Source organism: Lytechinus pictus, chromosome 1, assembly GCF_037042905.1.
Source record: "Lytechinus pictus isolate F3 Inbred chromosome 1, Lp3.0, whole genome shotgun sequence".
Taxonomy (NCBI): domain Eukaryota; kingdom Metazoa; phylum Echinodermata; class Echinoidea; order Temnopleuroida; family Toxopneustidae; genus Lytechinus; species Lytechinus pictus.
In genome coordinates, this window is record NC_087245.1 from 781847 (window position 1) to 926025 (window position 144179).

The window sequence follows — 144179 nt, forward strand, 5'->3', positions numbered from 1 at the left end:
CTGGGGAAATTAAAACATAATGCCCATTATATTGTGTGCTAGAGACATATCGTTTGTGTAGAAGGAGTAAACAAAAGAAAAAACCCCGCAATTTCGACTAGTATTCAGACGTATACATGCTGTGTACATATCAACGCATGCGAAATGGTTTCAGTTGGAGAGGTCATCTGACCCATGGAACCACTTGCCAGTGATCCACCAATAATCCACATTAAATGCAATATCGATTCGATGGACTGTAATGATCTATATCTAAGCCTTAATTCAGTAAGTTTTTCCTCACTCAATATGTACTCGATTTGTTTGAAAAACCACTTTCTTATCCATGTCATAATCTATTGTGGGCCCTGCATTTCGAATATCTCCAGCCAGCTGTTATAGCTAGTAGAGGTTCGCCGCCGGCTCAGGGGGCATATACGATGATGACCAGACGTACACATGCATGAAAACGGGTGTCGCGTGAAAGAAATTTGCACACGAAAAGCAAATCTATAGGGCCTGTATCACAAAGCTTAGCAATGAATGTAGAACAGTTTTCTATGATTGATTCCATAGATTATAATCTACAATTACTCGTGAAAATCGAATGTACGATTAATCGTTAATTTTTGTGTTAGGGGACCCTAATCTTACCGTCCCTGAGGTTTGCGAAAGGTGGCTAATATGTCACGTACGACACGTAACATTAACCTCTAATTCATTCATTGATGAAATATTCTTGATTGTCACTTTTTACATGACTCCCCAGTAGTACTTTGATATAGCCACTAAACAAATTGAATTTCCTTGTTTGTTTGGACAGCAGCTTGAAAAATGTTGTGAAAATGGCTGATTTTTCTTGCATGGAATCGCCCTTTTGTCGTCAAAACAGCGAGGGTGCGAAGCGAGTACGTGATACGTTATACAATCTGGAAGAAAAAATCAAATGAAGCATAATTATGCTTGACATAAGCCTCCAGGGTCGTAGCTAGGGGATGTATGGGGGTGTGACACCCCTCCCCCAACATTTATGGCAGTCGGCAAATTCATATACCCTGCAGTTGGCAAAATGGAGGATATGAGAGTAAAAGAAAAAGAGAGAAAGAAAGGGGAGAGAGAAAACAGAGAAAGAAAGAAAGAAAGGAAGGAAGGAAGGAAGAAAGAAAAAAAGAAAGGAAGGAAGGGAGCAAGGAAGAAAGAAAGAAAGAAAGGAAGAAAGAAAGAAAGAAAGGAAGGAAGAAAGAAAGGAAGCAAGGAAGGAAGAAAGAAATGAGAATAAATAGATGTGATTCTCTGGGTGGGGTGCATTTTCAGCGCCTTCACCGCTTTAAAAAACTTTCCGCCCTTGATACAGTTTTTTTTAATAATGTTTTCCTTGTGGTTCCTACGTACTGTCCAGGTGAAATGAATGGGAAGAAATTCCTGGAATGCCAGAGCGCCTGTCAGTAGCAAGGCTAATAGCCGGGGTAATAATAGAAGTGAATTGTCAGGATTGTAGGCTTATCCTCTGGAAAAAAGCGCTTAAAAAATAATGGTCGCAATCAGGACAAAAGAAATCCTTAGCCAAGGTTTAGTTATATCCCCGTATGTCCTAAGCTATAAGTAAAGCTTTACACCTACTAGATTTACCGTATAAAGCCTTTTCATGTTTACTTTGGCTAAATATCCAAAGTTACTATCACATAATTAGAATTTCATTTCAAAAGGCCAAAATTTTATGTTGTGTTGCCTCAAAATAGTTCGTTTATTATCCGCAACCGCTTTGAAGCTATGTGTTGTGTATGTACCCGCGCTTCCTTAAAAAAAATGGCCATCTGCAATGTTTAAAAATATCTCGATGTTCCGGGGGATCCGCCCCGGACCAGTGATGGCACCGAGAGGGGGGGGGGGGACACGGGGCATTTGCCCCCCGAAATTTTGAAAAATAAAAAATATATGCATCCTACTCAGGCTGCAAAGTACTCAAAAACAGCTTTTTCGTTAATTCTTTAAATTCTGAAAATTTTCTCATCCATTCACTGTTAGCTCCCAGCAATTTTTGTCAACATAAATCTTTCAGGTCATTATATAAAACTAAAAATTTCGTTCTCGCTACGCCCTCGCAGTAACTGTTGACTGAGATAACTAAATTATCTGTTCACATGGGGCCTAAAAATCCCGGTGTAAAAGTCAATATGCTTCTCGCGATTAGAGTTTTCATCATTCGTTTTAGCGAGATACACATCCTGCGTATTCATAATTTTCATAAATCAAAAATTGCAGCTTGCGCATTTTGTTTAGTTAGATAGCTGTCCAGTTCATGATAACAAAAAATGCTTAGATAGTCCAATTATCATCTCAGGATATCAAAAAATTTCAGCTCGCGCTTCGCGCTCGCATTGTTTATTTGGTGAGATATCATCTTCATGATCCAATGCAAACAGCTAGTCCTTATAACAGGTCCCTTTTCAAGTCAGTAGTGCCTACATTAAAAACATTAAACTCACGCTTCTCGCTCGATTTTGTGAAATAGGCAAAAAAATTGTGTTGGCCACCAAAAAAAAATTATTTTGCCTCCCCTAGGTTAAAAATCCTGATGCCGACAGTGCCTCGGACTCAATCTGCATAGCACTGGCCCCCAAAAATACTACAACCTAGAACAAAAAAGAACAGATGAAAGGAAAGGAATTTAAGGAAGAAGTAAAAAATGATGTTATTTTCAGAATACCTTGTCAAAATCAATCTCAAAGTTATAGAATCTCTTGAAAAGGTGATTTTTTTTCTCGCTCGATTCGCTCGGTCGGGACTTATATTAAGCAACTTTTTGCCGCGCGCGCCATGCTGTGCCCCCTCTTATTTGTATATACTTATCACGCATTGAGCTTGGCTCTAATGCTCGGGCACAATCATAAAAAAAATCCTGTTCATACCATGATATGACCGGGAAATCTTTGGTTTTTGCCCCCCCCCCCCCCTGGCCACCGACCCCTGTTACGCCACTGATGGAGGATAACAGTTTATACAAAAAGACAACATATCAAAATCAAACTTTTCATGCAGAGATCAAATTAAAGGGATGGTCCGGGCTGATAATATTTATATCTAAATAGATAGAGTAAAATTCACAAAGCAAAATGCTTAAAATTTCATCGAAATTGGATAACAAATAACGAAGTTATTGAATTTTAAAGTTTATAAATATTTTGTCGACAGTTATGCGCACATCGTCATGAATATTCATCAGGTGGGATGATGATGTCACATCCTCACTTTCATTTTTCTTATGTTATTACATGAAATCATTAATGCTTCATTATTTCATATATGTGTAAATGATGTGACCCCATTATGATAAAATAAGTTGCGGCAATGAATAACTAATGCACTTACTCAGTTGTCAATCCAAATGTTTTAGTTCTTGGTATAATAAATTTTGAATAAACCTAATTTCATATAATAAAATACAAAAGAACAAGTGGGAATATGACATCATCAGCCCACCTAATGAATATTCATAAAGGCATGCCTAGAACTGTTTCACCGGAATACTGCAAATCTTTAAAATTCAATAAATTTGTTACTTTGTGAATTTAACTCTATTTATTGAGATAAATACCTCCAGCCTAGACTATCCCCTTAATACATCAGTCATACATTTGCTCTTAGGCGGTCGTACGGCCAGTTGAAAACAACCGTTTTAACATTTTTTTTGTAATATCGACATAAGGTGGTTTGAATATAAATGAATAAAACGGCTGTTTTCGACTAACAAAAGAATCATGCACATCAGGGCTGTCACCGAGGCCAATACTTCTAGTCATGAGGCCGCTGGATGAAACCTTTCCCATCATGAGACTTTGCACACGTTACTCGGCCTGAGACGGCCGGAAAAATAGCGGCAGCCCTGATGGGCACACCAATTGCCTCTTGCATACCAAGGATCCTACATGTTCATACTGAGCTCTGTACGTAAAACATGCATAAGAGCTACCAGGTCTCTCCTTAGACATGTTATTAGAGGGGGCTCATGTTGTTCAGCGTCAACTCCAACGTGTCCCCAACAACTGTGGATAACACTGAATGACTGATTTATTTCAAACCTACAACAATACAGTGATATGGTGATAGGGAACTTCTTGATACATGGCCCTCTCTAATATACAAGACGATATCACACTATAAACCATCACAAATATCAATGATAAAAAAGGAAGGCGTATTATATCACAAAGGTACATCTGGCAGCGAGAGAGAGAGAGGGGGCGGGTGAAGGGTGGAGATGGGGGGTAGTTATTTTTTGGACAAAGAAATAGGTTTTGTCAATTCTCATATCCTATATAGCTTATAAAAATATGAAGAGTTCGACTCGAAAATTGTAACTCCTAGATACAACGTATTTTACACACGACACTAAGACATAAGCCAATAATTTTGAACAATTAAGATAAAGGCTTCGTGCAAATCTTGCCCCACCTTATATCTACTCCACTATACAAGTCATATTCCATTATAGACAGAAACAAGGAATAGTAAGCAATACTATCTTCTTCCACTTATTCTTCTTGGAGTCAATTTTACATGTGGGCTCGTTGAAAGGTATATATTTTTCAAATATGGCAGAAACAAATGAAAACGGGTAAGTCCATTATAATGATGATTTTTTTCTTCCTTATTTTTCTGAATTCTTCAAATCTCTTTGTTTTAACAATTTTTAATGTCTTATTAATCTTGTCAATGAATAAAAGTTGTTCATGCATGTATGAAATTGATTTTAGATAACCTATGAAAAGAACAAGCAAGTGCATCATTCAGCACAACATTTTAAACTTTTTTTTCATTCTCGGAACCCTTTCTATAATACCTATGAAAAATACGTCACCCCAAAACCTATTAAAATACAGCAGTGTTATTATATGAGCAACATCGGGTTGGAGGTCGATAACATTTGGCTTCTACTTTATTAAAAAAATAATAATAATTGCTACTACTCAAATATGCAAAAAAAAAAGTACAATTAAGACAATAAAATACAAAAGAAATAATGATGAGTGACACCATCGAATCTCATATTTTCTTCATATAAGTGTTTGTGAAAATTATCTAAAAAAATAAAATATCATGAATTTCTTATTTTGCATCCGATTTCGATAAATATTTTTGCTTTATGCTTATTTGATTTATCTTTTTGTATTAGAATTAACTTTTTGTTGGGTTGGTCCAGGGGATCTAGATTTTGCCAATAGCGGGACCGAAAAAATGTTTTCATCCACATTTTCCCCAATTAGCCGTTGAAAGCTGATTTTTGTTGGTTTCTTTGAAGGGGTAGTCCTAATAGTTACTCCATAGCTTTATTCTTATAACAAGATAAATCTCATAACCCCTAATTCATTCATGCATTTGAATTTTGTATGAAAATTGAACATTTTGAGCAACGTTTGTGATCATGAAGAAGATTACTGTGATCGCGAAGCGCGAGCTAATTTTTTTTATTTCTGATCGAAAAGGGACCTGTAAAAGACTATTTGCAGTTACCCTTAAAGGCGAAACTTATTTCAACAATCAAACAACGCGAGCGCGAAGAGCGAGATGATTTTTTTTTATATCACGACCTGAAATTTATTGATATTCCGATCTGAACAAGAGTCATACTATTTCAGGCACTATATGTAGGAAAAATTGTGAAGAGGATACGGGTCTCACGTAATAAAGAATGTGAGCTCGAAGTGCGAGCTGATTTTTTTTTTTACCTAGTCATCAAATGAAAGTTATGACTATCTCACTATTCCTCTTTTCTAAGCGCGAGCTGAAATTGGGACAATCTAAAGATTAGGAATTTATTAAAAGGATATTTTCACATTTAATAATCTAATAGGCCTAATGAGAGCGCGAAATTTGTTAATATCAAGGCATGAAAACTGGTCATTTTAAGCACTTTCGTAAAATTATGAAAAAGATATATTTTCAAAATTAATGCAAGCGCAGGATATGTATCTCATTGCACAGGCAATACGAGCGAAAATTTTATATAGTGACATGAAATATTTTCCAAGTGTGCCCCTCACCTGATATCATTCACTCATCTTCCTCCTCTTTTTACTCTTTCTTTTTATATCTTCCCTCTTCTTCGTTATTCTTTTTGCGCCCACAATAGAGAAGGAGGGGGCGGGGTGCGGTCCCTGTAGCCCCCTGGATCCGCTTATTTGGTCAACTGAACTAACTTTATATTCTCGTGATTATTCCTCTGTTCAACCATGTATGAAGTCTCTCATTTCATTATTGCACATTTTACCAACCTTTTCCATACCAAATATAGCAGATCGAGTAATCTTTCTTTCACCTGGTTCGTGGTTTATCTTTCAATGTGATCAATCAGGTGTACGCGTTTGTTTTTGAGCCACACTTTATGAACTTTAATCTTACTATAATACAGGCGAGTGTTTCATAAAGCTGTTCGTAAGTTACGAGCGACTTTAAGAATGACTGGTATTTTTTTTTATTTTTTTTAATGACTGGTATTTTGATATTCAGATCAGAAAAATGATTTTTTAACGATTTTATGAATAGCACTCATATCTCACCAATCCACTTATGCGAACGTAAGCGGTCTGGAAATGTTTTATATTTAGACCTTGAAAGGGGCAATCATTTTTAGTAGTCATGAAAAAGAAGCACATGTCACGACAGAAATCAATAATACCTCGAAGTGCGAGGATATATATTTGGTGTATATTGACTTGAAAACGTGATTTTTGTAGTCCAGCATGATTATATATCTCATTGAACAGACAATGCGAACACCAGGAATGATGAACACATAGGCCCTAAGCAATAATGTTTTATAAAGTTATGAAAAACAATTCTGATGCAATATAATATAACACATCACTTGATATAATATAACATCATATAATATAATATCCAATAATTTCTTCGTCCCCCACTACGTTTCGCTTCCTTTTCCCCTCTTTTTTTCCTTTTCTCCCGTTTTTTCCCCCAGCCGATTGGGGGCACGTGCCCGCCCGTGCCCCCCGTAGTTACACCATTGCTGGAAAAGTACAAATAAATCCTGTATTAAAACCAGGGAATCACCATGGATTCTCATTTTTAAGTATCAATATTGTGTACTGCGTTTAGCATTGCCATGGACCTACTGGTCCATGGCATTGGGGATGAGTGATACAGCCAACTTTCATGGGAAAACTGACAATTGTAGTGGCAGAATTTGAACATGTTTTGGGCGATTCCATGCGTCTCGTACGGGACATTTCAACAACATTTTCTAATCTCTCAGCTGAATGCTTGAGCAATATATTTTTTTCAATAACAAAGTCATAGCGGGTATTCATGTGAAAAACTAGCCAACTAAACATGTTTGATTATGGGTTATTGAAAGGTGAAAATGTTGTGTGTCGTGCGGGAATCAGATGTCACGTACGACACGAAACATTTTCACCTCTAATTCATCCATGGATTAACTTTTGTTGATTGTCACTTTTTACTTGACTCCCCATGCAGCACTTTACCACTAAACAAATTGAATTTCCTTGTTTGTTTGGACAGCAGCTAGAAAAATGTTGTGAAAATGGCTGATTTTTCTTGCATGGAATCCCCATGGAATCGCCCCTTTGTCGTCATATTGGTGCGAAGCGAGTGCGTGAGACGTTATACAATCTGGAAGAAAAAAACAAATGAAGCATAATTATGCTTGACATAAGCCCACAGGGCCGTAGCTAGGGGTGTGGGGGTGTGACGCCACCCCCAACATTTATGGCAGTCGGTAAATTCATATACCAGTTGGCAAAATGGAGGATAGGAGAGAGAAAGAAAGAGAGAGAAAAAAAAGAGAAAGAAAGAAAGAAAGAAAAAAGGAAGGAAAATAAACAGCCTGATAGAAGTACTACCTTCGAAGGAAGGTTACACAATGTAGACTTATAGAGTAAAGACTACCAGTTGGCAAATCCAAGTCCATGTAGGCAGGCTTAGGGCCACACCAGTCAACAAAAGACAAAACAAATGGAGCTATAAAATAAAAAGTAAGCCAAAAAAGCTTATGAGTTTGCAAATTATACCACAGTTATTGACAATTTAACCGAAACACTAGTTTTGCAAAATGAGGAGAGACAAGACCAGGTAAAGAATATTGGGTGGGGTGAATTTCCAAAGTTCAAGTTAAATCATTGAAGCCATAGTATAGTTGGCAAGTTATGTAGTAGGCCCATTAAATTGGCAAAACACTATACACTGTGAGAAATATATACAGTGCGTCCCACAAAAAACGAAACCGAGATTTATTGATGATTTATCATAACTTAATCACAAATACAATAGACAAATGACCTACCATTGTAAAGCCTAGAATTTTGTCTTTCATCTGAAATTACCTAGATTATTTCTCATTCACGCATGAGTGAGTAAAAACAATTTGAAAAGGAGATACCAAAAAGTAAAAAAAAAATTATCTGCCCTGGTTCATTGTGAATAGTTACTGTTAATATTGTTTGACTGTGATCCTGAAAGGTGAAACAGGTTTGCAGGGGCGGTGGAACCGGGGGAGCAGGGGGTCACTTGCTCCCCAAAATTCCTCGTAGGAAAAATGCCTTTTCTAAATGGAAAGTGCATTTTTTTCAAAATGAAATGTGAACTTTTTAAGAATGAAATAAATAAATAATATAGGATTTCTATAGCGCATATATCCACCTTGCTAGGTGCTCAAGGCGCTCCTATATTACCCCGGCTAAGCTAGTCTACCGATCCTGGTGCGCACAGCTTTTTGAGGAAATACTTCCTGCCGGTACCCATTTACCTCACCTGGGTCGAATGCAGCACAGTGTGGATAAATTTCTTGCAAATTTTGACATATAAGTGTCTATATTGGGCTTAGCCTCCCCCCCCCCAAAAAAAAAAAAAGAGAAAACGAAAAGACATGCATTCTCGCCGCCCCCGTGAGTTTGAGCATTGTCAACAATGGATCAACCTGAGGAACCAACCTCAGGAATGGAAGCGGATCAAAATTCAATGTAAAGTTTGTGGAGCCATATCTTCTGACAACAACCCGCAAGTTAGCAACTAATAAGGCACAGTAGCCTTTCTATTTTGATCCAGAATATGTATTTTTTTACAGTGCAAATATATTTAAATCTTTGTAAAATTCACCTTAAAGTATTCATCAAAATCTGTTAGCATCTGAGGGGGGCACATCCCCCATCAGGCTCTATGATCAGGCTCCTGTTGCTTATGCCCTATAACCATCTGTTTTGAAATAATTACACAAATTCAATTTACTTTGTACATCGATCATTACCATTTATTGGAATTCTCATTCCTCTGACAAACTTTCATTGAAGAAACAGCTCGTTGTCGTCGTGTTGCTCCATTATCATAATCAGAGGCCTTCAATAAATATATATCAAGATCACAGGGTATAAATGTAAATCAATTTGGGCCTATGTAAAAAAAAAAAAAAATACCTTAATTCACTCCAAAACTGATTTTATAACCATAATTTTCCTGTAAATGATATAACTATTTCAACACGGTTATGGAAAAAATTAATCTAATTGAAGGTATTAGCAAAAATAGAAAGATGTAATAAAGTTTAAAAAATGAGAACACGTCGTTAAAAAATCGACAGAAATATGTTAAATGAATTTGAACGTTCATAGTGCAATTGTGGGTGCCTGCATGAAGATAAAATAAAAAACGGTATTTAGGGCGAAATTAAAGGACCAGTCCCTTGGCGCAAAATCAAATGAAAAGTTTGGGTCGTTCATCTGAATGAATTTTTCTCTAATTTGAATCTCTAAAAACATTCAAGGGAATTGGATGCAAAATAAATGAAAATTAACCATGAATGTAGAGAGTTGCAAAAACATATCGTTCGAATTTGAACTCCCATTCATTGATTTTTAATGACATTGGACTGGCAAACCAGTGACCTACTAGGTCCATGGGAAAACCAAATAATAATCCTGATGGTATCCTTCAGATCAAAGTCTTACAAAGGTGTGTTGGTCAGGTCAATAACTTCGATTAATAAATTCAGTCAGATTTGTTCTCTTTAAATTCAAAAGGATCGTCACGGTGTTGAGCACTTATTGCCCAGGTCGCTATAGGGGCCTCATATCATACTGTGATATGCGCTATACAAAATCTGCGTATTTTTATTATCTCTATTATCATTATTACTTTTTGATTTTATTTTTTAATACCAAAATAAGCCATTTGATAACAATTGATCTCACATTGGGGCTGCTAACTACACAAAATATTACAGCATAATAATATATTTCATAACAAACAAACTGTAGTATTCTGGATTTTTGGGGGAAGTTGTCAGGACACTCCAGAACACAAGACACGATACGACGAGAGTTGTAGGTTGTGAGCGGAATTTAATTTCCCACTTGAGCACAACAGTTGTTCAGTATATAACAAATTGGAAATAAAGCATTTACATGTCAAGACAGAATATATACTCTTAATATTACGAGTACACTTTTCGATCACTGAGCAGGTCACTACAATGTGTATATTTTTTTTAAAACTGATCTGCAATCATATGATTAGATATCAGTCTGCGCTCGATAATATGCGAAAAGTAATAATATTTATAACAAGTTATTAATACAACTATCGATAATTAAATAGTCACAAATATCATAGATATTATATGTTTCTAAGCTTAAATCGACCTCTTTTGCAATACTTTCTTTCATTGTAAAATATATGAATTCACAATTTATATAGCAAACTTTGGAAACATTCTTCCAAATATATCAATCTTTTATATATGTCAATAAATTCAAACTTTCGTAATCGATCACAAAACACCGTTAATATACAAAACATATTTAGCCCATCTCACAATTGTGCAGTCATGGCAGTTGAAAGCGATAATATTTTGATAGAAATTGCAAATAATTGGATGAGGTGTTTCAAATTATAAATTGTATTTGACCAACAAACGTAGAGGGCAGCAACACACGGTTTCTACGTTCGTTGCATCTGACCATAGAGATATTTATAGAGATATATATCTCTATGAAATACGTATATACTAATAATATATCTCTATGAATCTGACCGACTAGACGTCTAGTATGGTGACACATAAATATACGAAATTGGTAATCGACTCGTTGTACGAACGACTGCCAGTTTAATTGCCTCAGTAATGTTGTGTGAGGAGTATAAAGTCCGCAGTCAAAACCAAACGTGCATACATCTGTTTTGCAGACGTTGTAATTTAGAAGTCAAAACATTGGTAAGATTTTCCCCATAATACCCAAACCATAATCAATATGCGGCAATATAAGACCATTGTTAAGCATGATCAAAACCTTTCTGGGTAGATATTGTTTGATTTGTCGTAGAAATCCAATGGTCCTAGAAATTTCATTGCATGTTTTATCAATGTGTATGTGTTGCTTGATATTCCCACTGTGTTCAATAAACATGTATTTTTTAAAAGTTCCAAGGGCGGATCCAGAGGCTGCCCCTTTAAAAGTTGAGGAAAATTATAATTTGAGGAGCCCCCCCCCCCCCCCCCCCCACCACGACGCCCCACATAATAATAGAAACGAGTTTTAATATGATAAAAAGAGAGAAAAAATTCATGATAAAAACAGAAAAAAAGAAAATGGAGCATGACATCATCAACCATCTATTACATTACTCATGACAGCAAAAATAAAATTATTGCCAAAATTTAAAATTGAATAATTTCACTTTCTTTGTTAGATTCTCGTTAGCATTTTGCTCATTGAATTATATTCTCTTTAGATATTAATATTGTTTTCAGCCTGAAGTGTCCCTTTCATAATGCGGAGTCACTAAATAAAATCAATGAGAAAGGAGGGCTTTAATCTGTTTTAATTCGTTTGACCTAACTTAAATAATTTTTTTCGCATATATTTTTTTATTATTCTGCTCTAGATATCACAACGATTTTTCAGTATAAAAATTGGCAGATTAAAACAGATTCATCACAATCCACATATTTGATGATGAATTATGTTACCTCTGCAGGAATATGTTGATGTCTAGCTTGTCAGTTGATGGACATCAGAGAAGTTATGGAGCCTTGAAATCAGATGATACAAATAAGGAGAGTCCAATAAATCCTCAGAGACAGGTCATACTCGAAGGAGCTAAATTACGTCTCATTTTCGCTCTCTCGCTTTGTACGCTCATAGTGATCGCAGAAATAGTAGGTAAGGACCATTTTATATTTAACTGAATTCAATACGAAGCAAATCAGCAGTACAATGTGTAATATGCCGAGGTTAAAGTTTTATCCCCATTTAGCATGTTTAGCCAGAGTGATCCGAAATATCTCTGTCTGAAAGTCCTTTATTCCCTTCATACGGAGAGAGTTGGGGTGGAGTATACAATGTCTCATCTTGTGTATAAATGATAAATCTGAAATCATCTCAGAAATGCCTCAAGTAAAGGAGAAAAATCTGGTATGGGCTTTTCTTACATTTACATTAATATCATAGCGCCCTCTCTCATTACTTCTACTACTAGTACTTGCTACAGAAGTCTACTATGTCTATGAATGTAAGAATGGCCCAAGTCCACATGATTCTAAAAACGACCCAAGTCCACCAGACAAAAGGCCCCGCCCACAAGTAACGTGAACATTAATGTTCATAAAGATGTACACACACTTAAAATGTTGGGTAATGTATGTTGGTAAAAAATATATATGTATACTCTGGGCAATTATTGTCCAATAATTGAGCAAATTTATTACCCAGTTATTAGTTTTTATTACCCAATTTGGATAGATTTTAACCAATAGTTGTGTGGACAGTATGTTGCCCAGTGATGGTTAAAAATTTTGCCTTTTTTGCCCAACCTTTTTAAGAGTGCACTTAAATTTGTTTTATGATGTTCTCTGATGTCCTTTTGGCCAAATATACTTTAATTGCCCAAATTTAAGAAATATCAATTTTTTTATTTTCTCAAAATGACCTCTTATGGACTTGAGGCTTTTTATATTCAATTAATGATTGACAGTTATACTCAATTAATGATTAATAATTATATTTGCTTATTTAGTGCTACAACTCTATGTAGTACCCAGTAGCTGTTGGATGTTCATTACCAATGTGGGTGTTCTTTCTTTTTTCCTCTTGTTTCTCTCTTTGTTTGTTTCTTTCTTTCTCTTTCTTTTTCCCCTTTCTTTCTTTCTTTCTTTCCTTTCTTTTTTTATTTCTTTCTGTCTGTCTTTCTTTCCTTTCTTTCTTTCTTTCTTTCTTTCTTTCTCTCTCTCTCTCCAGGAAGTATTTTATCTGGAAGTTTAGCTATCCTGGCTGATGCAGGTCACCTTATCACCGATATAGTCACTTACATCATTAGTCTAACTTCTATCTGGCTTGCACAGAAACCTCCATCCAAAACCTACACCTATGGCTTGTTACGTGCTGGTCAGATATATTCCATGATTATTCATCCATTTCAAGTATATATATTTTGATAAAAGAAAATCTGCTGAACAGAAAAAGGGTTATTGTTGCCCAAGATGACTGGTCAAGGTCCGCCAACCTTAATGTTGCAGTGTGTAATATATTTGGAGAAATTGTAAACGTGAGGTAAATGCATGCTGATGCAGGCCTATATAGGAATCAATGGCCTGATCTTCTCTATATAGTCGTCTGTTTCCAAATCAATTGAACTAATATACCCGATTCTTTTTTTAACCATCGTTACTAAGATTTAATTACCTTTTTGTCTACTTGGATTAAAACAAATACTGTATTAAAATCATCCATACCCGTTACCATTTGAGCAAAAATAAGCTAAGAGCTAAATGTTACTCTCATCATTCGAATTCATAAAAGGCTATATTTATGCAATAATAGTGAAATAGCATGAAAATAGCAAACTCAGGGTTTGTAAAATGTCAGGCAGCATGTTCTCAGGAATATCCAATTAGAAAATTAATATGTTTGTTTATACTTGCTACACGATAGTAATTTTCACTGTATTTCTTTCAAGGTTAACTCAAATATGCTTGATTTTATATTTCACCGTAAAATTTGGCCTTCCTTAAAAATGCAATGTAAGTAGCAATGATATTTTCACGGATTCCCCGTAAAAATACGGTAATTTAATATACAATGAAAATCGTATATTATTGATATGATTATGCATTCTTATAGGTAAAGAGGCACTCATTAATTAACATTTGACATAAATTCTTGTTTATTTTGTATAGAGGTTGTTGGAGCTCTATTTTCGATCATCCTGTCAATCTGTCTTGCTATAGTCCTCTCATATTTTGCTACCATGAGGATTGTCAATCGCGACTTCGACATCGATGGCGAGGTTATGCTCATTATCAGCGTCGTCAACTTCATGGGGAATATCATGTAAGAAAAAGGGTTTTTACCCCATGTTATAATTTGATATTTGATTTCGTATCATGCATGCCAACGGGTTTTAGGTAAACAAAATGAATAAACAGATTAAATTGAAAAAAAAAACGCAAAAGATTTTAAAAATAAAAAAGAAACAGGATATTAAAAAAGGGACGAATGGAGCTTTGAGGGGTGTTGCAAAAATATTTGCGATCAATCGCAAATTTCTGCTGCTAATCTACAAGTGATAGATCAATTATAACTAAACCAAATTGATTTTTACCAATAGATGCAAGAAGCAGACTAGCAATCAAGAGTGGATTTGCAATTAATTGTCACACTTGTGACTGATTTTTGGCCTAAATTTTACTTCCAATTGATTGCAACTTTCTTGCAATGCCCTATTAGTTTGCTTTGAAGTTTGTTTTGAAGGAGATAGCTTGGTGTCAGTAAATCAATTCAGCAGTCGCCCCCCCCCCCAACTTCAATTATATATATATTTTTTTTTTTCCCTCGATAACCGCAAAAACTTCGGCAATAATTACAAATGTATAATCATATAGTCATAAAATTTTGTGAGTTGGCGACGGAGCATGATTGCTGTAAATACCTGCTATTGTGTTTTCTAATTATATTTTGTCAGCTCTTTTGAAAAAAAATATATCATTGATTAACACTACCAGTGTATCTGTTCATCATCATAGCCAGATATTTCAACTCCAATTCGGGTTTTGCTGTTGTACTAATCAATGTGGCGGTGCTGATGAGAGCTTGCTCCCCAGTGGTCATGGGCACAGTCATGGCTCACTACTCGGTGGTTCAGATGATAAAAGTGAGGGTGATATTACCAATCATATGAATGTACGAGCTGCATGTCTTCATATAATTGGAGACTCAATCTTTGGTTTTGGACTTTTTGTCGGGGCTTTAATCATCTTCTTCAAGGCAAGTACTATTTTAAAATCACTTCTTATTATAACAGTTTTATAAATGTAGTATATAGTGTTGGGCAATCATCGCATTAAAAACTTATACTTGAATGAAATCTGGGGGAAATATTTCGTTTGCAAAGAAAATCTAAAATAATTATTCATTATTTGCGGATCTTAGTTATAGGTTAACCCACCCCCCCCTCATCTTTTGCTCCCTAAAAGGGGGGTCAAACCCCAACATCATGCAGCTTCATTGCTCCCTTCCCTTCTTAACCAAAAAACTAGATCCGCCCCTGTTCATGTGATATCGTATTCATCTCTCAACCACGTGCCATAAACATTGTCATTTTTATATTCTCAACATATTAAGTTTAACCTGCAATTTGTTTCTCTGTATACAGAGGGGTAGTGAAAGTTTGAAAAATTTTGTTCTTATTAGAATTATCTCTTTATATAGCCGGAGTATAAAATCATTGACCCGATCCTCACTATCATCTTTGGTATACTCGTACTTCTCACTCTCTTCAATCTCTTCAGGGAAAGCATCCATATCCTCATGGCAGGTATATACAGCGAAGTTATTGGCGTGTCGGCGGGGGGGGGGGGGGGTAGACGCCTTTCATGAATTTCAGTATTGTTTAATAATTATACTGTATGTATTTGTATAAGAATCTAGAAAAGGTGTGAGCTCGAAAACCCATCCGATTGTCCACGTTTCATAACATTCAATTCATATTAATTTCGTGAAGGCCCGGTAACATTTATTCTAGATTAAAACAAATCAAGCAGATTGAGTCAGAATTAAGATATTTTCAAAGTTTTGGCAACATTAGAATGATTAGGAAGGGTATTCAAAATTCATACCTGACTCACAAATTGGACTTAATATTATTTTGAATGTCTCTAAATCTAAATGTATTCGCAGTATGCACTTTGAATAGACAGTAAAGAAACAATAATTCCGGCCGGATTGCGGCTCATCTGTGTGACTAAACTTTTAAACTATTTCCAGATTTCAGGAGCAATATTTTACTAACATTTAGGAATTTTGGACATTTTTTAAAATTTGGATTAAGGGATTATAAGAGGAAAGCAAACTTCACACTGCACTTTTTGTCCTAAATTGGTGGGGCTAAGGGGGAGGGTCTTAGCCCCACCAATTTCCCGGGGTTAAGCTTAGCCCACTTCGTTTTCACACTACGTTTTAGCAAAGTGGGCTAGCACGGTAAATAGTACGGTACTATCTGGCCCTGCAAAAAAGCAGGATTAGCCGGCATATTGCAGTGCTAGCACCACAATTGCGGTGCTAAGTGATGCAGTGTGAATCGAAACCGGGCTAATAAGAAAAGTGGGGCTATTAAAGCATTAGCCAATCACAGAAGTCGAAATTGCACGTTAATCGCGCTCTGTATGGTAAAATCATCAATATTAATGAACTGTGTGATTGCCCGGGGTTAAGGCGTTAACCCCGGCTAAGCAAATAGTAGGGGGTTAAGAAAGACAGTGTGAATCGAAAAAAAGATAGTATGGGGTTAAGGATAGTCCGGGGTTAAGGAAATGCAATGTGAAAAGCATACTGCTCCAATAACATTCACTTGATCATGGCTGTTGTGTAACGTTATTTCATTTTAATTATGTTTTTATAATATTCCAATGACTAGGTAAACCTGGAAGTTTAGATTATGATGAGGTTAAACGAAGATTGATTGAAATAAACGGAGTTGAGGGTGTACACTCGCTTAGAATATGGTCTCTGACTTCAGATGTTCATCTTATATGCGCTCATCTTGTTTTATGTGAGTATGTAATAACAGGTTTAGACTCATATACTTTCAATCTTTATCATTGTTTCTGTTTTACTTAATTAGTACGACTATTTTGAATGGTCTTAAAGTATCAAATCCCAGTGTATTTTATATAAAAGATATGTTCCGTCTCCACAACACGAGGCCTACAGCTTCATTATTTTATCTATTTAATTATCTTATCCTGTCACAAGAAATATATCGCATTCCTGCGAACTTCATGGGCCGCGGAATGACTCTGAAAGAGGTATAGGGGGCAGATCCAAATCACAATCTGATGGTAATTTTTACGTATTGTCCATATTTATTGGGGGAAAATTGGAGATGATCTGAAGCACCCCCACTCCCAGCCCCCCCCCCCCCCCCCCCGTCGTAGCCCCGTGCCGCCGGGCTAGCTGCATGCACGTTCCATAGGGATGCATACGCACTCATACGCAGGCGACCCGTTTCAAGGACCCCCGTTTTCACAAGCATTTTATTTTGTAGTTCCGAAGCCCGTTCCGAGGACCCTCCTTTTTTACAATAAGCCCGCTCCAAGGCCCCCGTTTTTTGTCTCGCCCGCGGCACATACCTACTACTTTTTCGGTCGAGTGCCCCCCCCCCCCCGGGCCCATGCATGGCCTGAATGAAGAATACATTTTTGTTTTGTTCTGTTTATCGTATATCCAGCACGGTTCTATGACGGGCGACCTGTAGATGTTCTCGTTGTACTACAAGAAGCTCGTCAAATCCTTGAGACTCACTTCCGAGTGGTTCATTCCACTATTCAAATAGAAACAGGTGTGGAAGAAGGCGTGCAATTTGTGTGTGCTAGAACTACTGGATGAAAACAACAATCAGCGAATGTCAAATATCCACGATTTATTCAGTAAATTGGGAATAAATGTAAAGTATTTTATAATTAAGCAAAATGTTGAACACATACAGGATTATTATTATTATCATTATTATTATTATTATTATTATCATTATTATTATTATCATTAGTAGTAGTAATAGTAGTAGTAGTAGTAGTAGTAGGATGATGAGGAGACTGCGTCCTACAAGCTCCGCTTTTTGGCAGTCTCCTCCATTCCCAATCTGTTTAATGATAATTTTTTGTACACAGAAATTTGCTATATGATTTCTTGTTTTAATTTGTATATCAAAATGTAACAAACAAATTAGGAATGTTGAACATTGAAATAAACGAAATGAAATGAAGAAATTTGAAAAAGGATGATCCGCAATAAGAAAACGTTCTTTCAGCAAGGCGCGAATACATCCAATGAGCATTGTTCAACGACTACCCCATCTACGGCTGTAGAACTTTTTTGGGTCCAAATCGGCAATCCAAATCAATTCTGTACTTTAGCCAAAACTATGCATTCGATGATCAAAATACACTCTAAATTCCAAGGACGTAGAAGAAATCCATATCAGCTGCGAATATAAAGATTTAGATATAAAGCTAATAGATTTGAATTTGATTTTTTTTAATCTAAAAGTTAATCCAAAGTGAATCGAATGTTTGGCCGGTCACTATTCACAGCCGATCTGGATTCATCTTAAATCCTTCAAATTTAGAGTTTTGCCTGGCCTGAAGGTTGAATAATTCATTTTTACAACATGTTGTAAAAAATGAATTATTCAACCTTCAGTCTAAAATGGATCAACATTAATAATATTATGCGATAATTTCATTATGTATTTGTAAAGAACTTGATTATGATGTGATAACAAGAATTACCAATGACTATCTGGTTGTACTTTGCAAATTTTGATATCTTGCCCCCCCCCCCCCGATGGATTTTTTTTAATTTTTATGTATATTTACTGTGAATCACGTTTTTGACAAGTTTACTATGTATTAGAGTGCATTTCGTTAACGGATCTTCACATTAATCTTGTCCATTCTTAGTTCGTGTCAGGTAGCCTATAGATCTGGATTGATGGTTAAATTGATTTCGTCAACACATCATGTCTCATAGATGATTCTAGGACATCTACCCCCTGGACATCCACCCCCCGGACATCTACCACCCGGACATCCACCCCCCGGACATCCACCCCCTTAGGACATCTACCCCCTAGGACAAGTACCCCCTAGGACATCTACCCCCCGGACATCTACCCCCCGGACATTTACCCCCCCCCCCCAGACAGGCTACCCCCGGGCATCTACTCACGGATATTTTGGATACGGGGGGGTAAATGTCCGGGGGGTAGATGTCCGGGGGGTAGATGTCCGGGGGGTAGATGTCCGGAGGGTAGATGTCCGGGGGGTAGATGTCCGGGGGTAGATGTCCGGGGGGTAGATGTCCGGGGGGTGGATGTCCGGGGGGTGGATGTCCGGGGGGTGGATGTCCGGGGGGTGGATGTCCGGGTGGTGGATGTCCGGGGGGTAAATGTCCGGGGGGTAGATGTCCTAGGGGGTACTTGTCCTAGGGGGTAGATGTCCTAAGGGGGTGGATGTCCGGGGGGTGGATGTCCGGGTGGTGGATGTCCGGGGGGTGGATGTCCAGGGGGTAGATGTCCGGATACGCTCATAGATCGATGTTATATGACTGAAATGAAGACCGTTATTACCAACAGCTCTCAGGATCATCCGGTTAGCATGGTTAGGGTCTATTTAATACACGATATATGCTATATCTCTATGGTACGAGGAGAAAAACAAACGTTATCTGTTCTTTAAAAAATGGTCTTTATATAAGTGTTATTTGTGATGTATATACCCACATTCATATAAATAAGTTTTATTTGATGTCATTTAATATCGTTTGTATTTCAGATGTTGCCTTTGTATGGTTTGTATATTGTAGGATCCGACCTGTATAAAGGTTATATTAACTGTTTGATCCACCCATACATATCATAATTTCATGATTTCTGTTCCTGTTTTTGCCTCTTAAACTAAGGAAAGTTCACACAAATATATAAGTTTGTTTTAACAAAGGCGGAAAAGTTCGTTGTGAAAATTTTAAGTTTTTATTCGGTGACGTCACAGACTAGCAGCTCCTCCATATTTCTTCAAAACAACTGTCATTTTCTAAAAAAGATTCTATCCGTGCGGTTAATATATCATCATACACACATTTCCATACTCACTTCTTTTAGTTCTCTAAGAAAAATAAACATACATGTATTCATCATTTTCTATTACAAAATTTTGAAATTTTGGAATTTATATTATGATAATGCAATGGGGAGGCTGCTTGCATATGACTATGACTCACAGATTTAAAACATTAAAAATTTGTTTTTTGTAACAGTTATTCTTTGATGGCTTTTCTTCAAACCTTCACCAATATATTTTCTATTTTTTGTGTGTTTATATAACTTATCGTCAGGTTTAACTTCCATTTCAGGTGCAAATATTTTAAAACTTATGCTATCTTTTGTATTTGTACTTTTAATACAAATGAAAATACACACATTTGATTATTGACAGTAACACCAAAACACAACATGTCCATAGTGTTATTTGTTTGTTTTTTATTTTAGTTTTGATTCAATTGATTCTAACAACCTCATCACTCTCTTCTCTTTCGATTAAACAATTCAAAACTTCAATGCCATAACTTTTTTTTCCAAATTTGACGACAATTTTTGTCTTTCATCGTTTTCAGCCTGGTTTATATAAGAACATATAACATTAGTGTGTGATTCAAATCAACTGTTTAAAAGGATTGGTCAAAATCATTGGTGTGATGAGCCAAAAATTTCGAGGGGGCTAGATATAGCGTATCGCGTAAAATTTATAATAAAGATTGCGAGGGAGCGAAGAGTGAGCAAAAAATCGACATTTTTATTACAAAAATCAACTTGTAATAGCTTTTTTACATTATACTCAGAAAATGATTTCATATTTCATCCTTCTCTCTTTCCTTTTATTTCCTTTATTTTTTCTTGGTCGTGAGAAATCTTCTTTTTTTTTGGGGGGGGGCAAGATGCCCCCAGCCCCCCCCCCTCCCAAATCCTTGCGCCACGGGTCAAAGTAACCAATCTGCCGGTGAATCTGTGTACGACCAGTAAACATTGTCAATATCAACCAAAATTCAGTTAGACACTAACTAATAAATTGGTCATTTTTTTTTCGCTCGTACACGTCGCCCTCCCCAACACATTTCTGCGGTGTGAGAACAAAAATTGGCAGTGAAACTCGTTGTCATTCTCAATCATGAACCCCCCCCCCCTGGTTCTTAAAACAAATTGGCACATAATATTTTTGGCAAACTTTTGACACGCCTGTTGATCATTCGTATAAAAGTAAAATTGAATTTCAATTTCACACGACGGTATTTTAACAGGGAATCCGCAAAAATTGGCTTGTTTAATTAATATTTGGATACCCGATATAAAATATGAGCAAAAAAGCTAGGGGAGGATCCAGGATTTTCAAAGGGGGGGGGGCATTTTGTTCAGGAAAAATTTGAGAAGCAAAAACAAAAATCACATAAAAAATGGAGGTCATTTCGTTCCAGGAAAAAAAATAACAAGCCCCCAAAAAAGCTTTCACTCCAAAATGGACGTTATTTTGTTCCAAGAAAAAAATTACAAGAGTAAAAAAAAGGTTTTCAGTTCAAAATTGAGATTCTCATTTGCTTATGCATGACATACCCACTTAAAACTATTTTTGTGTTTCTCAAAGGGGTGGGGGGGGGGGCACGGGCCGGATCCTTACGGCTACTGTTGCAAGCAAAACATTTTACGTATCAAGAAACATTAAATTTGAATTCTTGCATAGCCATTATCAAAATTTTGGAAGTAAGGACTTTTTTTCTCTTTTTTTTTACTTATCAGATTTTCCTCGGACAAAATGACCTTCAATTTCTAAATTTTGGGTGAAAACTTTTGTTTTTTCCTTGTCAAATTTTCATCTTGAAAATGTCCTCCTCCCTTTTGGAAATTCCTGGTTCCGCCCCTGGCTCACACACACACACACACACACACACGTACATGACAATAAATATTAAAAAGGCAAGTAAATGGAGGGAAAGAGTTCATCTTTATGTTTTCTGTTAGACACATCTGGACATAAATCATTTCACAAGAAATGCTCGATATATCAATATCAAACATTGTAATACCATATCTAGATCATTTAAGTTATATTATTATGCTATCAATGTCCGTCCTCACTTTTCATTATTGCATTGTTGGAAATTGGTTTTATTATGACCGCATTTTTTCTGTTATTTTTCACCAATTTTATTATTTATTCATTTAATGTTAGTTTTATTTTCACAGGGTATAAGCCTTAGAGTTTTAGAACTAATTTCAATAATAATGATAATTACCGGTAACACTGTACAAAATTTACGAAGGGGTCTGGAATCACAACAAAAGAAATATTGTACTAAGACTATATAAATATGAAATTAGTTGATGTAAATTAGGTGATTCAAGGGGTACTCCGATCTGACAATAATTACCTCAAAATAAATAAAGTAACATTTCTGGAGCAAAATCTAGAAAATTTCATCAAAATCTGATTACAAGTAACAAAGTTATCATAATTATTCTAAAATGTAGCAATGTTTTGTGAATAAAAAATCATGAACATTATGACTCATCCAGTAAACTTGAAAACAGTTATTTACGTAGTCATGAATATGAAGAGTGGGCTGATGATGTCACATCCCCACTTTCCTGTTTCTTATGTTATTAATTGATATACATATCAATTATAGATACATATTTACACTTACCTTCTTCTCTTAGTTTGTTTAATGCTTTATCATATATACTTATATGTCTTTTGCACATTATCAGTTGTTCCCCATTCTTTTTCTTTTTTCCCCCACTCTTATGCACCAGTTTATTATGCCTTTCTTTGTAACCTGTTTGACCCACCTCTCACTAATTCTCTTGTTATTCATCCCTCTATCACTGTTTTGTTCCAGATCCTGTTTGATGTTGCCTGCCTCATTATCTTAATCCCTCTTGGCCTTACTTACACTACTTCCCTTTGTGTCTGCCTACTCCTTTTCTTTCATCCCCTTCACTAACCTGATTGGTCTTCTCTACTCACTAATGCCCCTTTTTGTCTCCTTGTTTCTAGTGTTGCTGTAGCTTGTTTGTGGTCTATATTATGGTTGTTCCACTTTATATGTTTGTCATTTTGCCTCCGACGAAGATTCTGCTAGGATCGAAAGCTTAGGCCCCCTTTTTTACTTTCTGTTATCAAATGAAATTATAAATACTTTTAGTGGCGGATGCAGATGGGGGTGGCACATCCAGCCCGTGTGCCCCTCCCCTTTTGAGAGTCAGACAAATTTATTAAAGTAAATATGCCGATCATACACAAGTGTGCCTCCCTTTTGAAAGTATTTAATCGCTCATAAAGAACAAGTGCGGACCTTTTTTGCTTGTCAAATTTGCGTGGGGAAAATGTGCCTCCCCCTTGGAAAATCCTGGATCCGCCCCTGACTATTTCATAATTAGTTTCGTATGTGTATGGTATGACTCCCTTACAAATATATGCATCAATGAATATCTGATGCACTATCAGTTGTCAGTCCATTTTCCCCTACTTTGAGAACCTAAAATACAAAAGAACAAGTGGGGATGTGACATCATCCGTTTGCTCATTTAAAATGTGAAGACATGCTGTTGCTCAGAAATAATGCGAATCTTTAAAATGCCATAATTTCGTTATTCCTTGTGCGATTTCAGTGTTTTGTTCATCTCATTTTTCTTTATTTGTTCAAATCACATTATTTTCAGTAAAAAGCACCCCTTAAGGAAAAAGAAAATAAACTTGACATTATTTAATCTAAGAATAAATTGACTAATGGTTAGGATCCCCTGTCCTTTACTGATTCGATTGCACATTAAGGCACCTGGAATACTGTTGTGCATACAACACAAGTATCAGTACAATCATAAAACATAAACGAATTTACGAATATTATAATGACAATAATAATAACAATATAGGTATATTTACCCAGGGTAGCCACTTCAGTTTCGAAAACTGTTCTACCAGCGGGCCCTGCTATCATTATTACCCCGGCTTTAGCTGAGCTGCCTAGGCGCTCAAGCATTCAAGGAATTTCTTCCTACCGGGTACCCATTCACCTCACCTAGGTTGAGTGCAGCACAATGTGGATGAGTTTCTTGCTGAAGGAAATTACGCAATGGCTGGGATTCGAACCCACGACCCTCTGTTTCAAAATCAGAAGACTAATCCACTGCATGGGCCACAACGCTCCACAATATTCACGATGCAGATTGGGAAACATATTTACAACAGGCATAAATATAGCATTAGTGATGAACATTGATTACTATCATGATTGTCTTATTTAAATTATATGATTAAAACAATATTGCCTCTTTCTTACATCGTACCAGTCAGACAAATCGAACCCCGTTTCAATATCTCGTGTTATCATTCAAAAACAGCTTTAGTAATAACAAAACATAATAATACCATAAATTTTGATGGCGAAATTTTCATTCATATTAATGCTCAATGCTGTTTGAAAGAAAGGTGAAATTAATCATAATATAATATTTGAAATTCGAACACTCCGGACAATGATTCCTAACATTATCTGCATGACCCTACTTTATATACACACGTCTGTTACCGATAGATTTTCTTCCGAACTGCCCCATATTATTTTGTAACTCACCACTTCTTTGTCAAATTAATTGGATTACGTGATACCGTTAGGAAAGATTGGTTTAAATATGCTAAATCAAAATACCCTCATTCGAAATAAGATATGAGGAAGGAAGTTTTGTTTTTTGCAACATTATAAAAAATGTGTAGGGTAGATCCCTAAGAGGGCTTTTAGATGTTTGTTTTTTTGCAATGGATAGTGCTATCACCAGTGGCGATAAATTCATACAATTTGAGACAGATTGCAACAGGCGATCTTAAGACGTCACCACGACCATATAGTAATCAACGATCAATCACCAGTCGGAGTATTCAATTCAAATTCAATTCAATTTAGAAGTGTGATCTATCGCCACTGGTGATTGATAACATGAATGTCTTAGTAGGATCCATGATAATCGCGAGCTAAATCATTCCCATCCCCATTCCAGTCCACAGTCATCTAGATCGACATCCACTGTGAAATCATGGAAAGTGTGATAATTACTATGAAACGATTAACCAATCAGAAAAGCTTTCTTTGGTAACCTCCACCTCGACACCACCAAAGCTGATTGGACGGGCGTTGGGAGTTACTCCTTATGCGGGTCCAGTAGTAGTCCTTGCACATAGGAATTCCACACCATCTTCAACTGTCTCTATCTGGATAGTAGAGTGAACAACACCGAAGTGAGTCTCAAGAATATGTCTAGCTTCGCGGAGTACCTTAGGACCATCGACCGGACGACCGTCGTAAAAACGAGCTGGATAAATTACATTGAAAAAGTAGAACCCCGTTAAAGCGAAATGAAATACGAGTATATTCGGGAAATTTTACAAGACAATTCTTTTAAAGAATCACAAAGAGACTAAGCGACGAATGGGAAAGTGATATATAATGGGAAAGAAACAATAAGGGGAATGAAAAGAGAAATCCATAGGAGAGGGGAACAAAAAACAAGCAGTGAGGAAAAAAGGAAGTCAAATATTCTGAAAGAAAGGATTCATTCATTAATCAGGTACGAGTTACCAGTGTCGAAAAAAAAAACCTAACAATTTTCACATGTGTACTGCCAGGACCCTTGCAACGATCTTTTGGCTGGGGGAGCTGAAGCTGATTTGACAAGCCCCCCCCCCCCCAAAAAAAAAAAAAAAAAAAAAAATGTTTTTCATATTTTCCCATTTGCTACACCTACCAGAATTCCTGGGGGCTGCCTATGGAGAATAATACACGCAGCACCCCCTGAGAAAATCTTGAGGGTGCTTATCAGGGCCATGGTACTGTCTCGAGTTCCGTAAAACGGTTTTTTGAAAGTGAGGGAAGGGTGAGTCGAAATTGAAGTGTGCTGGTCATTCAAAAAATCACATTAAGATGATCATATGGTCAATGAATGTCGATTCAAATAAATAATGATATCCTCACCTAAAACAAGATGTACGCAAACGAGATGTACATCTGAAGTCATAGACCATATCCTGAGAGAATGGACATCCTCAACACCGTCTATCTCAACTAATCTTCTCTTAGCATCATCGTAATCAACACTCCTCGGTTTACCTGATAAAAATTAATATCAAAATCGTTTGAAAATTATATTTCTTCTCAAACTTATATACGTTGTAATCTTGATTTGTGATGATTTGTACGTTATAAAGAATAATTGTTTGTTGCCACTTCGTTCGATGTTCCTTGAACTGTTCTTTTGTTGTGTTGTTGTCATTGATTAGACACGTAATCTGCTTCCGACTAGATCTTTCATGGGTGTCGATCGGTGTTCATGGTAGGGGGGGGGGCGTCTGACACAAATTTTGTTCTCTATGAGGGTTTTTTGGGTAGTTTTTTTTTTTTTGGGGGGGGGCAGTGGCAAAACAACTCTAATTTCTTAAGAAGGCCAGATCCCATACATGGCGTATAAAGGGCAAAATTTATAACAGCTGCGATCGAGCAAAGCGATTGAGCAAAACTTTTGATCTTTTGACCCAAAAATCTTATTTTACGATAGATTTTGACATGATATTACTTTACCAGTTCCTTTTCCATTTAGTCATCTCTTTTTGCTACATGCACATGTCTTTATCAAGTCGTATTTGCTTTAAAAGATTCACCCTTTCCATTTAAAATAGTGTCTCATAATTTATTTTAATTTATCTTCACTAGTCTACCAAGTTATATACATGTATGTATTTATGTCGCCTTGAATGGTTTTAACCAACGTGATTTTATTTCTTCATCTTTATCTGTGAATGCAGTTATCATGGGAATATTTTATTTTCTTCAATTTTACCCTTCTACACGGTTCTTTTGTAAAATATCAATTTTTATACATATTTTGCAATTGAATATTGACAAAACTTTTGTCACAAAACAATTCACATCAATTTAAAAAAGAATAGCAGGTCTTTAAAGTGTCAAGAATTATTTTAGCAAAATATAGTTTTAAGCACTAAGTCCAGAATAGTGCTCGGAATTAAAAACTAACCATCTTATCGTGATTTTTTTTTCTAAGGTTTGTCTTACAAACAGATCTAATTTGCACGCTCACCCGCCATGAGTATATAGACGCTATCTCTGAACAATCCAGAGAGGGTTATCAATACAATGGCACCGAAGACGATGGTTAGAATAGGGTCCAAGATTTTAAATCCAGGCTAAAGGTAGGAGGAAACAAAGATGAAAAGAACTTGTTGATCCTAAATTACAAACATTAATCAGAAATTATTATCTCTCAGAAAACTGGGTGTGATTTGGATCACTTTACCTTCATACAGCAGAAAAACCAGAACCATAAGATCTTAATGATACAACCATTAAGATAGAAAACATTAATTTCTTGTAAATTACATAGGGCCTAATGGTTATTACATTATACTTCAATATACTGTAATTGTTAAATAATCAAATACATCTAGATAAATAAACGTCGTAGCGTCGACATCTTAGAGACTGAAACACTGCCTATCATCCGTGTTCGTGTATTCATATATCATGTATATCCTCTGAGGGAGGGCGCTATAAAATCATGATGTCACATGCAAAAGGTCAATTGGCCCTCAGCTTTGACCTTCATGCTGGTCAATCATGTATCCCACTGATGAAGGTGAGTGCAATCAATCTACAATACTTGCCTGATAATAGATGATTAAGGCACCAATAAGAAGCCCAAAACCGAAGAGACAGTCTCCAAATATATGAAGACATGCGGCGCGCACATTCATATGTCTTTTGATTTCATCATCAGCGACTCCATCGCCACTACCACCGAATAGTGAGCCATGGCTGTGACCGTGGCCGACAGCCAGTAAACCCTCTTCTGCACTTCCACATTGACTGGTACAGCAACAGAATCCAAACTGGAGCTGAATGATTTGTCTGAGATAGTATATGGGAACGGAACCAAATAATCAAGCATATCACTGAAGGTAGTAGGGGCGGGGGTGGTGTAAAAAGAAAGAAAAAATGGGTAGGGGCAATAGGAAATTCCCTTCGGTCCCCCGTGATCCACCCATGTTGAAAGATATACAATTATCATTTCTATCTCCAAAATATCTAGGAACCCCACTTCGATAGAATTTATTACGCTCATAATAGTGATTCAATGGCCCGTATTCTGAACTCAGGTTTAAATCAAACCCTGGTTTACAATTTGTGGTCTAAGTATGGAGAGCCAATTGGGCCCAAGTCCCTAACATATATGTATATGTATATATATATATATATATATATATATATATATATATATATAAATATATTTATATATATATATGTATATAAATATATATATATATATATATATATATATATATATAAATAATTTATTGGTTGGATTGCTTAACTAAGCTAGTCGTACAGACTGTTTCACCCTAAGGCTCATCATCGCTGATGAGCCTTAGGGTGAAACAGTCTGTACGACTAGCTTAATTAAGCAATCCAACCAATAAATTATTTATACTCAGCTCCTACACAGTCGAGCACTATTAGATATTGCAGTATATCACTATATACTTACCTACCTATATATATATATATATATATATATATATATATATATATATATATATATATATATATATATATATATACATATATATATATATACGCCTACCATTGTTCCCTTCATCCATTTCTTTCACACAATATTTAAATAAAAGAGTTGCCAAAGCTGTAGTACATGTATAACTTCACACATTTGTATACTTTCTCCCATACGTGTACTGTATCAAATCAATAGCTTTGATCCAGCTGAGGCATGGCGGCTTGTCATTGTTCAAAACCCACCTTCACCCGACAAAGGAAATTATAATTGGTATGGTGTCGAAAATCTGTCTATCTGACGGTCAATTGGATCGGGGTCGCTCTAGCCACTAACCCGTCTCTGTGGTCTAGTGGTTAAGGCACCGGCGTTCAAAGCTGGGGGCCCGGGTTCGATTCCCGGCAGAGACATTTTTTCGGCATCACCAATTTTTCCAAAAAGGGTAGATAGCTCTGGGGAACCTTGATTTAAGCTACGCCTACCATTGTTCTCTTCATCCATTTCTTTCACACTATATATATATATATATATATATATATATATATATATATATATATATATATACTTGTGAACACTCAGATTTGCTTGAATTTTATCCTCATGAGAGATTTCCGTTCACCCTGATGATTATCAAGATAAAGTAAATGCAAAAGATTGTATTACTGGGTATAAAAATATCTTGTAGCAGATTTGTGTCTTATAATATTTTATATTGTGCTATGACAATGTGATTTTTGACATGCAGTTACTAGTTGAGCTTAACAGGTTGATTTGGAAGGGGGGAAATTGTATTAATCATTTTGGCTGACATAGTAAAGAAATTAAAAATTAGTACATGTTATCTTATTGAGCTTTCTTTTGTGGAGAGGAAATGATTAATAATAGTCAATCATTTGGAGAAACTTAGTATTCATTTTGGACTGAAAGTAGAGGGAGAGGGGGGATATCATATTGCTGCAGTATTAAATGTTCATTCATTCAACCATATATCACGAGACTCAATGGTAACTCGAGTATAGGGATTATAGTTGGCTTTCGAGCCTCTGACTAAGCAACTTAAACTCATCAATTAACAGTGTGTTAAGTGAATTAACCTTTCTGTGTAACAAGTTTAATCTAGTCTGTTGTCTACACAGGGGGTCGTTTCTATGGTAACCCCAAGTCTCTGTTGTGCTTCGTGCCACTGAGCATGCGCCGTTTGAATAATTAATCAAGTGTTTCAGTTGATGGGTTTTTTTAGAATGGAGTTAAGTTTAATTGCATGTAAAGCACTTTATCAATATTGCTTCCATAATATTCACGTGCTACACGGAAAATATGTCGATGACATAGCGCCATTGAAGATGATGAAATAACCATCCTCCCCCCCTTTTTTTTTTAATCTTTCGTTTGAGTTCATTCGTTACTCACATGATATTCCCGAAGAAGTTGATGATTCCGATGATGAGCATGACCTCACCATCGATCTCGAACTCCTGATGGACAATCCTCATGATTGCAAAATAAGAGAGGACCACTGCCAAACAAACTGATATGATGATCGAAAAAAGTGCTCCAACAACCTCTACAAAATAATGATTATTTAATAAACAAATACGATTATCATGTACATAAATATCAATATTTATTTTATTTATTATGATTGTCTTATTTGATTTATAGATTATTATATCATTCGGTATTTCAACAAAAGCAATTTATTCGAGAATAAACAGAAAGCAACGAACAAAGGATATTTTCAGTACACACGTTACGACTCTAGGTTGTCTGGGAAAGGAATAAGTAGAATGAATTGATACTGTCACCAATTTCGGTTCCACTCTGGTTGTTTGAAAAATATCATATAAAGCATGATATGTATTAATAACTATCAATGAACAGTAATAATGATAATTGTGATAATGAAAATATAATAACTATGGCTGGCATACAAATATTGTAAGCTTTTGTAAGAAATTGATAACATAATCATGATTATGATTAATGTCATGATAAAATATCAAGACGGGCGCGGTAGCGTTCTCGCGCATGCGTAAAAGGAATAATATTCTTTTGAGTCGATTTTCGGTACTTACCGGCACGCAGTAACCCGAATGTAAACCTCTTGGATGGGGGTTTCTGTGCAAGCCAGATAGAAGTTAGACTAATGATGTAAGTGACTATATCGGTGATAAGATGACCTGCATCAGCCAAGATAGCTAAACTTCCCGATAAAATACTTCCTGGAGGGAGAGAGAGAAAAAAAGTTGATATGTCATACCGTTACATTAATATTGATATTAAAAAAAAATATTGGCTTCAACTTCGTCAACATCACAGCTATCATCACCACCAACACCGTCGCCATATTCACCAGTTTCATTATCATTCTTATCATCCTATCACCATCATCATTATCATCATCATCATCGTCAATCATGTCATCATAATCATCATCACCATCATCATCATCACCACCACCACCATTATCATCACCATCACCATCATCATCAATCATGTCATCATAATCATCACCACCATCATCACCATCATCATCATCACCACCACCACCATTATCATCACCATCACCATCATCATTATATCATCATCGTCATCATCATCATCATCACCACCACCATCAACACCACCACCGCCATCATCATCATCACCATCACCACCACCACCATCATCATCAGCATCACTTCGTAGGGGATGGGGGCTGTATCAACATTGCTTACCTACGATTTCAGCTATGACAACAAGGATACATAGCAATAGCGCGAATATGAGTCTTGTTTTAGCTCCTTTTAGTAGAACCTGTCTCTGGTGATTGATAGGGTTTTCATTCATTCCTTCGTTCGTTTCATCCTTCATGGCGCCATAAGTAGGTGTGTTTCTTTGCCTTCCTTTCTCCAAATTCTTCATGATGATACCCCTAAGGATACAAGAAAATAGTCTTGTACCGAATGCGTGGGTAGCGTCGGGTTGCGTCGAGGTGACTGGACCCCACTCTACGTTCAAAGCCTCCCACCCCCTTCGGTTTTGCCGAAAGAGTACGTTGGGTCTTTTTCCCCATGCAATATTAAAGATGATAAAATTATGTCTAAAATATTATAAAATTTATATAACCTTCAACCAGCCATAATAGGCTGTCGTCCGGATCAATTACCACTTGGTGTATAGTCAGGTGATAGACAATTGGTCTATAAAGGAACCGAAAGTTAAAACCCCAATTATTACAAATATTGAACCTCGACCTTGGCGTGGATAAACACATAACTCTAATAAGTGATTGTTATCATCTTTATGTATGAAGATTCACTATATTTGAATCTGCTCATTAAAAGTTGAGATTCTTAATATTTTGGGGCACTAAAACAATATCTTTCCTGTCTCACTTAAAAAGTTATTATAAAACATAATATAAAAGTTAACTTTCTTTGAGAACTATGTTTGGTTATAAAAAAGGGTACAAGAAAGAATTTCGGGAACAACAGAAAGCCATAAAGTTTTAAAGTCAAGTAACTAACATAGATGGAATATCTTGATGATTGATGTGGGCCATGTGGCAACCTTGTAAAGTTGCCTCTGCGCCCATTATCGGTAGAGTTATATCGGCCATGCATCTTTGTGTCCTCTCGTGTTTGTTTTACAAATTTTCAAACATTAGTTAATGATACAGAGTTAAACGTGTCAGAATGGTAATTAATTATTACGATATCTAGGTTGGTCACGGATAAAATTATAGACACAACTGGCTGACTTGCATCTAGGTATGTTTACTCTAGATCAAACAATAATTACAAATTTGATACTCAATAATATTTGTAAAATGCATTACCTTTCAACGGCATCTGCAGGCAAATATTCACCCATTATTTGTTCTTTGTTGTACAGCTAAACTATATCAACTGAAGTCGAATTAATGACGCATTCATGAAAAGTGAAACAAGAGCCAGAGATAAACTGCTAAAATTGCAAATGAGATTTGAAACTAGATCTCTGTGTATTAATGAGAAATCACGATTTACCAAATGATTCTTGATCTCATCATTTTAAAGGCACCTACTGTCCTTTTCATGTTTAGCTGCACTTAGATGCACGAAGCAATATAATTATGTATAAAGTTTGTTATTCGGGATGAAAAAATAAAGACATTCTCCTTTCAAAGCATCACAAAGCGATTACAGACAAATTAGATACAAGTCAATACTTTCATCAACGCTTTCCGTAACAATTATCATGGTTTTTAAGCACGTTTTCAAGCTAAAACATAATAATATTAATGATGTCAATCTCCATATCATTGGAACGAGAACTTAGAAAAATTTACAATATTTTTTTTACAGATAAAAGTAAAAACTCCCTGTGGTTGCACAGTATAAAATGAATTAACGATTTATTAATGATATTGTAACTATTTAATTACTTTCTTTTATTTCATTTTATTATTTGATAGCATTTATTCCATTCATCATAAAAACAAAAACAAGGCACAAACAAAGTTTACATAAATTACATGGGAAAATTGCAGATAATACAATGATAAAATCTGGGAAACAGTTGAATAAAAAAGAGTGTACATAATTTATAAATGAATGAGGAGGCAACTAGAAAGGGAAAGCCTTATTAGCGCTGCCACCTTTACAAAATCTGGAAACCGAATATATATATGATATTGTAAAATACATGATGTAATAAATACTGAAACCAGATATAAACATTGAACATAAAAGGGGGAAATGCAAATTATAACACAATGACAATATATATAAATATATATATCAACGATAATTACTAAAAAAGAAGGGGAAAAAAACCTGATCATACATTATTTGAATATTTACTGAGAAGTTGGGTTTTATATCTCCTTTTAAAAACATTTAATGATGGACTAGATTTAACAGAAAATGGTAACTTGTTCCAGATAACGGGTCATTTGTAAAAAATACAATTCTTTGCTAAAGAGGTGCGTATTTTGGGTATGTGGAAGTCTGAAGATCCTCGCGTATGATAAGAATGAACATCGGCATTGTAACAAAATATTTCTGAGATATTGTTTGGAATATAGATTTTGTAACATATATACATAAAAATTGCAATTTCATAATCAGAGAAATCATAAACATTCAACAAATTTAACTGACTAAACAGCGGCTTGGTATGGGCAAGAAAATTGGCATGTGTAATGATTCCCTTCTCACTGCTCTATTTTGTAGCCGGTATAAATGTTGCATTAAATATGAATTACAGGAACTCCAGGCAATGTTACAATATCGAAAATACGGTGAAATAATGGAATTATAAATAATTTTGAGAATCTTTTTGGGGATAAACATGAAGAATATACTCAAGTATTTACCTCGTTGAGTATTCTATATTCTTGAATTTGTGTTCGAGAGAATAATTGAATCAACACTTATCATAAAAATTAAGGTTGGTTATGATAATTGTATTTTTATTTTTGTTGAGTTAAATACTATTTTTACGATTTAATTCAATATTGTTCTCGTGCGAAAGGCTATGTACACATCAAATAACATGACTAGACCATATCTATGAAATTATATTTAAAGTAATGAACGGTCATCCTAACCATGTTGAAACTATGGACATGGTGGACAAGGTACGTGATTCCAAGCACAAAATGTAGGAGTGATCAATTTATGTGTCACTTTCATTGTTGAGATGATTATTATTGTGAGGGCTGATATGTCAACTTATAGCTGTCTACTATAAGAGATTATTAAATATTTTAATTAAAATTTTACCAGAATAGGAAAGGCAAACTCCTTAGCTCTTCATCGATGCCATACGTGTACCCCTAACATACACCCATCGAGATTGATAATTCAAATTATAGCGCAAACGGGGGAGGAACCAAAACTAAAAATAGACTTCACAAAATTGTCACCGCCACACATCTTTTTTTTAGCATTACACAATCCACTTTCGACGTTCACGCATGACGTTTGAAGACTATGCGTCATAGGGTGACATTTCTGCTCTGCAAGTTTGTTTTAATACTGCCATGAATAATTAATATCTCATCCCTTAATTGCGTGCATATACTTTGCCTGATGAGAAGAGTATATTGGTACGATGGCATCTTTTCAACTGCAATCAGCTCAAAATATGTAACGCTTCAATTGACGACTATTGTCTAGAAGTCAATAATTGTTGTTGATATAAATATATGTCGACGAGTACTGACGATGTAGATACAGAACATTTATCTTTTAACCAGGGGGCCACTGCCAGAATCCGCGAGAAAAAAAAAACCGCGGAAGGGGGGTGTTTTAAGCGGGTGGTCGCGGAACGCATGGAACGCGAATAGAGTATCAAACACTTTAAAAAATAGGGGGAAACCTTCATTACGTTCATGAAATGGAGTAGGCCTATGTAATTTGCAAATCTGGGACATCTTCAAAAATCTCCTTGTTTAGAGTGTGCTAATCTGATACATCATCTGCACAAAAATCCGCGTTTAGAATGTACGGCGCCTGCCCTTGAATACTCGTTTAGGGTGTTGTTTTTTCTGGCGGATGCTGTTTTTTCTGGCGGATTCTCGCGGATGCTGTCCACACTCCAATGACAGTGCTCCCCCCGGGTCCCCCCCCCCCCCCTTCGCCTGGTCTTCTATTGTAATCAATGCCCAACTCTCTGTCATAGTTATGTTTTATTGTTTTTTATTCATATTATGTACATTTTTTTTACTGTAGAACGCAATTATCATGATTATGATAATAATGTAAGGGGCGGATCTAGCTTTTCTTCAAAGGAGGGGGTTTGACCGATAAATATTTTACAAGCAAAAAAAGTAGACTATTAAATGAAGGTAATTTGGTGTTGGTTGAACTTGGTTCCAATGTGTGGGCAATTACTTTTATTTACTTGGCAGCCCAGGGGGCGTTAACCCCCCCCCCCCCCCACGTAGATTTGCCACTGTATGTAGTCTATTGAATGTAACTCGTCTAGTGAAAATAATTTCGTAAAAAATGTTGTTTAGGTGATAAAAAAAATCTGAAAAGAATGCATCCAAATACACATTCAACTTTATTCTCCCAGTTATCAACAAAATATAAAAGTTCGATTTTGCCTCTTTGGTGATAGTTTTGGGCCACTATTGACAAAAGCACAAAACCAAACTTAACATGAAGCTACAGTACTATGATGAATCTCATATTTATATTACTGTATACTAATTTTGTTGGATCTATGGAAGCCGTTCCCTTTTTACTTTTCAACATCATGCAAAACCATCACCGAACTGAACCAGGATAAAATACCCATAAGGTTTCCCCCTGTGCTGGGTGAATTCCTATACAATTTTCTAAAGTGCACCAAAGCCTGTGATGCTATGTGTAATTCGCTTTTATTAATTCAATATTTTATCCATTATCCTTCTCTCTCTCTCTCTCTCCATTATGAAATACCTCACAGTATATTGACCTCAATATACCAATGCATTTTCTAAATCAATAAAATGCGAAATATGGCCCTTTAAATCATTCACCATATCACCTTGATACTGGAGTATTGTTATATGTATTAAAACAAACATTCCACCCCCCCCCCCCCCCCCGAGTGTACCTTCCACCGTTCTCTTCATGCTATTAGCTAATTAGTATTTGACTAATAAGGCCGCATTATGACTGTCTATTATGGAAGGAAACAAAAGCATCACTGTATATGAATTGCATATCGTTTTATAGTTGTAGGATTAACAATTCTCTATCCAGCAACAATGTAATAATGACACTTTATTGTTGATGAGATTTGGAGGAATGGAAACACTCCTTTCCTCGGAGTCATATTTTCTTTATTTGTGGCTTTGGTTATATTTTCTTTTTTATTATTATTAAATGATTTTTTCCTTTTCCAACATTAACTCAAATTTTATTGAATACCTGGCCGATTTATACACTTTCATTCTGTTCCGACTTCTCCTTATTCACTTCAAACCTCTGAGAATGAATTGGAATGGTTAAATGTGATGAATGATAACAAGACAATGAAAGGGGTACTCCGGGTTGAAATATTTTATATCTAAATATAGTAAAATTCACAGTGCAAAATGCTGAAATTTCATCAAAATCTGATAACAAATAACGAAGTTATTGAATTTTATAGTTTAGCAATATTTTGTGAAAACATTATATGCAAATCGTCTTGAATGTTCATTATGTGGGCAGATGATGTCACATCCCCACTTTCCCTTTTCTTATGTACCAGTTATACCATAATATCATAATTATTTCAATTTTTCATACAAGTGTGAAATATTATGTGTCCCTTGTCAAAAAAAAGTTGCAGCAATTAATATCTAATGCATTAAATCTGTTGTCTATCCAACTTTTTTACTTCTTGGGGAAAAGTTGAATAAACATAATTTCATTTAATAAAATACAAAAGAACAAGTGGGGATATATTACATCATCAGTTTTGCTCATTGAACTTTCATGAAGAAATGCACAGAATGATATGACCGAAATAATGCAAATCTTTAAAATGTCATAACTTTGTTGTTCCTTGCCGATTTTGATCAAATTGTTAGTGTTTGTATGTCTGATTTTCCTTTATCTGTTCAAAATAATCTTATTGTTAGCCTTGAGTATCCCTTTAAGAAGTCTCTATACATGTGTATTTCATCTTATACTGTTGATGAGAACATCCCGTATTCAATAATGATTGGTTAAATGTTTCGAGTTATATAACATATAGTCTGCAAAAGTGTCGCGCTATGAATATTTTGACATGTTTTTAGTCCGGTCATTCTATTTGCAATAAAACTTGGAAGAAATGCTGAAGTCTGTGATTAAACTAATTTTTATCCGATCAAGAAGTTATTTCTATATATACCTTCGATCAGTGACGTAATCACTATACTATCTTCTTGATGAAAAGCTTTGACGTCATCAAGTACGTTGACACCATCTGACCATTGTGTCTATTCTGATTAAGAAACTATTATACCAATTGACTAAAAGAAGACACTTTTACAAATAAAACGAAAAGCAAGGTCATACAGAAATATATCGCAAATTATATTCAAATTATTCAAATAATATTTAAGCGAAGGAACGGAGCAACCAAGTGTTGTTTTTTTTTCATTTTTATACTGAGACATGTTAAAGCATTTTAACGGCAATAAAGGATATTTTTCACGTCTTAGACGATAATATCAATTATTAATACAACAATCACATCTTTTTTTTTCTTGTTGAGAGGTGTGTGGTGGATGAGGCATCCCTTAAAGTAGCAATGAAGAATGAAGTTTACAAGAAACCAAAATGAATTACGCGTACAATAAAAGTATGGAACAAAATAATATGAAAACGTCGATGATTATCACCTGTAAAGACAAACACTTAAAAATGATACTAACAACATGATTTTAGTCGTAAAACTATTTAGGTCTCCATATGCCTTACGGCTGGTTCATGCGCGATCAGATTTTGAAACAAATTGCATTTTGCTTATTTTGTAAAAAAAAATGAATGAAAAGCGATATTTTATTTGAGGTTCAAATTAACTGTAATAAGTGGCTTGTAGATGTGGGGGATGTGGCTTGCATCCCCCCCCCCCCCCGCCACCAAAAAAAATACCGACCAAGAAAAAAAAAGAGAAATGAAAGGAGAGAAGGGTAAAATTTTTTTTTTAATATTATGTCAAAATCTATCACTCAATAAGATTTTTGTAATAAATATGTCTAAATTTTTTGCTCGCTCGCCATATTTGGCCTTCTCAAAATTTTTGGCTCATTACACAACTGACTGTCTTAATCACAATAATGTAACAATTTTGGAAGATTACAAGCCTTTATTTCATGGTTTCATTTAACTTACCTATTTCCGCCGTTTTCTCCCATTTCGTCTGTAAAAATCACAACCTTTTCAAATCAATACCACTTTCTGCAGGACTACAGATCAACAGGGTAGATAAGTTGAGTGGTCATCTGCTACCAGATTGGTTCTTAAAAGATTTTTCCCTTTTTCTCGTTAGACAGTGTTATAAATGTTATATTTTGTTGTTGGTCTGTCGGTGAATGGAGATGGTTTTTAATTGATATAAAAACGAACTATGCCATTTACATGTTGATCGAGAAAGGGAGTGAATGATACCACTTGGCATGCTTGGGGTAGTAGTATCGTGCGGATAAGATGCGTGCTGACGTTTTGATTGGCTTTGATGAAAATACGACTCCTCCTCCCTCTCCTCATTTTCCTTCTACAAAAAAAACCGTGTGCAAAATAAATTGTGCGCACCTCTTCGACATACTAGTAGTCCATTACATCCTTAAACAAAGCCCTTAATTGAATATTATTAATTTTAGCCCAAATTGATTACTATCATATCATAAAACACAATTCATGAGAAAGATGCAACTTAAAAATCCTATACCCCCCCCCCTTTCCTTATTATACGATCGAAAAGAAGGAACTTAATATGGGTAGAGAATTAATAAACCGTGAGTATCATTAAGCATAGAGTATTGGAAACTTGATTGCTTAAAGTATGGAATACATAATATGATAACATTTTTCATAATTAATAACAATGTTTAACCCCTTCACATTTTTTACATGCTTATGAAATTGCATGAATTTTGTCGGGTAAAACGGTTCTCTCGATATTTTCCCTAAACTGCAAAGTTAATGCCCAAACCGATAATTGTATTGAGGGAGAGTGAAAATACTCTCATTTATTTCTTTCAATAATATATACATGTAAAACATACAAATAACATACATTGTTTTGAACATAAATATACAAATATAATCATGAGACATTAAGATGATGTTTAAAAAAATAATGAAAGAAAAAGGTATTCCAAAAAGCCTCAAAGGCTAGAAAAAAGGGAAACCAATAATAAAACATAAGAATAATTATAAAAAATGATTCTATCATCAAGTGACCAATTTGTGTAAAGAAATAGCCGCACATCTGTTTTGTTTTGTGTAGGCCTACACTGACCCAAAGCATGCCCCTAGGAAACGTTTTTAAATTCTGTTCGACACGTAAGGAAACCCTGATTTATTTTAATCAATAAATTATTTGAGCGCGAAGCGCAAGCTGATTTTTTTTTCACGAATTAAGACATGAGAACAGGACATATCAAACACTTTCCGATGCTCTGAACAAAAGACTTTCTAATTAAACAAGTAATGCAAGCGTGAAGAGCCAGCTGAATTTTGTTTTTATATACTGACCTATGAATGCAATTTATCAAGAAAATAATGTATCTCATTATACAAATCACGCGACGTGAATCTCAAGCTGAAGACTTTTGATATTCAGACCAGAAAACTCACATTTTTTATAACATTTCTAAATACTTTCCGTGTATCACTTCATAATGATAACTTGAAAATCGAAATGAAAATTCTCATACTGGCCCCAAAAGAAACATTTTAAGCACCGTTTGACATAATGCAGGAAAATTACTGAGGATAGATTAGGACCCGAAAACGGGACATTTTTTTTTAAATTTTAAACCACCTATGAAACTACAGCATGAACTCTTCCCTATTTGATCGTTTTTTTTTTCACATTTTATTTCTTTATTTTTTTTCATACATAATAAACAAATCATTTTCCATGGACTATGATACAGAGTGGAGTTTATTTCTATTTCAAAATAGTTATGTGTCTTGTAACGAGAATTCAGCCTTACAAGATGCAGCCTTTTTCTTCGGCGAAAGATGTAAATAAAATATTACAAAATCGGGTAATTAGAAACTAGGAGTTTGTGACACCCATACCTACAAATAATTAATTTCAGTTGTAATTTCTGTAGGTTTCCATGGTGAAGAAGAATAGTGTAGTAGGTTTCACGGTACACCATGTATCTTGTAATTTCAGTTGCTTGTTTACGAGGCTGCAGAAAAACTTAGCACTGTAAACATGCAGGTGAAGCAGTTCCTTTAACAATAAAATACGCACTTAGAGTCAAGCCACTGGGGACATATACCGCAGATTTGTGTAATTTATTATTTTTTGTATTTTTTGTATTTATTTATTTATTCAAAGTGTATCATGTTTCGCAGTACACCATGTATCGACGTTTCGACAAATGTGTTCTTCTCGTCTTCAGGAGAAATTATTTATTTAAGTTTTCTTTATTAAAAAAGGCAGGGTAGTCCCATTCAAGCCCGGAGGCCTGCTTTACAAGGGAGCCCTGCTATCATTCACATTTCAAACATTATACAATCACAATTATGAAATACACAATTAAATACACAACTAATACAGAAAGAATAAACAAATAACAGGCGGTAGAGCCTATGACAAAAACAGTAGAAAATTAGCCTGCTTAGAATTTACGGACGTTTCGTTTAAAGATATTAGAAGTGAAGCAGAGCACTTAATTGTGGGTACTGGTAACAAGTTGAATAGTTTTGCTGCTGGATAGGAGAACGACTGATTTTTTTTCATAATCGGTTCTTGGTTTTGCTTTTGCGAGATACAGTTTTTGTAATGAGATTGATCTGGTAGGAGAGTATTTGTTGGGATTTAAATGACCGAATGGGAAAATTTTCTAAATTTGAAAAGTGAAAAATGCTCTGTTTTGGAGCACTTTACACCTTGAGTAGGATGATTATGACAGAATCTTTTATAATCAGTTTTCAAATTTGCGAATGCCCCATGCCCCCCCCCCTTGTGCTACCACTGTCACTGCGAAGCGAAGACAGTTTTTACTTTCTAAATGGTGACCTCAAATGCTTTCTATATTCCAAATGCCCCTCCCCTCCCTTTATGTTATTCAATTTTCTCTTCTTTTTCCCACATTTCCCAATTCCCGTTTTTTATTTTCCACTTTCTTCATTTTTAATACTTTTTCCCTTATAGGAGGGCGCTGCCACCTAGTGCTCCCGGAACCTCATTAAACAAAATAAATTGTGATCCTTGAACATGATGCGCATTGCCCCCCCCCCCCCCAAGAAATAGGGCTATTTTCCCCGTTTTTTTCTTTTTCACTTTCTCAATTTTTAATACTTTTCCCCAAGAAATAGGCATATAATGCGAGCACTATATAAGCTCGAGCTGAAGGTTATAATATATGGTTATTTGAATCTCACTAGACTAGTGGTGTAATGAGGCAAAAAGTGAGGGCCGGGGCTATATATCTTGTATCGATCAAAATCTATTAGATAGTTGCGAGCGAGCAAAAAAAAAAGATTTTTTTTTTTTATTAAATGATAATAGTAATAGGGGCTAATAGCTAGATTTATACGCTTTTGCCTGAGGATACAAAGCGACCCCGGCAGCTCGATCTGCCATCCCACTTTCCCCCACTGATTTACGCCCAAGGGTGCCTGCATGGACAGGTCGATTATTACCCCCCCCCCCTCCTAGGCTGCAGGCACAGACTTTCGGTTTTCGCAAGTCGCATGTTACTAGTGCATATTGCAGATGCAGAGTTTGAACTTGAAGTAGGAATACCTCATAGAGATGTATACTAGTTAGTATACATCTCTATGGAATACCTAGATCTGCAGGCTCTAGTAGACCTAGTCTGCTATGCAGACTCCTTGAATCAGCTGTGATACACACACTGCAGATGTGGGTCTACAGTTGTAGACTAGGAATACCGGGTATGGGTTTACTGACGGTAATTTGGTCTAATATCACTTGGTCTAATCATCATATGGGCTAACAACATTCGGGCCAAACCCACTTAGTCCAATTTTCTTTTGGTCTAATGACCACTTGATCTAATAGCCATATGGTCTAATGACCACTTGGTCTAACAGCCCATTGGTCTAATAGCCACTTGGTCTAATGATCACTTGGTCTAATGACCACTTGGTCTAATAGCCACTTGGTCTAATGCCTAGTTGGGCTAATCGTCACTTTGTCTAATTTTCATTTGGTCTAATTTCCATTTCGTCTAATGTTTTTTATTGTCACTTGGTCTAATTGCATTAGGTCTAATACCAGTTGGTCTAATAGTCGGTTAATCTAATACTAGTTGGTCTAATCCTCACTTGGTCTAATGTGCAGTTGGTCTAATATGCGGTTGGTCTAATGTGCAGTTGGTCTAATATGCAGTTGGTCTAATGTGGTCATTACACCAATTGGGTATTAGACCAAGTGGAAATTAGACCAAACGGTCATTAGACTATGTGACAATTAGTCGAAATGAAAATTGGACCAAGTGGAAATTAGCCGAAGTGGAAATTAGACCAAGTGGTGTTAGACTAACTGGAAATTAGACTAAATGGTTTTAGCCCAACTGCTGATTAGACGAAGTGGATATTACACGAAGTGGTCATTAGACCAAATGAAAATTAGACCATATGGCTATTAGACCAACTGGTTATTAGACCAATTGCAGGGGCGGATCCAGCCTTCGCCAATAGGGGGGGGGGGCCCGGATTTTTTTTCAGCCATATTTTACCCGATCGGCCGCTCGAAGATGATTTTTGGTTTCATTGAAGGGGTAGTCCTATAAAAGTCACTTCTTAGCTTTATATGAATAAACATTAATATATAATATCCTTATTTATATAATGCGAGCGCGAAGCGCGAGCTAATTTTTTTTTTGAAATCTTGTGTATTTTTTCCTAAAATCATGAACATTCTGGGCGATGTTTGCTATCCTGAAAAAGATGTGTATGCAAATGAATAACTACTACGAACGTGAAGCGCGAGCAGAAATGAATTGATGGAAAAGGTATATGTTAAAGATTGCTTGCAGTTAGCCACGAAGACGTTACATATTTTAAAAATCCAATAATGCGAGCGCAAAGCGCGAGATGAAATTTTTTGACATTTTTACCTAAGAAATAGAAATTCTAAGCACTTTTTGTAACTCAAACAGAATTGGTATATAACTAAACAGTTGATGCGAGCGCGAGATTTAGACCTACTAAACGAGACACTCTATTTACGTTTTGTGAATCATGAAAAGGATGAGTAAGTGGGGATCTTCCTTACATTAATAATGCGAGCGCAGAGCGCGAGCAGAAAATTTTTATTTACGTTTTTAACTCATTATCGAAAAGGTACCTGTTAAGGACTGCTATTGCACTTAGTCATGAAGACATTACATATTTCAACAATCAAATAATGCGAGCGCGAACCGCGAGCTGAAAAAAAATCACATTTCTACATAAAGAATGTAAAATTTTAATCAATTTTTGTAATCGTGAACAGGATAAGTATATAACTAAACAATTTATTGATGCGAAGCGCGAGCGGGAAAAATTGAGATTTAGACCTAAAACGGGACACTCTATTCATGTTTTGTAAATCATGAAAAGAATGAGAAATTGGAAATCTTCCTACATTAATATTGCGAGCGCAAAGCGCGAGCCGAAATTTTTAATATACGTTTTGATCTAATAAAAAAATTATCTGTTAACGGCTGCTTGCAGTTTGCCCTGAAGACGTTATATATTTCAACAATCAAATAATGCGAGCGCGAAGCGCGATATGAAAATGTTGACATTTCTACCTGAAGAATGGAAATTTTAAGCACTTTTTGTAATCGTGAAAAGGATAAGTATGTAACTAAACAATCGATGCGAGCGCGAAGCGCTAGCGGAAAAAATCGAGATTTACACCTAAAAATGGGACACTCGATCTATTCATGTTTTGCAAATCATGAAAAGGATGAGTGATTGGAAATCTTCCTACGTTAATATTGCGAGCGTAAAGCGTGAGCAGAAAATTTTTGATGTTGTGATATGAAACTGGATAATGATTTAAACAGAGAACAACTTAGCTGTATATCTGAATAACATGCGCGCACGTGTTTCAGATTTAGACCTAGAATCTGAGTGTGCATTCTAAATACCTTTTTTATCATGAAAATCGATAAAGTGAGCGCAAAGCGCGAGCTTAAAATATTTGATATTCCGATCTGAAAAGGATCAATTTAAGCTCTGTATTTCAAGCACTTTGTAGGAAAATTGTTAGGTGGATATGGATCAAATTAAAAAAAGAGCTTATATGTTTCATTATTATTACTTTGAGTTTTGACATAGGACCAGGACATTCCAAGAACATTATGTCATCATATGAAAATGATGACTATATCTTTTCATTTCTCTTCCTAAGCGCGAGATGAAACTTGTCGATATTCCATTATGAAAAAGGGACTTATTAATCTAATAAGCCTAATGTGAGAGCGCGAAATCTGTTAATATTATTGCCTGAAAACTGGACATTTAAAGCATTTTTGTATTTATGAATAAGATGCATGAGTTAATATATTTTCAACAATCAATGCGAACGCAAATCGCGAGCCAAAATTTTAATATTCAGACCATAAAACAAAAGATTTACAGAGCGCTTTTTAAAAATCAATTTGTAAATCATACAAAATAATGAAAGTTCGATTTCCAAGCTGAAATATGTTTTCTATGTTGACTTAAAATTTTGATATTTCAAGCTCCATATTGATATGTAAATCACCTAACAGGCAATGCGAGCGCGCAGCTCGAGCAAAAAAATTTCATAGTGACATAAAAGATTTTAAAAATTATTTTCCTAGTCTTCTCATCTTATTTTATTCACTAGTCTTCATCTAAATGTGTTTCCCCTTCTTTTTTCTCCTCTCTATTCCCTTCTTTTTCTTTTTTTTTCTTTCTTTCCCCTTTTTTCTTTTTTTTTTTGCTCCGCCGCGTGAATAGGGGGGGGGGGGGGGCCGGGCCCCTCGGCCCCCCCCCCCCTGGATCCGCCTATGCAATTGGATATTAGACCAAGTGGTCATTAGACCAATTGGATATTAGACGAACTGGTTGTAGACGAAATGAGTTTAGACTAAGTGAAGTTGGACGAACTGATTAGTAGACCAAGTGGTATTAGACCATACGATAATTAACCCCGTACAGGGGGGGGGGGGGGTGAAACTCCGCTTCTGCATCCGGTCAGAATTGAAGAAAATTTTGGAGGGTCAAAAGTGCACACTGCTCCCATTTTTCGTATACAAGCCTATGGACACCGCCACTGTTTTGGTACACCAGCGAAATGAAGGCGTGGTCACGGAACGTCCTTCGCGCATAGCGTAAAAATATGTAAATTAGTATTTTGTCACTAATTAGCATAATGCGCGACCTGATTAATAATCGTTTATGGTGTCGTCTGTCAGTGATTACATCATGTCAGATCATTCGTTTTTTTCCTCCTCAGAGTTTTATTATTCATCTATTTTAATGATCTATTTGTTATTGCTTGTTACGATTATTACTGCATCTTTGCTTTGTTTTAGCTGCAAATGGCCAGGATCTTTGCTAAAAAATATTACAGAGGAGGTTCCCAAATAAAATGTTGCCATATACGATGACATCTCTTTAAGTTTCTGGAGCCCTTTTTTCTTTTTATTGCAGAAAACGAAATGAACCTCTTTTCATAATATAAACAAAGATAATAACAAATCAAATTCTTTTCCATAATTGTAGTCTCCAATATAAGTCCTATTATGAATAGCAGTCCTCGGAGCACTTAATTTTAAATGGCGACTTCTATGTCAAACATCAATAATCATGACCTAGGTATATACCATATTTTAGGGGGGAGGGGGTTCTCAAAATTAAATAGGCAAGAGAGCAAACCGATCGTAGGCTATTTCTTTTTTATTTTCAACTGAAAATGAATTTGGTGTAATTTTCATTTGGAAAGAAAAAATACATTTTATATGCAGGTTTCAAAAATTTGGAGAAATAATTTGCCCCCCCCCCCCCGTCATGAACAGTAAGGTCTTATAATTGCTTCTTTCAAAACAAACTGAACTTTCACCCCCCCCCCATCTCTCTCTCTCAGAAACTGACATAACTATATGCATACAAGCAAATAATCTCCTGTCATTTTACTTTCTTTCCCACTCTTATCCTTATTTTTCTTGAATAATATTTTAATTGACTGCTGTTTGATCTCATGTAACAGTGGTATCATCACATTTCAGTACAGTGCAACATCTTGTGCCATTTGTGCATAACAGCTCAGAAGCAATACATCATCACAATTAATTGATAAATGAAAATTACCAAGATCAAAAAATTCAATTCAAAATTAACATGTTTATTAAGGAATCCATTTTCTAAAACATTGACATTAACATACAAATAATAATTAGCATCTACCAAGCATTAAATTGTATTTTAAAAAATGAAGGCAATGCATAGCTAAAAAGGGCTGTTACTGGGTAAGGGTAGTATGGGGTGGGTATATAAATGTACAAAAATAGGATTAAGTACATTTTTCTACATTGTACAATGTTTGTTAAAATTTCATTCAAAGGATCTCGATGAGCCTATAGTTAATATTCCATAAAAGAGCATAAAAACTTTTGATATTCGTTTATTTTCTTCCACAAAAGTTTATCACTCAAAAAAATTGGTAAATTCCTTTCAAATTTGCTGACAAGAAATAGTCTTCTGATGTGAGAGCACTCCTCATAAGGGGGGGGGGGGTGGGACACAATGCCAGAATCCTAAAGAGTGCCTTCCCCAATCAATACATTAGCGAATCATTAACAAAATTTGATTTGTCTACTGTCACTGTGCTTAGAATTAAATCTATTTTTGAAATATAGTCTATTTATATATTATTGCAGTGGTAGCCCATTTCACATTTTTTAAAAATGAAGATAACAATAAATGCAACTTAATAACCCTACACAATTTATGAAGACTTGCAGTGGCGTACCTTGGGTCACGGCATCGGGGGGGGGGGGGGGCACCAGCAAAAATTTTGAGACCGTTTCATATCTCTTCTTGGCACTTATGTTGTGATACCAGTACTTAAACAGCTTAGGAAGTGGGAAACCTGCATGGTAAAAAAGAGAAAAGAACATAATAAGCTGTAAATTATTTTTACTCATCTAGTCCAGTTTAGTAAAAAAAAGATGTAAACTCTATTTTATATCTTCAGTGATAAAACAAGTTTAGCACATGCAGTCACTTTCGTCCCACATCCAGATAAATTCATATATCAATATAACTATCTACAGTACCGTATGGGTACTAGTATTCAACCCGGCATAATTCAAAGATTTTGACATATTCCCCAAAATATTTAGAAATAGGGAATTTATCTTAATTTCATACCTTTGTTATTTCCAGGGTAATCTGTTGTCGATATTTTCTTTGTCAATCTGTCGACTGTATGCGCGGAGGATCGAATTATGCGGCGATGGCCTTTTGCACTGAATGGTACTAGTATTCAACCTAGTGAGGATTGATAGCAAATCTCAAAAGGGTTTAGATTGCTAAATTAGAACTAGATCTATGCAAGTCTCTGGCTTTGATTAATTCCCTGTTTGGTCTCATCTCAAATGGTCTAGTCCATAGTCGGATGGGACAAGGGCAGATTGAGAGACAGGGCCATCTTTCATCGCTAGGTTGAATACTAGTACCGACGGGTTGAATACTAGTACCAAAATCCGTCGCCGTATAATTCGATCGCCCGCGCACACAGTCAACTGGTTGAAGAAAAAAATAACGGAAAGAGAATTACCAGCATTTGCTCTTGGAAATAAGACGGGTCTGAAATTCAGGTAAATTCTATATTTCTATATATTTGAGGAAACTCTCCAAACAGGTTGAATACTAGTGCCCTTACGGTATGTTTTGAAAATAAAGAGTGAAAATTAATTCAAATATTTATCAGAATTTTGTGATAACTGTTAATATCTTGGGTTTTTTATGCAAATGCATGTATAGACAGGAGATATGGATAATTAGTATGCAGTGTTAGAAATGGAAATACTGGTGAATCTGAATTCAAACAAATATTAACTCACAATGGAACTTTAACATTACATGATATCGCATCATGTTTCAGCACAATTGGCCATAGCCCACCCCCTCCCAAAAAAGGGGAAATATTCATTTTTTTTTTTTTTTGGGGGGGGGGGGTGATGAGCTTAGATACAGCCTGTATATTATCAAAACAGTAAGCATACCTTGCAATTTTTCCATTCAGATATCCTGTTCCTCATTAGATTGTAACTAACACTTGCTGATCGGCATGGTTCTCAATTTTGTACTTCTGACTAGGTGTGAACTGCTAAGAACTTGGTCCCACTGGATCTGCAATTGACAATTTAAATTTGAGAGTTTTAGAGATAATAAAATTACTCTTCTTAAACAATATTTTTGAAATTTCCAGCTGCCCATATCCCAGGTCTATGAATGAATATTCCAAACTAGAACAAAAAAGTTATCTGGACCCGAAACTTCATTCTCTATCACATAGAGGCATAGGCCTACCTCACTCTGTTTATAAAAGTAAAATGATTCCAACCACATATTTCTACAGCTGTATATAGCTGAATCTGGTCTATGCTGGGCCTGTATAACTTAAGAATCACATCACATTTGAATGAAGTAAACACTAAGAACGTTTTCAAATTACCACCCCAGGCCGGACCCAGGGTATCCTGTTCAAATAGACTTGATTTAGGTCTAGGGTAGGCTACGCCATTTCATTCAAATCTAAGACTAAGACAAGTAACACTTAACATAACAGACATTAATGCTAAGTCAATCGTATTTCAACACTGATTATTCTGAAGTAAAGCGTTCCTGAATAAAAGAAACTGCTGAGAATTATACTTATTCATATGAAGATGAAATAGAGGGGACGGACTAGGCCTAAACTTCAACTTTCAAGCTTGAAGTTTGGGCCTAGTCCGTCCCCGCTATTTTCATACCCCATGACTACATCGACAATCTCGCTCGGCTAGCACCGGCGATATCAAAGGCCGGATCCCGCTCTGACCATATCCCTACATTGACCTAAATTTGAATAGGCCTAAAATCGACAGTTTGTCCTTACTAAAAAAAACAGGAGGTCGGAAACAAGTCCACATCCACCCCTGATAATTGTCTAATCACAATAAAACTGAAATAAAGGTTTACTTTGGACCTACATGAAGCATTCCGATGAATGTCTAGATCTACGACAAACTATAGACCCCTAGTCCTAGATATAGTATTTTTGAGAAACTCAATGATCACACTTATTTGGAAGTCAGGCAAAAGAAATATTGAAATTGAGGTTTACATAGTGCGTAATACAGGATGAGCCCCGAACCCCGGCAAACACATTACAATTTGCAAGTGAGATCAAAACATGAAAATGAGCGTAATGTAGCGGTCGCGCCCCCAGCTTGACCACTAGGTTGATACCTGAAGCTAGAATATAAGGAATAAGTCACTAACCAGTATTTTCCTGGAGTGATGTCCTAGTTCCTGTCTATTCCGTGTGAGTTCAGCTTCAAATACGATGATCCAAGGGATCCAACGTCCTCCAGCGTCTAAAAGGGGTCCAGCGCCATCTCCCGGTGGAAGACCTATATGGGGGGTGGGGTGACTTACTACAACAGTCCCCCCCGTTCTATAAAACTCGGTCCCTCGAGTTTCCAACCCAAATGGACGCTATCCAAACCAGACACCAGGCAGAGGGAGGAAAAAATTTTCCACTCCCTAGGCACCCCAACCAGGAGACCTTATCTCCCGGCTGGGCATGAGTAAATACAAGCCCATTTAAAAATTCCCTTTGGTCTTTTATGTACACAATGCTCCTTAAAATTTGGCAAAAAGTACTTATGCAGCATTGTTCTGTCCCAAGTCTGCATTCCCAAAATTAATTATAATTTGCTACCCGTAATCAGCCATAAACATATTCCGTTCTTTTATAAATAAAAACTCCAAAACTATCCAAAACACTTGGCACAACTGTGCTAAAAACTTGTTCAACACTTTAAACTTTAAAAACCCGTAACATGAAAACGGTAAAAACCCATAATAACACCTAAAAACCTAGAGTTTTGAGGTTCTTTAAAAAACCCATACAAAACATATAGAACAATGGTATATATATATAAAAATATAAAACCCATACAAAAACCCATATCCCAGGAGGGTCCCCCCTTCCCAGAAAGCTCCACTTTCCCATAGCAGTGGGCTGCCGCTGGCCCTCCCCTGTCGAGGCACCATCTTACCCGGGCTGTGCAACACATAGCATTCCGGTTCGGTTGAGAGACTGGAGCACCAGTACCCAACCTAGGTCCCCCAGGTGCAGGAAGGGGGCGTCAGCGCTGCCATTATGCGAAAAGGGCCATTTAAAACACTCCCCTCCAAAGCGGACCATGAAGCATTTCCTACATGGCCTACATATACAAAAAGATAGACGAAAACATAGACAACGAACACAAAAGACACCAAGAGGAGGCGACCCAGCTGGTCTCCTCCTGTACAGAAAACGTGTAGGGTCCTAAACGCGCTAACCTAACCCCAAAAAATGCAAAGGGAATCGAAATCCCTTCGTGAAAAATGGAGGACAGATCTCCTCCAGTCCCCTTTTTTTTCCTCACTACACCCCATAGAGTGCCAGATGGTTAATCCTAGCTCGCTCCATGAGGGTGAGAAACCTTATCTGCCGGGCCGAGGTGACAAGCCCTCACACCTCGCTAGTGAACCCAGGGTAGGATCCTTCTCCTGTTCCACCCGTACCGGGTCGATGGGCAGCTGCCCATCGGTAACGCCCACTGGCCTCACCCTGACCGACATGTACTGGACTGGCTCCACCTACACGTTGAACCATTAGCCCCAATAGTACGGCTGCTTGCCTGTACTTTGGTAGAGGAACCGCGATCCAGGTGAACCCATATTTCAACAGGGAGCGATCCCGTCTCCCTTCCCTTCAATTTTTCAGTTTCCCCCAACACCTCAGAGCAGATTACCTTAAGGTGCCTATCAGATGGGTTCTGTTTTCCCAGCCCTGTAAACCGAACCGGGAACTAGGAGCAGTAAGCCATCCTAAGGGTTAAAGATGAAATCCCCTAAACGTTGGTCTATAACGCCGGTGATCCGCTTGACTGCATTCGGAGGAACAATTACTTGCTTGTGCAAATGAACCCGGGCAATCTGCCGCCCAGGGTCATCACTATACCAAAGTGGAATCCTCTGACCTCCCAACTGCATATGCGGATCTAGGAGGTGAATCGCAGCCTTGCGCTTGCTGAGGAAATCTAATCCCAGGAGCATATGATCAGCTATAGGGGCTACATATACTTCCTCCGAGAACGTCTGGTTCCCAAGCTCTATGGAAAGGGGACCGACAATTGTCCCTCTCATCTTCATATCCCGTCCCGCTGCATGTAGGATCACTCCTCTCAGTTTAGGGGGCTGGGGGTCCAGTGACTGCAGGAGCCTATCCGAGATGATGGACACCTCGGCTGCGGTATCGACAACTGCGCTTACTGGCTGCCCCCCTATAACAACTGAGACCTTGAGAGTAGAGCGCGACTCCAACCTACATACCACTACCTCTTCAATCTCGCTTGCACACCCAAGCCCTGTGAGAGCATCTGGAACTGATTCCAGAATGGCTTCACCCAGGTCTGATATTCGGGTGTTCGAGGGACCAACTGGATCCCCCGCCGCAGCCTCTACATAAGTAGCTATTCCGGTTACATTATTCCCTGGGACTATCAGGCGCTCCGACACGCCCTCTGTTATTCCTTCAGATGAGCCTACGGATGGCCCCTCTGAGCTGCTTGCTAGCTTGGAACCCTCTATTTGGCCTCTGGCGGTGGGGGCCGGTGGCTGGCCAGCTCCTCCGACCCGTTGGAGTTTTCCTCCTCCTGGTCCCCTACAAAGGAAACTTGTACCTTGGCCCTGTTTTCCTGGACCGAAGGACAATTGTTCCTGTAGTGGCCAATCCCGCCGCACTCATAGCACCGGTCCCGACCGGGTGACCTCCCGCGTTCACGCGCTGGTTGGGGCCTAGTCTGGATAGCCTCCAGGACCTTCTTGAGGTCCCGTTCCAAACCACCCAGACGCTGCAGATCCCGCTCGATGTGGCCCAAGCGTTCATCGGTCTTGCGTTCTAGGTTCACCAACCTTTGCTCAAGGGCTGCATTGTTCCCTTGGGGTAGTTCCACCTTACGGACCTCCCCTTCATTAGCCTTAGACACTGCCTTGGGACGCCCGTACATTGCGCGGTGCACGTGTTGGTGCCACTCAATATACTTAAGCGCCTCATTCACGGTAGATGGATTCCGCGTAAGCGCGTGGCACCCCGCCTCTCGGTTGAGGGCGCCCTGGCACAGGCGAAGGACCGCCTGTCTATTCGGGTAGGACCCATTGACCCCTGGAAAAGCACGCGCTGCTAGCTGGAGCACCCGGTCTGCCCAGTCTGGCAGGGATTCAGTGGGTCCCTGCTTGGCTGCCACAAACTCCAGCTGAGCAGATTCAGAGAGCCCTTCCTCCCCGAACCTGTGCTGCAGCCGGGCCACTAGACCTGCATATGGCATATTTGGCTCTTGGTCCAAGACCATTAGCAAATAATCTTCAGCCTTCCCTTTCAGGCCCCAGTATAGCTGGCTTACGCGCTCCATTGCAGTCCAATTATGGTGATCAGCAAAGGCGGAGAACTTTCTGAAGAAAGCCCTCCAGTTACCCTTGCCGTTGAAAGTGAGGGACTTTGGCAGCGTGTAATATGGTAATCCACCACCAGTCCCCCTTCCTGAGGAACCACTAGAATTCGCAGGTGATGCAGCCGGGCTACTAAGCGGCGAAGATGAACTGTACTGGGCTGGGCGTGTCATACCCGCCCGCACATTCCTTGCGCTGTAATCTGGGGTAGGGGGTGGGGCCAAGGAGCCCCTTCCTTCACCTACCTTGGACCTCATGGCTACCGCTTGCTTGGTGGTGGGGTCATCGCCCCCAGACCATTCGCTTGAATCGCCACTCGCCTGCATAAATCTATTGACAGAGGCACCATTAGCCTCCTCGCCAACTAGATTCCTGAGCCTAAACCTAGGCTCTACACCACTCCCCATATCTCCCCCTCTGGTGCTTGGGGGCTCATGCCCCCGCTCCTCCCGGAAGTGAGATGAGCTGGTGCCCCAGGACCCACTAGACTGGTTACTTTGACTTGACCTAGGGGGCTGGTGTTGGTCATAGGGGTAAACACCCCTGGAACCTGCCACCCCATTCAGGTCAGACTCGCTACGGGTGCCCGCAGTGATGCGCCCCCTAGGGGTAATAAAAATACTGCCCTCTACCCCCTGGGTGCCCCCCGAAAAGTCTACTCTTTGTGCTAGCTCCCTATTGCTGCATAGCGCTGGGCTGCTTTCGAAAAGCTCGGGGGTTATCTCCCCATGATCAAGTCTAATCCCCTGGATTATCCCTGCTAGAGCTGGACTTAGCCCTAGCAACCTAAACTCCTCAAAGGAGCACACATTAATGGGGATTTTCTCTTCCCCGTCCATGTTGTGCTTACCCTAATTGGTGTTATCCTAGCAAGGTTCAGTTAGGCCCAATACTGAGCCCAACCAAACCCCTGTTAAAATTATCCAAAAGTTATCCAAAAACTAGGTCTAAATGCAAACCCAATTTATTTATTAAATTCTTTCTAGTATTTTCTTTTAGCAATTAAAATTGCAAAAACCTGTAAAAAAGTCCAAAAGTATACCCTAATCAGTTTATGGTTAGGCCCAGTGATAAGCCCAACCAAAAAACCTACTAGAGTTATTCAAAAGCTATCCCAATAAATTAGGTCCAAGTGCAAACCCAAGTTATTTATTAAATTCTTCCTAGTATTTTCTTTTAGCAATTAGATTACAAAAAGATCCAAATGTATACCCCAATCAGTTTATGGTTAGGCACAATAATAAGCCCGACCAAAAACCTACTTAGATTTATCCAAAAGTGGTCCCAATAAATTCTTTTATTTTTTAGCAACTGGAATTATAAAACCGTCCAAAAATATACCTTTAACAGTCAATGGTTAGGCACAGTAATTAGCCCGACCAAAAAACCTGCTAAAGTTATCCAAAAAAGCTATCCCAAAAAATTAGGTCCAAATGCAGACCCAATTTATTTTATAACAATTCTTTTATTTTTAGCAACTAAAATTATAAAACCGGTAAAAGTCCAAAAATATACCTTTAACAGTCAATGGTTAGGCACAGCGATAAGCCCGACCAAAAACCTGCTAAAGTTATCCAAAAAAGCTATCCCAAAAAATTAGGTCCAAATGCAAACCCAATTTATGGTATAAAATTCTAGCTTTTATTATTAATTAGATTAGTTTAGTCCGGTTGTGGCTAATAGTTTGCACTATCACTGCCAAAAAGAATAATTGTAGCTCTAAAAATATTTATATTAACCTCTAACGTTAAGCCTAACTTGTCTTTTATTAATTTACCTAGGCTATTTATTTTATTAATCCTCGAAGCTGGTTCTGTCCTCAATCACGCTAGTGACTAGTGCCCGCTCACACCACAGACAAATTACATGTACTTATTCACATACACAGTCACCCCACACTCTCTCAAAAATTTTTTTTTTTTTTTTCTTTTATTTATTTGGCAACGGACTCCCCGCTACAACGAGTGGGTGCCCTTACAAAAAATTCCTGTAGTACTCTGTGATATGTACTGCAGGAAGTATCGCAGGAAAGTACTGCAGGAATTACGTGCACGTAATTTGGGACGGTACTACAGAAATGTACAACAGGAGTACAACAGGTCCGTGTCCTGTGATACTTCCTGTGGTAATAACCGCATAAGTATGGCAGGAAGTATGACAGGACACGATCACCACAACCGCTACAACCGCTACAACCACTACCACACTACTATTAGTACTACAGGACAGTATCACAGGATAGTATCACAGGATAGTATCACATGATAGTATGACAGGACAGTATGACAGGATAGTATGACAGGACAGTATGACAGGACAGTACTACAGGAATACCGCAGACCAGTATCACAGGGAAGTACTACAGAACAGTATCGCAGGACAGTACTACAGGAGTACCGCAGGCTTCTGGTACTGTGTCCTGTAGTACTGTCCTGTGATACTGGTCTGGTATTCCTGTAGTACTGTCCTGTGATACTGGTCTGGTATTCCTGTAGTACTGTCCTGTGATACTGGTCTGGTATTCCTGTAGTACTGTCCTGTGATACTGGTCTCGTATTCCTGTAGTACTGTCCTGTGATACTGGTCTGGTATTCCTGTAGTACTGTCCTGTGATACTATCCTGTGGTGATAAATAGTATCACAGGACAGTATGACAGGACAGTACTTTAGGAATTCCGCAGACCAGTATCACAGGAAAGTACTACAGAACAGTACTACAGGACAGTACTGCAGGAATACCAAGAGACCTTACCGCAGGACAATTCCTGCAGTACTGTCCTGTGGTATTCCTGTGATACTGATCTTTGATATCTTCTGTGGCATTATTGGTCTCATCCTGCAGCCTTCTTGTGATACTTTACTGTGGTAAACCTGCAGGGGTATTCTTGTTGATTTCCTGTGACAATCCTATGGTATTGTCCTGTAGTAGTCTGTGCGATTTTCTCACGACACCGTCCTGCACTGGTTTGTTAGGCGTAGTAGTTTGTAAGAATTTCCTGTGATCCAGCACAACAACTTTGACATCTTGACTAATGAAAAGAGGCGTGAAAAAACCCACAAATTTGCAAAGACGTTAAAAGCATATTCACATACCTTTATTATGTATGAGCTGTACTATGCACAGTATAGAACATCTTTGATATCATAAATGACTGCTAGAATAATGCAGTAACATTTCATCTTTAGGATAAGACATGTACAAAGATTTATATCCATGAACATTGAGATGCCACATGAACTACTTTCACTATTCATACATTGCTGCCATTTTGAGATCACATAAAGAAAGCTAGATTCGACCCAGAATCCTTCCCTCTAACACAACAATAAGCGATTATTATTAATACCTTGGTCACATTCCTTGACCGGTTGCCTTACGGCGAGACAAAATCAGCAGTTTTAGGTATTCCTGTACAAACCACCCACGTGTAGCTGGTAGTAGCTGGTACAAGGATGATTAAGACTGTTAATTTTGACTCGACGTAAGGCCACGAGCCGGCGAATGTAACCAAGGCTTAACCAGTATTATGGTTGCAAAAAAAACTGTAATAGCTGAGCAATTGCATTTTCCCCTTCTTGTCAACACCCGATTGGCTTAATACTAAAAGCAGAACATCCTTTACTCAACCATGTTATGAAACAATGGATAACCACTTCTGCATGTACAGATAATGCATGGTGCACATACAGTAAGGGATGAAATTATGATGTGTTGATCACCAGTATAAACTTAAAGTACATGAACGTAATCATAATCACTTCATTTTGCTCAGAATTCACTTAAGTCCATAAATACTGAAAGATATTTTTGAATGAATTTCACATGATTTAGAACGTTCACCATAGGTTAGAAAAAATATGAACATAAGATTACTTTGCCAAAACGTAGATCAAATCTATTGAGACATTAACCTTTTTGACATTGAATAGGCATATCATTTTACACAGTCTTCTTGTCTAAGAATTGCTCCAACTACGTATTGAAGGGTTATATATGAATGTAAGCATGAGCCCATCATAAACACGAAATTGCGGCATGTAATTTGATTTGCTACATGTCATAATTGATAACTAAATGACGTTCAATACTTGATGTTGCTACATAAAATAATTAAGGTCATGTGGCAATGTGAATTCATACCTACTCGAGTCATTTAGTAATTTCAATTAGTATATGACCTAATTAATTATGACATATAGCTCAAAATTGACTTGAATAATTATGACCAATTTGATTGACCTCAATTATTTGAAGTAGCAACATCAATTATTTAACATAAGCACTCTCAATCGAGGTGGAGTAACTCTTCTTTAGGTCATGTTACTATTCGAATTGGAACATGTCATTGTTTAGGTCATGCAGCAATTCAAATTACTTGCTCAAGTAAACAATTACAATTGTAATATCACGCAAAATGAATTAGCTGTACATGACATAATTCTGTTCTTTGATGGGCTTATGCTTCCATATATTAAGTAAATGGCTTTAATTCTTAATGATTATCCAAAAATTCATATACATAAAATAAACCAATATGAAGAGCATCATATCCAAAGTGATCACCAGTTCACCCAATGTTACAGTACAAAAATAAAAAGCTGATTTTCTTATGTACTTTCACACATGTATGTTATACATGTGCACTGTATGTCACTTGACCCTGGCAGACAATAGAATTGACAAGCAGTGAGTCCTACATGTACATGTAGCTGCCTGGTTTGCATACTTTAATGTTATATGAATTTCAATCATGGCCATGTGCTGTTTATACACTAAATGGAGGGATCTTGTCATAATGTTATGTCAATTAAAAACTGAATAAAATCCCAATTATCCTGAATAGCTAGACTAGCCCCCTTGCAATGGACATTGTAATCTTGTTTTCTTTTACCTTTCATTATTTTTGAAAATTTTCATACAACTAGGGCTGGGACTAAAACCCGGGTACCCGAGTAGAAAAATCAATACCCGATACCCGAAAATTGCTCACCAGTATAATGTACATGTATTTGATTTGTATTGCGTAGTGTAAGACATGATTGTAACTCATTACAAAAGTACACAAGCCTCATTTTGAATTTCACCAATTACCCTCTAAATATCCATAAATATACAAGTTTTCAAGTGATGATGATGTGACCGAGATCGTTCAATCATCGCCATGTTTCTTTTGCAGCGCAGTGACGTCATCCAGCCACTGCGACGCAAACCAATTTATGAATGAAAATATAGTAAGCATGCGCATTGCAAGCCTCAGCCCCACGCAGTATTACGTCAAAACAAGTCTGCAATACTCTGTCACCTCATACCAAAATCGACCTACGAAGCACCAGCCAATCACGTTCTTGTTACCATTTTTAGTTCATCATAAACCGAAAATGGGAACACGATCGTGATTGGCTGGCGCATTTGACGCTCTGAAACCCGGAAATCAATTGACTTTGTTCACGTAGCGATACAAACTCACGAACACGATGTAATATCGATGCTACTTCGTAAGATTTTGACGGAAAAGCAAGAATAAAAATTTGCTTACCTGTGCAGTATCGGTGAGAAAACCTTTTATAATTCATATGATATATAGGAAAGTGGAATTCTAGGTCGATTTTGGTACGAGGTGACAGAGTATTGAAACTTGTTTCGATGGAATACTGCGTGGGGCACGGGAGGCTTGCAATGCGCATGCTTACTATATTTTCATTCATAAATTGGCTTGCATCGCATTGGCTTGATGACGTCACCTATGGGGTTTTTCCACCAGTCATATTTCAAGTGACATGATTTTCAGGTACCCACCCGAAAATTACCACGGGTACCCGAAGAGAAAAAACCCGAAAGTCCCAGGCCTACATACAACTCTTTGTTTTTTTTTTATACTTTATCAAAGCTTTTATGATTATAAATGTAATTAAATAATTTGACTTGATAAATGTATATTACTGGTATACTAATTGTGAATTTTTAGCAAGAAACAGTATTTGTGTTGGATTAATACATAAAAATGTTGCGAAATTTCGGAACAGCGTACCCAGGCATCACAAATTTGGTCTCAAAAGATGTGCAAGACTTGAAAGTAAAAAGGCAGCTAATGCAGCCTCCCAGTTATTAACCCTTAGTTAAATTGGACCAATTTGACCCCCCCCCCTTCCAAAAATTTTGCGACCATGCTGTCGCACAATTTTTTTAAAACATGCCTCTTTCTAGTCTTGTGCATCTTTTGAGACCAATCTTGTGTCACCCGGTACGTGGTTCTGTAATAACGTGACATTATGTAAGTACATGTCATACCAAAAATTGCTCAAAAACGTGATTTTGTGTACAAAGTCAATGCAATAGAGGAAAAAGTATGATTTTGTATTCTAATTACGCATAAATTAGTATTATCACTTACTAACAATTTGCGTGAAATAATTTACAATTTAATTTTGTAAATTATGCCCTAGACAACCCATGTGCCAATGTTAGACGCGATTGTGCGGTCAAGATCTCAAGGAAGGGGGGGGGGGCCCTGGAAACCCCCCCTCCCCCCGCCATATCAACTCCCAAAATACCCTGGCTTTAGTTGACTTTCTGGCTCCTCTTGAGTAGTCACCATTCATTGGACAGCTTGTTTTTATCCAAGTCTGTATAGCACGAGGCAGCTTAATCTGTAGAAAAAAAAACACATACCATTACGATAACATGAACAACATAAAAATACAAGAAATAAGGTGTTTTGCCCCCATCTAGATCTCTTTTCACAAGTACATATCTATCGGATAATGAGGTCCTTGCGGCTATCTCTCTTAGCATATTCTTGCTTATAAAAGCAAACTAAGCCGAAGAGTGACAAACAATTTATAATGCAAACAAATTGTCATAAGCACATATTGAAACTCTTTAATAAAACAATGAAGAATAAATCTACATCTTCTAACAAGGATTACACTGTATGCCACTGCATGAATACAATCTGCTTAATTTTGTAATTATAATATCTACTGAAGTGAATGCCTATATAATCACCTTTTATGAACTCCAACCGTGTCTTGTACAAGAACATGGCCTTTTCTGTGTACACCTGTAGTATCTTTCCCACATAATGCTGGACTTGCTGCTCGATCATCCAGAGATCCCTCTTTGAATCTTTAATGAAATGAAATGAATTTGAGTGACATAGTAAAATTTTATTTGCAGGTTAATACAAATACATGATGTAATAAAAATACATGATAAAACTTCTTCATTTCCATATTTCAGTGTTACAATTCAGGTGCAAAGAGTCATATTCTTTAATAATATTCAACATAAAATCAATAGAAACTAGTGCTGTTGTCGATAGGCCTCATATCGACATTGATGTCGACATACGAAGGATTTTCAAAATTCCGACATGTCGACATGCACGCACCCACATCGACATGTAAACATAAAATAAAAAGGGGTCTAGCCTACAATCACGAGTGTTAAGATTAGCTGAAAAGTTAGAAGCATTTATCCACAGTAATTGGCGCGATTAAAAGGTTTATTCAGCTTAGCAGCGCATTAAATGAAAAAAGAATATCTGCGAGCTGTGCGGCAGTAGAAATACGTCAGTGCAGGGCCGGCCTGCCCGATCGAGCCGCCCTCGATATCCCGTTATAGCGAGAGTAGCATTCACCGTACCCATCCACGGAAATATGTACCCATCGCGCGCTATTCACCGTGCTTGATAATACGTTGCTCCTCAATGCATTACTTTTCACATAAACGTGAGCAGCAGCGAACACGTGTTTTTGTCAAAGTTGTGACTGCCGCAATTGAGCGCTTACTTCATATCACGAAGTCACAGAAAACTTCCCTTCATTCGTTTGGAGATCGTTGCACGGATCGCCGCGGAAGTGATACTGAAATTATCGGTCGATTTTCATTACTTTTCATTGTCAAATTGAGGAGCTTGCGTTTGCAGCAATGATCACTGTTGTAATTGGTGATTCTCAAATTGGCTACGAGTGTTATTGAGCAATGCTTTCGAAACCGGATCCTGGTACAAAAACTTGATTCTCCAGAAAAAAAATGTGGATTAAATCGGTGATTTTGGAAGCTCAATTCCCGAACTGAGCCTGTATTATATAGATCTAGTGTGGGGATATCACTCGTGTCAAGGTGAATATATTTGATTGAGAGTGTTGTTCCACGATCGAATGCTTTTTTTTTATGTTAGGGAGCCCAGGCTAAATTACGGTCCCTTTTTCATGTCGACATTGTCGATGTCGGGATTAATTTTTAAGCGACATGTCGACATGGATTTTTGTTCCCGACAACAGCACTAATGAAAACATTAAAAGTAGAGGAGCATTTTAACCTTACTCCCCGGGGGGGCCACTTACATTGACGACTGGATACCATGCGCGACCAAAAAAACACGTAAAAAGGATGTCCTTTCCACGATAGGGCACGTTACGTACGTAACGTGATAAGGGTGTCAAAAACACAAAAATAATGAAAAGAGGGTGTCTATTTCGCTAGGAAAATTACGTGTTTAGGGTCGAATTTGCGGGAATGATAAAACAAAATTAAAATGTTTTATAAAGGATGTCCATTTTGCCCCAACACTTCGTGTTTAGAGTCCGATTTGCACGAGGTGTAGAAGGTGGGGTCGTACTAAACCAAATAAGGTAAAGCCGACGACCAAAGGACCCGTAACAATAAAACATTCCTGTACTTATTTAGGGGTTCATTTCAGGGAATATTTGCCAAGAGTATCGTTTTATTTCCAATTGTTAAGGGTAGGGTTTCACACGCCAATACTTGTTAAGGGGTGCCTTTTCAGAATATGGAAATTACGTGTTTAGGGTGCTTTTCGAGACCCCATGGTCGCGCATGGTATCCACTCGTGAATGGAAGTGGCCCCCCCGGGCCTTACTCACAGTCTGTTATTGTCGCTAAAGTCTTTACAATAAGAAGATTGGGCACTTTGCCGACATCGCGTAATGCTTTGCATCGATTTACATGTATAATAGTCTTTGTGCCTAGTCTTTTCTATGTAGTGTCTTTAATATGTAGATAAAACATGCGTCCTTTAGCTAGTTAGACGAACAATTTTGGAAATTAAAGACGGATCCATATTTTATAAACCGGAAGAGAAATTAGTGCTTAAATGAAGCTATTTGAGGGATATTGATGATATTTAGGGTGAATTGACTTCACATCTTTTCGTAAGTTTGTCATGTTCATAGAAGGCCGGACTTGATTTTATAGAAACCTCTTTTAAATTTGTGGGATTGCCTACCTCGAGTGAAGTTTGTGCAGGCTCCACTCCACTTCACTATTGCTACACTACGCTCCACCTACCCAAACTTTGAGACCGTGAACTGGATCTGTCGATCTGATATTCCGAGTGACAAAAAGTGGGATCTTATGGGGGGGGGGGGATATCAAATTCATGCAACATCACGCTCTTTAAAAAAATTAAAACTAATATTCTTCCTGCACACAAAGTTTCAGTTCTTCTCCATGCCTCTATCCGTCTCAAAATTGATGATTTAGAGCCAACATGAAGTTTCTCACATAGATGGCGGCGTAAACATCGGGCAAGTCTCTTCCGTCTAATCATGATATTTTTCGCATTTTTTGGAATGAATTTATTCTTCAAAAATAACGACGAGAGCGTAGAAATGTTGGAAATTAAGTTTTATCCCATGTACATGATTTAGGTCTAACGTTAGGCTAGATCTTTTAGAAGGAAAGTAGAAATCTCGGGGCCGGGGGTGAAAGTTTCAAGTTTTGGCTTCCTCTGTGTGGGTATATGAGAAAGGATCCCTGGCTTCATATGAGAGTGACCTTACGAAGTTACGTTAGTAAATGATTTTCACTCTCTAGAAGCCGCCTGGCTAGGCCTACAGCCATTCCCGATCACGATATTTTGAAAAGTGGTGGATATTATTGACTTCAAATGTGACTGAGTCTGAGAGACTTGTCATGACATTTGGGAACAAATATTGGTGATGAGGTATGCTGGTATTAATCGGCCGGTGCGAAACTGCATTAGCGCCCACCCCTGACCTGGCTACAATCATGACAATACAAACATCCTCACCGCCGCCATCAATATACTACTAACTTAGCCAGCCGTTGGCCGTCCCCGGCCGCGCACACCGCAGATCAGCCCCCACCCGATAAGCGATCGGGAACAACGGCAGTGCAGTGGCCGTACGGTAATGATTAAAAAGTCGAAGAAATTTAAGTGCTTGCCGCGCCAAACTACGAAAAATGGATCTAACTTACTGTTTAGCCTGTTGTGTGAATGTCTTAAGAAGTCGTTGTCCGAATCTGATCCATATTCTGTTAGTTTTTGTTGAAATATTGACGGCCTTCTTCATCAAGCTTCGGGTTCAGCTGAGCAGTTACGAACGTTTTTTTTCAAATGGCGGAACCGGAAACACGTATACGGTACAGTCCGTGCGTTTGTACGTTTGTACGGGGAGCTCGGAGGGGGGGGGGGGGGTCTTACTTTTTACTTGGAAACCAGACAATTTGACTATTTTCGCCATCATTTATATATCATATTATTAACGTAAAGGAATTGAATAAAGTAAAATTCAAATATTTATTTCTTCTTCCTTTCTTTTTCTTTTCTATGTCTTTTAATTTTTTTCTTTCTCTTTATTCTTTTTTTTTAATATAAGGATAGGATTTAAAAACATGTCTCACAATTTTACTGAAAATATGTTATATAGGCCTACTAGTATGCAAGTAGGATGACAAAGAAAGCAATGAGGAAAATCACAGCTCCAATCCTATGTATTTTTAATTTTATTTCTTTTCAAAAACACACATTTTATCCTTTCTTGCGATCGAAGGAAAGATCCCTTTATAAGGTTCAAGTAGTAAAAGAAAATAATCTTAGATCAAGTGCCGGCAGGGTATTTTGATAAGGGGTGGAGGAGCAAGACAAGCAAATATAAAGATACCATTTTGAAGCGAAACATAAGAAAAGATAATAACTTTGCCAACGAGGTAAAAAATAATATGATATCGGTTGTGACACTTTAAGGATGGAAAATAGTTTGAAAATATATAGATACAAACTTCATACAAATTAGAAAAAAAGAAGCAAAATAAACTGCCATCATATGTGAACAGAGATACAAGATTGTTCTTGCAATTAAAAAACATATTTACAAACTATATATAGCTTCGCATCATAAAAATAGATTGAAAATATCCAAATTTATTTGATTTAAAAAGAAATAGATATAAACCAGCCTGGCTAACATATTGCAAGGTGGCAAAGATATAAACCGGGGATATAAAGCAAAAAATAGGCCTTAAAATGGAAATTAAATATCCTATTTTTAGTTTATCCTATTCCACCTGTAAAAAATATTGTGAATAGGAGAACAAATATTGAAGTAATTTTATTTATAATAATATATTTGTAAGAAAATAGGTCCTTTTTACTAAAAAAAAATAAATAAAAAAATAGATGGGAAACTTGGAAAAATGTATTTTCTCGCAATAAAAACTTTAAGGGGCCAGAATCGCATTAAAACTTGGTTATGAAACGTGTAAAACAAAATCTTAGATAGCATTTAAACTGAGATTTATTTTTTAATCAACATTCAACGCTGAACTTTCTTATGTTAATTGTTTATCAATATTTTGTGAAAACAGATAGTGTGCACATCGTCATGAATATTCATTTGGTGGGCTGATGATGTGACATTCCCATTTTTCTTTTTTAATGTTAGATATGAAATTATGATTATCTATTTTTTCAATACATGTGTAAATAATGTGTCCCCATTGTAAAGTTGCTGCATTAAATAACTAATGCGGTTAATTAGTCGTCATTCCAATTGTTTAAGTTCTTGGTAGAAATATGTTGAATAAATCTAATTTCATATATTGTACAAAAGAACATGGGATATGACATCATCAGCCCACCTAATGAATATTCATGAGACATGCCTAAATAAAACTGTTTCATGGGAATATTGCAAATCCTTAAAATTCAACTTAACTTCGTTATTTGTCATCCGATTTTGAATAAATTTTAAGCATTTTGTTTTGTGAATTTTACTCTATTTATTGATTATCTCTAGCGTTGACCTCCCCTTCAATTATTTTCTTGTATTGTTAGAAAGAGATGGATGAAGTAGAATAATACGTTCATGCTTATATTTTTATTCATTACAATATCTCTTTGAAATTCAACCCGGCTTCCTCACAACCATTAAGCTCTAAGAGTGTTAGGTGTGTCCTGTATATTTCAACACGTACCCTTTTAAATATAGTCATTTTTTTATTATTCATCCTGTTTTTTATGAAAAATAAGTGGCGAACAAACAAAACAAAAATGATAATTGAAATTTAAAAGAGCGCATGAAAAAGAAATAACCCTGAAAACGAACAATAGTCCTCAAAATATAAGTTGCCCATTTTGGGGTCAATAATTTTTCGCATTTTTCAGTTCGCGCTTTGCTCCTAGTTTTGATCTAGTACGTATAGTACCCTTTCTCGTAGAAATAGAAGCTATCAAACTTAAAACCTCTGAGTCTCAGTAGGCATAACCCCCCCCCCCCCTCGCTGATATAGACCTACACAATGGGACAGGGTGAAATATAATTTTGAAATAGGGCCTATATGTCACAATCTAGCTATCACAAAATTAAATTTTCATATAAAAAATTGTACTTTTTAAAATGAATGGTGCCCTTTTAAGCCATATGGCCTTCTAAAAATATAAGACTCAATACGCTACTGACCTCTCCCGAAACTGAAAAAAAAGATAAATCCCTCACTGGAAATAAAAAAATTAGTCTGTGGTACAAACAGGGCTTCCATACAAGTACTGAAGGAAACTAATTTTTTCATGTACTGTACCACAGAAAATACACCAGTAGCGTCTGTGATACAGTTTCAGTCATATTTCTGGGGTGGCTGCATGAGAAGTACCGCAGGAAATTTTGAAAGTATAGCACTGGGGTTGCCATAGAATTTTAGAAGTGCCTATATTGAGTCCTGCAGGAAATTTCAAAATTTTCATTTACCACAGAAGTATCACAGGGTTTTCATAGAAGTGTCTTTAATAGGATCGAGTACTGCAGGAAATTTCAAAATGTTCATGTACCACAGAAGTATCACAGGGTTTCCATAGAAGTGCTTAGTAATAGGAGTACTGCAGGAAATTTAAAAAATGTTCATATACAACAGAAGTATCGCAGGGTTGTCATAGAAGTACTGCAGGATATTTTAGAATTTTCATGTACAACAGAAGTACGACATAACTATCACAGAGTGATATTGTATACAGTTATGTACAACAGAAGTATTACACAGGTACGACAGAGTACCATTAAGGTATTGCATGAAATTTTCATATTTTTATGTACCACAGAAGTAGAACTATCACAGAGTGATACCACAGGAGTCCTGTAGTAATTCCTTATACAGTTTTGTACAACAGAAGTATCACACAGGTACGACAGAGTACCATTAAGGTATTGCATGAAATTTTCATATTTTTATGTACCACAGAAGTATGACAGAACTATCACAGAGTGATACCACAGAAGTCCTGTTGTAATTCTATATACAGTTTTGTACAACAGCAGTATCACACAGGTACGACAGAGTACCATTAAGGTATTGCATGAAATTTTCATATTTTCCTGTACCACAGAAGTATGACAGAACTATCACAGAGTGATACCACAGAAGTCCTGTTGTAGTTCTATATACAGTTTTGTACAACAGAAGTATCACACAGGTACGACAGAGTACCATTAAGGTATTGCAGGAAATTTTCATATTTTCCTGTACCACAGAAGTATGACAGAACTATCACAGAGTGATACCACAGAAGTCCTGTGGTAATTCTGAGGTACCGTCGTGTATGACAGAAGTATCACACAGGTACAACAGAGTACCACTAAAGTACTGCAGGAATTTTTTGTAAGGGTGGGTCCACACGCAACACAACACTACACACTGGCACCAAAAACCAACCTATTAGGTATGCAATACACAACCAATGGTCGTGCACAGTTGCACTGGATCTAACGTCAAACCCGGAAATGATCGGGCGGTCTAACTGGTTAGATCTCGATAATTACCGTGAATTCTACCCAGCTTCGAGTACAAAACGTTCCCCCAAAATTTGGACAAAACACCCTAAAACACCACACAAAATTCAAAATATCCGAAATAGGCAGGCGAGAGAGGATTGGGATAATGCCCTACCTTTGTTGGTCAGTCTGGCCTCCCGTCCTACTCGCCCAAATAATCGCCGTTGTTTACCCGTATACGTGCGATGGATTGGTCCGGCCTGACGTCAGTTCGGATCTCAAACTAGACCCAAACGTTGAGCCGACGATGTAAAACAAGATGGCGCCGGTCGGTGGCAGAGAGAACCAATAATATCTCTCCGCCAATAGATCGCCGTGAAATCTTGGATCGGGCCGCGCGCTTTTACCTAGCCGGAACACACACACTCTTACGCACCTCTCACCCCAACAAAAATAGTTCACTCACAAATCACTCGCAAAACGACACAAAAATCATCCAAACACCCAAAATCACAAGCAAATCACACAATCACACCAACGTGAAACACAGTCCACAACTAAAAACGGATATTAAAGCACAAAACTAAAACAAACTCACAACACAACAACACGTGTGTTCTCCCCCCCTTTCTGGAAATTTCCGTCACGGGACCGGAACTACCATCAGTCCCCGCGACGAAAACCTTACCAAAAAAGACAGGGGACGATTGCCTAAATATGTCCCAAATCAAGATTTAACCTCTCAATTCAGGACAATCGCAAACATGAAACAAGGGACAATATTCATAGAATATACGCAATACGACAAGGCTCTGAATCTAGCCTTATCAACTGTAATTAGCCCAATCTAAAACTGATTTCTCGTACTCGAGCGGCGACCATTTCCCCCCACGCAGCGGGGCATAGGGATTTGCTCGTCCGATGCGCAATAGGGGGCCGTTAGCTCGCCGCGAGACAATTATACCCCAATTAATTTCAATAATTTGGCCTAAAATGCCCACAAAAGCAGGCACAGTCAGGCTCGCAGCGCCACTGTAGCGGTCGCGCCCCCAGCTTGACCACTAGGTTGATACCTGAAGCTAGAATATAAGGAATAAGTCACTAACCAGTATTTTCCTGGAGTGATGTCCTAGTTCCTGTCTATTCCGTGTGAGTTCAGCTTCAAATACGATGATCCAAGGGATCCAACGTCCTCCAGCGTCTAAAAGGGGTCCAGCGCCATCTCCCGGTGGAAGACCTATATGGGGGGTGGGGTGACTTACTACAACAGTAACTTACTTTTATTCCTATGGAATGTCATTAGAATAGTATTGATGTTCCCTCCAAGATTTTCCGCTCCAATGAAGTTCACTCAGAAACCATGATTTCGAACATCAATTCTATAAACAGATAATTCTGTCTAGCTATTTCGTTTCAGAAACTTCAAATTCGCAGAGTCCAAAAGAACGACACTTCGCACAGTTATCGTAGGGAATTGTGGGACGGAAAAAAATGTTTAATGCATGAGTACATGAATAAAACATTAGCGTTTAATCCAATCATACAAGTGCATTATGCGTATTTTGACGTCATTCTCATGAATAAAACATTGACCCTCCAAAATAATCCTTCAAATTGTCCGCCGGCAGCCATGTTGGCTATGTACAAAACCTATGGGAAATAAAAACGCGCGGAAAGAGTTCCCTCTCTAGCTCCCTTCGGGAGCTTATACGTAAGATCGTATCTCTGTGACCCCGTACCACCACCACGCCCCCAGCTGATCACCAGGGGCCTGTTGCATGACGAGATGAGCGATACGTAGGAACGTCCTAGGACCATTCTTCCGAGATAGGAAGATTGGCGACAAATCAGCGCTTTCCGTTTCACGAAGGCAATTTTGTCTTCCAAGTCCGCGACATCGTTTGATATCGATAGTATCGGAAAAATATTTAGTCTTCATCGTCACCTGAACCTTTTATTTCTGAATGACGACTTTACATAAAATCCGATATTTCAATAAAAGGAGATCAAATAATGTTTTATTTATTACTGATAGTAGAATTGATGTATGGAGCTTACTTTATGAGGTTAAAAGAGAAAAAAACTTTAAAGATTCACAAACATAACTAAATAAAATCGAAATTTTCATTATTTCCCTTATTTAGAACACGGTGTCTTTTTAGAGACACCTTTTATTGATATTTCAACGAAAGAGACCCTTGTCCGACATAAAAATTGATTTAACTAGGTAATTTCGACATTTATGAGTTCAATATTCTGTATTTTTATAGAATACTTGTATATAATGATAATTTTGCAAATTATGCGTTAATATGTTATTTGTTGAGGTAAATATAGGGTTTGAATGGAGTAAACAAAATCAACAGTGTCTGATTGTATGAGACTAAAAAGGAAAATATGAGAGGCTGCGTGTGAAAAATCTAATTTATTTATTTTATTTGTCAGATATAACGCAAGAAATACAAATGTGAGTGTTTAGAGTATAAACATACCTCAGTTGCATGATGAGTAACAGAAGAAAATGAAAATATGAAAATTGCTGCAAACATGTCCAAGTGGATAAAGTAGTACTTTGCAATAATAATTAAAACATAGAAAAGGGTGTGAATCACTCCGCAATGGAAAAATACTTTTACAGAAATAATGCTAAATATGACAACGATCATAAACGCTGGTCATATTTAAAGATGATCACTTAATTTATGGAAGTTTATATAAGAATATAAGGTTTAAGAAATAACATAAAAGATTTAAAATGCGCCTCTTCGTATGGACTTTCCATAATCTTTTCTTTAATGAACTTATCTTCATTTGTAATGATTGTGATGGATTCGTAAGCTATAGGCTTAATTTGTATCTTAAATTCAATATTAGCTGCAGGTTTTTTGTTTTGTTTCACTGTTTCAAATCCAACAATTAATTTTCATTGATTAAAATAAATCTCAGCAAAAAAAATAATTATAATGAAAATAAAATAAAAATAAATAAATGATTTAGCATGTTTAACATCTTAGTTTTGTTTGTCTTGTTTTTTTTTTGCTGAATGTTATTGAACACGTTTTTTACCTTACATAATTTCTTTTAAAGAAATTTGTTGTTTATCTTTAATGAGAAAGCATGACTGGGGTCGGCTAAAGAGATATAGTGCCGCCCATTTCAAGTATTTCAAGTTTATTTTTTTAATAGAAAAGGGGTGGGGATAAGACGGAGGGAGAATAGAAGAAAACATATTATTTAAAAAAAATATTTGGCCCTATACATTACCCCCGGGAATAATACATGTACCCCGGAGAAGTTAAAATGACATCCGTTTTTGGTCGTCCTGTCGTGCAAAAAGACGACCTGAAATTGATGACAACTATAGAACCCATATAAAACATAGCTTGGCACCATCCCAGATAAAATGCATCAGAGTGCAACCAAAAAAAATGTTTAGAGGTGATATGTCAGTGTGGCTTGCCGTAAATGCATTTTCTCTCAATGCCGACGGTGGCGGGCGGTGTGCAAAGAAGATCATGCCTACGTAGGACATGTCTGGAGGTGTCTTTCCAAGGACCATTCTTCGTATCGCCCAAATCGGCTTTGTGAAACAGTTGAGCGATATCTCGTTCTTACGTAGAATGGTTCTACGAAAGACCCTTTCATGCAACAGGCCCCTGATTGCTCCGAAGATGGTGAAGCCGGTATCGGGCCGCGCGCGTATGAGTCGCCGATTGTACCAATATTATATAGAACAATTATTTGTTATATAATCATTATTTATTAAATAATAACTATTATTTATATATAATTTACATTTTATTTGTAAATAACTACTATTATATAAAATAACGTTTCTAATTATTTATATATAATTCCAAGTAATACTTCATTATTTGTAAATAATAATAGTTCGACATTCCATTATTTATAAATAATGATTATTTGTTTTTCATTATTTATAAATAATGATTATTTGTTTTTCATTATTTACAAATAATGATTATTTGTTTTCATTATTTATAAATAATGATTATTTGTTTTTTATTATTTATAAATAATTATTTTCGTTTTTCATTATTTATAAATAATGACACTACATACTTCATTATTCATAAATAATTGCAATTCGTTTTTCCACTATTTATAAATAAGTTTTCTATTATTTATAAATAATAATTATTTATTAACAATGCCAGTGCACATTTCTTTATTTATAAATAATTTGTTGAGTTTTCCATTATTTATAAATAATGATTATTTGTTAAATAATGAATACGTCTACTTCATTATTTATAAATAATGAAAAACGAAAATCATTATTTATAAATAATAAAAAACAAATAATCATCATTTATAAATAATGAAAAACAAATAATCATTATTTATAAATAATGAAAAACAAATAATCATTATTTGTAAATAATGAAAAACAAATAATCATTATTTGTAAATAATGAAAAACAAATAATCATTACTTGTAAATAATGAAAAACAAATCATCATTATTTATAAATAATGAAAAACAAATAATCATTATTTATAAATAATGAAAAACAAATAATCATTATTTATAAATAATGGAATGTCGAACTATTATTATTTACAAATAATGAAGTATTACTTGGAATTATTTATAAATAATTAGAAACGTTATTTTATATAATAGTAGTTATTTACAAATAAAATGTAAATTATATATAAATAATAGTTATTATTTGATAAATAATGATTATATAACAAATAATTGTTCTATATAATATTGGTACAATCGGCGTCTCATACGCGCGCGGCCTATCGATATCTGGCATGCATCGATTGTGAGGCCGGTGTCGGTACGTAGGTACTGTACATAGACGTACTGTACTATTACTGGGGACTAGTATTAGCTGGCTGATTGAGAAAAATGGCGAATCTCAATGTTAGGAGTCATAAAGTGGATGCAAGATCCCCTCCAACTGTAAATATCAATCCCGATATTGCAGAAGAGAGGAGAAATGCAAAATTTGATCCAGTAGAACTTACTTATGTGATTGATGGAGGAAAAGAAAAAACAGAGAGGCGTCGATTTTTAGGTGAGTTCATTTTTCTTCCTGACTCAGTCTCAGTACCGTACGGTACGGTACGTACCGGTACCGTAATGCACTGGGACTCTCGTGGGAGAGAGGGACCATGGCATGTGGTAGTCTGCAGGCACAGACCCTGATTGGAACTTTGATCAATAAGTGTGCCTCCACGCAAAGACTAGCACATACAAAACTAGCTGTTGAGCGAGAGAGCCTTCAGTGCACAAGGCATGAGTAGGCTGCACATTCAGACTCTTAACTCGAGTGAAGGGTTTGCCCAGCAGACTAGGCATGGGGCGGATCGCGGGACCAGGACTGCAATTGTTGATGCAGTGGGTAGCAGTACTACCAGTAGCACTGCCTCTAACGGTTAGCAGCCCCCAAAATGAAGTTTTTGTTTGATAATTATATTCTTTTGTGCATATACCGGTATCTGTAACTGTTTGTGAGATTAAGCAAACAATTTACAATGTCATTTATATTTTCTGAGATTTATATTTAATAAAACAACAAAAACAGTAGGGCCTATTACGTATTAAGTTACTTAAATCCAAAGCCAAAGGACGTTCCACAGTTAAACCTGTCAACTCTCAGTAACCTGCCTGTCTTTCAATCCCCCTGGACTTGACATTTACCAGACTCATAGACTCAACTTTTGCAGTGATACCTGCCAATCTCCGAACAGCGGAGGAACTGAAACGAGAGAGAGAGTTAAAATGAAGTCCATGTCATTTTCACAAAATTTTGCAGAGAGTTACTTTGGTATCTATCCATTATGAAAATGCAAAAAATGATATAGGTTCATGTGCTTATTTTTTTCTACGGGTCTTCAAAGTCGCCGTATTTCAATGATATGCAATCTTGCGCAATCAAGAGAATTATGCCTCTCTTAGACCTCACGAATTCACCAAATGAGTTTAAATCATCTTTACTCAGTGGCATCAAACTTCATCAAATTTTCAAGATATATAAAAAGTGTATACCAAAGTAAGAGTCTTTTAATTGGTAAAACTATATCTATTTGGAGTCAGCAGCACCCTCATTTGGCAAGAATGGTGCAAAAACTCGGAAAAAAACAAATCTTCAAAGACGTGAATCTACTCAAAAATTAACAAGTATTTTGTAAGCTGCACTTTTTTCAAAATCCATGTCATTTTCATCAAATTTGGCTAAATTGTAGAGAAATGCATATCGAATGTGTAGGGAAGTTAAAATAATGGGGTCCAGATATGCTTGTTTTTTAACTATGACAGTATAAGTGTCCAGAGTGATGAGAGTTGGCATGAAAATCACCCAAAATGCGTCCAAACTGCAAAAGTCTAATAATGCCGTCTAAAATGCGAATGGTTTCGAAGTTTTGCCCCCAAACATTCAAAATCCATGTCATTTTCATCGTACTCTCCAGATTTGTAGAAGAATATATTTTGAAGACATTAAAATATTTAAAAAATGGGGTCCATGTGCTCGTTTTTAAACTATTGGGCCCGAATTCACAAAGGTGGTTTTTGCAGAAACCATGGTTTCAACCGTGGGTTTTGCTGATTTTGGTATTCACAAAGGTGGTTTCAAATGAAACCATGGTTTCAACCGTGGGTTTTCGGCATGATTTTGAGTCAACTGTTTTAGGTGGTTTCAAACCGTGGGTTTTAGAAAAACCATGGTTTTTAGGCACATTGACCAATCACAGAACAGTATTTCGGTACATTGCTGATCAAGTGGAGATAGACGACGATAAATAGATTTACACGAAAAAAAAAAGAAGCGAAGCGTCAACATCGGTATTTGCCGAGCTGTGCGAACATCGTGAGTAATTTACCATTTTATAGTGACGATTAATATTTTTTTCTTCGTCTGTATGTATTTTTTTGTGAAGAAATATTATAATTAATGCTGTAAATGCATGCAGAGTTAGGAGCGGAACGGTGGACTTGTGACAGGAAAAGCACTATCGCACGCAAGTTATTATCCAGTCCCACGCGTGTACTTTTGTGTCCTGTCAAAAGATAATGAAGAGCTCTCCGTACAGACTCGCTCAGCTCAGCTCTATAAATAATACCCAGTCGAGTCCCAGGGTCAGGGAGCTCAGCTCAGGAGAAGCGATGCATGACAAAGCCGCCAAAGTTGTCAGAATTTCAACCACGATTGTGCAAATTCAACAAAATTATATTCTTAATTTAGGCCTAGGCCTATACCTTAGTTTCATATGATTTTTTAAGTATAAATTAAAGTAACTGCAGTGCACAATTAACTAAAGTTACAGGCATCAATTATTAATTGGGCATGTTTGTATTGTTAATGTTAATGTTATATATTTTTCAAAATTCACTTATTCAGATCCAACTGGAGAAATGTTGGAACTAGATCTAGCCTCGACATGCTCGAGGACTCTGTCTCTGATGATATTTTTATAATTTTGAGTTGACAGTGTCTTTTCATCATGATCATGGAGCCAGAGCCCTAGCTACGTTAGACACGCGTGCCGTTAGGCATGTTATTGTTAGGCTAGCTAGGGCAGGCCTGCCTCACTCACACCATGAACCGCGTTTGGCAGTGGATTTCTAACTAGTGGGTCGCGCGTGCTGGGATCTCACTTCTGGTGTCCACAACACACGACTTCTATGGCTTGATTTTTCTGTGCGCGGCGGCATGTAATGAACCCTTGGGTGGGCCTGCCTAGGGCTGAGTCAGTCAGTGTGTGTCGAAAAAGTTGGTATAAATGTCAATGATGGAAATCCCCTTCAATATCCTCATCACTGCCAATTGGTTAGATACACTGAATTGAATTAATTTGAATCAATTTTTATACCTTTTTACCACCTAAACTATAAAATATTTGTTATTCATTTTATATGCTTTAGTAAAGCATATAAAATGAATAACAAATATTTTATAGGGCCTAAATAATGAAAACACAAAAAATGAGATGTTTCTTACCAGACCGATCTGGTGGCCATTGCAAAATCTTCCCATCCCTTGCTCACCCTGCGTAATAATAGGCTTGACTCGGTTTGTTTATATGATGTAGCTACAATAAGATTAGACCCAAAGCTTCGGTCTCTGTTAATGTTGGTTGTTCCACTTAACTCCGTTGGCTACACTCACCAAATACAGAGACCGAAGTTCTAGCTCGATCTGTACAGGGGACTCAATGGCCATATGTTTATGTATTAAGTTCGGATAAAACAGGGAAGTGAAGTTGTGCGACAGCTGAAGTAAATCACTGTTTTTCCCCTTTCAAGTTTATTTTTCCCCCTTTTGGTGCATTTCAGGCCAAAACAGAATAATATTCTTTATTTTGGTACAGTTCTTTTTATATATATTTTTATGAAATAAAGACAAAAATCGATGAGCCCCGTAGGGGGGATTTTGCATTGTTAACCCCCTAATGGTGGCTGCACGATAGCGAGCCGTCTGTGTACGAGGAGAAGTTTTTTTTTAAATGTTAAAAAAAAACCTCGAAACAGACGGCTACCAGCCGTCTACAAGAGGATGAGCTACATCATGAAGCGCCATTCTATTGAACAATTCATTGAACAAATTATTTTGACAATTGATAATTATGAATTTACATTTTGGTTGGAAATAGTATACTATCATTTATCTGGCAGATTTGAAAAATGTTGAATTATGTTTCATGTCCATTATATTTAAAAGTAATTTCATGTCGATCTACAGGTCTGTACTTTGTTTATTTCCGCAGTAAATTTTCGAATGGATGAAAACATCTTACAACATGTGCGGGCTGTCCTGAAGAATGAAGGAGGATTGTTAGAGAGGTATGTTTATTTTTTTTCTATGTGGACTATTGTCTATTTTCTTTTTTTTTTCTTTGTCACCATCTAAAAAAATTAATCATAAAATTGGTTTCATGATAAAGAAGCATGTATTTTGATCAATTTCAAACTTGGTTGACGTACACATCTGACAGTTACTGAACTAATCTTAATTCTGTGTCACATGATCAATGGTCATAGAGTACTAGACCAAAGGCTTCAGTCTCTGTATTTTGGTTGTTCCGCTGATCTGCGTAAAGGATTATAGTGAAATGTCAGAAATTGTTAAGGAAATCCCCAGAAACGACGGTTATTCCTGTCTAATAGAGTACATGCCTAAATGTCAAAAATTTTGTAGATCCAGTTGATCAATTTAAATTTATGAGAATGACAATGTGATTAGGTTGGCAAAATAAGAAATTCATAAGTCAACTGACCAAATATGCAGATTTCTCAAAAGGTAGGCCAATAAATTTCGACAATATGCAGTAAAGGTAGTTAATACATAGTTGTTGTTTATTCAATGTTGTTTAAATATTTTCTTTTGCTTCTTACTCTATTCTTACTCACTAGGAATATGCCAACCAGAACTGCAATTAGGAGTCATTGACAGGAGGAACCTTTGTGACTTGTACGAGGATGAAGCTTTCAAGCACCACACGCTACTTTATCAACATGCTTGAAGATGATCTGAGCCTGAGGAGGGACAAAGGGCCTAGTGATCGACTACCTTTGTATCTGCAAATATCGACAATTCTGCGTTTGTATGCTGTAAGTATTTCTTTTATAAGAAAGTTATGACATAAACATCTCAAGACAAGCCTAGTGTATGCAAATATTAGTGATGTTGCTGTAAAAAGAAATCGAACTCAAAAAGTGATAATAAATTTTGGCAACTGCCTGTTTTTAATTCACAATGAACTGAGCCTATGATTATTATTTTATATTTTTGAAAAAAATAGAAAATACAATCAGAAATGTAAATTAGAACTAGAAGTTTTGTCATCCATTGTCGACAGATTCTTCCAAAATCCATACTTTACATTTAGGTTGTATAATTATCTTGGTTATTTGAAAAAAGTATTGCATCTGCTTTGCTCAATGTATGTTTGTCACACAATTGTTTATGGGGTTGGGAAAAGTTTAGCCTTTAGACCAGTAAAGTAATGTTAAACTGAGTTCTATGATATTTAAAGGATTCCATATGGGATCAAATATGATTTTTTTTTAAATCTCTAAATGTAAAGACAATGAAATAGTTATTTCTTGTTTTCTCTTTGTCATCTGAAAAAATAAAATCACAGAGTAATGTGCAACTTCTGGCAATATATCTTCATTTACAGGATAATTTCAGGGAATACATGGTGATGAGACATCAGCTGTTGAGTGATCAAAGATGTTTCGCAAGCCATAGCAAGAAGAAAGGTTTTGTGAGAACTTCAACAACCAGAGATGAGATTGAGGCTACCCAACAACAACTGTATGAGCGTTGTGGCCCAGTGGATTAGTCTCCCGGACCTTGAAACAGAGGGTCGTGGGTTCGAATCCCAGCCATGGCGTAATTTCCTTCAACAAGAAACTGATCCACACGGTGCTGCACTCAGCCTAGGTGAGGTAAATGGGTACCGGTAGGAAGTAATTCCTCAAGAAGCTGTGAACGCCTAGCTTAGCCGGGTAATATAGGAGCGCCTTGAGCACCTAATAAGGTGGATATGTGCGCAATGTAAATACCCTATATTATTATTTTGAGTACCAGTACTACAGGAATTCAATAGTCATAGGTGTGATCGATGGGACCCATGTCTATATAAGATAATAAGAATTCCTGGAGGAACACAAGCTTTGTACTTTTTTGAAGGGCAAGTCCACCCCAACAAAGAGTTTCTTTGATATAATAGAGAAAAGTCCAGTGAGCATAACACTGAAACTTTCATTAAAATTTGATGTAAAATGAGAAAGTTCTGACATTTTGAAGTTTTGCTTATAAGTTATTTTCACAAAACATCTGTGCACATCCTGGTCATTATGCAAATGAGCGACCAAGTGACGTTCTCCATTCACCGTTTCTTTTGAAATATATCATTAAATATGATTTTTTTTCGCCTCATAATGTGTAATACAGGTGTACCGGTATGCTTTGATTTCTCCCTGAAATTTGTGTAAAAAGCCATTGTGGCAACCTGAACTCAATTCAATGAAGACTTATAATTGTGAATTCTGTAAAAATTCAAGTTTTATAATATATTTCATATCTTGATATGCAAAAGAAAGACTGTGACATAGACTTAATTGCATATCACCTGTTTTGTGCATATAAGTGATTTGTGTGAATCTTTGATATGTCATTACTTATTTTACATCATATTTTGATGTTGTCAGTGTCATGCATGTTTTATTTTTATCTATCCATTCAAATAAACTTTTTGTTGTACAGTGGACTTGCTCTAGAACAGGTATTTTTGTATGTATTTTCTTTTAACGCTTTTTTACTGGGGGTTGAAGCAACCTCCCTTGAGATCTTGGCCAATGATCACGTAAACGCCTTGAAAATTGGTATGAAAATAGTGGGGGATGTAATGTGCAATGAAATATGGTTAATTTTTCAGAAATTGTCAGATCTTTTATATGAATTATGCTAATTTATGTGTAAATTATACTTTTATACCATTGCTATAAAATGTTAACAATCAAATATATAAAAAAAATCCTAGTTTGAAAATGAATTTCTTATGTATTTTATTGTTTAATGAATTTCCTATGTATATCTTTGTTTTTCAACCTTTTGGTTTTCTTTATTAAGAAGATGAGAAAACTCAACATTGACCTTTTACACAAAATCCCATTTTGGAGCAATTTTGGGTCTGACATGCACTTATGTAATGTTGAGTAATTTTCCAACTGCATACCAGGCATCGTAAATTTGGTCTCAAAAGATGTGCAAGACTTCAAAATAAAATGTTGGCAAGCGGCACGGTCGTATAATTTCTCACAGTGGAATGGTCGTGGAAAATGTTGAGGGTGGGGGGGTTGATTCAACCCCCCCCCCCCCCCCCCCCCCGCGGTTTTAGGGTTGAAATAGCACATGATTTTTGAGAATTTCACATGAATACAAAGGAAATTATCTAATCTATTTCTTTTTTAAGTATTTGAAATTAACTTTTATCAGATTTAGTTTCTTTCACAGACTACATGTATCTTCAATGATTTTTAAATTTAAACAGTTTGTTAAAAAAAACATTATTTAATCACGAAGCATCAAATGTAAATTCCTCATTTACTTTTTCATGTAAAATATTCTCACATATTTCAAATTGTATTTTTCAAATGTTTAGAACTTTGATAGCTCCCAGAAAGTTTATTGCATGCTCCAAAATATGCATATGTGTCCATGAGGATGATGAGGTCAAGGGTCATCAATTTAAATTGCTCTAATTTCTTTGTTTTTGCATTAGTTGTGTTTACATTTTGCACAGATAACCATTGGGTATTAAATACCACATGTACATGTATGTCCAAGAGGATGATAAGGTCAAAAGATCATATTGCATAGTTTATTGATCGTGATATCAGGCGAGACACGTGGTTCACCTTGTTTTTTGTTGAAATGTATTCTTTTCATGTGTCCACAGGGCAACAGCCTATCTGAGCCTTATGAATAGAGCTCGACTCGGGCAACTGGAAAAACACTAGCTTGGCCTGGCACATGCACATTTAGGGGGCATGAATGAAACGAAAGGGCAATTAATGTATTTTCTTGGAAAAAATATAATTTCAATTGACCCCCCAAGGATAACCTGATCGTCCTGATGGCCTAGTTGAGGAAACCAGGCAGCCTAACGAGTAGAGCTTGACTCGGTCAACCAGAAAAACACCAGCTAATAATGAACACTAATGATTATTCATATAGGCCATTATTGTATTGTAATACAAGAATGTGGCAAGATATCAAAACCTGTAATAAGTATTTATTTATTTCACAAATATTTGTAATTTTACAATATGTTATAAAATGCCAATTGAGTATTAGATTTTCAGTGTTATATTTTTATGTAATTTCCTGATGTGATTTTCCAAGGTACCAGGTGATTTCATGCAAATTAAAGATATACAGAAAAGATACAAGAGTAGTCTTAATTCTCTTTTCCTGATTTGGACGAAATAATCATGAAGATGACTTTGGTGGTGATGAGGATTTTAATGGTGTTGTTGCTGCTGATGGTGTGATGATGAAGTTGGTGGTGACGAGTGGTGGTGGTGATGATGGTGGTGGTCATACATGTGATGGTAATGATGATGTTGGTGATGATGATGGGTTGGTGATGATGATGAGGTTGGTGATGACGATAAGATGATAGCAATGGTGATGTTAGTGTTGATGGTAATGATGTTGACGATAGTAATGATCATCCCCCTTTCATCTCCATCCGCCTTTTATCTCCAGCACTCTTATCTATATATATCCCTCTCATCGACATCCCTCCTCTGATCATCTCCCTTCCTCCTAACCATCTCCATCCCTCCTCTCACCATCTCCATCCTCTGATCCCCTCCATCCCTCATCTCCACCCCCGTCTCAATCACCCTCATCACCTCCATCCCTCCCATTATCTCCATCACCATCTCTTTCCTCTCAACATCTCCATTTTTCTTATCTCCATTTGTCTCAGGAAAATGCCTATACACAAGATAGAATTCAACAGTCAAAATACTTCATTTGAAATATAATATCCCTTAGTAAAGTGGGTTTTATTATTTACCATATAAATTTGAATAATTACATAGTAAACACTGTATACTTAACCGAATTTGCATTTTTGAAAGTGAAACTGAATTTTTTCATGCACACTTTCAGTGGATATGAAAATTTTAAGTAAAATTAAATTATTAAAAATTCCAGGGGGGGGGGGGTAACTGCTGCGTACCAAGCCGGCCCCATGTATATTTTCCCTTAATACTCAAACAGCCACGTAATAAGCATAGAACTCATTCTAAGGCTAAGCTGTACACCAGGGGAAAAATAATATAAAAAAGCAATATATTATTCATTAAGCTGCAAGAAAAGTTACTCAAAATAAATCAGGGGAAAACAAGGAATTGAAAGGGGCAAAATTAGATCAATTTATCCATGTTATTTTAAATTCTGTAAAAAAATGCTAAGTCCCCTATTTTTTTATTTTATTGATTGCTTCCTTTGGCCCGGCATGCCCACGCCATATTTCGGGGGCCGGGGCGAAAACGCCCCCCGCAGCCTCGGCATGCGTACGTTATTAAATATTAGTACTACATTTCATCATCATCATTGGAAGAAGGCGGTGGCCTGTAATTCCCGGTCACTCCATCTATGGTTTTAGTCTGGTGAATTTATTACTGTACGCATGCTGAGGAGTGGGGATTTAATTTTAGCCTGAATCGAACATCCACAAGTCAAAGAAATTGAAGCCTATTATTACTTAAAACTAAGCTATACACCATTGAAAATAAATATACATAAACAAAATCATTTATTTAAAAATGTAGAAGGGCAGAGCCTACGATGTCAAATTAAGCTTCACTCAGCTCAGCTCGGCTCTTTACACGCCCACTTCCGTTGAGGATATTCGGGGCGGAAGCGCCCCGGCAGCTACGGGGACCGAGCTACGCAGTATTGCGATGAAAAGCACCGAATCGTTCATCCGATTTTCGCTACTCACGATCAGAGAGAAAAGATGACAAACCTCAACAATCGTGCATCTACAGTGAATGTTACTCTCTCTATGAAGAAATTGAGTTAAGGGAATACAAGAAAGTCTATCTTCTGCGACAAAAGTGAAGAAAATGAATTATGATCACAAAATTAAGTCAGTTCTTGAGCCGGGGCCGAGTCAAGTACCAATACGGTACAGCAGCTAAATAAACGCGGGCCGGCTACATGGGAATCGCGAGATAGCTAGAAGCGCATAAAATTACACTTTGTTTTTATATTTCACCGAAAAAAGTTGTAGTAAGTGAAGAATCAGACCATATTACCAGTGCTATTTGTTGAATGTAAGTTTTCAATGAACTGAGCATGCTCAGTACACGCTAAAAAAGGGGAAATCCCTGGTTTTGAGGTAAAACCCACGGTTTAAACCATGGTTTCATTTGAGTCCACTGTTGAAACCATGGTTTCATTTGAGACCACTGTTGAAACCGTGGGTTTTAGAAACCATCGTTTGTGAATCGCAAGTTTTAGAAACCATGGTTTTTGAAAAACCATGGTTTCTAAAACCCACGGTTTCTAAAAACCATGGTTTCAAACGAAACCACCTTTGTGAATTCGGGCCTTGGTGTCCCAAGTGTAGCAAGTTGGCTTGAAAATTGCCTAAAAAGCGCAGAAAACAAGCAAAAGTCTCTTAATACCTTCTAAAATGCGAATGGTTCCGTAGTCTTGCTCCCAAACATTGAAAATCCATGTTATTTTCATCATACTTTGCACATAGATACTTTAGCACCTGAATATTCCAAATATGCAAAAATTAACGTGGGTCCATGTGCTTGATTTTTTGTCTCACCTGCATAGCAGAGTGAGACTATAGGCGCCGCTTTTCCGACGGCGACGGCGACGGTGGCGGCGGCGTCAACACCAAATCTTAACCTGAGGTTAAGTTTTTGAAATGACAGCATAACTTAGAAAGTATATGGACCTAGTTCATGAAACTTGGCCATAAGGTTAATCAAGTATTACTGAACATCCTGCCTGAGTTTCATGTCACATGACCAAGGTCAAAGGTCATTTAGGGTCAATGAACTTAGACCATGTTGGGGGAATCAACATCAAAATCTTAACCTAAGGTTAAGTTTTTGAAATGTCATCATAACTTAGAAAATATATGGACCTAGTTCATGAAACTTATACATAAGGTTAATCAAGTATTACTGAACATCCTGTGCAAGTTTCAGGTCACATGATCAAGGTCAAAGGTCATTTAGGGTCAATGAACTTTGGCCAAATTGGGGTATTTGTTGAATTACAGCCATAAATTTGAAAGTGTGTTGGTCTAGTTCATAAAACTTGGACATAATAGTAATCAAGTATCACTGAACATCCTGTGCGAGTTTCAGGTCACATGATCAAGGTCAAAGGTCATGTAAGGTCAAAGAACTTTGGCCACGTTGGGGGTATTTGTTGAATTGCCATCATATCTCTATAAGTGTATTGGTCTAGTTCATAAAACGTGGAAATAAGAGTAACCAAGTATCACTGAACATCTTGTGCGAGTTATAGTAGTTTTCAAAATCAGCACTGCTGCTATATTGAATCGCGTGATGCAGGTGAGACGGCCAGAGGCATTCCACTTGTTTGCTATAGAGCTTCAAAGTTAACCCAAAATGGATAATGTTCTTTATAAGAATTGCGCATCCAAGAATTTGACATTTTTAGACCTCACGAGATCACGAGATCACAACAATGAGTTTACAGCCCTATTACTCAGTCAAAATCCATGAAAATTTAATCAAACTTTGCAATATGATTAATAATTGTATCCGTAAGATGGATAATCTATCTATATTGCTGTCAATTGTTTTCTCATTTAAGTCTAACAACACTCTCAGTTCTTAGAAATTGCGGGAAAGATACCCAACCTAAAAAATTTCAAATTTCAATAACAAACTTGAGAAGTAAATGAAATGCTGCACTTTATTCAAAACCCATGTAATTTTCACCAAACTTTGCAAAGTTGTAGAGGAAGGTGTACCTAAGAGGTGCAAACATTAAAAAATATGGGTTCATGTGCTTGATTTCAAACTATCAGCACTCTTATTAGAGCAAATTTGCTTCTTAAAACACCTGAAGACGCGCCAAAAGTAGTATCTATGTGAGGAAAAATTCTGAACCACTTTTCCATTTATTCAAACTTGGGGTCATATACTCATATTCATTATACTTTGCAGCACTACAGAGAAACTATTTTGAAATTGTAGAGGAATAAAAAAAAATGGTCCATGGAATAATTCCAGTTTATTAGCTTCATAAAATAACACATCAGATCTGCAGTTAGTGCAGATAAGGAGAAAAATCAGCTCACATTACCTACAGCTGATTAAATCACCAATTCATCCACTGTGACGTCAGCACGGAGATTGTAAAATATGCGCAGATAATGATGCGCACAAACATACAGTAACTGTGGAACGTCCTTAAGCAACATGAACAAATAGCAAGCATGACAATGCCCTCTGGCTCTGTAACTAAGTCAAGTGCAGACTAATTTAGATCTACATCTTGCGGCTGAGTCAAGCCGAATTGCATAGGCCTGCCGCCTAACCCTTTACAAAAATTTACATAAAAATACATTCTGATACGATTGATTGGGGAAGAGTTACTCTTGCGACAGCCACCCAAAAGAGTGAAAGACTCTAGATCTAAATATACTGTATTGACCACAATGGGGGATTTCAAGTACGGTGTTGAAATCTGGTGTTGGTGTTGTGACAAGTTCGGTGTTGGTGATTTGAAGCCCACAAACAGGGTAAAACATCCCCGTAAAATTAGATTTTTACAGTTTAAAAAAAGAGTGCAAATCATGAGTGCTTTACACAATTTAATAGACAATGTTTACTCTTTCGGATTCTTAAGTGACTTTCGCCTTTGCATTCTGTATGATGAGATTTTACGGTAATTTTGTCCCGATTTCACTTTCGTCGTCGAGAAAGTTCTTGCGCAAAGTTGAGATGATCAGCAGCGCAGAGGCGTGACGTCATATGCTATCAATAACGCGATTGGTATCGTTCCTCTGAACCCTTGCAGCTTGGTGTTGGAGCTTGGTTCAGCAGCCTTTTCACACTCTAGATCAACACCAACACTGAACACCAAACTTGAAATCACCCATTGTTGTATAAACTAGTAGACTACCCTACAAGATCTGCTGGACTTTTCCATTTACCTAGAACGAGGACATTATTATAAACAAACAAACTGTTCATATATTCTGGCATCAAACTTTGGAATTCACTTTCGCAAACTTTACGAAATAAGCCAACTATTCATTGCTTCAATATAGAACTTAAAAAAAATCTAACTAATAACTATAACACTCACATCATTCATCCTACTTAGGATATATCTTGTGGATCTTCAGTTCTTCCGGATTCCCCCCCCCCCCGCCTTTATTTCGCTTCTTTTCTCGTCTCACTTTTCATTCGATCTACCTGTGCAGATTTGTTTTTTGTTTGTTCTTTTGTTTGCTTTCTTTTACTTGTTTTTTGTCCTTTGTTTTGTTGTTGTTTTTATTTCAATTTGTCTGTCCTTATACTATTTTGTTTGTCTTGTTTTTGTATAACTTTTTGTCATGCCTTGTTCTTGTACCGTTCTGTCACATCCTGTTTTGTAACATTTTGTTTTGTGTGTCCTTTTTACTTTTTCTTCATATCTTGTAATATAATCCAGCCTTGTTTATCTTTTACTTGGGAGAATAAAAAATATATTAAGCAAAGATTTACATGTAATTTCTACAAGAAAGATATGATTTGTTTATTTTATATATATATATTGAACTTTGTATTTTGCATTAGTATGTCTTATTTATTGAAGGAAACCTTCAAAAATAAGCTTTGCTTTTCAGAAGGTTTCTATTTCATTTCATAATGTTATATTATATTTTGCTTTACTTTGTAACCTTGTTGAAATTTTGGAATGAAATAAATTTGTTTTCAATCAATCAATCAATACCGTAATTTAGAAGTTTTTATAGTGTATAAAAACAATCATAATATAGTGAAAAGAGTGTTTATCATATGCTACAATGCTGGTTTATTCATTTCAACCACATGTTTTTCTTGATTCTTGGTGGAGCTACAGTACACAACTTGTAGCCATTGTGGGACCACACTATAAACATATCTAGGCATTTTCTGATCATCATTTGCTCATTAATCTGTAATTATTTATACATTTTCAAAATCATTTGGCAGTTATGATTATCACAGTTTATGAATTATATTGTTCACAAATTCTGTTTTAAGTTTTGATTGATTCTATGATTTTATAGTTTTTTCTTGCTACCCTATCTGTAAGCTTGTTTGATTTTTCTTTTTTTATTTAAATGACATTTTTGTTAGGGTAGGCTTGCCTCTAATTCAATGTTGCTGTATTCTAGATCAATATGCTCATCCATAACTATGTAGAAATGTGTCTTGTAAGTGATACACAATGTTCAGGCAAGACTGAATTAGTGGAAAATGGAATTAGTGGCATTTATTCAGTTGTTTGTATTTTTTTGGTTTAGAGTCTGAAGCCTTAAATGACCCGGCCTTTGACGACCCCATGGATATCTCTTTTATGACTGATGAACAACGGCACTCCAATTCTGTAAGGAAAGCTATTCAGGTGGTCCGAAGAACGCAAGAGCTAGAAATCAGCAATCCTATGGAACTCATTTGGTTTAGAGGGTAAGTGTGCTTGTGCTTACAGAGAGTGCAACCCAGCTAGGAAAAAGAATGAAACCAAGAAAATGTTATTATATTGACACATATTTGTCAGACTTGGATCCTCTATCATTTTATAATCTAAATGTTGCCAATAGACTAATATTCCACTGGACGTCACATAAAAAACAACCAACCCGTAAACCCTTTACCCCCTTCCCCCCTTTTAAACTTTTTTGTTTTCCAATCCATACTGATTGTTTAAAGTCAAGTGCTGGTGTTTTTCAAAAAATCTCTGTTTACTAACTAGTGTCCCAATTGGTACATGTAATTGGTCTAGAAATTGATTTGTATGGATAACCCTTTTTTAAAAATCCTAGCCATGGTATGTTTTTCCTCACCAAGAAATATACCAGGTGAAGCGAATGGGTATCAGGCTGGCTAATACTGAACATTCAATATACTGAGCATTGGAAGTGGTAGCTACATGTAAGTAAGGGTGATAGGAATAGATTATATCTAGATACATGTACATGTAGATGGCAATATTTGTATGAATACTGTACCTACTAAAACATGACAAATTTTTAATTCACCTCCATGAGTCTCATTTCATAAAGAATTAACACAACAAATTAATAATTCCAATTAAACATGAGTACTATTAGCCAATCAAATTGAATTGGCTTTAAACTTTTATTGCAAATTCGTTAAAACAACAAGTTTAATGACAAAGGGCCCCTGATCTTCTTGGCTCAGAAGTATGATAGTGCTGAGGTACATGTAAAGTATTGTACCAAAAGTCAGCTACCCCCTAATAAGTGCTTTGTGTACATGTATTGATCAAAATTATTCTCAAACAACTCTATGATATGTACATGCATCAGTCAATGAAAATCTAACTAATTTGCACCTGTAGATGTCCAGTAGTGTAGTCGTCTGGGTTCAGTAACAGAAAACATTGTGCAACATGAGATATTTGATCGGTCTAGAACTCTGTGTACATGTGGCCAGGCGACTAACAATGTCTTCTGCCTCTTCACATCACTTTTTTATGCTTCTAAAGTTCTAGTCCCAAACTTATAGGATGTTTCTCCAGGAAGTGCTAAAATTTGACCCTTCAAGGCTTCAACCCTACAATGTTGATGGTATACTACACTGTATGCTGAATTTGTGCCCCTGGTAGTGTTTAAATCGTGTCCTTTCATAGTTTTTATTCAATTGATTTCATTCAGGTTACTTGAGTTTTTCTTCCTTGAAAATGAAATCACTTTTAGCACTCGCTGCATGTGGTACCAGCAGCATGTGTATCTTGCCCCCCCCCCCCTCCCTCCTTTGATACTCCACTCTGAACTTAAATTTACTAAGCTTTGTGTGAATAAGATTTTGTTGTTTTTCCAATGAAGGGCTACAAACCCATTAGAGGTTCCATCACTGAGCCTCCATACATCTATGTTCATGACCACCATTATCAACCAGATGACTCTAGAACAGAGGTCACAATGGGAATCTGCAGCCAAGAAATTTGAATTGATTGGGACATACGCTCAGACTGAGCTGGGACATGGTACATATCAGAATAACAAGATTATCTCTAGACGTTCATGCAGAAAACTGATATTTCATAAGCAGGGGCGGATCCAGGGTTTACCTAGGGGGAAGCAATTTGAAAAATATGACAAGCAAAATATAAAAAAGAGAAGGTTATCGACAGTCATGGAGGACATTTCCCCCATGTAAAATATTTTGACAAGGCCGCCAAAATGGGTCACCCCCCCCCCTTGCCCCGTGCCTTGGATCCGTGCCTGGTGATTAGCAAGCATGTATCTATAGAACATTGTTATTTATCATGCCTGTAGACTAGATTAATATTCAAACCTATTGCCTTTGCTGTGCATTTTATTACACCACTACATGTGTAGTATCTTTTCACCAGTACTCATGCTCTTCATACATGTACATGTACCTGTGTTTTGAGTCCATCTGTGCATTTGTTTTTTTAAGTCCTTGTTCTTGTGAGGTTTGGTAAAGTGATATCATAATCATGCATGTATGGATGCTCAGGTGTGCATCTTTGATGTCTCTATCAACACCCCCTTTTGAAGCCAACAAATGAGCCATGAAGAGACAGTGTCTAGTGTTGAAGTTGTTTGTTTTATAGATAAACAACAAATCCCTGTATTTAATAAAAATACATAAGTATCATAAGTATTGTTACGAGTGCAAATGTAAATGATACAATGCAATATTCACATCATCAACTATCACCTGATATGTCGACAAAGTGAAGTTAAGTTTCATATGCAATCAAACCTAATGTTTGCTACAATTGATAATGCTAATGCGAGTTATAATTTAATTGCTACATGTAGGTACCATATTCAAAACAGTCCAAAACTTGGCTATGCCATCACGAACGTACGTATAGCGCCCAGACATCTGTCGGCTGCTATCACTGGCGTAAATCCGTGTTGATGGGTGGGGGGGATGACTGAAATATTTTGGCATTTTTTTTGCAATCATGTTTTTAGATATGCAAGGAATTGCCATTGATATGTCCACAGTGGCGTACCGTGGGTCACGGCATTGGGGGGGCACCAGCAAAAATTTTGAATCACTGAGTGAGTGCGCTAGTGAGCGCGCTCAGTTGCCAGTTATACTGAGTACCTAATAGAGACATTTTAAGGACGATGTCATTAAACTGATATGTATCTCACTGATCAAATAATGCGAGCGCGAAGCGCGAGCTGAAATTTTTTTATATTCACACCTAAAAAGGGACATTATAGTCAAATTTGTGTAATCATGATAGGTACATGTCTCGCTAAACAATGCGAGCGCGAGCTGAAAAGTTAGATAATTCAGACCTGAAGTGGGGCATTCTAAGGTTTTTTTGTAAGAATTAACTAGGACCATACGTTTTTCATTAACCAAATGATGCGAGCGCGAAGCGCGAGCTGAAAATTTTTGATATTATTCAGATCAAAAGGGACATTTCAAGGACCGATTTTAGGAATTTATGAAAAGCAGACATATCTCACCAATCCACTAATCACGGACAGGAAATGTTTCATATATACGAAGACCTTAACATGGGGCAATCACCTTTTGAGTCGTGAAAAAGAAGCATATGTCACTACATAAAACAATGATAACTCAAGTGCTAGGAAATATATTTGGTTTATATTGACTTGAAAACGGGATGTTTTAGTACAACAGGATTATATATCACGTTAAACAGACAATGCGAGCACCAGGAACAATGAAGACGTAGGCCCTGGGCAAATTATGTTTCATAAAGTTATGATAAATATGTTTCTTATGTAATGTAACATAACATAATTATAATATAATATAACATTATAATGAATAATATTTTCGTCTTTCCCACTACGTTTCTCTTCCTTTCTCTCTCTTTTCTCCTTTTCCCCTTTCCGTTTTTTTTGGGTCAGCCGATGGGGGGGGGGGGGGATGTGCCCCCCATGCCCCCCGTAGTTACGCCACTGTATGTCCATATGGCAAATACCCCTCCAATATTATTATATTTTTTACCCCATGATGGTTTAATGGTTTTATTAGAGATTACATTTAAAAAAAATTGACATTCCATCTTAATCCCTTTCCAAAGACCCCAACATTGATGAATTGGAAGAAACGGGGGTTTCTCTTCAATGTTATAATAAGGACATAAGTATTTCGTTTGGAAATGGTGAACTGGCTCTTTATTTGCATTTTATGATTCAATAATATTGTTTTATTTGTTAAGCGGTATTTAGGAAGAATTTTCACCAATAAAACAATTATCTCTTGTGATTTTTTTTTCATTTCTTTCGTAAAAAGTGGGGGGGATGTTTGTACAGGCCATCCCCCCCTCGAAAAGTGGGGGGGATATATCCCCCCATCCCCCCCGGGATTTACGCCAGTGGCTGCTATTACTGATATGCCAATGAACGTATAGCGTGCGGTGTTGCCCGACGCGTCACCAAAAACAAATAGCATCGATATTCATGCATTTCTCTAACAATATACATGTACACTATAGTTCCATTTTAAAACAAAAACATAACAATTAATAATTCTGCGGAACTGAACAAATATAACCGTGGTGAATCAAGGAAATCTACAATTTCATTAGCTCGTCATAAAGCAATTATTTCCATTAATTCATATTTAAGAAGAAATAAATAGTTATGGTTCAATTCCAATGGTAATTCACTAAAATATTCAATTTAACTAATCCGCATCTATAGTATCCGTAAAAAGGGTAGGTTGTCACTGCACATCCATAGTACATTGTTAATGATGTTAAGTTTCTCAATAAAGTATTTGATTGCCAGTTCAGCAGTACATGTACATTATACATGTACAGTACACATCAACGAAAAACTCTTGAATGCAGTGCATTATATACTTGGTATGAAAAGATTGAAAATTTGTGGCCAAAAAATGGCATGTAGCTTAATAGAGCAAAAAAGTAACTCCTGATTTCAGTCAGCAAAAAGGGTCAGGTAAGGTTCCTCTTAATAATGTTATGCAAAGTTAGCTACAATTCCAGTTGAAGCCTTGCCTATATATGTGCATTCACTGTATTGCACAAGTTTGACTAAAAACTTTTTTTTTATTTGAGCAAATACATTTATTAGAGCTCGATGGGTTTATCTGAGATTATATTTGTGAAAGTAATTGTTGATGTTTTTACCCACTCTCCCTCATATTTGGTTGGGCACAGTTCTGTTCATCGTAATGAGGAGATCTCTTTAGGCCTTCATGCTTCAATGTTTCTACATTCTGTAACAACTCAGATGACAGAGGAACAGAAGATGTACTGGCTAAAGGCAACCAAATGCTATACTCTCTTAGGAACATACGCCCAGACTGAACTTGGACATGGTACACACTGCATATTATCTACAGCTTTCTCCTTTCACGCCATCTTTCATCCCCTCTTCCCCCTCCTCACTTCAAAATTTAATTGAATCTTGCTGCTGCACCATCATGCTTTCTAATGTACATATTTACATATATTCATATTCAAAGTGGATGTTCATTTATTGTTTTACCACCCCCCCATCATACTGAATTGATTGCATTTATAATTCATAATTCTACATTGATGATTTTCTCATATCCATAAATGTATACTATCATCCCATTCATTCCCCCTTCCTCTTGAGGAGAATGTAAGAAACTGGAAACTTTACCCATGAAAGATTTTCCTTTCTAATATAGTGCTCAAGAATACATGTAAAACAGGACATCAACTCTTTCTGTATTCATGTAGCAACAATGAAAATATCTGAGTGATTTTCAATGACAATTTTAATTTGCTACTGTTCCTGTCATCTGATTTGTTGTGGGAAAATTGACCAATGAAAATCAGTGAATCATATAAATGATATCCAGAATGCATTGTTGTGAGGCCAGTATTCGCAGAGTCTAAGTGAAGTATTAAGGAGCATTCATTTTGTACAAGGGATTACAACAAAATTGTGGATTGAACCATCTGTGCATGCGTGAACTCTGAAGTTTCGTCTGTCCTCCGTCTGTCAGCGGTGCGTTGAAAATAACGATAAGACAATGGGTTTTCAATCACCTGATACATTTGCGTCAACGTCAGTATGCCCTGTCCTTAAAATCATAAAAATTTATTTGCAGGATGGGAACACTGTAGCACCCAACAACACAAGGTATAGGTTTCAACCATTGAAGATGCATCCATCATCCAAGATGAAAATGTCTTTTTATAAAGAGAACTTGAGAGGACTGGCTGGTGCATGTGGACCTGACTAATTCTAATTGTTGGGGATTCTAGAACAGAGTGACTGTTTTTTTTGTCTGTTGAGTCTTATAACATTATTCATGATGATTATATCTCATTCATCTGGGAAAAAAGCCTCTTCAGTCTGCAGTTCACAGGACATGAACTTTCAGCTTTTTGATCTTCAAGGACAAAGTGACCAGTGGCCCATTGCAGAAATATCAAACACAAATCCCAAATGCAATCTGTCAATAAAGTTGTGTATGATTTCAACTCTTTCTGCTATGGGCTGCAGGGCACCACTGCATAAAATAAATCTTTGCCATCCAGTGCCACGTTAACTTTTATAGTAAACATTCACAAAAGCCAATCAGAATCCAGGATTCTTTCAAAGTTAAAATTGAGATGGCAAAGGCATTATGTAACTTATGCAGCGGGGCCAAGCAGTGAGTCATCATCCTTCTCCACAATGAAAGATGATATTGCAAATATTTTTTAAATGTAGGCTTCATTGCAGCTGTCCAACTGATGATTCCCTCATTCGTAAAAAGAGATCGTAGTTGCCAGCAACCATCTTCTGTTTTAAAAGCTAAACCTCCTATCCCATGCTTCTCTGTGTCTCCTTTCTACAGGGCTGTACATAAGGCAGAAGAACCAGCCCTTGCCCTCCACTCCACCATGTTCTCACATGCAATCCTCTCTCAAATGAGTGATGATCAGCATGAAAAATGGCTCAATGCTGCCTTCAACTTCGTCCTTCTCGGAACCTATGCCCAGACAGAGTTAGGCCACGGTACAAAGCTTTCCAACATCTTGTCTTATTGCATAGAACTTAACCTCTGATCCACTGATCATAATAAAGCTATCGATGGTAACTAAAACAGAGAGACCCTGACACTCGTGTGTTGAACATGACACTTAAATACTAAATACCCACAAATCCCATGGAGCTGCAGTTCAGCTGTCACATAAATTGAGTGGATTAAACCCTTGACTTGCATAGGTCATTGGTTTGATTTATAGACAGCATTATATTTGATCCTTTGGCAGTGCATACATCTACAATTGACTCTCCATACACAGGAGAGAACCAAATACCTTTTCAGTGTGGGTAAATTCAGGGAATGAACACCGTCTACATTGTGTACAGCTGAATTAATTGACTTGGGTCATATTCAAATAGTGCTTTGTAATAAGCTCTTCTATCCTGAAAAATTTGGATTAATATTTGCAGTTGCAATGGGTGCTACTATTGTTGTCATAGTTACCATCGATAGTAAGTTTTATGCAGCAGGCCATGATATTTGTTTGGGGTCACATTCTGTTCTTTCATTTCTTTTCTTTTATTCTTTATGGGTGAGTCAGAAAACTTTACATCTCAACAATTTCAAATTAATTAAAAAGTATAAAGCATAAAATTGTTATATATTTCCTTTAAGAGTATTTATCACCCACATTTATCTAATAACATTTTTAATGTGTTTACACTTTGATAGTCAGGAGGTATTTTTTGCGTCAAAGTAAGGCGTCACTGCAATGAATTCCTGTTTTAAAATGAGTTGGAGTAAACTTTATTCCAAATTACTTTTCAATAAGAAATTATGAGAATCAATACTGAATAGAGCATCTTAAATTTTTCATGCTAAAATGTAGGGAATCTGACAATGAATTTTACTATACTTGTTGTTTTCATGATACATTGCAACTCGTGTAGGATTATGGCTTCATCGATGTTTGTATTTATTCAGTGCATTCATAATTTACATTTACACTTATAAAATTTGACATCACTGCAAATGATACCTCCTGATTATCCAGTCAAACACATTTACCACACAAAAATGGTATGAGATTATTTGTTTAGGACATATGTAGGTACGTGTTCATTACAATGACTTTCTTTAAAATGGCCAGGGTTATTAGACGTAAAATTTTTCTGATGTAAATTGTTTTTGTGACTCACTCGGTAGATACATTTGTTTTACTAATGATCGTTTGGTTTGTACTGTTGCACTCTGCCACTATCCCCCCCCCCCCCCCCTTCTGTCCTGATTGTGGTGTATCTGTTCATGTTTCATGAAGTGAAACCTTTCTTGGGTTGAATAATAAGTAATGGTTGGGCAGTACATTATACAGTGCGTCCCAGAAAAAACGAAACCGAGATTAAACAATAATTTATCATAACTTCTTCACAAATACAATAGACAAATGACCTACCATTTTAAAGCTCAGAATCTCCTCTTTTAGCTGATATCACTTAGATTATTCCTCATTCTCGCATGAGTGAGCAAAAACAATTTGAAGAAAGGATACCAAAAACTCATTTGGCAGGGGGTATCTGAATTTCAAAAAGAAAATCACATGCCTAAAAAGTTCAATATCTGCTCTTTTATTTGATACCTTAATCACAAAAAATGGTCAAGAAGTAAAAAAGTTATGGTCCCTCGAAACAATGCTTGTATTTCCATAATTTCATTAAATAACGTGTTTTCACCGGTTTCCCACAGAAGCTATCGCATGGTTAACAAAAGACTTAATGCATGGCTGATCGTCAACAAAATGGAGCGTCGAGTGAGTTTGAACGCTAGCCTGTAAAACCTCTTCATTTTATGAAATTATTGAAATTCAAGCCTTATTTCAAATAACCAGAACTTATTTTTTGACCATTTTCTGTAATTAAGGTATCAAATTAAAGAGCAGATATTGAACTTTTTAAAAATGTGGTTTTCTTTTTGAAACCCAGACACAGCCCGCCAAATGACTTTTTGGTATCCCCTCTTCAAATTGTTTTTGCTCACTCATGCGTGAATGAGAAATAATCTAAGTAATTCCAAATGAAAGAGGAGATTCTGAGCTTTAAAATGGTAGGTCATTTGTCTATTGTATTTATGATTAAGTTATGATAAATCATCGATAAATCTCGGTTTCGTTTTTTGTGGGACGCACTGTATATCTCATTCTCAGCATTTTGGCTGGTGGTGTTTTGTATGAACTTATTTTCTCAGACTTTACAATTATTTTGACCATGAAGTCTGAGATCAAGTTTTCGTAACAAAATCACATTTACATATAATATCTTTGCTTTTGGCAGTTCTGCTTAAAAAGATAATTATGATTTTATTTTGTGATAAACTTGTGACAGATATTTAATTTTGTAATTTGTGTGTTTCATATAAATTGACCCGTGCAAGTTGCACCCTTTTGTGACATCACTCACACGCATTAATCTTGAGAGATTGGTCGGGGTCAGTACTTTACACCATGTATTGATTACAATGTTTCATTTTCAAAGGGATTACAAAGGAGCTTGTAGTTCTCCTTATTATTGATCCATTTTATCCCCTGCATTTGGGATTCATCGTTCAGTCTAATATTTCTTTTGTGTTTCAATTATTACTCGCAGCCATAGGCGGCGGTCCTGTCCCCCCCCCCCCCCCCAAATTTTTTTTGTTTTTTGTATAACTTTTTTTTTTTTGCTTGTAAAAAAATGTTGTTGTCCCCCCTGAAATTTTGGTTGATAACCTTTTTTTTTTTTTTTTTTTTTTTTTTGCTTGTCAAATTTTGTACCTGTGTCCATCCCAAAATTTCAAGTGGACAGGTGGACCCTCCCCTAAATTTTTTGGCTTCCGCCGCCAATGCTCGCAGTTGAATCCCCTGTACATAATATTGCTAGTCCCTAGTATTGCTATATGAACCAGAATGTGTGGAGTGTTGTGGCCCAGTGGAATAGTCTCCGGACTTTAAAACAGAGGGCCGTGGGTTCAAATCCCAGCCATTACGTAATTTCCTTTGGCAAGAAATTTATCCACATTATGCTGCACTTGACCCAGATGAGGTGAATGGGTACCCAGTAGGATTTATTCCTTGAACGCTTTAGCGCCTATTAATATGGCGAAATAATATGGTACCAAGTATCGAAGCGCAGTTGAGTATATGCACATAGTAACTGCGCTATATATGGACATATTATAATTATTATTATTATTATTATTATTATTATCATTAATAATAATAATAATAATGATTATTATTATTATTATATTATTATTATTTATTATTATTATTATTATTATTATTATTATTGTTATTATTATTATTATTATTATTATTATTATTATTATTATTAAGGAATCATGTACAGTTTAATTCTTCAAAAAAAGACATACATAAAGCATTTTCCTGAACGAACATGCCTCCCATGATTACAGACTTTTTACAGTAACATATGCATGCAGGTATCACACTTAATGATGAGTACACATATAAAGGTAGTACATTAATTTTAGTTTACTTAAAGGAGAATGAAAATCTTGGAGCAAGTTAGCTTTTGTGAAAGCAGAAAAATCAAAGAATAACATCAACAAAAGTTTGAGTAAAATAGGACTAGCAATAGAAGAGTTATGAGCATTTGAATGTCGAGATCACTAATGCTATGGAGATCCTCCCATTGGCAATGCGACCAAGATCTATGATGTCACAGATGAACAACTCTCCCCATTTGGACGCTGAAAATATACCCCAAAACATCTCTTTTTGCTCATTCTAATCATATAACAAACGATTCATCAATGATATAATGTTGTGAAACCTCCGTACTTGTCCTCTTATAAAGAGAACACCTCACCTTGTGATAGACTCTATAAAAGTGAGAATATAAGTGAAATAAGTACTAAAGTAATGAGGGAGTTGTACGTGTGTGACATCACAGATCTTGGTCGCATTGCCAATGGGAGGATCTACATGGCATTAGTGATCTCAATATTAAAATGCTCATAACTTTCTTATTATTCATTCAATCTTCCTCAAACTTTCAACAATATGTTTCTTTGATTTTTCTCTTTGATATGGATTCAGCTGGTTTCAAGGGTTTCATTCTCCTTTAATTTGTGGGCACACTGCAGTCTATAAGCCTATCACAAGCTTATCTCTATCATCAAACAAACTTGCTTGATTTTGTTGACAGAGCAATGTTCACTGGATTGTTATTAAAGAAATTCATGTACATGCAATGAAGATTTGTCAATTGTTGCATAAAAAAGCTTTATTTCTTGTGAGCAGAGATCATTTTCGCATCAGTCCAGTCCCTAGTTCCCAAATTTGATGCAAGGTCCTTAAATAGGCCTAATGCAAATTATGCTGTGTGTAAAATTTTCAGCTAAATTTAGAACTGGCACTCGATAGAGTTGATTATTCCTCAGTCCCTGAATAGCAGTATGTGAGCGGATAATATTGTAATATGGTGATACAATTCAACTGTTCTGTTTAGACCTAGCTCTGTTAATATTTCCCTTGCTAAAGTTGTCAGTCAGTCATGCATCTATCCAATAATACAAGTCTTTATGTACATCACAGGTCATATTTAAGACTACAATATTTAGCTTACATGTAGGTTTGACACACATATGTATTATAAACCCAATGCAATGCTGCTGAATCATTTTCTAAGGGGGCGTGGCTAATCATAAAATGATGGCTATTTACACAGAGGAGAAAGTCCAATGTCAGCATGGTAATGATCCATAATACAATTAAGTTGTGTACACAGTATATACTACATAGAATATCACAGCTTACACACATTTTTATACATGGTGTTGAGTCTACATGTGTATGGTAGTAACTATTTGGAGAAATTCTACATGTCTTTGGTTATATTCAAGTTCAATATTTAATTTGAATGCCATCCAAATGACAATCATAGAAATATTGTACGAAGTTTACCTTATAATTAACTTTTGATATGTCAATTTACTTTCAATTCTGATATTAAAGACTGAAGTGTTTAAAAACATGGATTTTACTGTACTGAAAATTGATTCAAATTTGCCACAGGTAGAGGTGGCCACAGAGGATTATCTATTGTTCCTAGGGGTGCTTTGACAATGGCCAGCACCCCCCCCCCCCCCCCGTAACAATAGAATAATCCTCCATGGAGAGGGCCCTGATTTCATACCTTTTGGTTCTTTTTACGCTCACTTAATATGAGAAAGTGCAAACTTTTGAAATGAAAACCTTAGATTTAAAACAAGAAAGACATGTATATTACAAGAACTGACTTGGATTTACATAAATCATGTTTAAAGTATTCCTTACACTGGAACTGGGTATTATTACATATAGTAAGAGCAATTGCTATTGAAAATCTGCATTTATCGCAATTTATCAGGATGTTCTGAACTGATTCCATGCAGAACTGTAAAAATCCTCCAATGCTTTCTGTTGTGTCACTGTTTGGCTATCATTAATTCACTCTACAGTTGCATCAGTGACGGATGTAGGTCCAAAGGAGCCCAAGCTTTCTTTTTTAAAAAGTTTTGCACATTTATGACTTTTCCCATCATTTTTTTAACAGCCCACGTTCCTCCCCCCTCCCTGACCCCACCCAGGCTCATTACTGCAGTCACACCCCTCAATTGCACCCCCCCCCTCCGGCCTCAACGGTGGATCCGCCACTGATATGTGTAAGTGTTGTAATTCAACATCAGCTTTAAATACATCAATCACACTTGTATTTTTAAACCAATCGGATACATACATGTACATTTGGGCTCTATTTTTGTTATTTTGTGTGTGTGCAATGCATTGAAAAAACTGCTATCTTCCCTACATACATGTATATCCATTCATAATTTGAATTGTCTGTATTGTTCAGGCTTTTCACTCTGTCTACATAAATATACATGTAACTTTTCATATAAAGCACTTCATTTTCACCAATACATCAAACTGTAATATTTCCTCAATTAACCCTTTCCTACTCTATTAATGATCATACCATGTGTATTGCACTATTGCTGTGCTATTTGTGCCAGTTACTAACTTCAATCTTTCATCTTCAAAGTATTATACTAATATTGATAACCGTTTTTATTTAAAAACAAAAATCAATACGTTGAACAGTTAGAAGCAGATTTTTAAAAATTTATTTTAATATTTGTTTTCCTTTTTTTTACTTTTAGTATGAAGCTACATGTAGCTAGTAAGCATTGTAAGCTGATTATGTAATTAATGATTGCATAGAAATTATCAGGCACCAATAAAGGAAAATTTTATTTATTTTGGAACCCCCCCCCCCCTTCAAAAGTTTAATGACCAGAGCTAATCATTCTTTGAGTATTAAGCATAATTATTCTTTACTTCTATCCATTTAAAAAATGGACAAAAACTGCAAAGCTGTTATTTAGATTGTTAAACATGGTAAGGGTTCATTTATTTGTTGATTTTGCACTCTAGTAATACATATCATTATTTAAACTGATCAACTCTTGCTGGTATTTTCACTGTATTCAATATATCATTCTCTTAATACTTTGCACCAGGAACCTTTTTGCGTGGACTTGAAACAACTGCTACATATGACCCAAGAACTCAAGAGTTTGAGATACATTCACCCACTCTGACTTCAATGAAATGGTGGCCTGGAAATTGTAAGTAATTCTTTCTCTACCTTTTTATCCCCTCTTCTCTCCTTATATCATTCATATCATCATATTTTGGGGTTGTTCTCTCTCTTGGTCTCTTTATTTTCCTGCATACCAAAATTGGAAAGTTAAAAAAAGAAATAAAAAATTGGCAGTCTAAAGTTAAGAACTATTTGGGTTAGCCACATCCACTGAATAATCAATGAAAGATCAGAAGATATATTACTAATTTTTGTATTTTTCAAAATGGTTACTTCATTCTTTAACTTTATTTTTCAAAGAATGTAAATAATTTCTTTGTAAAATAAAGAAAAAAGACCATGTATAGTAGAATTGAATATCAAAATTATAGGGGGAAAAAATGAGAGAAAAAGGAGGAAAATAAATGAAGAATAAAGGACATTATTTAATGTTTTTTTTTAATAACTGATTACGATCACGATCAATTACAATTACATGCATATTGTAGAGCATTTTCTCTGCATTTTTGGCTGTAAAAAAACAAGTTTTCATCACAAAACATCCAGTATTTTTTTAAGAAAAAAATAATTTATCAATAGTAATTTTGCTGATAATATAAAACTACCATTATATACAAGATTTTCAACCAAAACTTTGCAAAATATACTCTCTGTTTTTAGTAACCAACAAATAGATTTCAAAATATTCTATATTTTTCTTGGTTGTTCCTGAATTTTCCACAATAAAGAAATTTAATCAGCTTTTTTATGACAATTTAATATCTCTTTGAATAAACCGCACCCGAAAAAATGTGAGGTTTATTTACCAGAAAAACAGGGTTTTTTTTTCCAACCTTCTAAGGCCCAGCTGATTGGTGACTCTGGTCGACAACCAATGATTAAGGTGCCTTAGTTACAGAGTAACACTTGCTCACATTCGGTGGGTTATTTTATTGTTCAAAACAAAAATCTAAAATAGAAATCCTCTGAAAATTAATTTTCCCCAATCGATCGTGGGCCTGGCAGCCACTGAGCAACACCTGATTAAGGTTGCTTTATCCCTTGAATTGTTGAATGTCAAACAGGGTAGCAGCAACTCCCATCTCTTAACGTCTTTTGGTCTGTCGCAGCTTGGGCTTGAACTCCCAACCTTCTGGTTGTGATGCTGATGCTCTACCAACTGAGCCAACACACCCACGCTCTCTGCTCTACTACTCTTCATATGACATTTCTCCTCCTCTTCTCTCTTTCCTCTCTTCTTTCTTCCTCTCCTCATCTTTACATGTACATGTACATGTATATCTTTCTGCATAATCCTATCTTGAACATTGTTCACTATATATCCTCTTTTTTTGTTCTAATAATTATTCTCTATCAATCTATCTCTACATTAGAGAAGATAAATAAATCAGGATTTATAACAAAAAATATTTTTTAAACAAGATGTACACCCATGTACCAACATCCATATAAAAGGGGAAATTTATGGTATAATGAGAAACATTATAAATCAAAGATATTCAGTGTCAATAGTGCTTGGTATGCATGTACTGGTATTTTTGCACTATTGTGCACAAGTACATCCATGTCTGTGCACACATCACTAGCAAGGTGTTTGTATGTTTATCAAACACCTGCATATAAGAATACCTGGAGAAAAGATAGATAGGGCTAGTTCTTGTGCTTTGTATAATGGTCTGTATCAGTGACCAAATATATGTAGGTAGATAGTTGTAAGAACATACATGTAAATATACATGAGGGATGAGGATATACATGGGGATATACCCGGTACCTCAGGTTTCTGAGAAAGGGATGTAGAGTTTGGGACATTGGTATGAAGATAAGTTGAATGACATGCATCGAGGGATGCAGATCTATGACAAAGTGGTAGAGTGGTTAAGGAAGGTGGATAGGACATTGATCCCTGGGAATGCGAAGGTGTGGTGCTGCCATTGTGGGTTGCTGTCACAGATCATGTGGCAACTGCAGGTGTTGGAGGTGGCAGTTTCCAGAGTTGAGAGGATGCAGCAGAAGATGAACTTGTTCTACTGGAAGTGGTTAGGTGTTCCAAGAATGTTGATGGATTTGGCATTCTTTTGTAGATCTGGAAAGCTAAGGCTTCCTATGGCATCAGTGGTAGAAGAGTACAAGGCAGGAAAGGTTAGGTTGGTCATGATGATGAGAGAGTGTGAGGATCAGACAGTAGCAGATTCTAGGCCACTGATCCGTACAGGGAGAAAATGGAAGGCAGAAGAGGCTGCGGATGAAGCTGTGACGATGGCTAAGTGGAAGGAGATGCGTGGTGCTGTCCAAGTGGGTAGGAGCGGGGTAGGGTATCATCCTTGCATGAGATGGTACATGTATGAATGTAGGTTGGCAAAAGCTGCACAGCAGGGTGTGCAGGGCGCATGGACTCATTGGGAAGAGGTGGAGCAGAGGAATGTCTCCTGGGAATAACTCAGGATGATGTCGTCTGGAGCCGTGCACATTAAGATCAGTTCCAACTTTGATGTCCTGCCAACGCCAGTGAATTTGAAGAGGTGGGGTTGTGTGGAGCACGACAGCTGCAAGGTTTGCAGGAAGGCAAGCGGGTCGTTAGAGCATGTCCTGTCAGCTTGTGGAGGGTTATTGCAAGCTGTACATGGAGCCATAACCAGATTTTATTTTAAGGGAGATCGCAGCTTTGGCAAGGGCTGTGGTAGAGGCTATAAAGAAGAATGGGCCCCCGAGGGTAAGGGGTATCGAGTTGGTCAAGAAGGGGATAATGTGTAGTAAGACTAGGCAGAGACAATGTGTGGGTGGGTTGTTAGCTGCTGCGGACGAGTGGGAGATGCGTGTGGATGAGGGGAAGGCATCTTAGTGCTTTCTAGACAATTCACATCTCTTAGTGTCAACGGGGTGCTGTCCAGGTGATTCCAGCGTAGCACTGGTCAGCCAGGGGGAGGTGTACAGCACTCAAATGACTGAAATATCAGTGAGCTCTGGTGTGCTGCTGATGACCCGTTGACATCTTGTGGAATTTAAGATCTTTCTGTATATTCTACTGTATGCATGTACTGGTATTTTTGCACTATTGTGCACAAGTACGTCCATGTCTGTGCACACATCACTAGCGAGGTGTTTGTATGTTTATCAAACACCTGCATATAAGAGTACCTGGAGAAAAGATAAATAGGGCTTCAAAACTAGACCACTTTCATATCATGCAAGGCAGAAGATCAAGCGGCTTGATCTTCTGCCTTGCATGATATGAAAGTGGTCTAGTTTATAAGAGAATAGAAACTCTATCAGTGACCAAATAGGTACATGTAGATAGTTGTAAGTTGTAAAAACATAAGAACATGTACATGTTGGTGTTTTTGTTTTTTATGATTTTTTTTCTTCAAATTTTTTGTTTATGGCCTGTTTTCTTTTTACAAACTAAAACATAATTGCTTTAAATGTATGTGATGCCCAAACTCCAAATATTTATTTATGAAAATATTCCCTTTGCAGAAAACATACCAAGCATATCCCTATTTAAGGGAGTGTCTGCAATTTTGGTGTAGTGATTTCTTTACTCCAAGATAGAGAGCTAGGATTTGTTTGTACCACATGCATCTAATTTGATATATGATGCAAAAGAAAGTCATTGTCCCAAAATTTGAGATAACCCTGTACAAGGCTTTGTTTCCCAGTTACTATATATGTATAATACTCGTCAATTTAATCAATGTTTGAGATGAGGCTGCTTGATTGCTATAATCTAATTAATGTATTTTTTTAATCCTATCTTTTAATTTGAACAGTGGGTAAGACTGTCACCCATGCTATTGTAGCTGCTCAGCTGTACACTAAAGGACATTGTATGGGAGTTCATATGTTCATGGTTCCTCTACGCAGTCTAGAGACACATCTACCTCACCCCGGTAAGCCTTACACCATCATATTAGAGCCTGCTACCTATACCAACCTACATGTATGTATGGCAAGGCATTTTATTACATGATCATATTTCTTGATATCAAAAACATAATTTTTGATACCAATAATTATTTTTTTTATATCAAGAATTAATACTCAGACCATGTTGTTTAATTATTTAACTTTTCTATGGTACCTACTGATGAGCTGGAGATGCAGCTTTCTTGTCTACCGCATACAGGCTGTGTAATAACCTCCCCTCTCTCCTATAAGTCACCACCAACCTAGGATCAAACAAAGCTTGAAGACCTACATTTTATAATTTCCTAGTCACATACATGTACATGTATGTACTAGACCTGGATCAATACTGTCACTGCCTGGTTACATTCTTATGCTGACCAGGGATGACATCTCAAAGTCTGTTGTACCTCATGGAAAAGGCACTGTTCAAATATCTATTATTATCAACATGTGACAATTCTTGATATAATAAAAGGATGAAATGAAAAAAAAAAAACTTGCTACATGTATATGTATATACATCGGCATACGATGGCTAAAACTTTCCATCTGTTGATGAGTTTTGTTAGAAGCGTTTGATCCAACATGAATGTATCTAATTGGGGATGTGATCATAATCTAATCAAGAATGAGTGTTAGGTTAAGGGTAAGAATGTTGTTTTAGGGCTGACAGTGATGTATCTCTTATACTATGGAGTAGTGTCCTTGGATGGGTAGTAAAAATATGAGTCTTTTTTCTTATTGATTGATTATACTGAATAAAAGTAATATCAGCCTGATGATTAATCTCTTAGCTTTGTTATGAGACCATCATGTTAACTACATTTTATTAAATAATTATAAAATCAATTGAAATTGACTTATTAGCAATATTTTGTTTATTGATGTCACTTTCAGGTGTTGAATTGGGTGACATCGGACCAAAGTTTGGCTATAACAACATTGATAATGGCTTTCTGCGATTTAACCACTATCGCATTCCAAGAGAAAACATGTGCATGAGACATTCTCAGGTATTTGACTTTCACTTCAGTAACATATAAATATGTACAGATAAAAATTGGGAATACTAAGTTAAAATAATATAAAATATGAAATCAAAGTGTCTCTTCAGTCATTTGAATGTGGTTGTCTGTTGCCCAAGCAATGCTTCATGATACAAACCAACTCACACTAGTTCTGACTGGTGTGGGCACTTAAAAATGATTAAATTCAAATTAATTTTCTCTTTCATTGTTCAGGGCTCAGCTGCTGCATAAAAGTTCCTATTATCCTTTGCTAAGGTACTGGTAACTTTATTGGAATCTTGTTTTTAGATTGGCTCTAAGGCATGGCCGCCATAGTGTTATAATTGGATGGCAAATTAACCATGATAGTAACTTTAATACAATGGGGACAAAGGGCAGTTTTCCATTCTTACAAGAACATTGTAAATCCAATGGCTAATGATACTCAATTTATAGGGTCAGTATAGTATACTATTGGATTACTCTAAGCTTCAAGTAGGTTTCTACAGTTTCTGTGTTTTTTCTTTTTTTGCTGCCTTAAATAACGCAATCTCTCTTAAACACAGGTCATGCCAGATGGTACATACGTTCCGCCTCCTCACAAGAAGGTTAGCTATGGTAGCATGTTGCCGATTCGCAGCGGCATTGTGGGAAACACAGGTTGGGCCCTGGCAAAGGGCTGTATTATAGCAACAAGATACAGCGTTGTAAGGAGACAGTCTGAACTAATTCCTGGGTAAGGAGCAGTTTAGTGTGATCAAGAGAGTGTCTGTTCACACTCAGTATTTTGATCTCATTCAAGAAGCAAATTAAAAGAGATACGCACATGTAGTTGTAATTGTGATTTCGGCAGAGTCATGTCTCGATCTTTTCTTTCCAGATTATACTGGACTGTTACTGACTACAACATAGTATTCCAATAGATGGATGTTGGAAAATAAAGTCCAGGTTAATTTAGGCCATGGTCTAAACTCTCTGCTTAAATTGTGGGAAGCCAAAAATGTCTAAATTTTGTTTACATTGTATGTTCCTTATGTTTTAAAATGTTTTGTACCCAAGCTTTATAGGTGAAAAAAAAACCTTAGTTGTTGTACTCATACAGTTGTGAATGATATGAGATGGTAAATTAAATTTGAATTGTTAATGATTTTAGTCAAAACCAACTATTCATTGATTAATTACAACTTCATACCAGAGTTCATTAAAACTCAAGTTCAGGTTACAGGCCATTATGAACAGAAATTCAAAAGAATGGATTTACATTTTCTTTAAAAAAAAATCTGTAATATATTTAAGTAATGAAGTGATTTTTTTTTCTTGTTGATAATCAATGATATTAGCATATCATACCTTACTTTCCTGTCTGATGTTTATGATGACTCCTTAAAAAAATATTTGTCAACGTAGAGGGAGTTTTGTATGTGCTTGTCATATCAGGATAGACTTGGTGGAGATTGCTTGGGTCTCCTGTAGCAATAGGCATGACCTAACTTCATCATTGATGACACCTTTGAACCAAAACAAGAAAATGAAGAAATACAACAGGCAAATGCCAATTCCATAGTGTCATTTCATTGATAAAAGGTTTGACTACCAGTGTCATTATTATGATAAGTGCTTTAAAGAGAATACCTAACACTGATACCCTAAGATAGAATTTATTAGCTTGAATCATGCTGATGTCATTCATTTAATTTGAACACAAGAAATGGGGAGAGGGGGGGGGGGACATTACCAGAATCTTATGGGATGGATTCCTATGTCCAGAACACTGGTCATTTTATGAACTTTTGAATAGGGTCTTCTTTGCTTTGACTTGTTATGGAATATTTAATCATAAATCCTAAATGCAAGAAAGAAGCAAAGATCCTGGACATTATCTATTAACAATGTGTAATGATTCATGTGTGTTGTGGTCATTATCCCTATGTAGAACCAAAGAAGCAAAGATCCTTGATTACCAGAGCCAGCAATTGAAGATCATTCCCAACATTGCTACATCCTTTGCCTTCATCTTGACTGGAAAGCAGATGATGAAGACATATTTTGATAGCCTTGCTGAGATGAATGAGGGAAACTTTAGCTCCCTGCCTGAGGTGGGTATCAGTCAGCAAGGATATATTCATTTTTTTATGACACACCCTGTCATTTCATGAATAATATTCAATTGCATTTAAATTCTCTTTAATTCTGACACCTCCATGCCATCAGACTCTGGTGTCTGAAGTCTTCTGTGACAGAAATAAAAATGAATAATGATTGGTAATTACATAGATACTTAGTATACATGTCCTGCCGATGCATAACTTTGTTAGTCCCATGAAATTTAGCATGGTAAATTTTTTTTTGAAATTTTTTTTTTTGGGGGGGTCATTTGAAGGGATTAAACCCTGCCAGATACTTATTTATCTTACAAAGGTCAAGAATTGCAAATGGATATGAACGATTATCAATTGAACATAGAAGTGCTGCTGCACAAGTTTATTCCAGGGGCGGTATTCTGAAAACAGTGTTAGCACAAAAACGGTGTTAGCTATTAACACGATTGGTATTCTTAAAATCGTGGTAGCATGAAAAACACGTGGCCCAGCTAGGGCCCAAGTGGTTAACACCGCGCAGGTCATGAAATATGCAGTGCGCAACCCCCATACGCAGTGTTAGGGAGGAATATAACACAAAATTTGGTATTCTGAAAATGGTGTTAGCAAAATTTTTTTCAAAGATAACACAAACATTTAACACTGCCCTAAGGAGAGGTTAAGTTGGGGAAGACGATGGCTGCACTTTTTCTAGCAGACAGAAATGTCAACAACATAGACTGGCATATAGCTATCGTGTGGCAGAACTACCAGTAATTTTCTTTATTCCAACTTTATTTTCTCTCTACCTTTCTTTCCACTAACAATGATTAAACGTCAATTTCTTTGTCTGGAAAACTGTGAGAGTACCCTTCAAATTCATATATGCTCATATGTTTACTTTTTGCCATATTAAAAATTAAAGACAAAAAGGAGGGAAATAAAATTGAAAACGTTTAAAAAAAGCAGTACAGCAATTCAAAATCTCTCCCACCAATTTGATAATATCTCTATGTTTAGTTAAATGTTTCTTAAAGTGCATGCTTTTTAAATTTTGCATTGCACATCTATTTTTCAAGTTTTCAAAATTATTTGGGGGCAAATAGATATGTTTTCTCCCATGTTTTCATGGGGTATAATCTCCCCCTGCCACCATCGATCGAGGTCTCTTTATTCTGTTATAATTTCGTACTATCTGAAATATTCCATTCTTAATTGCCACAATCACCCCTCCCCTACTAGCTCTAACTTTTATTTAGCTGTTATGCGCTTACAAAATGATGTCACAATGCAGCAGGCTTTGTGTCACCGCGCGTATGATGATTTTTGTCTCGCCCACCAGAGGTGAAGGCGAGACTTGGGGATCCAAATGTCGTCTGTCGTCCGTCCATCACAAACCTTATGACACATAACTCAACAACTGTAAGTCACTTTTCAACCAAACTTGGATGGTAGATGGACTTGGGGGACCTGCATGTTATGCTGCAGTCGGAGGTCACATGGTAAGGTCAAAGGTCATTTTCAGGTCAACGTTAAAGTTCACATGCAAGACTCTTAAAACACCTAACTCCACAACCGTAAGTCACTTTTCAATCAAACTTGGATGGTAGATGGACTTTGGGGACCTGCATGTAATGCTGCAGTTGGAGGTCACATGGTAAGGTCAAAGGTCATTTTCAGGTCAACGTTAAAGTTTACACGCAAAACTCTCTTATGACACCTAACTCTGCAACCATAAGTCACTTTTCAAACAAACTTGGACGGTCGATGGACTTGGGGAATCTGCATGATATGCTGCAGTCGTAGGTCACATGGTAAGGTCAAAGGTCATTTTCAGGTCAACGTTAAAGTTTACATGCAAGACTTATGACACCTAACTCCGCAACTGTAAGTCACTTTTGAACCAAACTTGGATGGTAGATGTACTTAGGCGACCTGCATGTTATGCTGCAGTCAGAGGTTAAAGGTCATTTTCGGGTCAACATTAAAGTTTACTTGCAAGACTTTTATGACAAGTTTTATTCCATCCCAGTCATTTCACAATGAAGTTTCGATACAGTTCTGTTGCGTGCCCTTGCAAATCACGATATTTCTGGTTATTTTCATAAGTGGGCGAGACACAAAATTGCTTTTGCCTTGTTCCCCTGAAAATTGTGCGCGATCTTTTCTTTAACAGCGCATTTGATTGGATTAAATAGATGCAGAGTGGGAGGAGCTGAAGATAACATGAAATGAGATAACACGGTTTTCAGAATACCGATTTGGGGGTATGTTAGGGGCGTGTTAAATCAGAGAGATAACACGCTATTTTACACCAATACCGCCCCAGTCCCTAGGTCTTCTTAGCTGTAAGATATATCAACTTCACCCCAACACCTTGACATAAGCAGTTTCTATCAGAAACATTTCTATTGTCAATTTTTAATCAACTTACCCATACTGGCCTGTGGCTTTACATGGTACCCTTACAGCTCCATGCTACCTCAGCGGGACTGAAAGCATTCACATCAGCTGTTGTTGCCAGCAGTCTAGAGGAGCTTAGGATGTCTTGTGGAGGTCATGGATACTCTAAGGCTAGTGGTTTCCCAGAACTGTATACCACTGCAGTCCCAGCTACTACCTATGAAGGAGAAAACACTGTCATGTTTCTACAAACAGCCAGGTGATTTTACTAATACCTTATATATCGATTCTGAATCATGTATTGCATTATATTACTGTTCAACTGGAATGCCATTGAAAGACACCGCAGAATTCTTGCCCAAAGATGTAACCAATATTTTGTTACATGCCTCTATTTGATGATGTGTCATGTATTCATATTAAACAATTATACCTGTAAAATATTGTTACCGTAATCATCATTTGTGAAAAAACACCTATGTACCTCATAAAGATTTTGTCACCCCCGGAGGCCGTTTCATAAAGCGTAAGTTAAAGGACAAGTCCACCCCAACAAAAAGTTGATTTGAATAAAAAGAGAAAAATCCAACAAGCATTATACTGAAAAATTTCATCAAAATCGGATGTAAAATAAGAAAGTTATGACATTTTAAAGTTTCGCTTAATTTCGCAAAACAGTTACATGCACATCCTGGCTGTTATGCAAATGAGGAGACCATGACGTCATCCACTCACTATTTCTTTTGTGTTTTATTATATGAAATATGAAATATTCTAATTTTCTCCTATTGTCTAGTGATACAACAATTAATTCCTCCCTGAACATGTGGAATTAGCATTGTTTAATACTATATGATTTTCAAGTTGGTCCTTAATGTCAAATCTATAAAAATGAAATATTGTATAATTCAAATAATAAAAATCAAAAGAAATAGTGAGTGAGAGACATCATCGACTGTCTCATTTGCTTGTCACTGAGTTGTGCATATCACTGTTTTGTGAAAAATAAGCGAAACTTTAAAATGTCATAACTTTCTTATTTTACATCCGATTTTGATGAAATTTTCAGCACTATGCTACTTTGATTTTTCTCTATTTATTCAAGTCAGCATTTTCCTGGGGTGGACTTGACCTTTAACCCTAAATAGACTGGGCTATTTTGATGCCTAAGAAGACTGGGGGGGGGGGCTGATTCAGCCCCCCCTATGATCTCGGCCGTCGACCGCGCGATCGCGACGAAAATTGGCACGTGTATTACCCATGGCATAATCTCCAAGACTGTAGGATCAAATTTTCGGAAAAATCTCATAATTCATTAATTATGCTAATTTATGCGTAAAATCAAAGATTTGCTCTAATTAACTAAATAAGGCCTCTAAACTGCTAATTTTTTATTCACAGACTCTTTTGAAGGATTCTGATCAAATGTACTTTAAAAAGAATCAATATCACAATTCTTTTCTTATGTATTTTATTGTTTTTAAAATTTCTTATGTATTTCTTTGTTTTCCGACTTTTTGTTTTTTATTGTTTATTCAATGGAAATCGTTCTCTACTTTATTCTGACCATAAACAAGATGAAATTAATTGAGTTTGATTAGTAAAATTGAAAATAATGATACATTTATGAATTTTGGCTAAAAACACAATTTGCATTGGATTTGTACACAAATTCACGTTTTTGAGCAATTTTGGGTCGACATGCACTTACAAAATGTTGCGTAATTTCGGAACCACGTACCCGGGCGTCGCAAATTTGGTCTCAAAAGTTGCGCAAGACTTGAAAGAAGAAAGTCATGGAACGGCACGGCGCCAGCTTTTCGCGTTACAGATTTATCGCGAAAAATGTCGAGGGGGGGGGCTGATTCAGCCCCCCCCCCCCCCAGTCTTTTTAGGGTTAAGAGTGACTTTAAGAACGGCTGGTGATCCTTTCTTACGCGCTAAACCATCACCTATGGTGTATACCATTTACCAAAAGAAAGGATCACCAGTCGTTCTTCTCTTACGAACAGCTTTATGAAACACCCACCTGGTTCTTTTCATGTGTCTCCCTGAGAGATATACAACCTGAGAGTAGGTTTAGTGATCATCATTGTTGTTTGATTCATGTAGGTACCTGATGAAGGTAGCCAGACAGGTAGGATCAGGAAATAAACTGGTTGGTTGTGCTGCATACCTTCAATCAAACTTATCACCTCGATGCTTGGCTAAGAGACAGACTGATTTCCTCAGACAGGATATCTTGGTAGATGCCTACAAACATAGGGCTAAGAGGTATGAATATAGTGTGGTGTTTCAGTAAGATGTTCTTATATCCATGTTCTAATATAATGGAAGTGCATTTCCTATTTAACCCTAATCAAACTTAAAAACTTCAAACTTTCCATTCAGATCGGATTTCAAGTGTAGCTGATTAGAAATCAAAATGATTGAGAATCTGATTTAGCACAAAAATCACCAGTTGTGCATAAAATCTTACATAATATATAACAGGTAAGTTAACATCAACAATGGTAGGATTGATTGTGACTATTCATATCAGCTTTAGAACATGAAGTCAGATTATTTCTCTTTGGCCTGAGATACACAAACGTCAAAAGCTGGCTCCGGAGGCGCCTCGACATATGTGTATCAGCTCATTATTTTTGATTGCCTGACTGGACTGGTCCACCTAAAAGGTGATGTGAGTCCCGCAATTACCCCCAAGGCGGCTTAACCACTGAACTAGAAATAGCAAACAATGGTTGTTGCTAAAGAGCAATAGAAAATGTTGAGGTGAAAAGACAGGCGATTCATGTAACAGGGTATGCTAAGGTTCTCACAGGGGATACCCTGATTCTCCCCCTATCATTTTCTGCTTGCATACAAAGGAGGATGAGAAATGAAAAGGTGCTTAGCGGGATTGCTAACCTCAAAATTACTCTCTGAATTTCTTTGAGATGCTTACTTACTGTAGGTTAATCTTTATCATTCAAAATGGGCACATTAGAATTCTTCTTGCAGTAACCATGTAGGTCCCTTCAATTGTAGGGCCAGAGAGACTTAATCCTTAATGGAAAAGGTCACATTGCTAACTGATAATTTACCATAACTTTTAATCAATAGCATGATTACATTATGTATTGCACAATATACTGCCCTTCATATATCAAGCTGAAGCTTGTCTTATATAATTTGTATATTTGCATGCCAGTTATAATCATTTACATTTTGCTGGTTTTGTTGTTAATTAGCCTACTTAATGTTTTCATTCATTGATGCGATTTTAATATTCTTTTCAGTGTTGTGATGTTAGCAGCAAAGAGGATGGGTGAAGAAATCAAGAAGGGTCACTCTCAACCCATCGCATGGAACAACTGCCACATGTATCTTATAAAGGCTGCAATGGTAAATACATTTCATGTATATACTTTCTTGACTGTTTTTTATTCACCAAAGATTCATATGAAATCAAGAATGGCTACTCTTGACGTATTGCCAAGAACAATCCTCCCATGTATCTCACCAAAATTGCAATGGTAAACATTTACTTTAAACTTGAGTGTTTAATATCTCTCATTCTTAATTTTTTGTATGAAATGAAAAGCCAAATGATGTTAAGCATTTGGCCTTATGAGACAGGTTTGTTTTTCACTACCCATATTCAACTCATAATAATCAGCTCTCTGTGGGCATCACTGGGAAGACAAGATATAACACACAATATAAGATATATAAGACAAGGCGTAAATGATGACAAAATTAATACAAAATAAGAAAATTTAAAAAATGATGATCATTAAAGCCACTTTAAAAGTAAATACTAATACTTTCCTATTTATTTGCTTGATACACCTAGGCCCACTGTCACTTGTACTGTGTGGAGAGCTTCTTTGATGGAGTAAATAGTACTGATGCTTCACAACCTGCAGTGGATGCTCTCATGGCTTTGTGTCAGCTCTATGCCATCTTTGGGATCAGCCAAAACAAAGGAGATCTGCTCCAGGTATGGTAGTATAATAAATTGATTAATGTGGAAGCATTGTGTTTTTTTTACTCTCCTTGAATCAGAGGGTGGTGTCTTTAAATCCCATTGCGGCCGAGCATCCCTTGGCAAGGCGTCAATCTACACATTGCCACTCTCCACCCAGGTATGCCTAGAAAAAAAGCTTGAAAACTCTTGTTGTAATACTCCCCAGGGAGTGGTGAAAGTCCAAATATTGTGTGCAGACAATCCAGGATCCGATGAGTGGGGTAATCATATACCTCTAAACCACCTAGAAACATTGTTCCGATGTAGTAAGCACTATGTATTTGACATGTATAATTATTTTGTTATTTGTAATTCTGTAATTCCTGAAGGTTTTCAACAGACTACACTGTTTAGTAGGCAATGGGGTGAAATTTTTTTGATAATTTGCACACATTTGAAGAGGTTAAAACATTGAAAATAATAGCTTCCTGCTTCCTTGTGAATTTGTCTGCTCAGAAACAAGATTATTAAAAGGGGAAAGACACTTTGAAAACAGCTATGGTATCTTGTAGGGGGATCCAAATCTCTGCCATCAGCCATGTGATTGTAACATAAACAAGCACATGTCACCATTGGCATAATCTAATTTACACAACTGCAAAGTTGTTTGATCTCATTCATTCTAATTTACGGATGAAATCAAAATGTTTTCTCAAAATCAAGGAATAAAAGTTTAAATGTGATTTATTTTGGTCCTAATTCCTCTGAAGCCTTCTTAGCAAATCCTCCATGAAAATATATATTTCATTTTTCTTTGTTTTGGTTTGATATGGTTTCAGGATGGTTATATGATTGGTGAGCAGCTAGATATGTTAGAGCGTCAGCTGATAGACCTACTAGCAATCATCAGACCTATTGCTGTAACTCTAGTTGATTTCTATGATATCTAGTAGTTTTCTTTGTTTTGTTTTGATATGGTTTCAGGATGGTTATATGAATGGTGAGCAGCTAGATATTTTAGAGCGTCAGCTGATAGACCTACTAGCAATCATCAGACCTATTGCTGTAACTATAGTTGATTTCTATGATATCTAGTAGTTTTCTTTGTTTTGTTTTGATATGGTTTCAGGATGGTTATATGAATGGTGAGCAGCTAGATATTTTAGAGCGTCAGCTGATAGACCTACTAGCAATCATCAGACCTATTGCTGTAACTATAGTTGATTTCTATGATATCTAGTAGTTTTCTTTGTTTTGTTTTGATATGGTTTCAGGATGGTTATATGAATGGTGAGCAGCTAGATATTTTAGAGCGTCAGCTGATAGACCTACTAGCAATCATCAGACCTATTGCTGTAACTATAGTTGATTTCTATGATATCTAGTAGTTTTCTTTGTTTTGTTTTGATATGGTTTCAGGATGGTTATATGAATGGTGAGCAGCTAGATATTTTAGAGCGTCAGCTGATAGACCTACTAGCAATCATCAGACCTATTGCTGTAACTATAGTTGATTTCTATGATATCTAGTAGTTTTCTTTGTTTTGTTTTGATATGGTTTCAGGATGGTTATATGAATGGTGAGCAGCTAGATATGTTAGAGCGTCAGCTGATAGACCTACTAGCAATCATCAGACCTATTGCTGTAACTATAGTTGATTTCTATGATATCTAGTAGTTTTCTTTGTTTTGTTTTGATATGGTTTCAGGATGGTTATATGAATGGTGAGCAGCTAGATATGTTAGAGCGTCAGCTGATAGACCTACTAGCAATCATCAGACCTATTGCTGTAACTATAGTTGATTTCTATGATATCTAGTAGTTTTCTTTGTTTTGTTTTGATATGGTTTCAGGATGGTTATATGAATGGTGAGCAGCTAGATATTTTAGAGCGTCAGCTGATAGACCTACTAGCAATCATCAGACCTATTGCTGTAACTATAGTTGATTTCTATGATATCTAGTAGTTTTCTTTGTTTTGTTTTGATATGGTTTCAGGATGGTTATATGAATGGTGAGCAGCTAGATATTTTAGAGCGTCAGCTGATAGACCTACTAGCAATCATCAGACCTATTGCTGTAACTATAGTTGATTTCTATGATATCTAGTAGTTTTCTTTGTTTTGTTTTGATATGGTTTCAGGATGGTTATATGAATGGTGAGCAGCTAGATATTTTAGAGCGTCAGCTGATAGACCTACTAGCAATCATCAGACCTATTGCTGTAACTATAGTTGATTTCTATGATATCTAGTAGTTTTCTTTGTTTTGTTTTGATATGGTTTCAGGATGGTTATATGAATGGTGAGCAGCTAGATATTTTAGAGCGTCAGCTGATAGACCTACTAGCAATCATCAGACCTATTGCTGTAACTCTGGTTGATTCTTATGATATCCCTGATAAGATGCTTTCTTCAGTGCTTGGACGCTATGATGGTAACGTCTATGAGAACCTATATGAGTGGGCCAAGAAAGCTCCCCTCAACAAGAAAGAGGTAAGCTTGCTAATCATTTATCCCAATTTGTTAGTGTTCTTGTAGATTATATTTAGACCACACTTTATGAAGAAAATGAAAAGCTAGTTGGGGAAGAGTCGGATGGTTGGAGTGAGGAGGGAGGATGCTTTAAATCATACAGAATAAACAGAGGTGATAAAGGAGATTGCAGAGAGTGTAAAGATGAATCTGGCCACCCCCTATTCCACATGGACAAAATAAGTTACGGGGGTCATTAGGTCAAAGGTCACAGTGGACATTTACCTGAAAATATCTCTTTCTGTTGATACCAGTGAAGAACTGTTTTGATGGTTAAAACTTCTGCCATGTATGCTTATTGGATTGACAATGATCTGATTATATTTTAGTGTCACAAGGTCAAAGGTCACATATCATTTGAAAATGTTCAAAGTTGCGTGATAATTTCTTGTTTTGGTAGTGGAGGATGCATAGTGGTTACTGTGTGCAGTCATTAATCCATCTATTTTTTTTCTTTTGGGGGGATTTTTATTTTTTTGTAAAAATGAATTATGCATTTGTCATAGTTGCTTATGAATGAATGCAAGAATGGAGGAAACAGAATCACCTCTTAGTGGAATTATAATGTTTTTGAAACATTGAATTTATTTGCAAGTTTCAAAAATTGATGAATGTCATTTTTTATGGAAGAGACATTAAATACATTCATGTAATTTGAGATGCATGTAGATTAATCTGATTACTTTTTTTTTGGCCATTTAGTGGTAGGCAAGTATTAGAAATATTTTAATTAAGATTCATTTTATAATGTAATTGCATGTTATCCATTGTGTACAAACAGTGTAGCATAAACAATCTTAATGTACTTTCACAATTTCTTTCAATTTTTTCCAGGTTCCTGCTGCTTACAAGTACATTGGACCATTTCTTAAGGAGAACATAGCCAATTCAAAGCTCTGAATCATGTGACCACCAGTAATGTATCATGTGACTGTAAGCTCTGAATCATGTGACCACCAGTAATGTATCATGTGACTGTAAGCTCTGAATCATGTGACTGTAGAAAACCAAGTGATCTTCCATAGTAAGTAATGAATGTCTTGGTTCCATGTGAAATCGGTGCATCTATACATTTCATTCTGAAATATAAAGTAATTACATGGACCTTTTCTGGTAAGATAAACATGTCAATTCATCTTTTTTATATTGGAAACAGCTGATGGTGTGTGTCTGTTATTGTTAAAGGAGAATGAAACTCTTGGAGCAAGTTAGCTTTTGTGAAAGCAGAAAATTCAAAGAATAAGATCAACAAAAGTTTGAGTAAAATAGAACCAGCAATAGAAGAGTTATGAGCATTTGAATGTCGAGATCACTAATGCTATGGAGATCCTCCCATTGGCAATGCGACCAAGATCTATGATGTCACAGATGAACAACTCTCCCCTTTTGGACACTGAAAATATATAAAAAAACATCTCTTTTTGCTCATTCTAATCATATGACAAACGATTCATCAATGATATAATGTTGTGAAACCCCTGTACTTGTCCTCTCATAAAGAGAACACCTCACCTTGTGATACTCTATAAAAGTGAGAATATAAGTGAAATAAGTACTAAAGTAATGAGGGAGTTGTACGTGTGTGACATCACAGATCTTGGTCGCATTGCCAATAGGAGGATCTACATGGCATTAGTGATCTCAATATTCAAATGCTCATAACTTTCTTATTATTCATTCAATCTTCCTCAAACTTTCAACAATATGTTTCTTTGATTTTTCTCTTTGATATGGATTCAGCTGGTTTCAAGGGTTTCATTCTCCTTTAAAAGAGAATTATTTAATCCCACAAAAGGCGATGACAAATTCTTTCTCAAACAAAAAAAAAATGATCAGATGAATCCCAGGCTTTATGTAGCTGATTGCAATAAGATTAATAACAAATCTTACGGCAATTTCAGAATTCTCTAGTCAATGTGTGAAGGCAATTATAGACATTTTTAAATAAACAGCAATATTATTTGAGATTTATAAATTAAAATTTATATTTCTTATCACATGTACATATACCTCAAACAATACTGTCTTTGATAGTGCAAGATATGGTATTAAATCATATTAAATCAATTTAACTTAAAGAAAGTAATATTTCATACAATTTAATTCCTGTTTATTAATTTTGGGATAAATTATTAAGCCCCCATACAGTATGGTCATATCAGTATTACCCAGTCTATATCTCAAATAACTTCATTGTTTGTTGTGAAAGTGTAGTTGAGTGGAAGCAAAGCCTACTTAATTTTCAATATTTTCTTCTTTACACACACATGTATGAAGTTGATTTCATCTATGTTAGATGATTTACAATGTAAGTGAAAGTGTACAGTTTATAAACTTGACATTTTACTTGACTTTATTTGTTGCCAATGAATATCAGGGAATTTCATGTTAAACTCAGCTTTTGAAATAAATTATATAATGTAGTTTAATATTATACATCATTTGATAATACTAGTTTCTGCAATGATTTGTATAATGTCTTTTGTTTTTAGCAAGTCTTCTGATGTATGGAAGATAGTTCTGAATCTTGATACTAGTATTGTTTGATTTTATGTTTAATATAAATCCATCATGTTTGTGGATTGGTGGAGTATAGTAAAAAAAAAGATTTCCTAGATGAAAAAGGAGCCTTTTTTTTTTAAAATCATGAGAGATTACCTTTACATAGTGATTTATCCATCCACTTAATACCAAAGAGGACTTCTGGCGTAGATGGAAAAGTCTTTCAAATTACGTCAAATATCTGTGTGTAATTCCTATAAGTAAAATGGTAACATATTCATTCATCTGTAGATTTCATGTTTAGTACTGCCAAGATCAAATACCTAACCATTGCTTTTCTTAAATTAAAGAAGTTATGGTGAATATTATCTTTAAAGTTTACTACACAAAGATTACACTCAGTAAATTGTTGCATTAAAACTGTTAAAAAGGAATACTGTAGATTTCTATCTTCAATTGAAAAAAAAATGAATGGCATTTGATTACTGCTACTGTGCAATATATAAAGTGATTGTGAAACAGTTATCATGTACATGTAGAAGTGATATACATGGTATCTGTATGTATGATGTTTATAGCAACCATAGTGCAGTAAGTAGAAACAGTTGATTTATGATACACGAATCCATCTAAGAGCACCATTGTACTGTTCGGTAGCTCTCATTTTAATGTTAAAAAATGTTCAACTACTTACTGAAAATTGCCTGTCAATGTCTCATAACTTTGAGACCTTTTATCAGAAATGTAATTTTGAAATGTGCAATCAACATTGTAAAGAGGATTTGTGATGTGATGAAGTTAGTTGTACAAAGAGAATGAAATTTAAAAATATATCGCCTAAGATGGTCTATTGATAATTTGCAAAGACTAATCATTGAAAGAAATAACTTAGGGTAAAGGATTTATTTTTCATCTTTAAATATTTTATAGTTTTATAAAAGTGAGAGTAGAGACATGTTTTATGATGATTTCGATTTCTTCAAGTTGAATTTGGTCGGAAATTAATGTTATTATATGTATTAACTTAACATGACTCTACTTTTAGTGTAATTCCTCATATTCTTATTTTTATTAATGTAATTGAGTGAAAGAATGAAAATTGATTTTCAATATTTTCATTTGACTAGCCTGGGCTCTGTTTAAATAACAAAAAATGATATAAAACATTAGCAAGCGCTATGAAACAAGCCACCCCCTTTACCAATGATGTAACATCTGTAGCATGAAATGATATTGAATAGATAAGTCTTTTTCAAGCTATGAGTATTTGATTACATGAAATAGTCATTCCAACCTGTCATGAAGTTTAGCTTATTATAGAATCGTATGTAGATTATCCAGTGAAGGAGGTGATGAGTCATCTTACCAAAACTATCGGGTTTAGATTACTGTGACGTACACAATGCTTTTGATTTCACACCGTCTTCTTGATGACAAATATACTCATTGCATGATAGGGTTGTAGACTTTCTTTGCTTCTTTTAGACAACATGTCTGATTAAAATTTCTTCTCTCTTTTTCCTTGGGCTTTATGATTGTACAAATTTTCTCTTGAAATTAAAAATTCTTCATTTTAGGTTGTGATTTCCTATTCAGTGTTGAAATTAATTCCCTTTTGTATTTTATAAAATGTATGTAGATTGATAATCTTATCCATACATATTACATCATTACACCACTATCATGAATGTTTAGCAGTATGCCATAATAGATTAATGTAAATAATGAGTTAAAGTTTTCTATTGAATTTCAACATTACATGATTGTCAATATACAAATAAATAATTTATGCTGGAACTTTGCATTAAAATCATTGAAATCAATATTTTTAAAGCATTTTAACGAATTTTTTTGACAACTGGGTGGTGCAGTTGGATAAACCATGAAAAGAGGAGGGTAAGAGACAAGGAAGTATAGTGTAGGAAAGAGAGAGAGAATGAGTGAGTGAAAATGAAGTATTATCATTGCCACTGTCTCTCCCCTATTCCCCCCCCCCCTTCTCCACTCTTCTTTCTTGCTTTCATCGCTGTTGCTACCTTTATTCGCCACCAGCAATATTCACCATGTCCTTTTAAGCTCAGCAAAGGCTAGAACATCTCTGATCGCCTGCCAACCTCGACGTGAAAACTGATCTTACTCGCCCGTGGGCCAACCAAGCACTTCTCGATGCTATATTTTCAAAATAAAATGATTATACTTTTCTATATATCATTTTACCCCCTTTTTCTCCCCTCCTTCACCGTCATCTTCATCCTCATCGAGTGGTGTAACTCGAGAACCTGTAGCGTTCTGTATCCTACTTGATAAGGTCCTCTATGCCTGTATATTTACCAAGATCCTATGCAAATACCTCTGACATGAGGAAATGAATACTAAGTTGGTTATGCAGTGATGTGAGTGCATGATCATTTGGGGCTGCGATTGATTTTATTATACACTTTTACTAACGCCAAGGGATACAGTATTTGTTGGCTTCTAGAAGTAGCGTTTCACAAATTCTGGAGATTTTCTGTTCTAATGTATCTTTTCTCAATTTTTCTCTTTTTTCTTCTCATTCTTTCTTCTTCCTCCTCTTCTTCTACATCTTCTTCTTTTTCGTTTTCTTCCTCCTATTATTCTTCTTCCTCCTCTTCTTATTTCTCTTCTTCCTCCCTTTCTTATGTTTCTTCTTCCTCCTATTCTTCTTTATTTTTTTTCTTGTTGTTGTTGTTCTTCATGTTCTTCTTTTTCTTCTCATCCTTCTTCTTCTTCTACTCCTCCTCCTTCTTCTTCTTCTTTGAAGATTTTACTTTTATTTTCGAATAGACTACAACAGCAAACTCTAGTATTTATAATCCCAGGTTCATAAAAGAGACCCTACATCCATGACATCAGGGCAGTCTCTGGTTTTTCAACATGACAAATCTTTTGTATTTGATATTCACTCGATGTAATATAGGAAAGGTCGAAAGTAGGAATTGAATTTAAGTCATCAATCTCTTGATATGTGTAGATTGATCTCAATTCGGTTTCATTTTAGCTATTTTGTATCGTCTGGCAGCAAGGAAATGCGAGTATATTTCCTCTGTCATGTCTGTAAGAATGTTCTAAGACGCCAAAGCTTACAGGAGTATATGCCTACGTAGTTTCGTACAAAGAGGTGGTTTCAATAACATATTCGTTTTCCGGTATAGAATGACAGCTTTTTTTTGTAGAGGTAGTGTTCAAAGACAATTCCCAATGCCATTCTTGTATGTGAATATTACATGACAACAATTAGTTTTGTACTTTGTTTTTCTAAATTTCATGATTGTGAGAATGAAGGAGATGTCTATTACTTTTTTTTCTTTCATTTCTTTATTTCGTAATTCGATTCATCTAGCTATTAGCACCAATTTGATTCAGTATTAGGGGGTAATTATATTTTGAATATGAATCTGAAAACAGGTAGCATAAAATAGGTTCTCGTTAAATATGGTATTTATGATTTTCTTAGGATTATTATCTCACAAGTATAGTATGCCAAATCATTACAACATCAATCGTTTCCTTTATTCGGTATACGATTTGACACTTTTCCAAACCTGAATTAATTTTCTAGCGTTGTCTCTAAGATACATGTAATAATTATTTATAAACTCTCGAGCATTTGTAAAAGTTTACTCTGGATTCATTATGTTCTCCTAGCCATTCAAAATGGTAGTTACCCCTTGTGAAGGAGAAGTAGGTTTATTGGGCTAAATTTAGGCCTTGCCCCCACCCCCTTCCAAAAATTATGTTCTAAAAAGAATTCGCTTTTTCTCTTGCCAAATATTGATTCAATGAAAATGAGAAAATCTGCAGCAAATGCAGACAACTTCTTCTTAACCTGAAAATTTGTCAAACATTATCAGGATAGCTAATCCCATGATGAAAGCTAATACTTCACGGACCCAATAACCTACATAAGATATATCCCATAAGACAACACGTCAATTTACTGCAGTGTTTATTACGTGCTTCTAGTCAGAATAGACGTTTAAAGCGAATCTTGACAGACTTACCCTTATACATGATAATGCTAAGCATTTTGACAGTTGACTCTTTGGTTGACGGGGTTGATAATCAATATTCGGAAATGATAGGGTTTCCCCCTATTTTTTAAAAACATCGTTAGTCAATTCATCGGTAGTAGGTTCTTTAATGTCTTTATATAATTATGTTCTAGTGTGTTATGAGTATGAATGCTGTGTTATTTATTCTAAAGCAATCTATCCAAACAGAGTTATTCTCCATTATATGGTTTCCATGGTTATAACTCATGAACTTCTTATTAGCCATCATAATGGTCGACCATTTTGAAACATCATCCATCAAATGAAAAATAAGCTTCTGTTAGTAAGATCACCAATTTGATTCTGTCAAAATGAAATGAAATTGAGGAGGGAAGAAAGAGTAAGGGGTAAGAAATAAAACACTAAGTAAAGGAAAACGCTATATTTTTATTTTGAAAAAGAAACAAGTATTGAACAAAAAGATCAAGGGGAAACGGTTGGCATATACAATCTTCACATACCTTCACCATTTTGCTATTTATCTTGACATTATAACTTGAATGATTATAACTTGGTGACACGAAACAGAAGGGTAGATTTTCAGTGATATATATCTTATGAAGATATGAAAGAACTGTATGATTTACTTTTTGTTAATATGACATTTACTTCAGTGTTTCTGTATCATCCTGTATCTTTTGTCTATGCATTATCCATATAACAGCGGCGGATCCAGGATTTTGAAATAGAGAGGAATCAAAATTGAAAATAAAAAATAAATAAATAAACTGGGCGCAGATGACATGGGATAAGAATTTTCTTGAAGTTAGCTACTAGTATTAATATGTATGTATTGATGTATATTTTGCGTATGTGATGATGTGTGTTTGTTAATGTAATTATCGTCGAGGTCTAATTTTAATTTTTTTCTGTAACTCTACATCATGTTAGGTTTCACAGTGTATTTTTTCCATGTATTTTAATCTGTTTATCTGTACAGACAGACATGCTATGCGTGCTCTTTATATTCGTAATATACTTTACTGGCTAGTATTAATTCACCGCATAAAGACTTGTATCCTCTCGACTATATTTCACCATTATTCTATTCCATTCTATGATCTTCTCCTATTAAAATCTTATGGATTGTAATAAATGTTCGTGTCGCGTTTCTGACAGTTAAAGAACGAGTGAGTACGATTGAGTCTTAATAGTTCTTAATATAGTTTAAAAAAAAATGATACATATACTTTTATTGATGATATCTTTGTTCGTGCATGAAACACTTTCCGTCGTTGCCAATTGATATTTAATACTTATATCAAATGTTTCATCCATCAATATTTTATTTATGGGCATGGACAGACAAAAACGTCATGATAACTTAAATCATTAGTAATCACTGTTTATCTATTTATATTTATTGAATTCAAGAACACAAAAGATCAGTATCATGTCATGAGTATGCAATACTATTTTACATCAATATCGAGAGTATTTCATTTTAACCCCATGGTTATATCCACATGATGGTTACCAAAAAAAAAACCCATTAATTCCTTTCACCAGACGATAGTACATGGATTAATTCTAGTGTCTTGTTATATCATTCTGCTTTATATGGAAACACAATCATGAATGAGAACATGGAGAATTGTGTGAATGATTATAATAATAATAATGATGATTATAATATTTGTATGTTCGAACCATGCAACTACCGTTCATTTACGTACGGGGTATATATTGGTAGCTGCATGGTTAATGCATAGACGAGTAATAATAAAGCATATCGTCTGATTCAGCTCCACTTTACACCGTTTCATATTTGATTAGCCCACTTTAACGAGCGAGATAGGTGGGTGGATTTGAATTCAAGAGATAATAATCAAATCGACCTTCAATGTCTATATTCCACTTTAAAACACTGTCAAATATGATGTACTTTTTCGAGTAGAGTGGAAAACTAAAAAGCGCCAGTGGGGAGGGGATGGCACTGATGAAACTCATAGGCGCCATATTGCCCATCTAACTTGTATTTGGGTATAACATTACACTTTATCTTTTTGGTGATCAAGATTTACAGCATGATTCATCCAGTTCCATGAACTAAGAATTTGGACAACTATGTTTATTTGTTACCATGGTTACTAAGACAATGGCCTGATTTGAATTGTTCAACTTTCCATTTAGCTGCTCAAATCAAACTTTATTTCACCATGTACATTAAGTCGTCAAAATCACTCGTAACGACTAATTAAAGCAAAATATAATTTTCAGGTCCCCCTACCTCCCCCTCTCTCCCCCTCCCTCTCTCTCTCTCTCTCTCACACACAAACACATACATACACACACACCCTCACTCTCCAGGTGCAGCTTCTTCATTTCATTTCATTAATTTCCTTATTATCCAACAAACAATACAATTTAAGTAACATTATATAATGCATTTTAAAACAATGTAGGCATGAAGCATTAAAATTAATTAAACATTTAGTCCGTATAATGTAAAACGGCTAGGCAGTGTAGGTTAGGTATGGAGGGGACTGCTGAAAACACGGGTTTGTAGATCACAGTCCCATCATCGTTTTAACCTCACACTGTAGAGTCAAAGCACTTCACATCATAATCATAATATTCTACTGACGTGACAAATATTCATAAATCAGTCATTTCTTCGACACCTAAATTGACTCTTTGCTTTTGCACCTGTCATACGGGCTTGGTATCCTCGTGATACAATGTTATACGCAAGCAAGCTCGGTCATTTCTTATGCTTGTGTTAGTGCTTTGGCAACTCGTTTTAATTAAATATACTATGTTTCACAACATACCATATCAAATGTGTAAAAACTAAACATTGTATCGTATTTTTTAAGGTTCCTTATGTCTTTCTAAGTAATGAAAAACTAATCGAGCGTGTATTCATTAAATAAGACATTCATATAGCAATCAATAATTTAGACCATTCACTTTAATCTAGATATGATCATTTTCTATTCTGACTGGCTGTTGAAGGCATATTCTAAGAACCTGCACATTTTTGACTTGGTTTATGCAATATATAAACATAATTTTAATATGAATATTCCCAAAGGCATGCATGCTCAAAAGAAGTATGGGGCCTATAGGATATGAAGTTAAATTTGGTGTGTTCTTGTTTTGTTTCCAGCTGTCTGTTAATTAAGTAATCAGATTTATTTTCAAAGAGTTTTAGGAACAGCATATTTTGTGGGTATTAACGATAGCTTCCAAGTTTTGCAAGATCTTTCAATTTCATTTTCACCCACACAGGCAAGCTCTCTTACGACGTTATTTCATGATTCGCGGATACCAGTGCCCAGTGGTGTGTAATTTCTCGATTGAATGAATAGTAAATTGACGATAATGCAATAACACCTCCCCTTTTCAATTGAATTGGATTTACACACACTGACTGATGATAGTAGGCAATAGGGTATTGTGTATGGTGTCAGTAGGGAATTGGGAGTGTCATATTGCTTTCAAGATTAAAACGTTGACGCTGTATTAAGACAACGTCAATGCCCTGAAAAAATGAAGTTCAAAGAGAAATCAAAATGAGTAAGAGAAAAGTTATTCGTATTCGAAATCGAATACAAATCTTATCAGAAATAAATTATTATGATGCATTTCGACTGGAGAAAGAGAGGAAGAAAGAGGGGTAAGAGAGAAGGTGATAGAGTAGATAGAAGGGGAGAGATATGGAGAGAGAATTATGCAAAAGGAAAGCGAGAGGGAGAGAGTTTTTATTTTTGTTCTCCCGTTATTCTATTTTCTTTTTACTTCGCGGTGAATGTCTGTGCGTCAGGCTGAAACAATATTCAATCCACCCCTGCGGCTCCCATACACCCATAACCATACAATCCGTTTCCCTTTTTTGATCGGGTTGGATTTCGGCGGGAAAGGTATCTGGATATCGAAAATGATGTCGCCTGCTCCACATGAATTCATCATAATGAGGGATGAACGACGCTGAATGTGAAGTCGCTTCGTGGTGATGGTAGCTGCCAGAGAAACAAGAGAAGCACGTCCATCACATATTTAGGAGAACCTAGAATAGACGTCCAGGAATCGACCGCGAGATGATCTTTGTGTTCGTGTTTCAGAAATCTTTGGGGAAGTGAAAAACGCTCTTCAATTAGGCGACGAACGAACTATCTGAACATTACGGTGTAACTACGCACGCGCATCCTGGTCTGGGTTATCGAGAGCCATATACAGCCTTTACATGTTCGTTATCTTAGCGAGGCGCCACACAGCAATGCGAAGAGTAAATGACGAATAATGCTGTGGGATATTTACAATGGATATTAACACAGTTCATTGTCTGTACATGTATGCAGAATAAGATATGAGGCTGAAGACATCTTAAAAATGGAGTAGCAACATGTGGAAAACAACCATCTTTGTTCAATTCTGTAGTTTGAAATCGTTTCTTCTTTTTCTAAGGATCATTGCAGAGAGAATCCAAGACGCCATTAAGGTAAGGTTAACAAACGTCGTCTGCTAATGCACAGCTCTGACGTCATACTGCTATTTATTTATATTTTTGGTTCGACGATATTTCCTTTCCACTTCGTCAAATCTAGTCAATACAACATCTTATTTTAATTTTCTCTTATCCTTCCTTACTGTCTCTTCTTGCCACGCAAAACCCCTTTCCTTCCTCCATTACGTTATGACGCCATTTTTACCATTCGTTTTCATTTTATTCAAGTGTTAAAAATCTGCCAATGGTCACTTGTTATCTTCAAATGTTATTACTTCATATTGTTCATATTGGTTAAGATGAAATAAAGAAAGTGCACACTAGTAACCTAGAATGCGTATAACATTTACATTTATTTGAATGTAAGATATAAGAGAACTGTTGATTAAATGACTTGCTCACGGGAATCGAACCTCCAACTTTCATGTCTAGTCAGGCGCTTTGACCACTCGGCCACGGCACCTGTAAAAATATTGAAGTAAACCAGAAAACACGTGACCGGTATGCACCCTCTAGCACCATCGTTCACTAAATCTTTCTTTTTTTCAATCAATATCATGATTATTCAAAATTTGATTTTATTACGGTACCTCACCATGTCTCTATACGAGGACATCTAATTCTTATAGTATCTTTTGATTTCGCTGGATAGATTATCTCTTTTAACTTTCAAACATAAAGACAAGACAAACTATTATTCCAAGAATCCGCTACGGTTATTGATTTTCAATATGAGGTATTGAAATTCAATAACGTTTAACTGATTCTCATTATCACTGGTTTGTATATCAAGAAACTCTTTTACATTTTCTATAGATGTGACTTTCTAATGTAAAAATCTAAAATCACCCTTCTTATCTAATGTATAACAGGTTGTGATGAGTATTTGCAGAACCTCGCCACGCATTGGATCTATTTAATCTCATCCTGATCGATCGAATTGGGAATGATTACTGTGAAAAAAAAGATGATTGATTGAAACTAAGTGGAATAGGATAATTTCACGAATTTAAGGAATATTTATGCTAATAATTATGCAGTCCTCCAAACAACATGAACAATCTAGAATTGTCTGTAAAGTTGAATTCATTAAACAGAAAAGTTATAAAATCATTTCCTTCACGTAATGCTTAAAATATATAATAATCTCTCTTATATTGTGTGGAAAGGATACTACCATCTAAAATACTTTCTTTGCCGTCCTTTAAACCTTAGAAACAATATAACATCCATGACTTGCCGTATTCAATTTAAGCGCAATTTGTATTCACACACGGCATGTACGATGTGTGTCAGTTTTTCAATTTGATAAATTATGAATGTATCGCTATGGCTTCCGCTCATAAATTCTTCAATTTCCATGGTAACCGCATGGGCTTTTCCATTTTCAGTTCAAAACAGAGAACTATATTACCCTTCTATAGTGGATTTTCCAAATGGAAAAATATAAGACTGTCGCTAGATCTTTGATCAAGGGAATGCATATCCTCTTTCAAAAGCGCCCAAGGGAAAGTTCACTGAAAAATGAACCTTCTCATATTATGAACATCTCGTTTCATCATATGTTCATTCTGAACCAAAACTACTTCTTGTCCTTTTGACAACCCTTCTCCGTCCCATCCTGGTCCCTTTTCAAATTTGCCCCATTTTAAGGGTCTGTTACATAATCATTCACTGTCATATTTCCAATGAGTGTATATTTATACCGATACAGTCTTCTCCCATCCCTTATGGTGTTTGGGAAACTAAACGAAAGATAACTACATTATTTGAACTTTGAAAAGAGGTTTATGAATAATTTGAATGAATGATGAAAAGTTATGAAATATATACCATTTCAATCACTTGCCAAATTCATTATCATAATCTGTTTGAATAGTGTTATTACACAAAACAGCTGACGCGATGCAGCTGCGCCTTTGTATACATAACGATCGATGGCAAAATGATCTGCCTTTGACCTTTAATATTTTCTGGCTTTATACCGTCGATGAGACATTTTATTGTTATATGTTGAAACCCAACAAAAGCCAAATTTATATCATATTGCATGATAAACATGTTATATATTTGCTGGTCACAATTTGATTGGGAGAGCTTGATATAAAATAATAATGCATTCAATGATACGAGTGATTGTAAAAAAGACTTGAGATTAATGTGGACTTAATCACGAAGGGAATTCTCATGAATAATAATATCATTCACCCTTAAGGCCCTTCAATCATTAATGTAGGGCCGAGCTGACAAAACTTCGCTGAATATTCTGAAGTTGGTAAATGAAGTAAAATGCCCGTTCTAAAACACCGGGAATCAACGGTGGCTATATCAGTCACCGTCGTCATCATCAATGTCACGATTTCTGATTTCTGAAGATACAATATCAGCAAGAGTACAAAAAATTATACCATGACTCATTTACTATTTATAAGTAGACTCAAGATGTTTTTCTTTCTTGACGAAATACTATTTTGTTTTTGTTTATCTGCTTATATTCCTTGAATTGTATATTTGTTTTGTATTATTTTGTACTTTTTGTTTTGAACAAAATATTGGCGAATGCCAATGACGTTCTAATAAATTCAATTCAATTCACGATTATTTAAATATAATTATGATGGTGGTGATGGTGGTGGTGGTTGTGGTGAAGGTGATGATGATGATGATGACGATGATGACGATACGATTCCCTTTATCTTTAAGCCCCGCTCATTATCCTAATTTCATTTGTCAACAGAATCTCGTATGATCCCATAGATTATTGATAATATTGTTTTGTGTTTATTTCGTTTTTGTTGTGTACTTTCAGCAATGTTAAAGCAAGGTTGGCGAGTTGTACGCGAGCTGCGCAAGCTCTAACTCGCCTTAACTCGCACAAGCTCGCGTGAAATTTACATTTTTTCTGGAATTTGCTTGAGTGACAACAGACTCAACATCGAGTTCACTACGCTCGCTGTACGAGTGAACCGAGCGCGAAACGAGTCAGATCGAGCTTAGTATGAGTTGCAGTGACCTTTACACGACTTAAATCGAGCTATGAACGAGTTATCAAGATTTTGTTACGAGTGATAAGAGTTTCGTACGACCAAGGGTCGAAAATGCACATTTTTGGCACTCAAAGATGGATGCCGGCGGCGGCGGCGTCAACACCAATTTTTAACCGAAGGTAAAGTTTTTGAAATGACATCATAACTTAGAAAATATATGAACCTAGTTCATGAAACTTGGACATAAGGTTATTAAAGTATTATTGAACATACTGCTTGAGTTTCAAGTCACATGACTAAGGTCAAAGGTCATTTAGGGTCAATGGACTTTGGCCAATTGGGGGTATTTGTTGAATGCCATTATAACTTTGAAAGTTTATGAATCTGATTCATAAAACTTGGACAAAAGAGTAATCAAGTATCACTGAACATCTCATGCGAGTTTCAGGTCACATGACCAAAATCAAAGGTCATTTAAGGTCATTGAACTTTGGCCATTTTGGAGATTATTATTAGATTGCTGTCATAACTTTCAAAATTTAGATACAGTTTTAAAAATTTGGATATAGGGGTAATCAAGTATAACTGACAAGTCTTATAGGTCACATGGGTCCCGTAACACAAAGGTTAGCGATTAATCGTACGCTTGATTCTACGATTGATTGTACATTGTAGCCAATGGAATCAATCGTAGAAAAATGTTCTACGATCATTGCTAAGCTTTGGTTTACGGGCCAATGATCAAGGTCAAATTCAAAAGTTGCAAAATGACACAATATTGAAAGTCACTGTTCTTTTTCCGTGGTGATGAGTTTCTCAGCGGTTTCTTTTAATTGTTTTCATGCACCTTAACATTAAAATGGAATCATACACACCTCTGCACAAGCAAACACATAACAAACAAACAAGCCATCACTACATAAACCACAACAAAACATAAAATATGAAGAAGCAGAATTGATTTTCATCTCTATTGACACTGACAAAAGAATCATGTTCTGTATTGACCCTTCATGACTATTTCTGCTCCTTTTGCAGCTTTTCAATTCAGACCTCATCAAACTATTTTGAATTTTGCTCATTTTTTTTATGGCATGATCATAACAAGCATGGTATCATTTTAAAGAGAATCAAATGATCTTTTGAAAGATATCAAATATCTATTGTGTAAAATTTGGAGTTGGGAGAAATTAATGGCCAAACTCAGATTTCCAAACTTTTTTTGCTCGTTTTGCAGCTTTTCAATTCAGACTTCATCCAACACTTTTGAATCCTGCTCTTTTCATGATGGCATGATCATAACAAGCATGGTATTATTGTAAAGAAAATTGAATGATCTTTTAAATGATGTCAAATATGCATTGTGTAAAATTTGGAGTTGGGAGAAATTAATGGCCAAACTCAGATTTCCAAACTTTTTTTGAGGGGTTTATATGTGGGAAAATATAGATCACTGGACATTTATCATTCAGCTGGCATGTCAATGAGCACTTGCAACGCACTCGGAATGGACTCATAGCAAGGTTTCCACTTTGGCGAGTTGGAGTTGCGAGTCATACGCGAGCTGCGCGAGCTCTAACTCGCCTTAGCTCGCACAAGCTCGCGTGAAATTTACATTTTTCCCTGGAATTTGCTTGAGTGACAAACGACTCAACATCGAGTTCACTACGCTCGTTGTACGAGTGAACCGAGCGCGAAACGAGTCAGGCCGAGCTTAGTATGAGTTGCGGTGACCTTTATACGACTTAAAGCGAGCTATGAACGAGTTATAAAGATTTTGTTACGAGTGATAAGAGTTTCATACGACCTAGGGGTGGGAAATGCACATTTTTGGCACTCAAAGATGGATGCCGGCGGAGGGGGCGTCAACACCAAATCTTAACCGAAGGTTAAGTTTTTGAAATGGCATCATAACTGAGAAAGTATTTGGACCTAGTTCATGAAACTTTACCATAAGGTTTATCAAGCATTACAAAATATTCTTTTCGAGTTTCAGGTCACAAGACCAAGGTCAGAGGTCATTTATGGTCAATGAACGTAGACCATGTTTAGGGAATCAACATCAAAGTCTTAACCTACGGTTAAGTTTTTGAAATGTCATCATAACTTAGAAAATATATGAACCTAGTTCATGAAACGTGGACATAAGGTTATTAAAGTATATAAACATCCTGCTTGAGTTTCAAGTCACATGACTAAGGTCAATTAGGGTCAATGGACTTTGGCCAATTGGGGTATTTGTTAAATTAACATTATAACTTTGAAAGTTTATGAATCTGATTCATGAAACTTGAACATAAGAGTAATCAGGTATCACTAAACATCCTGTGCGGATATCAGGTCACATGTCCAAGGTCAAAGGTCAATGAACTTTAGTGATGTTCGGGTGATCTGTTGAATTACCATCATAACTTTAAAAGTTTATAGATCTGATTCATGAATCTTAGATATAAGAGTAATCAAGTATTCCTGAACATCCTGTGCGAGTTTCAGGTCACATGACGAAGGTCAAAGGTCATTTATGGTCAATAAACTTTGGCCATGTTGGGGGTATTTGTTGAATTACCATCATAACTTTGAAAGCTTATGGATATGATTCATCAACTTGGATATTAGAGTAGTCAAGTATCACCGAACATTTCATGTCAGTTTCAGGTCACATGACCAAAGTCAAAGGTCATTTAAGGTTATTGAACTTTGGCCATTTTGGAGATTAATACTATATTACTGTCATAACTTTCAAAGTTTAGATACAGTTTATAAAATGTGGATATAGGGGTAATCTAGTATCACTGACAAGTCTTAGGTCAAATGATAAAGGTCAAATGTCATTTATTGTAAATGAACGTAGTATTGTATCAATGTATGAATGGTGTTTTTGTGAATAATTATTTTACAATAGTTTTCAGAGTCAGCACTACTTCTATATTGGATAGCGTGATGCAGAGGCGCTCCACTTGGACCTTAATTGTCCAGTTTGATGTCTTGTTTTTTTACCTTGGCTCTGCTCGTCATTGACCTCCTCTTCCGTTTCAATTGTCTCTTCCTGCACTTCTTCTACCCTTGTTTGAATGTCATCTTCTTTCGCTGTTTCCCTATCTGAATGGCCACAACTCTTGGATCTTTTGGATCGAGGCATATTTCTCTCCTTATTTGTTGAAAGTTGTAATAATGCAGTGGAAACAGCCTTTTTAAAAGTACGTGTACATTGCGTGGGTCAGTTAAAATGTGCTCTCACTTTAAAATAACTCCTCAAAAAAAGTTTGGAAATCCGACTTTAATCAAAACTCCCTCCTCAGTTTTAGTAAATATCAATTGTTATTAATATCAATGAATAGATCATTTAAGTGTCTTTAAATGATACCCTACATGATATGATTATGGTTCACATGGAGGTGCAGTGCCTTGAAATGTAGGGCAAGGTCAAAAATCAAAATTAAGTTGCAAAGAGACACAGTATTGAAAGTCACTGTTCCTTTGATGAGTGAGTATTTTAAGCGGTTTCTTTTGAGTTTGATCGGTAATCCCGCCTCGGTTTTAGTAAATATCAAGTTGAATTAATATCAATGAATAGATCATTTAAGTGTCTTTAAATGATACCCTACATGATATGATTATGGCTCACATGGAGGTGCAGTGCCTTGAAATGCGGGGCAAGGTCAAAATTCAAAATTTGCAAAATGACACAATATTGAAAGTCACTGTTCTTTTCTTCCATGATGATGAGTGAGATTCTCAGCAATTGTTTTCATGCACCTTAATATCAACATTCAAATGGAATCAAACACACCTCTGCACAAGCAAACACACAACAAACAAACATAAACCACAACAAAACATTATGAAATGAAAAAGCAGGGGTTTGATTTGAATGGATTTTCATCTTTATTGACACAGACAAAAACATCATGTTCTGTATTGACCCTTCATGATTACTTATGCTCGTTTTGCAGCTTTTTACTTGAGACCTCATCCAACACTTATTAATTTTGTTCTTTTTTGATGGCATGATCATAACAAGCATGGGATCATTTAAAAGAGAATCAAATGATCTTTTGAAAGATATCAAATATGCATTGTGTAAAATTCGGAGTCGGGATAAATTAATGGCCAAACTCAGATTTCCAAACTTTTTTGCTCGTTTTGCAGCTTTTCAATTCAGACTTTATCCAACACTTTTGAATCCTGCTCTTTTCGTGATGGCATGATCATAACAAGCATGGTATCATTGTAAAGAAAATTGAATGACCTTTTAAATGATGTCAAATATGCAATGTGTAAATTTTGGAGTTGGGAGAAATTAATGGCCAAACTCAGATTTCAAACTTTTTTTGAGGGGTTTATATGTGGGGAAAATATAGATCACTGGACATTTATCATTCAGCTGGCATGCCTCTGAGCTATTGCAACGCACTCGGAATAAACTCATACGAAACTCGCTGTAACTCGGGGTGCTCGATCTAAAGTCGCGCTAATCTCGTGGGCACCTCCATTTGACTCGTAAAACGATCGCAATGCTCGTATATCGCTCTTGAAAACTCGGAACGCACTCGCGTATACTCAGATGTGGCGAGTTATTACGAGTTATTGTGAGTTTATCTCGAGCTTCTTACGAGTTATTGCGAGTGCTGCGAGTATATAACGAGTTTAGGTGAGTTCAGCACGAGTTACAGCGAGTTAGCAAAATTTTTGAACATGTTCAAAAATTTTGAAACAGCTCACGACTTCAAGGAGAGTTGTCCCGAGCTTGAACGAGCTCCGCCGAGCTCTGCCGAGTTGTCGCGAGTTATCCCGAGTTTCATGGTGAGCTTTATGCGAGTTATCGCGAGTGCCTCATTTTGGCAACTCGCTATAACTCGCCATAACTCGCGATGTTAACTCGCCAAAGTGGAAACCTTGCTATACGAAACTCGATGTAACTCGGGGTGCTCGATCTAAAGTCGCGCTAATCTCGTGGGCACCAGTCCTCCACTTGACTCGTAAAACGATCGCAATGCTCGCATTTCGCTCTTGAAAACTCGGAACGCACTCGCGTATACTCAGATGTGGCGAGTTATCACGAGTTATCGCAAGTTTATCTCGAGCTTCTTACGAGTTATATCGAGTACTGCGAGTATATAAGGAGTTTAGGTGAGTTCAGCACGAGTTACAGCGAGTTAGCAAAATTTTTGAAAATGTTCAAAAATTTTGAAACTGCTCACGACTTCAAGGAGAGTTGTCCCGAGCTTGAACGAGCTCCACCGAGCCATGCCGAGTTGTCGCGAGTTATCCCGAGTTTCATGGTGAGCTTTATGTGAGTTATCGCGAGTGCCTCATTTTGGCAACTCGCTATAACTCGCCATAACTCGCAATGTTAACTCGCCAAAGTGGACTTTAGACTAAGCTGTTATCATTGAATACGATTTCAAATAGAGTATGCAGTGTATATATACACAACAAAAAAAGTAAGTCCCCCCTTAAACAAACATCAATAATTTCCGAACCAATGCGAGTTTTTAATATATTTTTACATGAGCGTGTTGGTAATTTTATAAGCTACCCTCTGAGTAAACGTTATGGACGCATTTCACTTCATGCTTCAGTGAGCACCGTCAGAAGGCAAAAATGTAACTTTTCAAAAGTCACAAGCCAAATATCATGACTTTGATTCCATTTTATTGGAACTAATTCCATATTCTCATCATAAAAAATAGTCAGAAGGCTTGTAAAAGGTACTCTCTAAAAGACGATACAACTTTTTTGGCTAAATTTCACGGTTGAATAAACACAAGTCCAAATTTGCTATAATTGGATTTTCTACACATTTATATCAATAAAAATGATAGAATATGATGACAGTTATTTTTGGAAGAGTTTCTTCAACAATATTCATCGTTTCACGGTTCAATGAACATTTATTGAAAACAAAAAATACGATTTTCAAATATCATAGGCAAGTATTGGTTCATTTTGGGAACTGAAAATGATTTTTTCTCAACCTTCTCGTTATGTTCATGACCAATTAACATGCTTCAATGATTCAAAGGCGTTTAATTAAATATCCACGCTTGAATGAACATGTGGAATGCGATTAGCTCTTTTTTACGTTATTCGAAAAAATGCAATTTGTTACTATGGATATCTCTCACAAACCTCCTTGCATAGGTTCATTTGATTTGATTTTATGAAATTCCCGATGTTTAATGCATCAGTGAGCACACAATATTCGAAGATTATGCAAATGAGAAGAAAGTTCAAGGCCTTGGCCCCACTCTGTGTCGTATCGAATGGTTATTTTGGTGTGCGCGCCTTTTGGATAGTGTTACTCTGAAGCCATGTACGAAGTTTCATGAAATAACTATTGGCAGAAGTAACAAAAACCGTCCATGAAACAAACCCTCAATTCATATTTGTTAAAATTTTGACTTCGTCTCTCATAGACTCGTGTACATTATGGGTGCACATGTTTAAGAATTAGTAACCCCTTATTCAATATGGTGGAACTTTTTTTCACGGCTGTCTTTAGCAATGTCATTTAGCAGTAATGTTTATCAACCTATGGGCAGAATTCTGTGCAAAAATGAAATCGATTTGTTTACTTATGGATGAGTGAGCACGCATCAAAGTGGGAAAATTTGTATTTTCAATGTCACAGACTCATTTTAAAGGGTAATAAAGTGAATATTGGGGGCAAATTCGGTTTCAAATAAGACTTTAATTGCTATTGTTTTTATCATCCATCATTTCTATCACCACACACTTTCCGAACTTTAAACATTTTCATGGTTGAGCGAGCACATTCGAAAACTTAGGAATGAATACTCTTTATACTGCATACATGTATTCTTTTCCTAACAATTTCTCATGATCAGTTTAATTTATGGACAAATCAGTGGTGGGTCCAGAATTTTAAAATGGGGGAGGGGCCTATAATCGGGGGAGCCACCAACATTTTTAAATTTCAACATGATCTAACAAGTTGTAGAGGATACTACCATAAACCCCTATGATGATACGTCACAATACAGGGGCCGGGGAAGGGTTTTCAAAGTGGGGGGGGGGCTGACCATGCAAAAAATCACAATCGTATGGTCATTTTTACATTTTTGTACATGCTTTTGGAAACAAGTGGGGGGGGGGGGACTGAAGCTCCCCGCCCAGCCCCCCCCCCCCCCGCTTCCACAGCCCCTGCAATACGTTGTGCTCACTCAACCATGAACATATGATATCAAAGTTGTGTTTGGAGTGGCTAAATGATTGATAGTAAAACAGCATAACACCTAAAGACAACATTTGCCCAACTTTGCATTTGCACAATCTGAAAAACGACTCTTGTGACTTTCAAAAATTGTCATTTTTAATTCAATCTTTAATTACTCATGCATGACTCAACCGATCAATCTTATTTTTCCCCAGGAGTTGCTTAATGAGTGTAGAAAACCACCTACGGTTAAAAGTTACAGCAATTTGATTTAGGGGGGACTTACTTTTTTGTTGTGTATAGATTAGGGCATAATAATATTGATGCTTTATATTTTATCACATATTTCTTCCAAAATACACCTACAGTGCGTCCCAAAAAAACCTATTCACTTTTGAAATGGCTGCCAAATAAAAAATATAGCATTTTGGGAGAAAAAATTTACATATATGGAAAGCCAATAAAGTCAACTTTCAAATGACACCAAAAAGTTGGAAAACTGTTTATGCTTGAGCGAGCACTGCCCACTGAAACAAAGGGTATGAAAATTAGGGTGGGCTGGAATTAGCCTTCCAATTTATGTCAGTTTTTAAGAGGCAAATCCTTTCGAACTTGCAAAGTTAAGGGCGTTGTGATAAATTAATGATCAACCGTAACCAGTTTTGGTTGCTTATGCATATTCTATAAATTATTAAATTGAACTTTAATGCATGAGTGAACACAAATTACACTTTTGGGGCAGCATTTCAACTTTATCATTTGGATCTCTTTTTGGGCAGCATTTCAACTTTATCTCAGCAGTGTGTTCATGGGAGTCGGGAGAATAGGGGGTGAGATAGGACTTAAGTGGGAGAAGTAGGTTGATGGAATAAGGGTCAACAGAACATTCAGCCCCCGCCCCCTCCCTCTTTCCCGCCCTCCCCTCATGTTGAGAGACTGATGGCTATGGAAGGAGAGGAACGATTATAAAGGACACGTCAAAGAAAGAAAGAAAATAATAGTTGACCAAACGAGTTGGCGGTAATAGTCAAATATGACTGGTCGCCATTAAATTCCAACCAACAACAACATTGTCATGCACGCGTGAAGTCCAGAGCGGAATGTTGATTTAATGATTAATTCTGAATTGGGGCATCAACTTTTTCCTATCAATCATTTCATCAACAATTTATCAGTAAATCAACTCATTCAATGTGCAATGTGATCAATCAAACATTCAGTTGTTTTTTTCAATAAATTATTTCATTAATCATCATAATCATTAAATTTCTTGGTAATAATTCAATAAAAAAGTGACCATCAGCCACCGATCACTTGGCAGCTAAGTTTTGAATAGGCTACAATCCAGGAAGTGAGACAGAGAGGGGGGCTGGGAAATGGAGGTGGAGAGGGGAGGGTACATAATTATGACTTTTAATTTGTAAAAGGACAAAAAGAAGAGGAATGCCCTGTTAACCAAGTCTTAGCATATCCCGACCTCTTGCTTGTAACAGGTACCATCACATTACTCTGACTCTCACGAACACACTTCTGAGGTCCACAAGATGAATATGCTACACTAAAATTTCAATTCCTGTTCACTCATGCATTAAATTTTAATTTAGTAACTCATGAAATTTGCCAAAACCAAAACTTATCTCACTCATTAATTTAGCTTAGCAAGTTCCAAAGGACTAACCACTCAAAAAAACTGTAAGGCTAATTCCTGCCCAGCCTAGCCAAATTTAGTGTCTGAAGAGGAAAGAAGCGGGGGTGGGGGGTTGAGATGGAGGGAGGGGTTGCTAAATGTTCTGTTGACCTTTATCCCATCAACGTACTTCACCTACCTAAGTCATATTACCCCCTCTTCTCCTGACTTTCATAAACACATTGTTGAGATCCACATGATAAAGACAAAATGCTGCACTAAAAATTGCAATTCACGATCACTCATGCATTAAATTTCAATGTAATAAACGCATTAAATTTTCACAAACAACAAACTATCACAACTGATCTTTAATTCACCGAAGAACCCTCAACTTTGCAAGTACCAAACAAAAAACCTGAAAGAAATTGGAAGGCTAATTCCGTCCCACCCTAATTTTCATACCCTTTGCTTCAGTGGGCAGTGCTCGCTCAAGCATAAATAGTTTTCCAACTTTTTGGTGTCAATTGAAAGTTGACTTTATTGGCTTTCCATATCTATAAGTTATTTCCCCCAAAGTTCTATATTTTTTATTTGGCAGCCATTTCAAAAGTGTATAGTTTTTTTTGGGACGCACTGTAGAGCAAAAAAAAAGACCTCATGGCTTTCCTGGTGAAGTGATCTGATAATCTGTCCGTCGTGATGCCTCTACCCTTGCCATATTAGTCGGGATTCACCATATAAATTATTCAAAGTGACAGTATTGATAACCTGGCGATCAGAATATTTAGAATCTCCTTGCCCGTTGAGGGATTTAGTATCTAGGCCTGCGATTAATCGAGAGGGATAAGTCGAATACAAAATGTGTAAAGATGAGACTGTAGACATGAAAATAATGACGAATATGACATTACAATACTAATTGGTTTGATGTGCAAACAAACAAAAAAGAATTCCGAGAGGACCAAACACAGCCTATGGGGAAATAAATGTCTAAAAGTTGATAGTAAACAAAGCGAGAGGGCGAAACTCTTGAAGTTTAGAAAATAAAAATCAAATTTTGCGATTCAGAAAAAAAATCGTATTTCACGATTTTTCCTTTACTTTTTTTCTCTCTCTCTTTCGCTTTTCTTTTTTGGGGTTGTGGAACTTTTTTTCGGAGTATAGGGGTCAAGCGCCCCGAGGCTCCCGAAAATTCACCAATATGCATTTATATAATGATATATCATTAAACAATGAAGAGATGAAATAGAAATTGAGGTTGTGATAAGCTAAAAAGTAGAGGAAGAACATAAAATGATTTTAATCGACTACTACCATGACTACTGTTGATCTATAATGAGTCTGAATTCACAAGAGGGATCTTATTTTAGTGCATATCAATGCCATTATTTTATTTGTTGAAAAACTAATATAAGAGTAAACCTAAGAATGTCGATCATTGCTTGATACATACCTGAAGGTATACCCATTTGTATTGACTGATATCTGTACAGGTGTACATGGTGTTTGCATGACGTCTTCATAATCAGATGAAATCACAATGAGAGATGGTGATGGGTTAAGCGACAAAACAAGCTAAAAATACTTTTCATTGAGAGAAGATAGACATTTTGAAGTTAAGGCTGTTGAGGTATTACTTGCATTAAGTCACCATTCAGGTCAAAGAGAAAACACCATATCTAGAATCATTTACGACATCATTTGTAACTCCAATTTTAAATCAGTTTATCTTAATTACGATTGAATAAAAAAATCCTAACAGCCCCTATCTTTCTTAGCTTTAAATCATTGAACATTTAGAGGGTACTCCAGGATGAAAATATGTATATATGAATAAATAGTGTAAAATTCAAAAAGCAAAATGCTGAAAATGTCATCAAAATTGGATAAGAAATAACAAAGTTATTGAAATTTAAAGTTTAGCAATATTTTGTGAAAATATAGTCATATCACGTCATCAGGAACATTCATTAGGTGGGCTGAGGATGTCACATCCCACTTTCCTTTTCTTTATGTTATTACATGAAATTATGATTGTTTCATATCTAATTCCCTAAATCAGTTGGTAATCCATTTTTTTTTCAGTTCTTGGTAGAAAAGAAAATTGAATAAACCTAATTTCATGTAATTAAATACAAAAGGACAATAATAATAATAATATAGGGTGTTTATATTGCGCTCATTTCCACCTTGTTAGGTGCTCAAGGCGCTCTTATATTACCCGGCTAAGCTAGGCGTTCATAACGCACACAGCTTTTTAAGGAATTACTTCCTACCGGTACCCATTTACCTCACCTGGGTTGAGTGCAGCACATTGTGGATCAGTTTCTTGCCGAAGGAAATTACGCCATGGCTGGGATTCGAACCCACGGCCCTCCGTTTCAAAGTCTGAATACTAATCCACTGGGCCACAACGCTCCACGTGGAGACAAGGGGAGATATGACTTCATCAAGTTGCTCATTGAATATAACAAACTGAATTGAAAAAAAATTAAATGCTCATGAAAACATGCTTAGAACTGTTTCACAGGAATAATGCAAATCTTCAAAATGTCATAACTTTGTCATTCCTAATCCGATTTGATCAAATTTCAGTGTTTTGTTTATCTGAATTTTCTTTACATATTTAAATCATATTATGCTTAGCCCGGAGCATCCCTTCAAGTAGGATTATTGTAATTATCTAGATTTTAGTGTCGATCATCAATACAAAAAAAAGTGACAGTGACCTTAAAATACAAGACGATGATATTCAAACAAGATAGATTATTGATTTAAGACTACCACGGTGTGGAAGATAATAATTGTATAATGTTTAACTAGAGAGATTGTAGGTATAAAATAGTGAGTGAAATAGTGGTAGACAATATACTATTTCTTGAATAAAAGACAAGTTTATACCATGAATATGGAATTGGTGATTAAATTTACCCGTAAATTCGGAATATATAGTGCCATGTAGTAATTTTGTGTACAAAATTGTGATCTATACATTTTAATTTTCTAGACATAAAAACTAATTTCAAGATATATTGTACATGTGGTACAATAATAAACATGAACACACAATTACTTTTTAATACATGCTCTATGTAGATGTTGGAAGGTTCTTGCAATGTTTCCCATTCTATTTGTCAAATATAATTAGGTTCAATTCATTCAATAATAAACAAAAAACTGCAACAATTGACAATCGCGCATTCATGTTTATAAGCAGAATGGAGAAGCAACACTTAATTTCATTTTTACTTGCAAAAGTCATTTTCACATGCAAACGTCATATTATGTAAGTACGATGTTATGCACAAGTGCTGTAATGATCTGATTTTCAAATATCCGTATATCGTGAAGACATTTTTCGCCCCTACGTGAAAATGCAAATAAATAATTCATTTAAAAAAATGATGGAGATGATGATCGTCTGGCATTTGCTTTAAGTCTACCAAACACTTTCTATAATATCCTTTCAAATTTAGTCTGGGGATTATTTCTAGATCCCAGACGAGAACAATTACAAGCCAAAGACTGTAATCCTGCGGAAAATAGAGCAAGAAATATTGGATGCATATTCTAAGAGCTCAATACTAGGGAGCATTTTATATATGAATTGATCTTCCCTTTTCTTTGAGAGGGAGAGGAGCAGTGGCGGCACCAAGGGGGGGGGGGGCACAGGGGGCATCCCCCCCCCCACCGTCAGGATCGTTGCCCCCTACCCCGAAATTTCGAAATCTGAAAAAATGTAAATTAAATACTGTCATAAGCATCCTACTCAAGCTGTAAAGTGCCCCAAAACAGCATTTTCACTCTTCGAATTTTGATTATAAATGCTAGAGTTTGCTGTTGTAGTCTATTCTAAAGAAGAAGAAGGAGGAGGAGGAGAAGAAGAAGAAGAAGGAGGAGGATGAGGAGGGGATGAGGATAGCAGCAAAGAAAGAAATATCACATAAAGGGGTAAACACCTCGTGGTTAAAGTCTCGTCCTGATATCAAGTGAAAAGTCAACTCAACATGTTGGTGCGTCATGATCACGTGAGCAAACTCCCCTTAACCTTTAGTTTAGAAGATTCTTGGCCTTGACTCGTTCAGGGAAACTCCTTATGGGATCAAGTAGAATCCTTCGTGTCACTCATGCCTCTCAATATACTTAAAGATTCTTACGAAGATAATATGAAATATATACTGTATATAATTTATATTAGAATAAAAGAGATCCAATATTATGATGCATGCCACACATAGAATGTAATTAGTTTTACCGCAAATCATTTATTATTACAACAGCATTTTTGACTCTCTGTATGGTATTTGTTAATTTAGATGTTTGATTGCACAGGGTTACAATAATAACATAAAGAAAGGACAATTGTCTCTGCTAAACCATACCAACGTTACCAGTATCGGTAACAAAGTCAAAAGTTAAATACACTTTGTGTGCAAAAAGATACATAGCATGATATTGGTTAACCAGTCTCTCTAACACGATTAAAAAAGAAAATAAAAAAAGTATGTCATCTAAAATGCGGAGGAGCAACAAAGGTCAAAGACCTATCGAGTCTGCTCTCAGAGCCATATGGTTGACAAATAGATGATAAATGTATATTTAAACATGGACTCCCCCCTTATTCAATTATTATTCGAGCAACTTAACAAATGGGAAATGGAAACAAAATTACTATAAGGAAGTAGTCTGCACCTTACGTTTTAATTTGCAGTTACCATGGTCACGGATTACCATTCTTCCGCTCAAACGATTTTAGTCAAATAACCACAGATGAATTTCAATATAGGTGTATTTTACCCGAAAGAACCCTTTCGATATATAGCTTTAAAAAGTAAAAATACAATAATTTCTTATAGTAGCTCACTTCTCCAAGTACAGTATGTAATATACTATGGGGTCTAAGTCAGTAAGGCAAATTATCTTATCCTTGGTTGGACTGGCATTTAAAAAAGACTTAAGAAGTAGAGTGAGAATGGGAGAGTGTAAGATAACATGTTGAAGAAAAGGACTAAAGAAGGGAAAAGAGTATGAGGTCTGTGCCTTGTAAATCTTATCTTACCCCACTATTCAACTGAGAGAAAAAAAATGACATCACATTTTATGGTTGATTCGCCCCTGCTCTATCAAACCACCTGAACGCCCCTACATAATACTCCGAAAATATATTCACCTTCTTATGTACAGTATGAGTATTTTCTATAGGTATAGCTATATAGTGTAGATGTGTTTCCACTGTGTGGTATACGTTCTACTAATCTACCTATTTTCAGTAGCTTTCATTGGTGTATTGACACTGAAATTGGATGTACCCCAGGCAATATGAAGGGACCTTAATTTGAGCGGAGTCTCTCTACTAATTCAATCAATTACAATGCCTCGTTACTTTCTGAAAGTCTCTAAAAAGCACACCACTTTAATGTATTTAGATGGATATAGTGCATCATTTCCCAGTTATACTGGCTAGTAAACACATTATGCTATTTCATAATTAGCTTCAACTTCTCTCTTTTGGAGGCGCTAGTACATCCGGAAGAGAAGGGAACAAGGGGCGGTGAAAACACATTTTGATGAGGGGAAGAGACGATCTTAAAGGCGACGTCATATTATTTCATAATAAAAAAAATTGTTGCGATACCACTCAATACCATTCTAATCTACATCCACTTTCTATTCTCAATTTTTACTTCTCTCAAAATCAAGGGATTGATTGCACCTTAACCCCCCCCCCCCCCCCCGCCGCCCTTGTCGTGCTTTTGTAAAAGACGCTCGAATGAGAAATAATTCCTACTGGTCTCTCAATAATTATTTTGAAGAACAAGACTTTTTAGAGTGAAAAAATACCTTTATTACATTTGGCCATGGAGATGATACTTTCCGACTTATGCAAGGCTGTTCGTGAACCAGTCGTGGCATCGCACTGCCACGTATCCTCCCTCATCGTCCCGAGGCGACGAGTCCACGAACAGTTTGCGCATAGTTTACGACCCGGTCCCTAAATTTTGTCATGACCAAAATTTTGAA

General features: G+C 36.3%; 4 protein-coding genes and 1 long non-coding RNA gene across 12 annotated transcripts; 3 read left to right on the forward strand and 2 right to left on the reverse strand.

Moving 5' to 3' along the window:
* The first annotated feature begins 4447 nt into the window (after positions 1-4447).
* Positions 4448-19028, forward strand: LOC129255950 (proton-coupled zinc antiporter SLC30A2-like). The gene is made up of 8 exons (XM_054894564.2): positions 4448-4594; positions 11986-12170; positions 13245-13391; positions 14183-14336; positions 15029-15269; positions 15714-15819; positions 16918-17052; positions 17731-19028. Exons 1-8 carry the CDS (start codon positions 4572-4574, stop codon positions 17886-17888), a joined length of 1149 nt encoding a protein of 382 aa, XP_054750539.2. The 5' UTR covers positions 4448-4571; the 3' UTR covers positions 17889-19028.
* Positions 19029-22032: 3004 nt separating this feature from the next.
* LOC129257002 (proton-coupled zinc antiporter SLC30A2-like) lies at positions 22033-38753 on the reverse strand. The gene is made up of 8 exons (XM_054895611.2): positions 38514-38753; positions 31404-31600; positions 30762-30908; positions 30097-30250; positions 27782-28025; positions 27199-27304; positions 26079-26213; positions 22033-25419 (listed from the first exon to the last, which is right to left on the reverse strand). The coding sequence occupies exons 1-8, from the start codon at positions 38534-38536 to the stop codon at positions 25256-25258; spliced, it is 1170 nt and encodes a 389-aa protein (XP_054751586.1). The 5' UTR covers positions 38537-38753; the 3' UTR covers positions 22033-25255.
* Positions 38754-46483: 7730 nt separating this feature from the next.
* On the reverse strand, positions 46484-63459 carry LOC135154676 (uncharacterized). 2 transcript variants are annotated; one of them, XR_010294029.1, is made up of 5 exons: positions 63307-63459; positions 60067-60186; positions 49842-59708; positions 48581-48707; positions 46484-47442 (listed from the first exon to the last, which is right to left on the reverse strand). XR_010294029.1 is itself a non-coding variant. In XM_064101619.1 (3 exons), the coding sequence occupies exon 3, from the start codon at positions 53897-53899 to the stop codon at positions 52199-52201; it is 1701 nt and encodes a 566-aa protein (XP_063957689.1). In that variant the 5' UTR covers positions 53900-59708; positions 60067-60186; positions 63307-63459; the 3' UTR covers positions 49640-52198. The 2 variants fall into 2 exon arrangements, 1 of the variants encoding a protein (XP_063957689.1); XM_064101619.1 differs by lacking the exons at positions 46484-47442; positions 48581-48707 and having other exon boundaries at positions 49640-59708.
* Positions 63460-75832: 12373 nt separating this feature from the next.
* LOC135154685 (uncharacterized) lies at positions 75833-80020 on the forward strand. The gene is made up of 3 exons (XR_010294044.1): positions 75833-75912; positions 76483-76680; positions 77253-80020. It is a non-coding gene; the product is annotated as an uncharacterized LOC135154685 (long non-coding RNA).
* A 6133-nt stretch (positions 80021-86153) lies between these two features.
* Positions 86154-118294, forward strand: LOC129253998 (peroxisomal acyl-coenzyme A oxidase 1-like). Of its 7 annotated transcripts, none has more exons than XR_010294074.1 (14): positions 86154-86316; positions 91022-91182; positions 99370-99477; positions 103223-103342; positions 104259-104374; positions 104935-105104; positions 106302-106464; positions 108918-109108; positions 110962-111123; positions 112131-112236; positions 112688-112834; positions 115091-115297; positions 116171-116638; positions 116931-118294. XR_010294074.1 is itself a non-coding variant. In XM_064101869.1 (13 exons), exons 1-13 carry the CDS (start codon positions 86192-86194, stop codon positions 116234-116236), a joined length of 1842 nt encoding a protein of 613 aa, XP_063957939.1. In that variant the 5' UTR covers positions 86154-86191; the 3' UTR covers positions 116237-118294. The 7 variants fall into 7 exon arrangements, 5 of the variants coding, with proteins under 5 accessions (XP_063957939.1, XP_063957858.1, XP_063958117.1 ...); XR_010294060.1 differs by lacking the exon at positions 91022-91182 and adding an exon at positions 92683-92843; XM_064101869.1 differs by having other exon boundaries at positions 116171-118294.
* Positions 118295-144179: the final 25885 nt, after the last annotated feature.

What these genes read in the sequence shown, in the direction of transcription:
- LOC129257002 (XM_054895611.2), bottom strand. Translation starts at nt 38,536, where the DNA reads ATGGGAGAAAACGGCGGAAATAG. An exon ending in GGAGAAAACGGCGGAAATAG is followed by an intron (nt 31,601 to 38,513) that starts GTAAGTTAAATG and finishes TTGTATCCTTAG; the next exon opens with GGGTATCATCATGAAGAATT. An exon ending in AACTTCTTCGGGAATATCAT is followed by an intron (nt 28,026 to 30,096) that starts GTGAGTAACGAA and finishes ATACTATCTCAG; the next exon opens with ACAAATCATTCAGCTCCAGT.
- LOC129255950 (XM_054894564.2), top strand. Translation starts at nt 4,572, where the DNA reads ATGGCAGAAACAAATGAAAACGG. An exon ending in CTATGGCTTGTTACGTGCTG is followed by an intron (nt 13,392 to 14,182) that starts GTCAGATATATT and finishes TATTTTGTATAG; the next exon opens with AGGTTGTTGGAGCTCTATTT. An exon ending in CATCCATATCCTCATGGCAG is followed by an intron (nt 15,820 to 16,917) that starts GTATATACAGCG and finishes TCCAATGACTAG; the next exon opens with GTAAACCTGGAAGTTTAGAT.
- LOC135154676 (XM_064101619.1), bottom strand. Translation starts at nt 53,899, where the DNA reads ATGGACGGGGAAGAGAAAATCCCCATTAATGTGTGCTCCTTTGAGGAG.
- LOC129253998 (XM_064101869.1), top strand. Translation starts at nt 86,192, where the DNA reads ATGGATATCTCTTTTATGACTGATGAACAACGGCACTCCAATTCTGTA. An exon ending in TGTGCATGAGACATTCTCAG is followed by an intron (nt 104,375 to 104,934) that starts GTATTTGACTTT and finishes TCTTAAACACAG; the next exon opens with GTCATGCCAGATGGTACATA. An exon ending in ACTTTAGCTCCCTGCCTGAG is followed by an intron (nt 106,465 to 108,917) that starts GTGGGTATCAGT and finishes GTACCCTTACAG; the next exon opens with CTCCATGCTACCTCAGCGGG.